Source organism: Kogia breviceps, chromosome 11, assembly GCF_026419965.1.
Source record: "Kogia breviceps isolate mKogBre1 chromosome 11, mKogBre1 haplotype 1, whole genome shotgun sequence".
Lineage (NCBI taxonomy): Eukaryota > Metazoa > Chordata > Mammalia > Artiodactyla > Physeteridae > Kogia > Kogia breviceps.
In genome coordinates this window covers 10,034,339-10,159,288 of record NC_081320.1, presented here as the reverse complement: position 1 = coordinate 10,159,288, position 124,950 = coordinate 10,034,339, and the positions used below count along the sequence as shown (strand labels likewise).

At 45.2% G+C, this 124,950-nt stretch overlaps 2 protein-coding genes across 12 annotated transcripts; both read left to right on the top strand.

Moving 5' to 3' along the window:
* Nucleotides 1–8,983: 8,983 nt before the first annotated feature.
* Nucleotides 8,984–72,955, top strand: NPHP1 (nephrocystin 1). 10 transcript variants are annotated; one of them, XM_067007218.1, is made up of 23 exons: nt 8,984–9,321; nt 13,648–13,820; nt 16,786–16,859; nt 21,538–21,598; nt 22,677–22,801; nt 25,050–25,130; nt 28,390–28,582; nt 28,897–28,998; nt 32,863–32,963; nt 33,293–33,335; nt 34,531–34,618; nt 36,322–36,416; nt 38,359–38,487; nt 48,269–48,343; nt 50,657–50,767; nt 52,064–52,146; nt 54,020–54,096; nt 55,276–55,375; nt 63,909–64,021; nt 66,051–66,124; nt 68,419–68,463; nt 72,228–72,345; nt 72,825–72,955. In XM_067007218.1, exons 1-22 carry the CDS (start codon nt 9,021–9,023, stop codon nt 72,303–72,305), a joined length of 2,322 nt encoding a protein of 773 aa, XP_066863319.1. In that variant the 5' UTR covers nt 8,984–9,020; the 3' UTR covers nt 72,306–72,345; nt 72,825–72,955. The 10 variants fall into 10 exon arrangements, 9 of the variants coding, with proteins under 9 accessions (XP_066863319.1, XP_066863317.1, XP_066863316.1 ...); XM_067007216.1 differs by lacking the exons at nt 72,228–72,345; nt 72,825–72,955 and adding an exon at nt 70,208–71,546 and having other exon boundaries at nt 28,405–28,582; XM_067007215.1 differs by lacking the exons at nt 72,228–72,345; nt 72,825–72,955 and adding an exon at nt 70,208–71,546 and having other exon boundaries at nt 34,534–34,618.
* Nucleotides 72,956–80,866: 7,911 nt separating this feature from the next.
* On the top strand, nt 80,867–108,516 carry LOC131765960 (MAL-like protein). Of its 2 annotated transcripts, XM_067007222.1 has the most exons (5): nt 80,867–80,992; nt 81,460–81,660; nt 101,897–102,064; nt 104,732–104,854; nt 106,872–108,516. In XM_067007222.1, exons 2-5 carry the CDS (start codon nt 81,556–81,558, stop codon nt 106,932–106,934), a joined length of 459 nt encoding a protein of 152 aa, XP_066863323.1. In that variant the 5' UTR covers nt 80,867–80,992; nt 81,460–81,555; the 3' UTR covers nt 106,935–108,516. The 2 variants fall into 2 exon arrangements, with proteins under 2 accessions (XP_066863323.1, XP_058935989.1); XM_059080006.2 differs by lacking the exon at nt 80,867–80,992 and having other exon boundaries at nt 81,370–81,660.
* Nucleotides 108,517–124,950: the final 16,434 nt, after the last annotated feature.

Genomic DNA, 124,950 nt, shown 5'->3' with positions numbered 1-124,950 from the left:
GCAGGCAGAATTATCTCCCCTGCCACCCCCCAAAATTCCACGTCCTAATCCCCGGGACTGTGAATCTGCTACTTTATTCCTCTACAGAGACTTTACAGTTGTAATTCGTGTTACTAATCAGTTGACTTTAAAAGAGTGATTATCCTGGATGATCTAAATTGACCCAGTGAAATCACATGAGCCCTTAAAGGCAGAAGAGGAAGGCAAAAGGGGTGGTGAGAGATGAAACTCCAGGAGGGATTCAGTGCGCCTGGTGGGAATGCTACTGCCTTGAAGACGAGGGGAACTACAGGAAACTGAATCTGCCATCGATTTGAATGAGCCTGGAAGGGAATTCTTCCCAGAGCCTCCAGGAGAGAACACAGTGCCTTTATGTCAGTGGTTTGAGGCTCAGAGCATAGAATCCAGCCATGCCTTGCTGGACTTTTGACCACAGACTGGGAGCTAAATGGATGTTCATTTAAGCCCCTAAGTTTGTGGCACTTGTTTACACGGCAAGAGAAAATGAATACAGGACACTGGCCTTTCAATGCCAGATTCAAGTTCTTGCAGTGAGGCTGGCCTACAATGAGAAGGTCAGGTGGCCCCAGTTCCTTAGCTCGGCATTTGCCACCGTCCACCTCTTCTGGTTGTTCCCTCTCAATTCCAACATCACACCCTCTGGGAGGCCCTTGCTCAACTTCTCCCAGCCAGTGGATCACTCCTCTCTGTGGCTCCACGCTCTTCATGAAAACGACCACATGGTCCCTCAGTTCCTCTATTTATATATGTTGTCCTGCCCCACTAGGCCACAAGCACCTGGCAGACGTGAGGCAAGAAACATTCATCTTTGAATCCCCAGCTCCTAGCACGGAGCAGGCACGTGGTAGGTAAATGAAATCCAAAAGCAGAATTCATACCAGCTTGTAGCCAGTGACCCATGTCTACAGGGAGTCTGAAATAATTACTTCTTATAACTATTTATTGTGTGGATTACCCTAAAGCTCTCTGCATGCTCTTGAGAAAAGACAATGATTCTATTTCTGTCCAAAGTCATGACTTATGGAATGGCTGCTTGACAGAGGGGTCTTTTAAAATGGCTTTTCTTTGATACGGTGTAAATGTGTGCATTGTAAAGACTAGAAACAACTAATCAAAGATAACCATGGTCTACCTGCACACACTTTAACACGCATGTATGCAGCTCTGTGCAAATGAGATTACATCCCAGCTTGTGGACGCTGCTGACCTTGACCTTCTATCTATCTACACCCTTCCTACCCAGGAACCCAGAATCAGGCCAGGCCTCCACCCATCTCTCACTAGAGGGTAATTCTGCCTGGTTTAGGCGAATCCAAATGGGGTGTTTTCCTGGCAACAGTTACCAAGGAGAGTATGCGACTTAAGGTAGCTCAACCCGACTAAAAAGAAGCAATGGGCTTAAGAAGAAAGGTTTCTTTTTCTCTCTCCCCTCCCCTTCTCCTATAAATGTAAATTTTTAAAAACCCCAAAAACATGTATTCCTATGGCCACTGGCAACGATCTTGCAGCCAACCTTGGGTAAGGATGATGCTGTGGACGGCAGAGCAGAGAGATGTAAGCATCCAAGTCTCTGAGGGCCTTGGGAAGAGGCTGCTTTTTGGTACTTCCATCCTTAGAACTGTCTAACCTTTGCACTGAGAATCATGTGAGCTATATTATAGGACTCAGGAGACAGAATGTGGTAGATCTGTATGGCTGACAGGAAAAAATCTGCAACATAGTACATGGTGGTAGCACCCTGCATGGAGTTTGACATCTTTTGTATACATTTTTAAAAGGATGCACGTACCTATATTTTCTGATAAATGAGTAAAATATTTTCCTGGAAGGATACATCAGGAAACTAATCAGTGTTTACCTTCGAGCACACAGTTGAAACAACAAGGGGTAGAAACATGAAGGGAGAGGGACTTTTTCCTCTTATTTTATACTTTTCTATAAGGTTTCATTTTTCACTGTATTTCTGTATTAGTTTTATGTGTTCACACATGGTTAGATCAACAGGGACGTGGGATGGAATTTAATCAGCAATTTTGTCTGTTTCATGAAAAAAATATTTTCTGTAATGGAAAAAATTACAGCTCTGGTCCTTATGTCTGAAAACGCCTGTTCCTGGCAGCATCTCTGCTGGTGGGGACAACACACCTCCGCGAGGTGAGAAGGAATCCAATTTAGAAAGCACAACGTTTAGAGGCCAGTTAACACAAAGCACACCCTATCACAACCCTTTGAGGTACTGTATAGGTTTGCTAGGGAGGCCGTAACAAAGTACCATAGACTGAGGGGCTTAAACAACAGAAATCTGTTTTCTCACAGTCCTGGAGGCTAGAAGTTCAAGATCAAGGTGCTGGCAGGTTGGTTTCTTTGGAGGCCTCTCCCTTTGGCTTGTAGATGGATGTCTTCTCCTCCGTGTGTCTTCACATAGGTTTCCCTCTGTGCATGTCCGTATCCAAGCTTCCCTTTCTCATAAGGACACCAGTGGTTGCAAGGTATTGATGGAAACCATTCCACACCACTTCCAGAAATTTCCATTCAACAAACACTTATTGAAAACCTTTTATTTTCCAGACACTGTATCAGATGCTTGACAAATATCCACCCTAATGACCTCATTTTAACTTAATTACCTTTGTAAAAACCGTAACTCCACATAGGGCCACATTTTGAGGTGCTGGGGCCAGACCTATTGGCACCATGGAATTTCCACTCCGCTCTGCTCTGTCCAGAAATAGCTACCGGGGAGTTTCAACTGATAACATGAAGGAAGTTCATATTTAACCAAAGAAATCTGCCTAATTCTGCCTAACCAAAGAATCAGCCAGTTAGCCCCTAGAATCCCATGAGCTTTCGTGGGAGTGTTTTGAACATTGCAAGGCAGCAAATCAGGACGTGTGGGTAAAGACAGCAGTCATGCTTGACTGTAGGGGGCAAACCTTCTCAAATGTGTTTCTCTGGTGGCCCAGCTGCCATCCCTGCTCAGTCTTTGCCCCATTTCCTTCTCCTCCCCCTCACATGCTCTGCTCCAGCCTCACTGGCTTCCACACTTTTTCTCAAACATTCCTCAGGGTCTTTGCTCCAGCCATTCCTTCAGCCCGGTTGGCTCATTCCCCGGCACCCACCTGCCCGGATCCCCAAGTGTTTGCTCAGATGCCACCTTCTCAGGGAGACGGACCCTGACCACCCCACTAAATTCTCCTATCCACTCCTGTCCTGCTGACCCCTCTTTCTGATCTTTTACTTTCTTGCATTGCCCTTATCACCTTCCACCATACTATGTAATTTTTAATCTCTCATGTTTATTATTTATTGTCTATCTATGCTGTATAGAATGTAATCTCCATGAGGGAAGAAATCTTTATCTTGTCCACAGATATTTCCCAAGCGTCTGATACAGTGTCTGGAAAATAAAAGGTTTCAATAAGTATGAGTTGAATGGAAATTTCTGGAAGTCGTGTGGAATGGTTTCCATCAATACCTTGCAATTAACCACAGAAGAGAGGATGTAGGAGGCTGTTCTGTGCTTTGGGTTCCCAGAGGACACAGTGTTCTCAGGGCTCCCTGGTCCCCTCCCCTGTGTGCTCATGGGAAGATGATCACTTGTCCCCACCCCAGCCCACCCCTGCAGGCAGAAGGGCTATTGCCAGAATTCCAGTTTGACCTAGCTACGTATCCTTTGAAGCCATGTAAGATACCAAAAACAAAGTTTTCAGCCTAAAATGCCGGTCTGTTACAAGTTGAGAATTTTATAAACAAAATTGAGGCCCATTATTAAAACAATAGAGAAAATAAAAAATTATCGTGGATCATTCCACATAACAAGCTGTTTATAGTTCTATTTTCTTTGAGTCATTTCTTTCTTTTGTGAAGTCTGCGCTTTTGAAAAAAGCAGTTCTCTCATAATACCTTAGTTTTTTGTTGTGAGAAATTAGCCAAATCGCAAAGTCTGAGTAAACTGTCCCTGTAAGATTTCCCTCACTTCCAACACTGCTCACAAATTTGGTAAGTTCTCAAGACCACCGTCAAGTTCAATAATTTGCTATAAAGACTCATAGAACTCATTGAAAGCTGTTATGATCGTGGTTATGGTTTATTACAAAGAAGGATACAGATGAAGATCAGCCAAGGGCAGAAGTGCATAGGACAAGGTCCACAGAGTGCAAGAGGGGTCCAAACTCAGAGCTCCCAGTCATCTGATCGGGTGCAGTCCTGGACGGTGGCACCTCCTCCTCGCCATGATGTGTGGCAATGAGCACAGATGACTGCCAACCAAGGAAGCTCTGGTGTCCAGAGTTTTTACTGGGGCTCAGTTACCTACTGCCCACGTGGCTGGCCTTTCATCTCTAGCCTCTCTTAGATGCTTAGCTAATACCTTTGGCCTTCAATCCCTCCAGGAGTCAGAACTAACAATGTGCTCAGCGTCCCCAGGCAAACAAAGACACTCCTATCAGGCAGGACATTCCAGGGACCTAGAAATCACCTCCCAGGAGCTGAGGGCGAAGCCTAGACCTCTCTCTGGATAAAATAAACTCTTCATTACATACTTGTACATACATTCCTTTTCTTCTTGAAAATTCACTGCTTTTATTATTTGCACAGAAAAGAATACAAATGACCCAAATGTCCACTAAGAGAGGACTGATGGAATAAACTGTGGTACCTTCACACCGTGGAGTACTGTTGAACGGTTAAAAGGAAAGAGGATATCTCTACATAACACGAAGTGATGGCCAGGATATGCTAAGTGAAAAGAGTAAGGTGGAGAAAAGTGGGTAGGAAATACTGCCATTTATCTAAGAGGGGGTTATAAATATATAAACGCATTTGCTCATATTAAAAACCAAAGGAAGGGTATACTAGAACCCTTTTGAAAGATTATCTTTGGGAGAATGAGGGAATAGGGACACCTCAACACTCAGAGCATGGTCTCTAGATAGCCTATTCCACTAAAAGGAATCAGAGCTCCTTGGAGAAGTGGCTGATTCCAGGACCAGGGAAGGAAATATACAAATGATCCTGGGCCATCTTGTCACACCAGAAAGAAGGAGGCTATCCGGGTCTACTAAGAGCATGTCAAAAGGACTTTGGAAGCAACCTGCAGAGTTTCCACTGGCCAATGATGGAATGATTTCAACACCAATAAGGAATACAATGGGAGTAAATGGAAACATACTATGTGTGTTAAAAAAACAAAAAAACTGTGAGTTTCTAATGATACTTTAAAAATACAGCTAGAGAATGCTAGGAAACCAACTCGTTATTTAGAAAACTGGTAAACAGAGGGGAGGATTCAAGCACCTGTCCCACCTTTCTTAGTCAAATGATACTCAAGGTAACTAACAGTGGATGATGGGAAGTTTCTCTTATTGAAGTATTCCAGCTGGGAATTGAAGAAGAACGGTAGAATTAAAATATGACCACTTGCAATCTCTGATGAGTTCATGGATCAGGAGTGCCAGAGAGTGGAGATTGATTGGGCCTGTGGCTTTTAAATAGGTAGGTCTCATTGAGAAGGTGACAGTTGACAAAAACCCAAAGGAAGTGAGGGAGTGGTTAAGATTCTGCGCTTCCAGTGCAGAGGGTACAGGTTGATCCCTGGTCAAGGAACTAACATCCCACATGCCAAGTAACATGGCCAAAAAAAAAAAAAAAAAGGAGGTGAAGGAGTTAGTCATGCAGATATCTGGGAGAAGAGTATGCCAGGCGGGGGAACTGCACATGCAAATGTTCTTAGGTAGCACCGAACCTTGTGAGCTCAAGAAACAATGAGCAGGGACTTCCCTGGCAGTCCAGTGGTGGAGACTTCACCTTCCCATGCAGCGGGGTGCTGGTTCGATCTCTGGTGGGAGAGCTAAGATCCCAAAAGCCTCGCAGCCAAAAAAACAACAACATAAAACAGAAGCAGTATTGTAACAAATTCAATAAAGACTTTAAAAATGGTCCACATCGAAAAAAAAAATCTTAAAAAAAAAAAAAAGACCGATGAGCCGAAAAACAAATGAAACAGTGAGCAGGCCAGTGAGATGTAAGAGGTAGAGGAGAGCTGATCATGCCGGGGCTTTGGGCGCTGCAGGGTTGGAACAGAGACATCGCATGGTCCGCCTTCTGATTTCAAAGGCTCTCTCTGGCTGCTGTATTGAGAATAGAATGTCGTGGACAGATATGGAAGCACAGAAACCTGATAGGGGCTATTGCAGTATCTCAGGTAAGAGATGATGGGAGCTTGGGTGCAATGGTAGCAGTAAGGTGAGAAGAAGTTTAATTCTGGTCATATTTTGAAAGTAGAAATGTTGATGCAAATAATCAATAAACAATCTATAATAAGAATAGAAGAGAGTTTTATTTGAGCCAGACTGAGGACTATAGCCTGGGAAACAGCCTCTCAGTAGCTCTGAGTGACTGCTCTGAAGGGGTGGGGGAGGCGTATATATACATGATTTTTTTTTGGCTAGGAAATACACATAGTCAAGCATACATCTTGGTAAAAGGTTACTGCCAATCACAAAGAACACATCACAACTTAATGATTTTAGTGCCTTTCTATGTAAGAGAAGATGCAAAAATCTGGGGTCACTGAAATTCTTTCTGAGGTATGCATCTTAACTACCTAGGGACCATCTATTCAAATCACAGAATGACCCATCCATTTTTTTTTCCCCTGAATTTCCCTCAGGGGGTTCTCTAGGTGGGCAACTGGAGTGCGCCGCTACTTATCCCTTTGTATTACTAGATGGTGGGCAATTTCTTTAATGGTTAATGCAGATGTATAATGTATGTTTGACAGGCCACAAGACAGGCTGTTTTAGTTAGCATCAAGTTCAAGGCACATCGCATATAAGCCAGAATGACTTCCCTCTACCTCAATATGTGAAGATTTCTTCCACTAGAACCTACAGGATTGACTAATAGATTGAACGGAATATGAAAGAAAGAGAAGGTTTCTGAGGTTTTTTTTTAAATTTTTTTAAAGGCTAAGTTACATACTTAACTGTATATTCCAATTCATCAGAGTGTGTCATAATTATTTTTTTCCATCTCTTTCACTCTGCACTAAGCTGAGGGCAGCTGTTGTGCCATATTCACCTCTACATTCCCAATACCTACTGCAACATTCAAGAAATATTTGCTAAGTAAATGATCATTAAGCATGGCAGACTTGAATTCACATTGGACCCAATACTGTCTTTATCATCACCCTAATAAGATAGGTTTCATCTCAAGTATGAAAGTCCATTTGCTGATATCTATAGAGAGGCTAGGCCCACGCTCTAAAAGAGTTCAGGCTCCACGTGCTGGTCTCCCTTTTGTGACTGTATCTGTTTTCTATTGCTGTGTAACAAATTACCACAACACACATTTATAATCTTAACTTTCCATGGGTTAGGGGTCCAGGCACATGGGTCCTCTGTTAGGGTCTCACAAGGCTACAATCAAAGCATCAGCCAAGCTGTAATCTCATCTGGAGGCTGCACTTGGGAAAGAATCTGCTTCCAAGCCTATTCATGTTACAGGCAAAGTTAATTTCCTTGTGGCTGTAGGACTGAGGGCTCTAGGTTTTTGCTGGCTGTTGGCTGGAGGCATGCTGCTGTTCCTAGAGGCTACCCATAGTTCTTCACTATATAAGCTTCTCCAACATGCTTGTTTACTTCATCAAGCCCACAATGGGAGTCTTCAGTCTGTTAAGAAGTTACCTCCCAGCAAATCACAGCTCAGCCCATACTCTAGGGGAATGACTTAAGACATGAATTTCAGGAGTGGAAATTGTTGGGGGTTACCTCAGGGTCTGTCCACCAGAATGAATTTCATCATTAGAATTTGTTTTCCCTCTATCCCCACAACTCTGACGCAGTGTTAGTTGTGGAATAGAATGGCTCTCTAGACCTTGCTGTCCAATATGGTAGCCACTAGCCCCTTATGTGACTAGTGTGACTGAAGAACTGATTTCTGAATTTCTAAAAACAACTTAATAAAATTTAGTTTAAAAACCAATACTCGGACTTCCCTGGTGACACAGTGGTTAAAAATCCGCCTGCCAATGCAGGGGACACAGGTTTGATCCCTGGTCCAGGAAGATCCCACATGCCGCGGAGCAACTAAGCCCATGAGCCACAACTACTGAGCCTGTGCCCTAGAGCCCGCGTGCCACAACTACTGAAGCCCGCGTGCCTAGAGCCCATGCTCCCCAACAAGAGAAGCCACTAAAATGAGAAGCCCCCACACCGCAACGGAGTAGGCCCTGCTCACTAGAGAAAGCCCACGTGCAGCAATGAAGACCCAAAACGGCCATAAATAAATAAATAAATAAATTTATTTATTTTTAAAAAGATACTCAACTCAGATATTGGAGAAATTTTTACATGTGTTTGTAACAACGTGGGTATATGAATCTAATTTTTCAACTAACTTTTGCGAATTCTAGAAACTTATCAAGTATCTCCACCGAAAATTTAGTGTTCAAATTGAGATGTGCTGTTAATTATAACATCTACACCAGATTTCAAAGTCTTAGTATAAAAAAAGAATAAAAGATCTCATTAATAGATTTTCTGATTACATATTGAAAAGATAACATCCTTTATGTATATTAAGCTAAATAAAATACGTTATTAACAATAATTTCATCTGTTTGCATTTTTTAATGGGTTCCCAGAAAATTTAAAGTCACATATTTGGCTCGCATTCTGCTGCTGAGAGAAGAGGTTGAGCTGACTATGAGGTTGGAAAAATGCACCACCGTAGTTAGCTAATAATAATAAATCAAGGCAAAATCTGATGAGTGCAGTAAGTATGGTAGGGGTTCAGAGGAGAGAACTGTGGTGCTATCGAAGGGCGGGGCAAGTCTTCAACAGCAGGCAAGAGCGAAGAATCTGTAAGTTGCAAGAGCGGCGCTGCAGGGCGCGCCGGGCACTCACGGCCTGCGTACCGCCCCGAAACGCGCTGAGTGTTTTGACCCGGCCGCCGCGCCGTAGGCCGCGCTGCAAGCCTGGGAGCCGCGATGGCAAATGTGTCCGAGAGGACGTTGCAGCTGTCTGTGCTGGTGGCCTTCGCCTCCGGAGTGCTCGTGGGTTGGCAGGCACACCGGCTGCGGCGACGCTACCTGGACTGGAGAAAGAAGAGGCTGCAAGACAAGCTGGCGGCGACGCAGAAGAAGCTGGACCTGGCCTGAGATCCCCGCGCTGTCGGTCCCCGCCGGGCACCGCGCGGCCACCTCGAGGCCACCTCGCCTCTCCGGTGCGGGGCTCCAGCCGAAGCCAGGCTCGCCTCACTCTCTCCGCCCGCAGTGCCGGGCTTTTGCCGGAGTCGGTGAGCAGTACTTACAGCGGCGCTCTAAGGGGAGACTTCGGGGACGGCCGGATATCTTGGGACAGGAGGGTCTTTGGAGAGCCCACAGGAGGTGACTTGTCCCCCCCAGGCACCAGAAAGAGGAGGAAGTTCTGTTTTCCCTAATAACTCACATTTTGGTGTCGTAGTTCAGTTCACTGCGTGCAAAGTCGTTGCACCTTGGCAACTTTAAACTTCAAAATGGAAAATACTGGAAAGAATAGAAAATGAAAAAAAAAGACCGTGGAGGTGTTCCTACCACACCCTTCCCCCCTCCCCACATCAATTTATTTTTAAAAATATCCTTGGTAGCACCATAGTACATCTTTGCATTCATGTTTTATCATCTCCAGTCTAAATTCTTAGGTCCTTGGCAGGCTGGCAGTGGTTTGAAAGTCAGGAGCCTTGAGTCTAGTCCTGGCTTTTTCATCAGAGCTCTGCAAATTTGCAGGGTCTCAGTTTTCTTATCTGTAACACCAGATCTTGTTCATGGTTTAACTAAACGGTAGAATAATTTGAAGTTAACCGTTATGTATTTCTAATTTTTATTTCTCTTTTCTGTTTCCACCAGCTTGTTGAAGATGGATATAGAGAACTGGACAGAAATAGTTTCTCCTTGCACTTTATGAATCAATTTTATTTTTAAAATAAAAAAAATTAAACATATTTGAAACTTTTATTAAAAGGAAAAGGAGTATATTGCCTTCTGTGCAGCTTACTGCATTAAGATATTTGGATCCTCAAAACTTAATAATTACTGTTTTTGGTCAGATGTCTTGTTTTCTAAAGAATCTATGCTCGTTCCTTGGTACAACTGCAAAGCAAAGTTGGTCTAGGAACCATTATGATTCCCTTTGGTTAGCAGTTTTGCTGGACCTATTCTGGAAAGCAAACGGCTATGTAAAAATAACTGAGGTAAAGGTAATGTATGTAAGACCTTTACACATCTGAGGCTGACAACATACTCCAAGCACAAAGTATAAGTTTTTATTGACAAAAATTTCATTTGTGTCATTATGGAGTATACATGTGAAGGAGAAACCTCATTGAATAGACCTTAGTGATAAATCCCAACTACAGTTGACCCTTGAACCTGGGTTTGAATCGCACAGGTTCACTTACATATAGATTTTTTTCAATAAATCTATATGTAAGTGGACCACTGTCCACTTACTATCCATGGCTGGTTGAGTCTGTGCATGCGGAAACATGGATAGGAAGGGCCAGCTATGGCACTTGAGCATCCTTGGATGTTGGTATCTGGCAGCGCCTGGGGTTCCAGGATGATATCCTCTGATGATACCGAGGGATAACGGTTTCTGAAAATCAAGAGTGAGTGACCAAGTCCCAGGTTATTTTTGATTTTCCAGAGGTGTTGTCTAGAACAGTGCTCTTGCTCATTCCTATAAAGATTAATTTTGTTTCTGAGTAAATTTAGGATCAGCTCCGTATTAACGTAAGAAAATTCAGGAAAGTTTTTTCCACAGAAAGCTTTTTTTTTTCCATTTTAGTAGGGCCATTATGCTTTATTACTTCCAACTTTATTTGCATTCTGTGAATGCAGTACTTAAGGACTGAAATGTTGGTTTTTAGAGCTCTGTTCCTTCTTGGCCGCAGGTGGCTTAAGTATCTGAGTCACCATTCATCACTGAGGGTCAAAGAGTTGAGGCTCTTTGAGACAAGGTAGGTTTCTTATGGCACATCCACGGTGCCTCCAGACTGTTGGTATGGGCCTGGTTAAGCATCTAGGTTATGACCACTTCTGCCTGTATGGGCCTGTTCTTGTGCCACGTTCCTGGTGGACCTGGTCTTTCCAATGTGACTCCTTTCCCATTACTTATGTGCAGCACCCGGACACACTCGTCTCCCTCTCCTGTCTCACCCCAGTGTTCTGTCATCCTGCCCCTCTGGGCCTGTGCTGTTCACCCCCGAGGCCTGTCTAGTCCTTACGCGGTTTTCAGCCACCCTATACCACCTAGTCTGCCCCTCATTTTCTGCCTACTGCCTCTTTACACTGTGCCCATGTGTTCCCAGCCCTGTGCTGGGCAATTCCCCCCGACGTTGCCTCTCGCTGTTTCTCCTCTAGCTGTCTACCCCTTGCCCTACTTAAATGTGTTTGGTTTTCTCCCTGAAACTGTTGCCTTACATGGAGATGTTACATTTTCCATGTTAACCACTAGTTCTACACTATGAGTCTCTCCGAAGCTGTTAAATTCTTTTTCAGTATCTCCTGTGAGACAGCGGTACAAAGTTGATATACATTGTAACACAAAGTTGATATACATTGTAACACACTGATGGAAGAAAATCGTAACGAGTTTTATGAAATAGCTTGTTCTCGGGAGAAACAACGGCCATGGTTTGCTTTGGTTTTGGCTACCTCACTTCAACAGGGTTTTGTAGGTTACTGTGATTTTCGTAATGGCATCAAGGGATGACAACAGAAGCAGTGACTAGTGCTAAAGTGACTATACTGAGCATTACAAGTCGAAAGAAATGTACGTTAATGATAAAGAAGGCAGCTAGCTGAGTAATCTCATTCCTTACAGCGTGGTGAATACCTAAGTGGTATTTCTCAAACTTGAATGTGCACAGGAAACACTGGGGTATTGTTAAAGTTTAGATTCTGATCCTGTGGGTCTATGGTGAGGCCTGAGAATATGCATTTCTAACAGTCACCCAGGTGATATTGATGATACTGATGCAGGAATCATAAGGAATAAAGGCTTCTCACGCTGAATAGTGTACAAAAATGTATAAAATCAAAGCATCTTTCCACCCGAGATGAACAAGAGTAATAAACCTTTTTTGCACCCTTCCTCATACATATATACACGTGTAGGGGGTTTATTTTGTTTATTTTAACCAAGACAGAATTGTACCATCTTCATGACCCTGTAACTTTTCCATTTAAAATATGGAAATCCCTATAAAGTAGGTAGATTTTTTTTTAAAAAAATTTATGGACATATGTAAAATAAATAAGGATTTCATAAATGACGGGTTGTCTTTAGTGCAGTTTTTTTCTTTTTGCTTACCTCTAACAAGATCACTTAGAAGTACCGATTTATTAATCCATCTAAAAATACTTTATGGTACTTACTACTTCCTCATTTGTTGTTAGATTTTCAATGGAAAAACTATGGCTGTTTAAGTGAACTTTTAAGTATCATGAGCCATGATGGAGAAATTAATTCCAAGTAAAGACATGAGATACAAAAAAGAGTAGAATGGATGGGTATATTAGAGTATGTCATACAATGAAACATCAGAGAGCAATGAGAATGAACAAACTACAACCCACACGATGATACAGATTCATTACACAAACAGGTTGAATGAAAGAAGCCTGACAAGGTGCCAGTACACTGCGTGATTCTATTATTCAGTTCAAAAAGAGGCAAGACAGATTTTTACAGTTAGACATTGGGATAGTGTTTACTTTTGATGTAGGGGGTGGAGGTGGGCAGGGACTAGAAGGAGGGGAAGACTACTAGGGTGCTGGTCACATTCTGCATCCAAATCTGGGTTATGTTACTTACATGGGGGTGTGTTCACCGTGAAAATTCAGTGCGGTGGGCGCTTGTCACTTCTCTCTATTGAAGAAGAAAGTATCGCAAATAGCATGGCTGTTGGGCCTGTGGAATTACCTTGTGTGTTGTACTAAAGAACACATCAGTGTGGTTCATCTTTTGAAAAGTGAGCTCAGGTCATTATTCGGTGTAGTGGAAAGAGTTTGGAAATTGGATTTATAGGACTGAGTCCCACTTGGGGAAATGTTATTACAACCTCCCTGAGAGATGTAAAATGGAGCTCATAATTAGGTGCTCACAAAATTGCTGTAGAACAGAGTCACCATCCTCCCAGAACTCAGGATGGACAATGGGCAAAACTACAGTGAAGTGATGCTTCAGCAGTATCTCAAGTGGCAAAGAATTAAAAACTGCCTTTTTGAAGTGAGCGTATGCGCCAGAACCACGTATCCCATTAAGGCCATATAGGAAGGCTATCCTTGCAGTTAATTTAAGACATTGAGATGATGCTTAAATTGCATCTTAAGATTAGTTTAGAAAAACTGGTGTCAGGAAACAAGTGGCAAAACACCAAGTACCCCAGGAGGAATGTGGTAGTACTGAGTATTATGGGACTTGTAGTTTCGGACGCCGCGGGGCATTCTGCCTCATCTGCACCCCAATCCTTTGGGACTGGCGAGAAAAAGGTGAGTACCTGGGCAGTGAGCTCAGGACCTGCGGGCTGGCGGAGCGGCTTCCTCGACGGAGCATCATCCGCACACTCTTCCCGCACCAGGCAGTCGGGCTGCGAGGCGGGCGCGCGGTGATGGCGTCACCTTCCGGTGCCGCCGTCTTGGTTTCCCTGGCGACCGGCGTGAGCTCAGCGCCGAGGCGAAGGAGATGCTGGCGAGGCGGCAGCGCGATCCCCTCCAGTCCCTGCAGCGTCGCAATCAGGAGCTGAAGCAGCAGGTATCATCTGGCTGTCCAGTGGGGGACCTGGGCTCTGGCTGCGGGCGGGCTCTGGGGCGCACCCTAACCCTGGGAGCCTACCCAACCCACTTCCCTTTCCAAGTTGTAACCTACCCCACGCCCAGCATCAAACTGATGCCAGCACCAAACTGATTCTAATCCTTCACACCCAACCACCCAACCCCGGGGAGGCTAGAAAATCGGGACCATCGACTAAGTGCTTCCCTCCCCCACACCTCACCCTAACGGCTCCATCTCCAACCTAACAACTCCCTTAACCCATCTCACTTCCAAAGCTAAACTTTTAACAATAATTATTCCAACCATCTCTGCCCAACATCACTCTCCTCCACTCTCCATGCCCCCTTTCCTTTATTCCTCATCCAGTGGAGCTATTGAGTGTTTTTGCTTCGCATTAATCCAAGCGAAATAGGTGTCAAGGAATAGTCTAATATATAAGAAAAATAAGACCTGACAAATGAGCAAAGGACTTGAACTGAAGGAGAAATACTAGTAACACACAAATATGAGAAAAGTTAACTTAAAAGATAGTTAAGTAATTGCAAAGGAAGTAAGAGATCACAAACACTTAAAATATCACAATACCCGGTGTTGGGGAGGCTGTGATGAAACAGGCACTTAACACTGCTGCAGGGTATAAGGCACAGCATTTCTGGAAAGGGGTTTGACAAGATGTAGCAAGTATTCATGCTCCTAAGCTGGGAATTACATTTCCAGGAATTTACCGTACATAATAATAAAAAATTGAGGTATGGAGGTATTCATCATAGTATTACTTATAATACAAAAGGCTGGATGCAACTTAAATGATCAGTAGTAGGGGAATGGATAAATAACATGTTGGGATATAATACTGAGATTAAAATTTTAAGGAGATTTTAACATGTTAGGGAAAATATTTGTGATAAAATGTCAAGTTAGAAAAAGAATATAAAATGGAATATACAGTATTTCAATTTAAAATTTTATATGTAATATACATAGAAAAAAAGATGGGAGGGAACATGCCAGCATGGTAACTCTATGTGGCAGAATGCTAATGATTATTATGTTTCGCTTCATACTTTTTGATATTTTCATAATTGGGGGTTGGGGCGGAGAGACTTCCCTGGCGATCCATTGGTTAAGACTTTGCCTTCCAGTGCGGGGGGGGGGGTGGGTGGGTTCAACCCCTGGTCGGGTAACTAAGATCCCACATGCTTGGGGGCCAAAAAAACAGAACATAAAACAGAAGCAATACTGTAACAAATTCAATAAAGACTTTAAAAGTGGTCCACGTTAAAAAAAATCTTTAAAAAAATTTAAGAAAGGGAATTATCTGGTGGTCCAGTGGTTGGGACTCCACGCTTTCACTGCTGAGGACCCTGGTTTAATCCCCGATCGGGGAACTAGGATCCCACAGGCCACGTGGCATGGCCAAGAAAAAAAAATTTTTTAAGAAAAAAGTAAGGAGTAATTAATGGGTTGTTCATTTATTTTCTGAAATTCCTACTTTACTTTGCTAATTTTACTTTTTATTTTTCATTTGATCTATTACCAAATATTGTTCCACTAAATAGAATTATTTTATAAACTTTAGCAGGTAAGAGATGTACTGAATGCTCATATTTTATCCACTTTTGGACTTTCACTTAAAAAGTACAAAAGATGGGATGGATAAATGTTTCTTAATGGACTCTATTGGAATTTTAGTGGTACAACAAAATAGAATACTCTTCTGGTAGAAATAAAAATAAAACTTGATGAGACATTGACTGATTTAAAATTAAATACAAAACCATATTAAGCATACAAATGAATTTTAAGCATCTGGCCAAAGCCTAGCTTTGGCCAGATGCTTAATATGGTTTTGTATTTAATTTTAAATTTAGTGGGACATTGAGAGAACCAGGAAATACTGTAGAAGTAAACTAAAAAAATTATTATTCTTACAAAGATGTAACAAAGTAAACTATTGCCAGGGTTATTCAAGTCGGAGACAAACTGGCTCTGGAGCCTTTTGCTACCCTGCATGTCTGTGAAGGACTCTGTAGGTAGTGTGAGCTCATTCTTCCCTGGCCCCACGGAAGACACCTGAAGCAAAAAATGGAACAGATTTCCAACTTGGTACCCATGGGACAAGTGATCAAGAGCCCAGCTGGATCATGCCTGTGATGACCGACTCTGTTACCATGTGTGTGAATTTTGTAAATAACAGACAGATGCAAAATGGCAAGAGTAGAGAATTTTTATTTCTCTTTTTTCACACACTTTATCTTCTCCACAGTATCTATAGAATGCAAAAGATGTATGTGCCTTTTTTGTGGGTATGTTGGCAAAGTTACACGTAGTGTTTGGAAATTACTAAATCATGATATGAGATATAAGAATGAGGATTAAAAAATTTGTGGTTTATTCATATAATGAATACACTCAGCAATAAAAGAATAAACTAATGATACATACAACAATATGGAAGTATCTCAAAAACATTCTTATGAAATGATTACACAAACGAGTACATACTTTCTGGAATAATGGTAGTTTTCTGTACGTTGATAGGGGTTTGGATTACATGGGTGTATGCATTTGCCAAAACTCAGTAAATGTATACTTAAGATTTGTGCGTTTCATTTGTACGTAAATTTTACACCAAATATTGAACTCTAGTTAGTGATACCCATGGTGTATTAAAGGGAAATATATTGATGACTGTAGTTTACTTTGAAATACATAAAAAATAAGATGAATTGATGAATAGATGGGTCATAAAAGTATAGTAAAATGTTAATGGTAGAATCTAGGTGGTGGGTATTTGGATGTTCACTCTAAAGTTCTTTCAACTTTATTGTATATTTAAAAGTATTCATTATAAAATATTGGGAAAAAAGAATTAAAATTTTATTTTCTAAGGTTATATGGTATTTAACAATATGATATTTTAAACAGTTTCCATTTATTGTAGGTTGCTGATTTGCTTTCTGAGGGTCGATTGAAAGGAGCTCTAGAAGCCAGTAAAAGGCGAGATATTTACCAAAGGTAAAGCATACGAAATTATGTTAGCTTTGTAGGGACTGTACTTACATTTCAGTGAGCAGTATTTACAGCATAGAAATTGAGGAATTATTTCTTTTTTTAATTAATAACATTTCTAAAAAGACAAAATAATAATGGGAAGTAATATTGAGGTAACAATGAATGAAATTTTCCAAAATGTATTTTACAATATTTCTTACAATTATCTGTGTCTACCTAGTCTAAATGTTGGAATGATAAGATTCAATAGAGAATTACAAATGTTAAAAAGGGGCAGCTTACATTTATTTTGTGCTCTGCATGTACCAAGCAGTGTGGTCCATGCTCTAAAAACTTTTTCTTAATTAATTTTTAGAGATACTCATGAATATAGATGAGAAAATTAAGGTTCACAGTGGTTAGTTAATATGTCTAATATTACTTAGCTATAAGACATTAAAGTGGGAAGGCAATAGAAGTGTTTTAAGATAAATGCAGAATTTATAGATATATTTAATTAATTAATTAAATTCAAACAGAGTTGACTTACAATGTTGTGTTAGTTTCTGGTGTACAGCAAAGTGGTTCAGTTATACATATATGTGTATGTGTGCATATATATTTATATATGTTATTTTTCATATTCTTTCCATTATGGTTTATCACAAGATGTTGAATATAGTTCCCTGTGCTATGCAGTAGCACCTTGTTGTTTATCCATCCTATATATAATAGTTTGCATCTGCTAGTCCCAAACTCCCAATCGATCCCTCCCCCACACCCCCACCCCTCCCTTGGCAACCACAAGTCTGTTCTCTATGGCTGTGAGTCAGTTTCTGTTTCATTGATAAGTTCATTTGTGTCATATTTTAGATTCCACATATGAGTGTTATCATATGGTATTTTTCTTTCTCTTTCTGCCTTACTTAATATGATCATCTCTAGGTTCATCCGTGTTGCTGCAAATGGCAGTATTTCATTCTTTTTTGTGGCTGATTAGTGTTCCACTGTGAAACTTGTCCAAGAAATGCAGAATTTAGTTAAGCAAGAGAAGGAGCTTCACTCAGTCTCAGTGGAGTTGCAGCCTTTGGTCCGTTTGAGTCAAATGCACGAATTATGTCATGGTATAATTTGGGTCTAAGGGCAAACAACCTAAGCCTGAAGGTTATGGACTTGCTGTTGTGACAGCAAGTATAAACACAGCTCAGAGTGAACATCAGTGGCTTAGGCCAAATTATGGTAAGTCCTTGGCCTATGTAGCCCCAGATCCTGTGACCTGTCAGAAGTCTCTGTGTATTAGCAATCCTGCCTTGCGTGGGATGGTGACCTTAGCTCTCTTGAGATGGGAACACTGTTCTCGTGATGGATGATTGGTTTTTGTTTTGTTTTGAATTTTCTTTTTAATCCTTGGGAGAGTTTAAAATTAACTAGACTTTAAAATTACATAGACATGATGAACTAAATCAAATTAGACTATTATTACTTTTGTATTAAGTTTAGGACATCATTAAGATAATCTGTATACTTCGGGTATTTAAAGAATTTATAACATTCAAATGGATGTGAGATTTGTGCTGTTAGTTTACATGATTCATTAGAACATTTGAAAACATTTTACTTAAGTCAGGCATTCAGAGTGCTTAAAAGCAAAATAAAATTTAAATGAATTTTAAGATGTGGGAATTTAATTACCTTCATTAGTAGGATTGATTATTTGAGGAATTCAGCTCAAGATGAATTAATTAAATTAAATAATAATTATATATAATTAAATAATAATGAAAGCAAAAGGGAAGGTAATTGTACTTGCTCTACTTGATTTTAAAATAGAGTAAGAGTTATATGCTGAATTGAAGTCCCAGGGAAAACTAGATTTTTAAATTTTATTTTAATAAGCTAATAATCATTTTTATACCCAAGTAATAGTCTTCTCTGTGTATAAAAAGATCCCCTCATGGTCATTTTAAAATACACATTGATATTTGCATGTCTGAAAATAACATTCAGCCCTTATGTTTGATCAATAATTGGGCAGATATGGAGTATAAAATTTTTCTACTTAAACCTTTGAAGACATTGTCTGGTTCCTTTACACCCAGTGATGCTGACAAATTTCATGGTCGTTCATTTCATGGTCGTTCCTTTGTAATTGATCTCGGTTTGAGGCTTTTCTCCTCAGCCTTGGTGATTTGAAATTTCATCATGGGGTGTTTAGGTATTGTTTTAATTCTCAACACTCAGGGGGTCTTTTCAGTTAGAAAACTCTTGTCTCTCATGAGCTCTGGGAGAGTTTGTTTTACTAAAAGATGATTTTTTTACTTCTGTTTGTTTCTTCCTGAAACACCTTTGAGTCAGGTATTGAACCTCCTGGAATTTTCCTCTAGGTCTCTCCCCACTAGTTTTTGTTTCTTTGTTTTTTTGTTTATGCCTGAGAGGTTCTCTTGACACTTTTTTTTTTTTTTTTGGCTTGCGGGATCTTAATTCCCTGACCAGGGATCGAACACGTGCCCCCTGCAGTAGAAGTGTAGAGTCTTAACCACTGGACTGCCAGGGAAGTCCCTAAATTCAGTCTTATCTTAGACAGTCCTGAACTTGCACAAGCCTTTCTCAGTGTTCCTTTTCCTCAAACCTTCTGAAACCATGCAGCTCAGATTGGAATTTGAACCCATGGGCCGGGTCTCAGACCCAGCCAAAACCCAGATTGAGACTTGAACCCATGGTCTTTTAACTGAGATCACACACCTGGTCTCAGGACTTACTGAAGCTCAGGTTCTTGATGTCTCATCGCAGAAAGAATTCGGTGAGAGACAAAGTGATAGGTGAGAAGTGGATTTATTTAGAGAGAAACACACTCCACGGAGTGTGGGCCATCTCAGAAGGCGAGAGCAGCCAACTTTTTCTTTTAACTTTTCTGTGGATGTTTTATTTCAGCAGCTGTATTGTTAATTTACAAGTGTTTTTCCTTGTTCTTTAATTTTTCTTTTTTCTAGCATTGTGTTCCTGTTTTTAGGTTATCTCATTAATACTTCCATGATTGGGAGTTGTTGTGGGTTTTTTTTAAGTTCTTTTCTGTTCTCTGAGTTGTCTTTGGTTCCTCTGGGCTCAGATTTTTTTTATTTGTTTACTTTTGGTTAGTCTTAAATTTTATCTTCCATGTTGCTAGTTTTCTTCATTATGCCCAATGGTCCTTGGATTATCTTTTTTTTTTTTTTTTTTTTTAAGAATGAGGGACTAAGCTGATTATTCTAGAGAGTTGCCCTGGGTTCTTCTACTGTTGTGCATATAGGTCTCAAGGACCAGCCCTTCCTGTCATTTTGCTCTGTCATCTTCAGCTTGTTGGTGACAGCCTTGCATACCATTACAAAGTCCCCAGTCATCATTACCTAAAAGCAGAAAGGATGATGGTTCTTCACCTGCTCCATCAGGGAGAATAAAATGGGAGGAACTGCCCAACACATTTCTTTTATGGATCATTGGCCAGCGCTGGGCTATACACGCACCCTACCTGCAGGGGAGGCTGAGCCACTTGCGTGTCAGTGGGAGGCCAAGCATGCCAGCAAGGAGGAGGGTGGCAGAAGGGCTGTGCGGTAGATAACTAGCAGGGTCAGCTGCAGGTTGACGTTTCTACTTTTCTGCCTCTTTCACAAAGGATTTTTGTCCCCCTTTTCACTGCTTATTTCATTTTATGAGTCTCTGGAAGAAAAAAAAAATAACTCGGCATAAAAAAATAATGACTTTTTCAGGTTATTGGTGGAGAAAACATTTGATTTTTGAAAACTCATAACTAGCTGTAGCCTGTTTTCAGTCATTTTTTTTCTCTCTTTTTTAAAAATTGAAGTTCAGTTGAGTTACAGTGTTGTGTTAATTTCTGCTGTACAGCAAAGTGATTCAGTTATACCGATATATACATTCTTCTTTATATTCTTTTCCTTTTCGGTTTATGTCAGGATACTGAATATAGTTCCCTGTGCTATGCTGTAGGACCTTGTTGGTTATCCATTCTGTATATAGTAGTTTGCCTCCACTAACCCCACACTCGGTCGTTTTTATACTTCTAATTTGGGTGTCTAAGACTTAAGCCAAATTATATGAGCTGTCCATGAAACATCTAAAACACTGTACCCATATGGATGGGCCATGTTCACAAGGGGAGTGTGCTGCTGCGGGGAGAGGCCAGCTGTAGAGTCCTAAACTCTGCCTTCACATGGTTACCCTCCCTCTGACTAGCTGTGGTCACTTTTCAGAACCTCCCTTTCTTCAACCGGAGGGAGGGTTGTTATGAGACTCAAATGAGGTGATGCTTGTGAACTGCTTAGCAGTACTTGTGACACAAAAATAAATTTTAGCTGTTATTAACATTATTAGTTTTGTCGTCTTGGTTCCATCCTAGGTTTATGGAATTTTAGAGCGGGAGAAGCATTTTTCAAGTCCAGTGCTTTCCTTATTTTAGAGGTAGGAAACTGAAGCCCAGAGTCACTGAAGTTCTAAGTTCTGGTTTTCATACCTCATACCTGAGATCTTGACTATGAGTACCACCCAAGCTAATGGATGGAAAGGCATTTGCGTGAGAATTTTTAAACATCATTCATGCAACAGAGATTGCCTTACCTGCTTAAAGACTTACGTATGATTTTATAAAATAGCTTTTCATTCTGACAATTAAAAAATCAATATTTTGTTTCTTTCTTTTTTTAAAATATAGATGTATCCAATTAAAACAGGCAATAGATGAAAATAAAAACGCTCTTCAAAAATTAAGCAAAGTAAGTATTATGGTTAACCATGTTAAAAAAATTCCGCTTTTGTTAAGTGGAAGTTCATTAGAGGGGGTAAGTTCCTGGGTTCATGTAAGTTATGAAGTATAACTGTGGTCAGTGCTGACCTGCCCCATGGGCTTACTGAATGTGCTTGGGAGCAGAAAAGCCAGGGCTCCAAATCCTGGTAAAAGTTCAGCTTTAACGAACTCACCCAGCATTGACGACTCAGAAAAACCTGGAAGGAGCTATTTTTATTTTTGCATTGCGTAAGTTTTATGTTTTACAGTTTAGAATTGTTTTCATTTTAATTACACTGTGGGGAGAGTACATAATCTGGCCCTGAGGGTAAGTGGTAGAGAAACTTCTTATATCACATGGCAGCCCTGATATTGGTGGTGACTCTGCAGAAACAGGGCAAACTAGAATTTACTCTGGGCAGTTCCATCAGGATTTCCTCTTTTAATATGAGCCTGAGCTTCAGCTAGGTGTCCGGGCCAGAGACTCACAGAGCATTTAGGGTGAAAGGCATTTGAAAGTCATCTGCCTGCCTGCATGTGACTCTCCTTTATTGCGTCTGAGACAAGTGGTCACTGAGTGTCTCTTCTGCTTTTCTCCAGTGACACAAAACTGTAATTCCGGAGTCAGAACCACCCTAAATTCGAAAACCTAACTATTCCTGTTTCACAAATGAGGAAACTGAGGCTTCCAACGGTGAAGCAGCTTTCCCAGTGTCTCACTGCCAGTATGTGGCAGAACTTGGACTTGGCACTTGTGTTTTTGACTACAAAGCCGGTCCTCTGTCTGGAACCTGTCCCTTCCTGACTATAGAGGCACTGCAATACCAAGCAAGAAAACAAAACAAAAAAACAGGAGGTATACATTTATTTTGTCATTTGGTTTGCATTCCACATAATAATCTACATTTCTTTTAAACTTATTTCTCTAAGGTAGGCATAGTCTCATAGCAATATTTGCTTTGTCTTATAGCACTTATTGGAGTTTTTTACTTTTAAAATAAATGTAATCGGAAACTGAAATTTTTATTTTTATTTTTTTAGTGAAATAGATTTATATTCTTTCATAGGCTGATGAACCTGCCCCTGTTGGGAGTTACAATCAGAAGAAAGAGGAGGAACACAATCTTTTGGATAAGCTTACCCGCCAACTGCAGGAACTTGCTGTGTCCATAAGTAGAGAAAATGTCACTGAGTATGCTCCCTTCCTTCCTTTCTTTCTTTCAGTTATTATGTCACCAACAGTTTTAATGTTTGACTCAGAATAAAGTCATATATAGATAAAAACAAATGGCAGTAACAGTACAATTAGTCAACATTTATTTATTGTGTATAGTAGCAAGTGTGAGATCCCATGAGAGATGTAAAGAAGTAGAAGCCATAATCTCTGCTCTCAGGTAATTTATAAGCTAGTTGGGGAAACAAAACAGAGATTGGAAAAGCTAAATAAACTGATGTTAGAAAATAAGGATCGGGCTTCCCTGGTAGTGCAGTGGTTAAGAATCCGCCTGCCAACTCAGGGGACACGGGTTCGAGCCCTGGTCTGGGAAGATCCCACATGCCGTGGAGCAACTAAGCCCGTGCACCACAACACATAAGGCCCATGCCCTAGGAGTAAGGAAAACACCCTAATATTAAGAACTGTGATTTGGAATATAGACAAAACTGAAGTAAATCTTCCAACAAAGCCTAAAATCAGACCTTAACAGAAACAAGATCATTTAACTGTATAACAGAACAAAATTCAACACTCTTTGAAGGATGACCACATAATCCAAAGTCTCTAAATGTATTATCTACAGTGTCTAGTAATTTTTTAAAAATGACTAGAAATGCAAAAAAAAATAGGGGAAAATAAATAATAATTAAGCAGTGAAAGTCAATAAAAGCAGAGCCAAATCTGAGCCAGATAGTAGAGTAAGCTGACAAGGATTTCTGAATAATATGATTAATATGTTGAAGAAAATGGAAGAAAAGATGGATGAAATGGAAAAAACATGGCATATTTTAAGAGAATTCAAATGTAGAAGATAACCAAATGAACATTCTACAACTGCAGAATATAATATCTGATGGAATAATGACTGAGGACTTTCTAAATCTGGTTCAATATATAGCTTCAAAAAGGTGAAAATATCTTATAATGAGAAAAAATAATCATTGGAAGTCTGGATGACCCAGATGTGAGAGTTAGCAAACCAGAGCTATAAAACAACTATTTTCAATATGTTAGAGAGATGGGCAGATTGCTTGATTAGAGAGGAATCTTAAGCAGAGAAATGGAAACTAATACTGACCGAAATGGAAATTCTGAAACTAAAAAATACAATATATGAAAAGAAAAAAAAATTGGATGGTTTAACACAAGACTGGTTACAATAGAGGAAAAGATCAGTGAACCCGAAGACTGAGCAATGAAAAACTTTCAAACTCATTTCTTTTTTCAAAAGAAAAAAAGAATGAAAAGAACAGAACAAAATATAAGAAAGATTTGGGACATGGTCATAAGTTATAGCATATGTGTAACTGAAGTCCCAGAAGGAGAGGAGAGAAAGAATGGAGCACAAGAAATATTTCAATACATTTTAAAATTGAGATCTAAAAAAGTTATCAATTCACTGGTCCAAGAACCTCAGGTAACCCCAAACAATAAATATAAGGAAAACTACACACAGATGCATCAGAGTTAAACTGCTGAAAACTAAAAATAATAGAAAATCTTAAAAGCAGTCAGGGAAATAAAGAAACATATGTACAGGCAAACACCAATTCAAGTTAAAGTTGACATCTTGTTAGAAAAAATACAGGTCAGAAGATAATGCAGTAACATCATAAAAGAGTTGAAAGAAAAAAAAATCTATCAACCCAGAATTCTGTGTACAGCAAAAGTGTCTTTCAGAAATTAAAGTAGAATAAAGACATTTTCAGACAAACAATAGCTAAGAAAATTTGTCAAACAAATAGCTGAGAAATTTGCTAAAGGAAGTCCTTTAGGCAAGAAGGAAATGACCCCACAGGAAACCTGTATTTGCAAGAAGGAAGGAAGAGCACCAGTATTTGGGTAAATGGAAAAGCCGATTTCTTCTTTTCTAAATGTCTTTAGAGAACACTTGATTGTGTAAAGCAAAATATATATTTAAGAATTTATAATACATAGTCAGTTCTCATTATTTGCAGTGGTTATGTTCCATAAAGTTGCTGCAAATACTGAATAGGTGAATACTAAACCATGGCTTCTAGGGAAAACACACAGCTAGGTTCCTGTGAGGCTCCGGTCACAATTTTTTTTGAAACCCGAGTAATACATGTCCTTGTTTTATGCGTGTTTCTGTTTAAAGATACCTTATTTAATGTGTGTTACTGATTCATTAACATCGAACTCACAGCCAACAGCCCTATAATTCATGCCTGAAGAAATCTAACACACTTATTTTCTCCATTAGGGCACATCACAGCCTTCTTGTGCCTGGGAACACTGCACAGCATTTCAGCAGTATGTTTGGGGGCCATTTAAAACAGCATAGGTAGGTTGCAAGTAAAAGATTGGAAAAAGGTATTCCATGTTAACCCTGACCAAAACAAAGGTGATGCAGCTATAGTAGTATCAGGCAGAGAAGACTTTAAGGTCAAAAGTAATTTAATAGATAAATACATCTTATAATAATAAAAGGATCAATTCAGTAGAAAAAAGTTACCCCTAATGTGTAGACACCTAATAACATAGCTTTACAACATATAAAGTAAAAATTGTTAGCACTGAAGGAGAGCTATATAATCCACAAACCTTAACCACCTTTACCTAATTAAAAATATATTTGTAGAATGCTGTATCCAACTAGATAATACACCTCTCTTCCAAGTGCACGTATAACATTAACCAAAATGAATCATAATGGACCATAAAGTGATTGTCAACAAATGTCAAGGGATTGAAATCATGTAGTGTATAGTCTGATGACTTGGAATTACATTAAAACTCAGTGACACTCTAAAACTAATACAATGGTATATGCCAATTATATATCAATTTTTAAAAAAACTCAAATGACAGAAAAATAACTAAAAATCTCCAAATGTTTGCAGATTAAGTCACATACTTCTATGTAACCTAAGGGTCAAAGAAAATATTACAATGGAAATCTTAAAATATTTTGGATGATAATAAAATACAACTGTGGGCTGCAGCTAAAGCAGTGTTTAGAGGGAAATTTATGACTTTAAATGCATAGTTTAGAAAAGTTGAAAATTAATTACTGAAGTTTCCAACCTAAGAAGCCAGAAGAAGAATAACAAATTAAACCCAAGAAAAATAGAACTAAGGAAATAATAAAGAGCAGAAGACAGTGAATAATAAACAGACATACAGTAGATAAAATCAATAAACCAAAAGTTGGTTCTTTGGAAAAGTTAATTAAATGGGTAAATTCCAAGCAAGACTGATTAAGAAAGAGAAAGAGAAGGAAAACAACAACAGTAAAACAGGGAAGAAAACTAATCACTACAGAGTCTACAGAAATTAAAAAGATACTATGAACATATTTATGCCAATAAATTTGAAAATTTAGATAAAATAAGTTCCTTGAAAAATAAAATGTACTCAATTTACACAAGATGAATAGAAAATCTTAGTAATACTACCAAAATATCTACTAAAGAAGTTGAATATATAATGAAAACCTTTCCACAGAAAAACCCTCAGGTTGCTTCACTGATAAATTTCTGCATTTAAGTAAGAAATAATACCAGTATTATAAAATCTTTCTAGAGAATTGAAAAAGAAACATTTCCCAAATCATTTTATGACTGCTAAATAACTTCAATATCAAAACCTGATAAGAGTATTATAAGAAAAATACAAGGCCTTCATGAATGAATGCACAAACTCAATATAAAATGTTAGCAAATAGAATCCAGGGCATATAAAAATGACAGTACATCATGACTAAGTGGGATTTATTCTAGAATGCAAGGTTAATTTGACACTGAAAAATCACTAATTGAAATTTACTGTATTAACATAATAAAGAAGAGCCATTTGGGTCTGTTTGGCTAGTTTTGTGATTAGCAATGTCCATTTGCATCAAAGTATTGTTATCCCATTTTATTTTTTTATTTTTTAAAATTTATTTCATTTATTTATTTTTGGCTGCATTGGGTCTTCGTTGCTGCGTGCGGGCTTTCTCTAGTTGTGTCAAGTGGGGGTTACTCTTCGTTGTGGTGCATGGGTTTCTCATTGCGGTGGCTTCTCTTGTTGTGAAGCACGGGCTCTAGGTGCACGGGCTTCAGTAGTTGTAGCTCACAGGCTCTAGAGCACAGGCTCAGTAGTTGTGGCGCACGGGCTTAGTTGCTCCACGGCATGTGGGATCTTCCTGGACCAGGGCTCAAACCCGTGTCCCCTGCACTGGCAGGAAGATTCTTACCCGCTGCGCCACCAGGGAAGCCCCTGTTATCCCATTTTAAAGATAAGCTTCTCTAATGTAAGCGTTAGGAGAGCAAAGACCTCTGTTTTGTTCATTGTTACACCCCTAGCACAGAGTGTCTGTCACACAGTAGGTGCCCAGTAAATGCTGAATGTGGAATGAATAAATAAAGCTCAGGGAGACTTAACGACTTATCCAAGCTAGTCTTTTAGCTCCTCTCTCTTCCCTCCTCAGTATCTTTCCCAAACACCTTTCTCTTCATCCCTAATTCTTAGTTTAAACTGTTTCATGTCTCACTTTTCACAGCCATCTTTGCCTTTAGCCCTTCTTCCAATCTCTTGCCCACGTGACAGCCTGATCATCTTCCTGAAGTGCGGATCAGATCATGCCTTTCCCTTCCTTCATTTTTAGGGAATACCTTCAGAGATAAGCTCACATGGGCTGTGTTCTGCTCACCTCTTCAATCTCACCTCTTGCTTATTTCTCCCAAGCCTCGGCCTGCCACTCGTGAGCTACTTGAGGTTCCCTGATCTTGAGCCTCCTTTCTCCACTCCCTTCCTTACCTTTCTACTCCTCTGTTACCTGATTAATTCCAACTCATCCCTCCAGACCTAATTCTAAGCCTTTCTGATCCCCAGCCATGCAGTCGAGGTTAGGTGTCCCTCTTGTGTGCTTCCTTAGTATCCTGTGTTTACCTCTACCGCAGTATCTGTTGAACTGTCTAGTACTTATCCGTCTGATAGATTGTTTCATTGTCCTCCTTGAGGACAGGGCATTGTGTCTCGTTTATCTCTGTATCTACTGTGTCTGACATGGAACCTGACATATATCATCATCATCATTGCCGACTTTTATTGAAAGCCTGCAGACGCTGTTGTAAACACTTTGCAAGTTTGTAACTCCTCTCATCGTCATGAGGACCTTATGAGGCAGGTTCTATTATTATCTCCACTTTACCAGTGAGAAAGGGGGAGATTAAAAGAAACCTATCCAAGGTCACTCAATGAGAAGGAGATAGAACCAGAACTTAAACTCAGAGCCTGTGCTCTAATCACTGTACAATGATGCTCAAGCAGCATCTGCTGGATGGATGGATCCAAGATTTCAGTGCAAGTCTCCTGGCCCCAAGTCCAACACACGCTTCACCGGGTCACGTACGTTCCTCAGATCTATTAACTCCTCATCACTCTCAGTTCCTCGGTCACGTATTCTTTGCTAGATAGTAGAAAATGTTAGTTGCACTTTTGCCTTTTTTCCCGTTATTTGCCACTTCCAAATATAGGCCAGTTCTGTATGTAGAACTTCTACTCGTACTCAATCTGGATCTGTTCTTACACGTTATTTCAGGTGACCCTTGTCAAAGAATTATTTTTTGCAGAACTGGGGCGCTTACTGAAGGAGAGGACGATGACAGTTCTGCTGAAGAAGATGAAGAAGAAGAAGAAGAAGAAGAAGAAGAAGAAGAAGAAGAAGAAGAAGATGAAGAGGCCACAAGTGGAGAATACATTGCTGTTGGAGATTTTACGGCTCAGCAAGTCGGAGACCTCACATTTAAGGTAGTAGAAACAGACTGGAAGCTAACCGAAGGGTAAATTTTCGTACCTAACATAGTAAGAAAACTCTACGTGTATTCCTGGATTCGATAGTCCTGATATTAACTTTTTAAAGACTCAGTCTGTTTAAATAAAATAAGTGATAATTAAGATTTACAAGCGGTAGTCAGGCTAAATTCTGTTATCAAAGTTACCTGGTAGTAAAATGGTAAAAAGAGTAGACGCTCTTCTGTTTTTGAAAATAGTTTTCATGTTGATAATTCTGAATTTAGGGGTAAATTTTAATTAAAAAAATTTTTACTTTTATTTTCTTTAAGAAAGGGGAGGTTCTCCTTATAATTGAAAAAAACCCTGATGGTTGGTGGATGGCTAAGAATGCCAAAGGAAACAAAGGTCTTATTCCAAGAACGTACTTGGAGGTTAGTCTTTTTTGTTTATTCTTTCCTTTTTCTTCTTCAAGACATTTTTTCCATTTATAAGAAAACACTAAGATGTAGTCTTTGATCAATTGACTAGTGAATGACTTAAGATATAGAATTTGCCTCAATTTTAGAGGGGCAGAGCATGGGTAAAATACTGTGTATTATAGTTCTGGGGACCTCTGAAGTGCTCTTATGTAGCTGAGCCCTACCTAGAATGTTATCCCACAATGAAGATGTTCTGTGGATTAATGTTGATCATAAAAATTAATAGGCATTTATTATTTGTTGTGAAACAAAACCACAGTTAACTTTGTGTGAACTTGCACAAATATATGATCCTTTCCTAAGATGTGGACGTACTATATACGCATGTTTATGGCCTGTTTCTTTCACATTTCATCATACGGCATGGTCATTTTCTGTGCAAATATGTATAGATCAGTGCTGTCCAATAGAAATAAAATGCAAACCACAAATGTAATTTAAAATTTTCTAGTAATGACACTGAGCTGTCTTGTTTTTCTTCACGCCACTTCTAACACCAGCTGTGTGTTATTTTTCTGACACCAAATACATGTTGTTTTTCCACATTGATTCTTTGAAACCAACCAGGTATCCAACAATTCAGTTCAATTCTGACACTAGCTCCTGGAGTTAGCACAGACCTCCACAAGGTAAGGGCTCAGTCCCGCAAGACTGCCCCACTTCAGATGCCAATCACAAGTCCCCGGGGCTAGCTGTGCTTCTGAGTGACCGGCTCTAAACTTGGAAGTTCCCACACCTTTCCTCAGGTTCAATACTTTGCTAGAGGGACCCACAGATCTCAGGAAACACCTCACTTTTGCTTCCCAGTTCATTATAAAGGATATAGTTTAGGAACAGCCAAATGGAAGAGGTGCACAGGGCGAGGTATTGGGAGAGGGAGGGAGTGGGACCTGGTTTTTCCATGTGCTCCTGGAACCACCCTGCCAGCACTTCAAGTGATGGCCAACCCAGAAGCTCCCTAAACCCTGTCTTTTAGGGGTTTTTTTGGAGGCTTCATTACATAGACACGATTGATTGAATCATTGGCCTCAGTGATTAAATTCAATCTCTAGCTCCTTTTCCCTCCCTGAAGGTGAGGGGGTGGGGGGCACTAAAAGTTTCCACCTTCTAATCACTGGTTCCTCTGGCCACCAGCACCCACCCCTCCCCAAGCCATGACCTCATGAGCCTAAACTCAAGTATGTTTGAAAGGGGCTTGTTAGGAATAACAAAAGACACTCCTGTCACTCAGGAAATTCTAAGAGTTTTAGGAACTCTGTGTCAAGAACGGAGCGTAAAGACCAAATGTGTGTTTTTATTATACCACACACATTTTTAAAAAGTAAAGGGAAACAGGTGACATTATTATTATTATTTTTTAGTTAATTTGTTTATTTTTGGCTGCGTTGGGTCTTCGCTGCTGTGCACGGGCCTTCTCTAGTTGTGGCGAGCAGGGGCTACTCTTCATTGCGGTGCGCGGGCTTCTCATTGCGGTGGCTTCTCTTGTTGTGGAGCACAGGCTCTAGGCGCGCAGGCTTCAGTAGTTGTGGCACGTGGGCTCAGTGGTCTTGGCTTGCGGGCTCTAGAGCGCAGCCTCAGTAGTTGTGGCGCACGGGCTTAGTTGCTCTGCGGCATGTGGGATCTTCCTGGACCAGAGCTCGAAACCATGTCCCCTGCATTGGCAGGCAGATTCTTAACAACTGCACCACCAGGGAAGCCCAGTGACATTATTATTATTATTATTTTTTAGAAATGGGTTTTATTTATTTATTTATTTATTTATTTATTTATTTATTTATTTTTGGCTGTGTTGGGTCTTCGTTTCTGTGCGAGGGCTTTCTCTAGTTGCGGCGAGCGGGGGCCACTCTTCATCGCGGTGCGCGGGCCTCTCACTGTTGCGGCCTCTCTTGTTGCAGAGCACAGGCTCCAGACGCGCAGGCTCCGTAGTTGTGGCTCGCGGGTTTTTAGATGGTCCGCGGCATGTGGGATCTTCCTAGACCAGGGCTCGAACCCGTGTCCCCTGCATTGGCAGGCGGATTCTCAACCACTGTGCCACCAGGGAAGCCCAGTGACATTATTTTTAATAATTTATTTTATCCAGTATATCAAACATATTATCTCATTTCAACATATAACCAATATTTTTAAATCCTTTCTTTTTTTTTAATGCTAAGTCTTCAAATTCTAGTGTGTATTTTACACTTAAATAGCACATCTCAGTTTAGACTGGTCACATTTCAAGCGTCAGTAGGCACAGGTGGTGAGTGCCTGCTCTATCGCCCAACTCAGTTCTGGGTCATCTGTTTCAATGGTAGCATAGTATTCCAGTCTTATTTAGATGGACATTTAGGTTGTTTCCAACCTATAATAACTGTAAATGACATTGCAAAGAAGGTAAGATTAGCTTCCGCTATGAGTTACAGAAGGGCTCCAAAATAGTGGCCTAAATAAGGTAGAAGCATATTTCTCTTGTGTGTGGAGGAAGTGTGGAGATGAGCTATCAAGGAATGGTAAGGCCCTATCTAATATTTTACCCTGTGGGTAGGTGCGAGGAGCTCTTCCTGGGGTTGTTATCTCTTCAGCTTAGGTTGGCTGCTAGATCTTTCGTTATTACAATTCCAAGCAGTGAAAGAGGAAAGGGGAAGAAGTCAAAAGGCATGAGTTGCAGTCTTTTAAAGGTTTCTTGGAAGTTATACAAAAAACTTCCAGTTATATCTCCTTGGCCAGAATTTAGTTTCTTGACAACACCTAGCTGCAAGGAGGGCTTGGAAAACGTAGTCTTTTAGCTGATTCATTGCTATAATCAGGGATTCTGTTAGAAAAGAAGACCCTGTGTTGTGATCAGTCTGCACATGTACCTTGTAGACTGTCTGGTTATTCCCCTTAAATCAATTCCTAAATGCTCATTGCTGGTGCAAAGGGTCTACACCTTTGTGTTTTGATTGAATTTGCCATTTTTCCTTTTAGGAAAGTTATGCCTATTTGGACTCCCATCTCCAGCAGCCAAGAGTGCTTGTTTGTCTACACATTTGCCAGTGATGGTTGTCATCAATCTTTTTGCCGGTGTGATAGACCAAAAAAAAACCAAAAGGCTCATTCTTGTTTTTTATTTATTGTACTGCTAGTGAGGTTGAGCATGATTTCATTTGCTTTATGACCATTTCTATTTCTTCTTTGTAAATTGCCTTTTCAGTTCATTTTTCTAAGGGGGTTTTGAAAATCATATTGATTTATGAGAGTTTTTGTAATATCTTGATAATAAGGATATCAACCCTTAGAAACTTGTGGCAGATACCATCTTTGTTGACTTTCAGCCATGTTTTATTTTTTATGTAGTTAAATCATTGTTCCATGGTTTTGGTATCATGATTGGAAGGGGCTTTCGAATCTCAAGATTATTTTCTTCTGGGACTTCCCTGGAGGTCCAGTGGTTAAGACTCTGCACTTCCACTGCAGGGCACGCAGGTTTGATCCCTGGTTTTGGAACTAAGATCCACATGCCATGTGGCGTGGCCAAGAAAAAGAAAAAACAAACGATTATTTTCTTCTAACACTTCTATAGTTCTTTTTGCTTTTATATCTTTTCTTCTTTTTTTTTTTTCATTTGAATAAGTCCCATCTGGCATTTATTTTTATTAAACTCGTTCTCTACCTCTGTCATTGTAATTTTTTCATATAGTGACATTATCAACCATGTATTAAAATCTTTTTCCACTGATTTTTTATATGCCCATCATATACTAAATCCCTATCTACACTTGAGCCTTTCTGAAAGTACGTTTATTGGTTGATTTTTGCATTAGGTAAAAAGTACTTCATATTTCAATAATTTTTCAGCCCTATAATAAAGAAGAAGGCCAGGAGTCTAGTGAAGAAGGCAGTGAAGAAGATGTAGAGGTAGGGGATGAAACGGCAGAAGGAGCAGAAGTTAAACAAAGGTAAAAAGGTGTGAGGGGATGTCAAAGTAGGTTTAGGAAACATTTTATTTGTTTATTTTTACTATTGTAAGTAATTCAAGAATTGCTTGAAATGGAAACAGCTTATAGTTTGGGAGCAGGGCTTTTCATATTACTGTTTGCTTAAGATCATTACAACTTTAACTTGGTGATTATTGTTAGCACATGATATTATGCTTAGTTTCAGGTAGACTCTTTTAGGTTTTCAGAAGTTACAATTATACACTTTGTTCTTTGATTAATGAAATTCCCTAATTGAGTAAATAGGCATAACCTTTCTGTGCACTCACCTAGCTACCGTTTCTCCCTAGAACCGATTCTCATTGGAGTGCTGTCCGAAAAGCCATCTCAGAGGTTGGTATCTCCTGTCTTATTAATGATGTCTCGTTTTGTTACTTAATAGCTCTGATAAGAGTTCAGATTCAAAATGGGATGGAAACTTTATTTTTTTTTTTTTTTTTTTTTTTTTTTTTTTCGGTATGCGGGCCTCACACTGTTGTGGCCTCTCCCGTTGCGGAGCGCAGGCTCCGGAAGCACAGGCTCAGTGGCCATGGCTCACGGGCCCAGCCGCTCCGCAGCATGTGGGATCTTCCTGGATCGGGGCACAAACCCGTGTCCCCTGCATTGGCAGGCGGATTCTCAACCACTGCGCCACCAGGGAAGCCCGGGATGGAAACTTTAAATGAAAGCATTGGATCTTAAGCAGGATACAGAGCATGGAATGTACAGAGCATTAAAACATATTTCTGGTTTAGTAAGCCTATGCCTATGAGGGCTTGGAAATGTCTCTCATTGATTCTGCTTGAATTTTCTATCATTTGGGTAAAGATAGTTGTTAAAGCTTGTTAATATTTAAAAATTCCAAAAAGCTCAAAAAAGTAAGAAACTTGGGACTTCCCTGGTGGTCTAGTGGTTGAGACTCCGCACTTCCAATGTAGGGGGCATGAGTTTGATCCCTGGTCGGGGGACTAAGACATGCCACGGGGCACAAACAAAAAAAAATAAAAAGTAAGAAACTATCAATAATCCTATCATTTAAAAAGTTGCATAACAAAATGAAAATCCACTCCTTCCATAAGTAATCATCACTAACCATTTAGGAAATGTATTCTTTCTGCCTTTTTTACCCTACTTATCACTTACATGGACATGTGTGTGTGTGAGTGTGTGTATGTACATATAGTGTACCAAAAAGCCATTAATTCTTCAGTGCATATCAGTTTACAATATCAACTCATCTGTGACATGGCGGTACTTTGTGGAGCAGGACAGGCCATTTTGGTGGGGGCCATGCAGGAAGCAGCAGATCTGAAGCACAGAGCTCAGCCCCCCGGGCACTGCATGGGGCTTAGGTCCTCAGGAAAGGCCCGGATTCAGCAATGGTGTCTTCTCAGGAGTTGGGGGTTAAGTTGCTATATCCTTCCACTAAAGTCTGTATGTTTGTATTTTTCTTTCGGGGGTTGTAGTTGCTATAGTGATAAAGAGAGAGTATCCTAGAGGTGAGGAAACATGAATGAAACCAAGCAAAATTTTGTTTTACTCTCTTCAGCAGATAAACACCGTCGACGTATTGACCACGATGGGAGCTATTCCTACGGGGTTCAGGCCTTCCACCCTCTTCCAGCTTCTGGAGGAAGGTAATAGGCGTCCATCAGCCACCACAGACTTTTAGTTAAGCGGTCACGGTTTACATCTAAATTTTCTGGCACAGCCAAAGCAAGTCATTGAAAAAGGTGTAACATCTCACATCTCTTGGACGCTCATCTTTTCCTTCATCTTGCCTGTGAAGGAGGAAGGAGCCCTGGTCCTATCAGAGGCCAAGCCCCCTTCCTTTATTTCAAAAACACGACTCTTTGATCAACCCTTTCCTGTATCTTCAGCCTGCTCTCCCCTGCCCCACTGGCTGACTCCCTCATCAGCAGTCCTAGCAAACCTAAAACCTCCCACCTTTACGGACCAGCTCCCCACAACCCTGTCCCATTCTGGATGAAGCCTCCCTTTCTCTGCTTTTCCTCACAGTGAGACTTTTCCAAAGAGTTTTCCCTGTTCGCTGTTTCTGTTTCCTTATTCATTCTTGGATTGCCCTGTACTTAGCAACATTTGTTCATAAGCTCATTTTAAAGAGGAATAATGTGGTGGGGAGGCTCCCCTGTGTACGCTGAGCTGCTGAGTCATCTGTTGAGGGGCTGCTTTGAGCCTTCTCTGTCGGGAAGCTCTTCTCAGCCCTCGCTGAACACCCAGCTCCTTCTCATGCTTTGTTTTGTTTTTTATTATAAATCTCTTTTTATTTATTTATTTATCTATTTATTATTATTATTATTTTGGGCTGTGCTGCGCAGCTTGCAGGATCTTAGTTCCCCGACCAGGGATCAAACCTGGGCCCTTGTGGAGTCCTAACCAGTGGACCACCAGGGAATTCACCGCTTCTCATGCTTTGGGTGTCAGGGTACATTCCCCGAGACACCTTCCATGTAGGCCCTCCTACTCCCATTCACCTGAGCACCCTTTATAAGTCTAAGTCAGCTTATAATTATTTTGTCTTTTGTCTACTTATTTTTCTTAACTGTTTCCCCCACTGAAGTGTAAGCTAATGAGGGCAGGGGCCATATTTCTCTGATTCACGTTTATGTTTCAAGCTCCCAGAATAGCACCTGGCAGAGTAGGAACTCAAAAATGAGTTCTTGGGTGAGTAAATGATTTTGTAATAGGTATTCATCATGACACAAGTATGGAAGAACAGTATTAAAATGCTTTTGTAGGGCTTCCCTGGTGGCGCAGTGGTTGAGAGTCCGCCTGCCGATGCAGGGGACACGGGTTCGTACCCCAGTCCGGGAGGATCCCACATGCCACGGAGCGGCTGGGCCCGTGAGCCATGGCCACTGAGCCTGTGCATCCGGAGCCTGTGCTCCACAGCGGGAGAGGCCACAACCGTGAGAGGCCCGTGCACCGCAAAAAAAAAAAAAAAGCTTTTGTGTTAAGAAGTAAAATTAATGATTATATATTTTTTCTAAAATATCTAAAAAGTGTTCACAGATTTTCTGCATTTTACAAAAATATTCGAATGGATCATCTTCATCATGGGGCATGTTACTGGCCTAAAAGTCTTTAAGATCTTTCTTAAAGCCACTTTAAGATCAGCTCTCATGTGCTACGTTTCTGTCCTTATGTTTCCTGCTGTTCTCATCTCTGTTGGTACGTCTGTCTTAGGAAGCAAGTTTCTAGTAAACAGCTTGGCATTCTCGAAGTCTGTTTCCTAAGTTTGTACCATAACATCATGAATTTGGGGTTTTGAATTTCATTCGTTCTTTGTAAGAAAATAAACGAACAATTATTTTTGCAGGGAATCAATTTCGAGCAAGTTACTTCTTACAACCAGAGCTCACTACTTCACAACTGGCCTTCAGAGATCTAATGTGGGATGCTAAAACGGGCTCTGTAAGTATGGTTACTGTCAGTAAAATTATAAATTTTCCAGATTTTGTCATGGTTGCAAATATACAGGTAACGTAAATTGATTAATGCATTATAAAAAAACAAAAAAAATTGTCTCTGTATTGTAATTTTGAAACACTTAGTGACAGTTTCATAGCTGAGACAAAACTTGTGTCTGTTACCTTGACTTTATCTTGTTACTCTTCTCCACTGCTCTCTTCTCCCATTGTTACAAAGGAAATAATACTAGGTATCAATCTTAATAATTCTTTGCCTCAATTTTTTCATCTGTAAAAAGGGAAAAGTAGTAATAATACTTCCAACATAGGGTTATTATGAGAATTGCACTGCACTGAATGTGTGAAGGGCTTAGAACAGTGCCTGACACATGATGATAACTTAGTAAATGTTAGCCAGTATCATTATTATTAGTAATATTATTTTAATTAAATAGGAATGAGGAAGTTGGTAGTACTTTCTGATTATATATTGTGGGGAGCTTGGAGTAAAGGATTGCTGGTATCCCCCTTATTTGAAGTAGGAAATGCTCTTGACATTTAATTCTCTTCTTCTCCTCCTTAGAAGATATAAACTGCATTTGAGCCCCTCACTCCCCTTCCTGTTTACCTTCTGCTTTTTCTCCCTTGCTCTCCCAGAGCCTCAGGCAAGAATAAGAGAACCCAGTGTGGTCAGGTTTTGTGGGGAGGGGTGGTGCAGAAGTTTCGTGCTCTTTTCCTTCTCAACCCGAGCAGTGCCTGGAATCTTTTTAGCATTAAATATCTCTTATTGCAAGTTTACAAATATGTTATATTTGGTGTGTGTAGTATACTAGTACTGAATAAATAGCATTTAATTTTGTGAACTTGTACCCAGAGAGCTCAATTGTTCAGCTCTCATTTCTTAAATTGAAAAGGTGACAAACTGTTAAACATTGTCTGATTTTTTTCAGTGATATGTTATTTAAATGGAAAGGCCCAGGACCATAAAGCAGAATGTTAAGAATTGAAGATGTTCTTTAAAAAAAAAAACAAGAATGCCAGTTTTTTAAATTGACATTCTGTTATCCTGTGAAGTAGAACTGAATAACTACATCCAATGATCAGTGCGTTCTCTCTGTCAAAACATCTATATAAGAAGCCAGGGAACAATGTAGATAAATGCTTGGAATTGAAACAAGGAGGAGCTAGCTGGATCATATTAACGCCAGGTGTCACTGGTCACTGTGCTGTGGTGACCTTCTATGCGGACCTGCCTTATGTAAGAAGGAGCTGTAAGAACGAACCTGGAATACAGTTGATTCCATGGTCAGGTCATTCTTTTTCCCTGATTGTACTGACTATTCTTTTCATCACAATTTTTGTGTATTTAACAAAAAAATGCAAAATTTTAAGAAAGATTTATTTATTATTTACTTATTTTTGGCTGTGTCAGGCCTTAGTTGCGGCACGCGGGAGGTTCGTTGCGGCACTCGGGCCTCTCTCTAGTTGTGGCGTGCGGGCTTTCTCTTCTCTAGTTGTGGCATGCGGGGTCCAGAGCGCGTGGGCTCTGTAGTTTGTGGCCCGCGGGCTCTCTTGTTGAGGTGCACAAGCTCAGTAGTTGTGGCACATGGGCTTAGTTGCCCTGCGGCATGTGGGATCTTAGTTCCCTGGCCAGGGATCAAACCCACGTCCCCTGCATTGTAAGGTGGATTCTTTACTGCTGGACCACCAGGGAAGTCCCAAAAGCAAATATTTTAAATATAAATATTTATGAAAATTTTAACTGAAGTTTTGGGTTAAATTAAACAGACTATTGAAACTTCTCTTGTGTGTATATGTTGTGTGCAAAATTTATTCTTTTTTATTCTATATGCATTTTCTTAAGCATTTACAAAAGGTGCTTTGAAAATGAATTTGTCTTATAAGTCATAAAAGTAAACCTTCCTCATAACTAATTTTTCTCTCAGATTAGGTCAAGACCAAGTCGGGTTTCCTTGACTCTGACCCTCTGGAGCTGTAAGATGATCCCTCTTCCAGGAGTGAGCGTCCAGGTTCTGAGCAGACACGTGCGCTTCTGTCTGTTTGACGGCAATAAGGTGAGCTTGCTGAGGAGTTAAACCAGTTCCCACCATATGTTAATGCCACATACTGACCGCGTACTGCACAGGGTCTTGTCTGTCTCTTTCTCCCTCTCAACCTCTCTCTCTCTCCGTGTGCACGTGCGTAAGTATCTATATAAAATAATGTGTGGTAGAGTGCAAACTACATGTGTTCTGGAAGTGTGTGATATTTATACATCACAGTTAACGCCTCTGAGCCTTAGATTTTTCACTTACAAAAAGGTACTGATGCGTATCTTCTAGTATTGTATACAGTTCAGGTTTGAAGATTAGAGTATTGCATTTTTGACAGGTGTACACACCTGTATAACCAACATCCCAGTCAACATATGGAGCATTACCATCACCTGACAAAGTTGCCTTGTGTCCTTTTCCATTCTGTTCCTCTCTGATTCCTAAGAGAATACTTTTTACCCAGTACCAAAAAATTTGATTAACTCTTAATGAATTGATTTATGAGATACAGATGAAACAGTGCATGGATGGAACTCTATGACTTTAATTGCATACACTAGACAAGAAGAAAGATTTTTAAATCAGTGATCTAAGCTCGAACTCAAGAGCCTAGAAAAGGAAGAGTGAGTCAATCCCAAAGGAAGTAGAATGGAGGAAATAATAGAGAGTAGAAATTAATGTAAGAGAAAATCAGAAAAGGTGAAGTTTATCCTTTGAAAAGATTAATAAAATTGAGAGATGCCTAGTAAGACTGATCAAGAAATTTTAGAAGAGAGAAAGAAAGAAAACAAATGATTATTGCCGAAACCCTGCCCCTGTTCACCGGTGCCAAGTAGAAACACGGAAACAGAGTTTTGGGTGAAGTAGAAAAGAAGAGCTTTATTGCTTTGCCAGGCAAAGGGGGCCACAGTAGGCTAATGCCCTCTACACTGTGTGTTCCAACCTGGAAGGGGTAGTGAGGAGTCTTACAGCATTCAAGGAGCAGGGCGTGGTCAGGGCGTGGTCAGCTCGTGGACACTCTTCTGACTGGTTGGTGGTGAGGTAATTGGGAGTCAACATCATCAACCTTCTGGTTCCAACCAGTCTGGGGTCTGCATGCTTGTGGGCAGCACACAGTTAAGTTCTCCCACCTGGAGGGGGTTTCGGTATCTGCAAAACAGCTCACAGGACATGGCTCAGAATATTATCTATAGCCCTTGAGGAAGAACTAAAGGTCATTGACTTTGTTTAATGGCTAAAGTATTATTATTTTGTCTTGCTTGACTGTTTTCCTTTCTCTCTGCATTTTTTCACTTCTCTGATTAAATTTATGCTTTGACTAAAGTTTTTCTACAGACAAAAGGCAGGCGGAGGACAGGGGTGGGGCTCTTTTCTGGGAAGGCATCCTAGGGTCCTGCTTGCTTGCATGATTACCATCTGACATGAAAATGGAGACCTCAGCACAGATCCTGCACATATTAAAGGGATAAGCAGGGGATATTGTAAACAACTTTATGGCAGTACATTTGATAATATCAATAAACAGATAAATTCTTTGAAAATCATAACTTAATGAAACTGACACAAGAAGAAATAGAATAATTTGAATGACCCCTGTTAAAGAAATTGAAACAGTAATTAAAAATCTTCCAATAAAGAAAACTCCAGACCCAGATGGTTTCACTGGTGGATTCCTCCAAACATTTAAGGAAGAAATAATACCAGTAGTACACAAACTTCCAAAGAATAGATAAGGAGGAAATGCTTCCCATCTCATTTCATGAGGCCAGGAAAAACATGATACCAAAATATGATGAGACATTACAAAAAGGAAAAATTATAAGACCAGTGTTCCTCATGAATATATAAACTAAAATCCTAAACAAAATATTAGCAAACTGAATCTAGCCATGTATAAAAAAGGACAATATATCGTGACTAACTGGGGTTTATTCCAGGAATTCAGATGTACACACCTGTGTAACCAATATTTGACATTTGAAAATAGATTATTGTAATTCGCCATTTTAACAGAACGAAAGAAGAAAAATCACCTGATCATCTCAATAGATGCGGAAAAAGCAGTTGACAACTTTTAACACCCATTTATGATTTTAAAAAAGTTCTCACCAAACTAAGAACAGAAGGGAACTTCACATTGGTTAAGGGCAACAAGAGAAAACTAAAGCAAAGCTACTAGCATCATCATACTTAATGTGAAATATTGCATACTTTTCCTCTGTGGTCAGGAACGATTCAAGGATATCCAAGAAATAAAAAGATAACTCAGGTTTTTTTAATTGAAAAAAGACTTCATTGAACAGGCGCTTAAAGAAAGAAAATATGGGGACTCCCCTGGTGGCGCAGTGGTTAAGAATCCACCTGCCAATGCAGGGGACATGGGTTCAAGCCCTGGTCCGGGAAGATCACACATGCATCGGAGCAACTAAGCCCGTGCGCCACAACTACTGAGCCTGCGTTCTAGAGCCCGTGAGCCACAGCTACTGAGCCTGCACGCCACAACTACTGAAGCCCGCGTGCCTAGAGCCCGTGCTCCGCAACAAGAGAAGCCACTGCAAGGAGAAGCCCGCACACTGCAACAAAGAGTAGCTCCTGCTCACCGTAACTAAAGAAAGCCCATGTGCAGCAACAAAGACCCAGTGCAGCCAAAAATTAATTAATTAATTTTTTTAAAAAGTATAGTACAAATGTTAAAAAAAAGAGAAAGAAAATATGACAAACCAATGGGCCTATAAAAAGATACACAACATATAATAAGTCATCCAGGAAATGCAAATTAAAACCAGAATGAGAGAGAGCCAACCATAGGCTATGCTTAAGAAACCACCTTAAACATAATAATATAGGCAGGTTAGAAGTAGAAGGATGGGAAAAGATACAGCATTCAAAACATATTAATATCAGACAAAGTATACTTCAGAAGAAGGAAAATTACCGGGAATAAAGTGGTACATTACATGATAAAATGGACAATTCACCAAGAAGATGTAACAATCCTAAATGTGTATACACCTAACATCAGAGCTTCAAAATACATGCAGTAAAAATGGATAGAACTGAAAGGAGAAATGGGCAAAGCCACAGTCATAATTGGAGACTTTAATACTTCTCTCTACAGTACTGTAGAACAAGTAGACAGAAAATTAGTAAGAATATAAGAGAACAGAAGAACACCATGAACAAAGTGGACCTAATTAACATTTGTACAACAGTTCACCCCCAAAGAGGAAAGTATGCGTTCTTTTCAGTGCGTATGGAACATTCAGCAAAATAGATGGTCCTGAGGAGAGTTAGAAGAATTGAAATCATACAATGTACATTATTTGATCACATGTGATTGAATTAGAAATCAGAAGCAGAAAGATAACTGGGAAAATCCTTAAATACTTAGAAATTAAACAACAGATTTCTCAAGAATCAATGGGTTAAAGGAAAATTTCAAGGGAAATTAGGAAATATTTTGAACTGAGCAAAAAAAATGAAAATGCAACATAATATTTGTGGGATGTTAGCACAAGCATTGCTTAGAGGGAAATTTGTAGCACCGGAAAAGAATTCTCAGTTTCATAGTCTACCTCCTGAGGGGGTGATGCTTGCCTTGAGATCTGAGGGGTGAACAGGCCGTAAGGAGATGGAGAGAAAAGGGGACAAGGGGAGTGTGTACCTGGCTGAAGGAGCAGCACAGGCCAGGACCTTGGCAGGAAAGGACTCGGGAAGGGGAGCCAGGGGGCTGCGTGGGGGCAGCAAGAGGAAGTGTAGGACGGGAGGAAGCAGGAGATACAGCGTAAGATGTTGTAAGTCATGATGTAGGGAGTTTCGTCTTTACCCTAAAAGTGGGGAAAGTCATTGGAGGTAGGACACAACTTAGACGTACGTTTGGGGATGATTTCTGGCTCCTCTCTGGAGACGGATTGAAGGGGGCGGGGGTCAGAGGCATCTGAGTAGACCACGTGGGGGCTATTATGTCACATGTGGTGGTCAAAGGGCGGCAAGTGTCGCCTCACGGAAACGAAATCTGGAGCCATTTTGCGTGGAATTAACCCTGGCTCCGCCAGCTGGGTGTGGGACGCTGACCAAATGACTCGAGCTTGCTCTCTGTCTCATGTGCATCCCTTAGGGTCGACGTGAGGACTAAATGAGTTAATGTAAGTAAAGCACTTAGACCAATACACGGAACACTATAAGTTGACCAGATGAGAGACGACGACGGTGGTAACTTAGATTAGGTTAGTGGAGATGCGAGCTGTGCCCGGAGGGATATGTAGGAGGCAAAACCCAGCCCAGTTTGGTTGGTGGTGGGTTGGATGCGGCAGGTGAGCGCCAAGCATGACACTAGGTCTTTGACTTCCACATCTGGGTGGATGGTGTGGTGACGTGCAGTGAGATAGAGAACACAGATATCTTCCCTTCTGCTGAGGGTACTTGTAACTCGCAGCACGAGGAAAGTGCCTTTCTTTCATCTGCACTGGGGGTAAATAAATGAACTTGTGTTACTGGAAGGGTCTTTCCTTCCTTCTACATGCTCCGCGCAAGATCACTGCCAAAAACGAGCCAGTAGGTGTCGCCAGTGACCAAGAAGAGATGATTGCCTTCTTTTTCCCAGATCTGGTTCCACATTCTTTGCTGCACTTCTCGCTATTCTCATACGTGACAACATAAAACAAAGATTAGAATTTTATTTTGAGTAATATATCAAAATAGTAGAAGTTATTTTATATAAGAATAATAGAAGTTAGTTTATGAAACAGATTTATGCCAAATTTTCCAAATTGAGGAATTAGAGAACATATTTAATAGTTACATACTCATGCTGTTTACTTAAGAGTACTTCTTTAATAAGCCTAAGCCAAGTTACAAATAAAAAGCATTATTACTAGAACTAGTTAATGAGACACTACTTCCAATAATGACTGAGTAAGCTCCTCTCCAGATAACTTGCCCAGTGACGAGAACTGTAAATTCTGGGTAATATATGAAAAGCAACTCCCTCAGGGCTCTGAAAAGTATGCCAAAGCAGGCAGGTCCTGGAGGGGCATCTTTAACTCTTGAGTCTGCTGTTTTATTTCTTCTCTTTGTTCCCTCTTTTTCATTCCTCTGTTTTATTTTTTTCTGTCTTCCTATGTGTTACCTGAACATTTTTTAGAACTCCATTCTGAATTGTCTGTCGTGTTGTTGAGTGGATCTCTTTGTATCGCTTTTGGTATGACTTTATACCTACATAACCTCCCACAGTTGGCTAGTGTCAACATTCCAGTTGAAGTGATGTGTAGAAACCTTACCTCCCTTTAAACCTCTTTACCCTCCCTGCTTTCTAATCGTCTTAAATATCTCCTCTACATACATTGAGAACCACATCACACAGTGTTATAATTTTCCTTGAACCATCAAGCATAATTTAGAAAACTTAAGAGAAACCTCTCATATTTACCCTTGTTTTTACTCTTTCCATTGTTCTTCCTTCCTTCCTGATATTCAGAGATTTCTTTTATCATGTTTTTTTCTATTTAGAGAACTTCCTTTAACCATTCTTTTAGTGTAGGTCTGCAGGCTACAAATTCTCTTAGTTTTTCTTTATCTGAGAATGCCTGTTTCCCCTTTATTCCTGAAGGATATTTTCACTAGCTATACAATTCTAGGTTGGCAGTTCTTTTCTTGAAGCACTCAAAAAATATTGTTCCATTTCCTTCTGGCCTCTGTCTGATGAGAATTGGTTTTTCCCTATGGGTGAATCTAGGTGGTGTTTCTCTCTCTCTGCTTTCAAGATACCGTGTTTAGTTTTTAGAAGTTTATGTGCTTTGTCGTGGATTTCTTGGGTTTAACCTGTTTAGGGTTTTCTCAGCTTGTTAAACCGTAGGTTTATGTCTTTTGCCAAATTGGGAGATTTTTCAGCCATTATTTTCTCAAATACTTTTCCAGCTCCAAACTCCCCTCTCCTCTGGGACTCCGATGACATGAATGTTAGTTAGATCTTTTGTTATAACCCCACAGGTTCCTGAGGCTCTGATCATTTTTTCCCATCTATTCTATCTCAGTTGTTCAGACTGCATAGTTTCTGTTTTCCTGTCTTCAAGTTCACTGATTCTTTTCTCTCTTTTCTATTCTGTGATTGAGTCTATTCAGCGACTTGTGTAGGTATGTGTGCGTGTCTGTTTTTAATCTTGGTTAATTATATTTTTCAGTTCTAGAATTGCCATTAGGGTCTCCTTTATCTTTCTTCTTTTTGTTGTTGAGATTTCCTTATTCCTTTCTTGAGACTCTGTATTTCTTTCTATGTTTTAAATTTCTTTTAAGCATCTCCATAGTTGTTTATTGAAGCATTTTTAGATGGCTGCTTTAAAATGCTTGTCAAATAATTCCAATATCTGTGTCATCTCATATTGGTATCTTTTGATATCAATCTCATTCAAGTTGGGATTTTCCTGGTACTTGGTATAATGAATGATTTTTTTCTTTTTTTTTTTTTATTGTATCCTGGACATTTTGAGTGTTGGGAGCCTCTGGATCTTAATAAGTTTAACTTCTATTTTAGCAGGCCTCTGACACCATTACTGCCAGGTGAGAATGGAAGTCCAGATTCCCCACTTGGCCTCTGCTCACACCCCCGGGGGTACGTGTGCCTCCTTACTTTTGGGCCCTAATGGAAGTTCAGGCTCCTCTCTAGGCCTCCAGAGACAGCACTCACCGTGTCATTCCTCAGGACCTATGACCCCTAGTCAGCCCACTTTCCTGTCTCCATTCTGGACATTACAAGAAGATAAAAAATAAGGAAGGTTTCTGAATTTCATTGTGTTAAATTTTCCATCAAAAAAAAGAACTGTGAACAAATGATGAACTCTAGCTAATGATATGCATGCTAATGTATTTAGAGAAAAGCTTACTTATGTCTGCAAGTTTGCAGTGTATCAAAAAATTAGGTGAATTGATGGATGGACAGAAGATATATATATGATAACGCAAGTATAGTAAAATATTGATGGCAGAATCTAGGTGATAAGCTTATGGGTGTTCACTATAAGTTTCTTTTAACTTGTCTGGTGTATTTGACACATTTCATAATTAACCACCATTGTATGTTCCATCCTTAAAAATTGATTGAAAACCCTTGAGAACTCAGTAAGAAATAATACATCAACTAATTGTATTCGTTTTGCCAATAATAAAAGACAGAGAGAACAAGTGTAAATCTCACACTTAGACTCTTACCTTAGAACATTACAATCTTCCAATTTGTTTATCCTTTTCCTTTTACATGTATTTTATACCACGATCTGACTTTTACAGGGATTAGCAATATTTGTTAAATTAGTAACTATTTCAAATACATAGAAACATGCAGAAAAAAACATAACAGCTACTCATGGCCTTGTCGCTTGTTCTATTGAAGCCTCTCAGTTTGCAATATGTAAATGTTTAGCCTCCCTATTTAGCTGTAGATTATTCTCATAAATCTAAAATTACTCTGTCTTTCTTTCTCCTAACACACCAAAGATACTAACATGCTTTAGCTACCTATTGCACCGTCTTGTCATAGTTGCCTAGAAGTTTTTTGGTTTTTTTTTTTTAAATGCAAATAAATCTGTTTTTTAAAAAACAATAAATATGTAATTACGTATAGTGGCATATTTTGTTAATATCTATGCTCAGGGGTGTTTCCTGTATTGTTAGTATTTGATTTCTTCATGTGTCCTTAGAAGCACATTTTATGCGGAAGATATTTTACCCTCCCCCCCGCAGACCAGCCCCACCAATCTAATGGTGCAATACTCCCCCCACCTCCAAACTCCAGTCCAGAACCAGATCTTGCAGTGGAGTTTATCATTCTTGATCTAAGGTGATGTCAGGGACTTCTCCGATTCATTTAAAGGTTCACTTGTTTACTTGGTTCTGATCCTGGAGTCATGGCTCCATCTTTGTCCTCCTTCCTGCTTAGGCTCTTTACTTCCTACGAGGAGGAAGGTTGGCCACCATCTTTCTTCCACCCTACTGGCTTCGAGCAATAAGGCTGCCTCTGCTCCTCTATCACGTGTTGAGTACCATTAGCCTCTGTCACACACAAATCTGCTCCTCGTCACCACATCCCGCTCTAGACTCAGAGCCCAGGAGACCCCCAGTTTTAGTCTCACCCTATTCTTTGTTCGTCTCTTCTGTTTACGGGCCACTGAAATATTCATCTCACTTTTGAGTCCTCCTCTGTCTTTTTAAGTGTCACTGCTTTATGTCTGGAGCAGAGCAGCTGTGTTGAAGCGTAAATTCATCTTGAGCAGAAGTCCTTATGCATTCTTTTGTTTGTTTGTTTAATATTTATTTTATTTATTTATTTGGCTGTGCTGGGTCTTAGTTGCGGCACGCGGGATCTTTTAGTTGCGGCACGTGGAATATTTAGTTGTGGCATGCGGGGTCTAGTTCCCTGACAAGGGACCGAACCCAGGCTCCCTGCATTGGGAGCACGGAGTCTTAACTGCTGGACCACCTGGGAAGTCCCCCATATACATTCTTGGTGCAGTTTGCTAAGTAGAAAAACCTCTAAAATTTTGAATCCTTGATTATTTCATCCTTATGCTCTGAGCCAGTCATTCACCCGCTCTCGAGGCAGTTTTCTCAAATATATAATGAGATGTTTGGACTAAGTCCTTTTTAAGCTCTCAGGGTCAGTAACTCGAGACGGCTGTAAAATTATCAAGCAGAAGAGGTTATTCCTCAATCAAAATCAGCATTCTCCAAGTTGAGAAGATAAAAGCAGAGATAGTATGAGATCTCAATTTCAATGACTGCAAAGGACTTCTTAGATATTAGAAGTGGAGAACACTTCTTGAAAAACCAAGAAGGACCTTAGAATAAATAAAATGCAGTCTTAGATTAGACACCAGATAGTAAGCAAAAGGAGTTTGTACTCCAAGAGCCCAGTCTGAGAATATGTATCATTTTAGAAAGGGCTTAAATAAAGTCATTTATATTAGTTGGGGAAGGAAATGGAGACTTTCTCTGTGGAAAACAGCTTAGCTGCCCATAAGATCCTCCTAGTTGCCTACCGATAGCGACACGGAGGGCAGTGAATTGAATTTGACCTCATAGGACACGTTCAGGATGATTTCTAATTATTTTTAAAGCTTAGTTTTAGAAATGCTATACTAAAATATTTTTATCTAAAATAAAAATTGTATATTATCTATTCTTCTGGAAAATGTCAGTTTCGGCCATAACTTTATAGAATTTGAACTTTTTTTAAAATAGTTTTTGCTTCTCTTGTATTCTATTGATTTGTGTATATTATAGGACTAACTTCTTACAATAGCATTTTATAAGAGATTAAATTCCAGGAAAAATGTACTTTATGGGCTTAGGGATCTTGAAGAAAACTGTAACCGTGTATCTGAGCTGGTAGCAGTGTCTGTCTTGATGGCAGGGTAATGAATTGCACATAAAATGCTCTTGTGGGTCATATTTCTTAAAAGGTCGTTCATACCTAAAATTTCTCTGAATTTTCTGGTTACTCTGTCTCATATATTAAGTATTTCACTTAATACAATTTAACACTCGTGCGAAGACCTGAGTCTGAACTCATTTGTCAGTTCTCTCATTGTGTTATAAGTGCTGTAACACTTGTTCTTTTGTTAATCATTTTAAATGTTATGTATGTATAATACCTGATGTAAAAAGAAAAAGAATTACAGAATTACACAAAGTAAGAAATAAAATATCCCCCTCTTCCTCTGCCCAACTGTTAACTGTTTGGGACGTGGAAGTGGTAATGTTTCAAAGAGCTTTCTACAATGTGATTTCAAATGGGAAAATCTCATTTCAGGTTCTGAGCAACATTCATACCGTCAGGGCCACATGGCAACCTAAGAAACCCAAAACATGGACCTTTTCTCCCCAGGTAAGTAATCTGCTTACTTGTGAATGGGAGTAAGCAGAATGGAATGAAACATGAACTTCTTTTACCTGGTAAGTATTATATGATTAATTTCTAAGGCAAGATTGTCAAAGTGTATTCCTGAAATAATGTATTTGTATGTAACACAGAATATATGGGGCCAGAATTTGAATCTTTAATGTTCTTTGAGGACTTTGATAACGATTACTCATGTTTCTGACTCACCACAGTTATAATGCCTATGAATCATCTCATTCAATGGATCACAAGGTTTAATTCTAGAAAATTCCCTCTGATGAAAAATGAAAACAGAAAGAGAAAACTTAGGGAGTGTTTTTCAAAAATGCAATCTCCAGCTGTGCTCATGGGAGCTGTGCTTTCTTCAGATAAAAATCAAGGGTGACGCCTAGGGAACTGGCCATTACACCCAGGGATTGTCAAGACTGGAACAAACAAAGGCTGGAATGAGGTTAAGTGGCTTGAAACCACCGAGTCAGTGACACTAGATGCCAGTGGAGATGAAGATATCTTTATGTTCTTTTAATAATATTAATTTTCTGTAGTTCTATTTACTCTTTTTCTACCTCCAGAGTTTCATTACTTCCCTCCCACAACTAACTCCCTCATGTCACTGCCCCTGAGAAACCTTCATTAACCTTCTCCTATTGCATCAGAAGATCTTACAGCAAGATAGAGGTTCACGGAGAGGACACAGCACGTGCAGGAGGCCCGGCCACCTCCCCTGTGGGCTGTGTGTGTCCATACTTGTCTACCACACGGCTCCTATAAGTCCAGTTGGATCTTCTAAGCATCCTACTGCTTACAGTTTTTAAAATTATAACAATATAATCGTTCTACTCCTTTTTTTGTTAATTTCCTTTTATTTTATTTTTTTTTATGTTTTGGCCGCCCCGCGCGCAGTGCGGGATCTTAGTTCCCCGACCAGGGATCGAACCCGGGCCCCCTGCGGTGGAAGGGCGGAGTCTTAACCACTGGACCGCCAGGGAAGTCCCCTACTGCTTCCATTTTGACACAGTACTCGCAATTCTGAATAGTGCGTCTCTGTGCATGTGAAGTGGTTAGGGTAGAACTTTGCAAGGTTTTCCTGGGTATAAAGATGAACTGTTTGGAGGGATAAATAATATGTGTATGTTGCTTTGTTGAATGAAATTAAGCGTCCTTCGGTGTGAGGCATTCTTCCTAGGTACCGTGGGAGCGTACACGTTAGTAGAGAAGACACATATTATAACAGCAATATCCTCTATTTATGGAGCTCTGACCGCGTGCCAGGCGCGGGGGTAGGCCGTTATGTGCATTTTCTCATCTAATTCTTAGAGTTGCTCTAAGGGGTGAGTGCTGTTGATACGTGTCACGTGGGCAGAATGTGATGTCACACGGGCAGCACTTGGGGATCCAAGTGCTGTGGAAGCACAGAGGAGGGTGGAATTAATTCTAGTCCTTAGGCTCAGGGAAGGTTTTATAGAAGAGAAACTGAACTTTGAAGGATGGGTAGGATTTTATAGGCAAGGAAGAGGGATGTAGTTGTCCGGGGAGGGGGGATGGAAAGGGCAGAAGGGAAGAAAAGGAAAATTTCCAAGGCATGCCTGAGGAAAGTTGAGCAAGTGTGTGTGCAGTCTACAATTTTAGTTCTGTTTCCAAAGGACAGCGGTTAAAATAAATATAAATATCAGGGAATTTCCTGGTGGTCCAGTGGTTAGGACTCCGCACCTCCACTGCAAGGGGCACGGGTTCGATCCCTGGTCGGGGAACTAGGATCCCGTGTGCCGCGTGGCACAGCCCCCCGCCAAAAAAATCTTATCATATATCAAACTATTTTTGTGATACCTCTGAAGACCTTGGCACAGTGCTTGTTTCACAGTAGCTTCTGCTCTAAGCATAGAGTAAGTGAACGTAAAGGTAGTTTTCTTCGACACAATAATTACATTTTAAAATTTCAAATCATTGGTATAGATGAGTCCAATTCGTCTGCTTTTTGTTTCCTTTAAAAGACCTTTATTATGATGCAGATGCAGCGGCATAAACTACTTATAGATGAATAGAGCTGAACCTTCCCTCCATTTTTAAAAAATTTATTTTATTGAAGTGTAGTTGATTTACAGTGTTGTGTTAATGTCTGCTGTACAGCAAAGTGATTCAGTTACACATATATATACATCCTTTTGCATATTCTTTTCCATTATGGTTTATGACAGGATATTGAATATAGTTCCCTGTGCTATACAGTAGGACCTCATTGTTTATCCTCCAACCATCTTTCATGTTTATTAGTCATCTTTGGTTTTGGTATCATTTCAGGTTACTGGCATCTTGCCCTGCTTGCTTGATGGTGACTGTTTCATCAGGTCCAATTCTTCTTCTCCAGATCTTGGAATATTATTTGAACTTGGAATTTCTTATATTCGCAATGTATGTCCGTTGAAAGATAAAGCTTTTTCTAATGTGTCAGTTAAAGGGGAAGTTTTCCCTTTTGTCTGTCTTTAGTAAAATAATCGAGGTTTTTATGTGTAATAGAATTTTAATCTCTTGAGGAATGAGAGTGACAGTGATTCTATTTTTTTTAGGATGCTGCTTTTCCAGTAGTGTTTAAAATAAGTGGACTCGTTTACATTTATAGCTTGAGCGAACTCCCGTGCTTTTAGAGAATGAAGACTGGGGGCTTCCCTGGTGGCGCAGTGGTTGAGGATCCGCCTGCCGATGCAGGGGACGCGGGTTCGTGCCCCGGTCCGGGAAGATCCCACGTGCCGCAGAGCGGCTGGGCCCGTGAGCCATGGCCGCTGAGCCTGCGCGTCCGGAGCCTGTGCTCCGCAGTGGGAGAGGCCACAATAGTGAGAGGCCCGCGTACCACAAAAAAAAAAAAGAATGAAGATTGGAAAAAACATGAGACCTTGCAGAAAGTGATAAAAGATGCTGAGTGGCTTTGCAGCACAGTGCTTTAGCTCCGTCCTGGAGGGTCGGCGTGCCCCTAACCTTGTGAATGAGGGTTCTAATGAAGGGACCTGGCAGAGGGGTAATTTTTATAAAGGGAACACCAGAAACTTGGATTAATTTACATCATATAGACGATTGAATCAGTGGGTGCGGGTCTGTGGTAACAATTACATATTTCCATATTCCAGTAATAGCTTGATAGGTGTAGTATGTGTGCTTGGCCTTGTGATAACCCAGAGAGCCATTTTTTATTACGTTAATGGTGTAATACCGTCCTTTCATTTCCTTAAGGCAAATTCATCCGTCTGCTGTGGGTGGTAGGACAGGAGCAGGTCCCCCAGGTGAACCCCAGACGCCTCTGACAATTGGCAGTGGGGTTAAGTTCTAAGCAGAAGGACCCTTGAATGCTTTAAGTGGCTCGTTCATTTCTTACTGAGACAGAGCCTCCTACTCTCATGTATATTGAGGTGATCTGCAGTCACCCCACAGCATATTAAGGTCACTCAAGAAGCAATAGTAACAGTTGTCATATCATCAGATTTAGGGGTTTTTCAGGAGCAATTTAATGAGAGAAGATTTTCACTTTACATCCTGCCTTTACCATCTGGCCTGCAAGTCAGATGGGACTCCACTGGGTTTCACTTTGTTTTCTTGTGAAGAATTTTTTAGTTCTAAAGGCAAATACTAGTTTTATTCCTTTTAGAAGAACTTGGTACGTGCTTATAGATTTGACTGATTCAGACATTAAGTTTCATACACTTTTTTATTTTCTAGTCAACTGGTGAGAGAGGAGAATTAAGTTGTGGCTGGGTGTTTCTTAAACTTTTTGATGCCAGTGGAATTCCTATTCCAGCAAAGTAAGTTGGCTTATATATTTCTTCCAAACGGGTAACTTTGTGGAAATTCATTTTTTTAGAACCTAGATACCTCAGGTTTCCAGAGTGTATTATTTACATTTCAGTAACTTGTGTGGAGAGGGCTTTTAATGTTGATTTTAATGTTCTTTTAGATAGTATATGAAAACAGCACACATGATCTCATCCTAGCGGGGAAGAAATGACACATGTAGCAAGATATTTTAAAAGGTATTTGCACGGGTTGTCTGCTGAGAATATTCTTTCAGTGATTTCCTGTGGTATTGGTACATTTCACAGTGCTGAAATAGAGCCTCATTCTTGCCAAAGAGTGAGAAAGCTGAGTCTGGGGTCCCCAGGTCCTCTGTGACTCTGCCTTTCTTCCATAGGTGGTACATGGAAATTGTAGCAGCAGCCACTGTAAACAAATTTAAAATTTAAGACCAAAAACAAATATTTGTAATGCATCTGCAATATATACATAACAGTCACAAGATTATTATCCCTAATACAAAAAGAGCTTTCAAAAATTAAGAGGACAATCCAAATTTGAAAATGGGCACACACACACAAATCTAAGTCTGGAAGATAAGAAACCCACAGAAGAGATACAGATGGGCAGTCACTAGGATGATGATTGAGATCCCAGATTTGGAATGGTAAAATTCAGGGCTGTAGCCTGGCCTCTGTCCGTGTAACTGTAAGCAGGTTGTCTGCAAGCCTCAAGCTGCCCCATCTTTAAAATGGGATCATAATAGTGCCCAAGCCCAAAGGTTTAATTCAGATAATGCTCCCCTCTTCCATCTTTACTGATACCGCAGGGCTGGGCATGACCTCCTTAGCACTGGAAAGAGGTAAAAGCCCTCCTCTGATGTTACCCCAGTGGGGGGCGGGGGGAGGGGCACTCTATCACACCCAGCCTCCCCAGCCACTGCCTGTAGATGTAGAGGCCCAGGCTTCTTGTGGGGTTTTTCTGTTTTTCTGCTTTTGTTTTTTGTCTTTAATACTGTTCAGGGTTTTTCGCTGTGCTTAGTGGGGGGGGAGGGGGGGAGAAGTGTGTTTATCCAATCCTTCTTAAAGTGAAGTCATAGCTATTTTTTTTTGATGAGGTGGAGGCCTATGTATTGATACAGAAACATCTCCAATGTATATTATTATATGAAAACAGCAAGTTGCAGAATCGTGTGTGTGCTGACTCCACTTCTGTTCACAAAGATCTGTGTTCGTGTGCGTGTGTGTAAACCGTTCCCAGAGGTTGTCTCTGGGGAACAGAACTGGGGAGGGGGTGCCACAGGATTAAGGAGGCCTCTTACCTTCTGCTTCCACACTTCCGGAGCACGCAACTTTACACGTGTGTCAGTTTAAGATTTACTGTTTAAATGTATGTGTTTGTTTCCATTTGTATTGAAACAGATAGGACAAGGGGCTACCAAACTAGGGGGGAAAGAAGGGGGGAGGGATTTTTCATTTTTTGTTTATCATTTCTATGCCATTTGAACTTTTTACAACAAGCTACTTGTTACTTTTATATTTTAAAAATAGTATGAATTCATAATAGCTTTATTTCCAATGATGATTTGAAACATTTGAAAAATGCATTTAAATTACACGAGTCATTAAAGTCAAAAGACCTTAATGACATCAATTAATCTTTCTCATTTTTATGTAGAAAAATGTATTTTCTATGGTTCATAGTTAAGAAAGAGACTTTATTTACTGAGAGGATAACCCCATGGAGGTATCAACAACTTTCATTCTCATTTACCAATGAGGCATAAATAAAATGTCTGTGAATGCGTCTGTGCTAAAAAATGTTCCTCTACTGTTTCACAATGTCCATAACATGTATCCATCATGGTATATTTTTCTTTTGTAGAACTTACGAACTCTTCTTGAATGGAGGCACCCCTTATGAAAAAGGTGTTGAAGTGGACCCTTCAGTATCCAGAAGAGGTACCGCTCTTCTGTGTTGCTTTCTTTCCTTTCCTTAAAGATTAAACAAGCAGAAGATGCATCGGAGAAGATACCTGTAGTATAATAAGCGTAACACTTTTCACGTGAATTCACATTTTTAAAAACATGTCGTTTGATGTTAAAATCTTAATCATTTTTATCTAAGTGCTTATTTTCTTGGTAGCATATTTGAGACTCTAACATAGGAAATTAGGATGCATGAGGACCCTGTATTGGTTCCTCTTCATTGAACACTGGGCTACAGAATTCATAGAATAGGCCAATTCAGTGATTGCCTAGTGCTAGGTCAAAGGGTGTAGACATTTGAAATTGTGGTATACATACCAGGTTGCCCTCCAGAAATACTGAGCATCGTTTAATGTGTTCCTTGACCAGGCACTGTGCTAGATAAAGGGAAAATGGAGAGTAAGGCAGATATGGCCCTTGCCTCTTGGAGCTCAGAACCTGATGGGCTTGAAACTCCCCTCTTGCTCCTCAGACATCCCCCTCCTTGTTTCGTGATTTAGGACACACAGCACTGCTGCCGCCCCGGCAATGTCAGTCCCACCTTCTTGGAACAGGAAGGAGCTGGGATCCGGGAGGCAGCTGGTTCTACTTGGAGTCAGACATGCTTTTTTTTTTTTTTTTTTTTTTGGTGTGTGTGTGTGTGTGTGTGGTATGCGGGCCTCTCACTGTTGCGGCCTCTCCCGTTGCGGAGCGCAGGCTCCGGACACGCAGGCTCAGCGGCCATGGCTCACGGGCCCAGCAGCTCCGCGGCACGTGGGATCCTCCCGGACCGGGGCGCGAACCCGCGTCCCCTGCATCGGCAGGCGGACTCTCAACCACCGCGCCACCAGGGAAGCCCCTAGACATGCTTTTAAAACTCCCTTTTTCTTTGTCATCTGGCAGCAGTGATGCTGTCACGGTATCTGATGTAGTGGCAGCTCCAGGGGTGGGCTGGTTGGGTACATTCTGAAGGTCCTTCGGGCACATCGTACTTCATCAGTTCATTTAGGGCGTGTGGGCGACTCCTGCCTCTCATGTAATTCAGCCCCACTGGTGCTGAAAAAAACTTTGTCTTATTTTTATATATAAAAAAATTGTATAAAATACTCTATTTTATTATATTCACTGCCTAAGCACTGAAAGTTTTGAGATGTGTTTTTTATTTTTTTAAAGCACATGGTAGCGTTTTCCATCAGATGATGACAGCGAGAAGGCAGCCTCAGCTTCTCGTAAAGCTGAGATCTTTGAACAGAAGATCAAGGAGCATGCTAAGGTCGGTACCTGCTGCTACCTGTCCGGTGAACTCGGGCCCATTCAGCGTTTGTGGACCATCTCTGCTTCTGGCTTCTCCACATGCTTGGTCACCTTGTGTTAGTTTTTTTTTTTTTTCCTCACTAATTCTTCTGCCAAGGATCAGCAGGGAAATGGAATAACAATACATTTCAGATTAGCTTATTCTTCTGTTTACCAGTTAGCACAAAGGATAGATGCGGTCAGAAATAGTATAGAAACTTTTGAGTCAACGGGACTTATCATCCACAGTCCTACCCTTAGGGAACTTTGGGTAACTTTTTGTTTGTTTGTTTGTTTTTTGCGGTACGCGGGCCTCTCACTGTTATGGCCTCTCCCGTTGCGGAGCACAGGCTCCGGACGCGCAGGCCCAGCGGCCACGGCTCACGGGCCCAGCCGCTCCGCGGCACGTGGGATCTTCCCGGACCGGGGCACGAACCCGCGTCCCCTGCATCGGCAGGCGGACTCTCAACCACTGCGCCACCAGGGAAGCCCCTGGGGAACTTTTTTTAATGTCAAGTTTGTTGAGGTATAATTTACACGCAGTAAAGTTTGCCCTCTTTAGTTTAAGTTCTTTGCGTTTTGACAAGTATATAAAGTCCTATAACTACCACACAGTCAAGACAGAGAATACTTCCATCACTATAAGCAGTGAACGATGCCCCTTTGTACTCAGCTCTCCAGCTCTGGCCTCAGGCTACTGCTCCTCTGTTTTCTTTTCCCAACAGTTTTGCCTTTTCCAGAAGGTCCTACAAATGGACTCACACGATACATAGCCTTTTGAGTCTGGCTTCTTTCATTTAGCGTAGTGGGAATGAAAGTGAAGTGGGATCTTCCCGGACCAGGGATCCAACCTGTGTCCCCTATGTTGGCAGGCAGATTCTTAACCACTGTGCCACCAGGGAAGTCCTTGCCCATTTTAATAAATGATTAGTGGTAGCTGTTGGTGCTTTTTAATTTGCATTTTCTTCAGGGAGATTTTGCACTGGTAGAATCCCAGGTCGATCCATTTCTACCTCAGTAACCTCTTGGACAAGTCATTTACCATCTTTCTCAGGGTCTCAAGGTCTACGTCTTTAAAACGGACATAATATTAGCCCCATCAAGCTCTAAAGAGGTTTAAGGAAAAGAAAATATATGAAACACTTAGCTAGTACATGGCACACAGTAACACACAATAAACACCAGCTATAATTATTACTATTATATAGTAATAGCTATATTATCAACAGCTATAGCTATTACTATTACTATTACATTATTATCATGTGTCTAGATAAATGTAAATGTAACGACAGGTGGCTGGCAGTGTCACCAGATTTGTTCAAACGAGGTTGTGCTATGTAGCTGGTAAGATCAGGGGGATTCAAAATAAGCGTGGAAGGTTTGGAAGAGGTGCCATTTGATGACGTGGAGCTGTGGGGAGTACACAGTGGACAGGAGGGGCTGAGGAAAGAGCGCGGCTCGGGAACAGAGACCGACGCGGTTGGCTGGTCTCACAGCGACCTGCTCTCCGCTCGCGGATTATCAGGAAGGAAGCAGGGAACCTTGGCCCACCTCTGTGAATGGTTGCTTTTCTCATTCTAGATCAGGCTCCCAGTTTAAATATCCCTTGTTCTTATCTCTAGTACTGAAATGTGTATTGTAATTATAGTGTTAACAGTTAAATCTTTCAATAACCATTAATTATGTGTTCATGGGTAGTATGCATTCTCTTGGCTTTTTTTTTTTTTTTTTCCCTGGTTGTTCATAGAGCCTATAAATTCCCTTTTTTGGGGCCAATCTTTCCTTGGACAGTTTCTATTTTTCAGGATTAATAAAAGAAGCACAGTAGCGGTCTTTGTAGAAGAAAAGCTAGAATCCTGTTTGGCCTCATTCTTGCTACTTCTTCAGCCTCCCGCTATACCCCTCTTGTTGATAAGCTTTCGAGAGTCCGAAGCACTCCCAAGCGTGTCTGTCAAGTACAGCTCTTAACAGTGTTCCTTTGGCCCCACATATCAGCTCGCAGATACGCTTTACAATCTAGACATCAAATCTGACTTGGGTGTGCGGCGGGCAGATGGGCGGGCCCCTTCTCCCAGAGCAGTGAACGTTCTTCTGTGTGCTGGGTTCTCAAAGCAGGGTCCCAGGTCCTCATCCCCTGACCTCAGGAACTGAGCCCCTGTTGGTTACAGCGTACAGTAGGCACCCGAAAACTGTTTGTGAAATAATTTTCCAGCAGAGCTCTTCCTGCTGGTGTACAGGCGGTCGGGAGCTGTGCTCCGCCTTCTGCGGGCCCTGGCCTCCCCCACCTCGTCTTGGTGTGCGCTCCTGTCTCCTCCCAGAGCCCCGAGAGAGACCTGAGCACCGTCTTAAAATTGCTGCTCCACTTCGCCTGATTCACAGATGCTCTCCGCTCTCCTGGCGGTGTCAAGCGTGGGCCGCGGGGCCCGCCGGCCTCAGGCAGGCTCCCCCAGAGGCAGGCCGTGGGCATGGTGAAGCCAGAGCCCTTGGGCCCTACTGCCGGGCCACGGGCTGGGGTGCGAGGGCTGTGCTGTGGGTCCAGGATGAGAGGCTGGGATCAGGCCTGTGCACCCTGGAGGTGGAGCCTGAGGCGGGGCTGACCCTTCTCAGTCTCCTCCCCCTGACCTGCCACCTGCAGTGAGTGGGGAAGGAAGGCAGATGATGCTACCAACAGCCCTCCTCCTCCTCTCCTCCAAAAACCCATCCCACCTCTGTCCCCACTCTCCCTTGCTTAAGAACTTCATCTTTGGGGATTTCCCTGGCGGTCCAGTGGTTAGGACTCCACGCTTCAACTGCAGGGGGCACGAGTTCGATCCCTGGTTGGGGAACTAGGATGCTACGTGCCGCAAAAGAAAAAACAAGACAAACAAACAAAAAAAACCTTCCTCTTTGTTTAGCCAGATTTCTCTGCTTGAAGGAGAAAGGACAGGGGCTCTTTTTGTTATGCCAAGGGACCTGCAAAAATGCGGGCAGCGCCAAGGGTGGGAAGCCCAGTTACAATCTGCATTAGTGCCCAGTTTCCCCAGTATCCTTGCTGGTTGGCTTCATCCTGCCCCCTCACCAGCGAGCGGTCTTCCGTGTGTGTCTCGTTTGGCTGTCAGGAGCCCTGTGAAAATCCGATGAATCAACGTGGACTCGTCTCCTTGACCAAAGAAAGCACCAGAATCCTGTCCCTGGGTCTCCTTTTCTGGAGACAGCTCTGATCATGTTGACCCTCAGCTGAGAGAGAAGAGGGTCAAGCAAATCGATCCTCCCGTTTCACCAAGACTTGCCTTTCTGATTCTGGAGCTGTTTTTTGATGGGGTGTAACTTGGCGTGACTTGGCCAAATGCATGCTTTGAAGCCTCTGATGAGGGAAAGCGCTGAATTTAGACCCAGACTCCCAGAGCACGGGTTCTGAATACCGAGAAATACTGGTCTGTGGCAGCAGGCTACATGCCTGTATATACATTTGCTACAAATTTGTGTATTTTCCTTTGCCTTTTTGATGTATGCCATCTTTATTTCTCTTTTACTTCCATTGTATTATTGCTCAAAATAAATGAAGCAATAGTGTTGCTTGCTGGGGGCCCAGTATCACGTTTATTGCCCTTCTGTTGGTCTCTCTGTGAGGTCAGAAAGAAGTATATCTTTACTTCTTCAGCTCAGAGCTTCCTGGTCACCTTGGATTTGGGAAAACCAAAGGATTTCCCTAAAGGAAGCTCTGATAAAGAGCCAGCAGTGTTGCTTCATGTTATGGGGAGGGGCCAGAAGGAAAGGAGTGCCTGTGCCGTGGGCGCTGAAGGCCTCTACTGCAGGCTGGCCGCAATGCCTGCCAGGCAGAGCAGGCCGGTCTGGGAGAGAAGGGGAGGAGAGAATGGAAGGAAGGGTCCACCCCTTCCCCTCGTAAAATTAATGTCTGTTTTTCAGCATGAGACATGAGTTTGGGCATGCTGCTGAAACACTGCCCACATGAGCCATAGACCAGAGGGCGGGGTGCAGAACAGCCCTTTGGGAATCACAGCATGAACACTGAGAAGGCATGTGGTGGCATCAAGGCAGCTTAAACGTTCCTCTGCAGCCAACCTGAAATCTAGGTCAGGTATACACAAGGTCAGAATTTTAGCAGGGTTGGAAAAAGATGACTTCTGGCTCTGTGTATGAAATGCTCTATATGAATGTAAGTGTGGTAAGAGAATCTATCTTGTGTTTTGGGACATTTCTAGAAATGCAAGGCTTAGGGAGTGGTCAAGGATACATATCTAAATTCCGTGACACCAGTCATAGGGACCCATTCATTACTCCTGCACCGTCCCCGGGGTCACATTCATTCTGTTCTCTTTCAGCAGGCTGGAAGCCTGGATGTTACCTCTGTGATTAATTTTCCCTTCTAAAATTCTCATCCTAGAAGTTAGAATGAAGGATTATTTTCTGAAGTTAAAGTCTCTTTCAACTTTAGGTGGTTTCCCTTAGCCCAAAGACATCTTCCTCTTGATAGAGGACATTGTTTGCAAGGTTTCCGAGATTTCCTATACGGTCATTCTTCATGCTTAGTGACAGAGTTCATGTATTTCTAAAAATAACACAGAAAATGTGTGTTTAGAATGATTCAAGACATTTTCGTGAGTATCTGCTAAGGTTGACTCTGGGCTCAATATTCCCAGTAAGTATTTAGTCTGTACCAGGTGTCGGGTTTTAAAGCACTCACTTGTTGTATTTCCAGATCATATTTTGAAATCACAATTTTGAAATTTTATTTCTATTTTTTTATTCCCAAGTATTTTCTTTCTTTCAATGCTATTAGATATGCTATTAAATGAAATTAAAGTTTTAATTTCCTTTTCAAATTGTTCATTGTTAGTATATAGAAACATGACTGATTTGTGTATGTTGATTTTATATCCTGCAACTTTGCTCCATTTGTTTATGAGTTCTAACAGTTTTGTGTGTGTGTGTTTGTGTGTGTAATATTTAGGGTCTTCTACATATGAAATCATGTTGTGTGTGAACAGAGATAATTTTACTTCTCTTTTTTCTAACTTAGATGCTTTTTATTCATTTTTCTTGCCTGACTGCTCTGGCTAGGGCTTCCAGTAATAATGTTGAATAAAAGTGGTGAAAACGAGCATCCTTGTCTTGATCTTGATCTTGATCTTGACCTTGGAGGGAAAGCCTCCAGTCTTCTCCACTGAGTATGAGGTTAACTATGGGATTTTCACATATGGCCATTATTATGTTGAGATAGTTTCCTTCTACTCCTAGTTTGTTGGGTGTTTTTATTATGAAAATATGTTGCATTTTGTCAAATGCTTTCAGCATCAGCTAAGAAAATCACGTGTTTTTTTTCCCTTGATTCTGTTAATCTGGTGTATTACATCAATTGATTTTCTTATTTTGAACCATCCTCACCTTCTAGGAATAAATCCTACTTGGTCATAGTGTATAGAACTTAATGTGCTGTTGAATTATGTTTGCTATTATTTTGTTGAGGATTTTTTGCATCAGTATTCATCAGGGATATTGGTCAGTAGTTTTTTTGTTGAGTCTTTGTCTGGCTTTGGTATCAGGATAATGCTGGCTTCACAGAATGAGTTTGGAAGTGCTCCTTTCATTTCAGGTTTTCAGAAGAGTTTAAGAGGGATTGGTTTTAATTCTTCTTTAAATGTTTGGTAGAATTCACCAGTGAAGCCATCTGGTCCTGGGGTTTTCTTTGTTGCCATGTTTTTGATTACTATTCAATCTCCTTTCTAGTTATAAGTCTGTTCAGATTTTGTATTTATTATTTAGTCTCGGTAGGTTGTGTATTTCTAGGAGTATGTCTGTTTTATCTAGGTTATCTAATTTGTTGGCATACAATTATTCATAGTACTTTTTTATAATCCTTTGTAATTTTTGTAAAATCAGTAATAATGTGTCCTTTCATTTCTGATTTTAGTTACTTGAGTCTTCTCTCTTTTTTTCTTAGTCAATCTAGCTAAAGGTTTGTCAATTTTATTTGTCTTTTCAAAGAACCAGCTCTGCTTTCATTGATTTTCTCTGTTGTTTTCTATTCTCTATTTTGTTCATATTTCCTTTCTTCTGCTACCTTCGGGTTTCATTTCTTTTTCTTTTCAAGTTCCTTAAGGTGTAAAGTTAGGTTGGTGATTGGAAATCTTTCTTTTTTTTTTTAAGAAGATGTTGGGGGTAGGAATTTTTTATTTATTTTTGCTGTGTTGGGTGGGTCTTCGTTTCTGTGCGAGGGCTTTCTCTAGTTGTGGCAAGTGGGGGCCACTCTTCATCGCGGTACGTGGGCCTCTCACTATCGTGGCCTCTCTTGTTGCGGAGCACAGGCTCCAGACGTGCAGGCTCAGTAGTTGTGGCTCATGGGCCTAGTTGCTCCGCAGCATGTGGGATCCTCCCAGACCAGGACTCAGACCTATGTCCCCTGCATTAGCAGGCAGATTCTCAACCACTGCACCACCAGGGAAGCCCTTTCTTCTTTTTTAATGTAAGTATTTATAGCTATAAATTTGCCCTCTTAACACTGCTCTTGCTGCAGCCCATAAGTTTTGGTGTGTTGTCTTTTCATTTTATTTGTCTCAAGATATTTTCTGATTTCCTGTGTGATTTCTTCTTTGAGCCATTGGTTGCTTAAAAGTATGTTGTTTGATATCCACATATTTGTGAATTTTCCAGTTTTCCTTCTGCTGTTGACTCCTAGTTTCATTCCATTGTGATCAGAAAATGTACTTTGGAAAAAAGAAAATATACTTTGTATAATTTGTCTTTTAAATTGTTAAGACTTGTTTTGTGGCCTAATGTATGACCACATATGTTAGGAGAATGTCCTGAAGAATGTCCCATGTGCACTTGAGAAAAATGCATCTTCTGCTATTGGGCAGAATGTTCTGTATACGTCGGTCAGTTACAGTGGGTCTGCAGTGTTGTTCAAGTTCTCTTTCCTTATTGATCTTCTGTCTGGTTGTTCTATCCCTTGTTGAAAGTGGGGTATTGAAGTCCCCTACTATGATTGTAGATCTATTTCTCTCTTCACTTTTGTCACTGTTTACTTCATATATTTAGGAGCTCTGATGTTTGTTGTATATGTTTATAACTGTTATATCTTCTTGATGAATTGACCCTTTAATCATTATATAATATCTTTCATTGTAACAGCTTTTTGGCTTAAGGTCTGTCTTGTCTGATGTTAGTATAGCTATCCCTGCTCTCTTTTGTTTACTATTTGCATGGAATATCTTTAACTACCCTTTCATTTTCAACCTATGAATGTCCTTAGATCTAGAGTGGGTCTCTTGTAGACACAATATAGTTGGATTCTGTTTTTTTTAATCCATTCTGCTGATCTATGTCTTTGGGTTGGGGAGTTTAATCCATTTACATTTAAAATAATTACTAATAGGGAAGGACTTAATTGCCATTTTGTTATTTGTTTTCTATATGTTTTAAGGGTTTTTTGTCCCTCCTTTCCTCCCTTACTGCCTTCCTTTGTTTTTAATTGATTTTTTTTGTAATGATACATTTTGATTTCCTTTTGTGTATATTCTATACTTTTTTGTGTGTGGTTACCATGGGGATTACATACAACATCCTAAAGTTCTTACAGTCTATTTTAAACTGATATCAATGTAACTTCAATATTGAAATTTTCTTGTCCTTGAGACCTTACTACAGTATGTACCGGGCACTGCATTAAGCATTCCACATTTACCTCATTTTAATCCTTTTAGTAACCGGAGATGCAGCTATGACTATCTGTGTTCTACAAATGAAGAAACCAAAACACCAGGAGAATAAATAATTAACCCAAAATCACATAGCTAGGGGGTAGCACAGCAAAGTCAGAATTCAGTCTGGTCTGCTGCACCCTCCTGTGTTCCACCCAGCACCGGGAACAGTCTGAACTCGTTTCCTCTGCATTCATCACATCAGGTGGGGTGGTAGCATGGCTTTGTTAAAACTTGTAGCTGACTAGTCCCATTCTTTCTAAAACACATAATTGATGACTTTTTAAAAAAATTTTTTATCTTACTATTATTTTTGTGTGTGTGTGGTACGCGGGCCTCTCACTGTCGTGGCCTCTCCCATTGCGGAGCACAGGCTCCGGATGCACAGGCTCAGTGGCCATGGCCCACGGGCCCAGCCGCTCCGCAGCATGTGGGATCCTCCCAGACTGGGGCACGAACCCGTGTCCCCTCCATCGGCAGGCGGACTCTCAACCACTGCGCCACCAGGGAAGCCCGATGACTTTTATTTTTTATTCGGCATTTAACAGGGTTGTATATGCGAACATGGGAACACAGGAATGGTAACCCAGAGTTGCAACTTGAAAGTATACATGTAAAAATAAAAGTTTTCTGAAGTTTAACATGGTCAACTTATAGTAGAAGTTTTCCTCAAAATTATTAAAAATTTTTTGCAATAGTGAAGCAAAACTTGAAACTCTTCATTCGAGTAATAAGTATACACTTTAAAAACACCATAGGTTGGATCGTAGGGGATTGTTCAATGAATACATTTTTTTCCTTCTTTAACAGTCTACTGCCGGAAACATTAATTGGAAGTATGTGCTCCGTTCATCTGTTGATATTTTATCGCCAGATTCTTGGAGACGTGCTCCTGAAAGACAGGATGAGCATGCACAGTGCTGGTGAGAAGTCTTTGCAGTTTCCTTACGTACAACAGTGCGTCTTGCTTTGAGTAAATGGAACCTCTGCCAGCCTTTATCTTCTGCTTCTGAAGGTGACATTTGGAATAAAATATTTAGAATAGCATCAGTGTCGATCACTTACTTCAGATGCAAAGCATTGTGCTCAGTGTGCATCCTGTGTGAGCTCCGTATGTGTTCCGTGCTTTACAATATACACTCTTTACCATTCAGATTCTGGGGACTTGAGATCCTAAATTTCAGATATAATCATATTTTCCCTTAATGTCTTTAATAATGTTTTTAACTACGTGTTTGATACGTATATCATCTTTTTGGAAAGAGACCAAAATTACCCAAAATAACTGGTTTTTAATGCAAGAAGTTTAAAAATCAATAAAATTGGTGAATCCAGGTAAGAGGTGTCCAGGGGTTCTGTTTTTATTCTTGCAACTTTTCTGTCAGCTTGAAACATTTTCCAAGTAAAATGTTAAAAAGTAATTTTAAAAAATCAGTGAGCTGTCACACATGATTGAACTTGCACAGAGATATGCATATGTTGTAAGAATTACCTCCAAAGAAAGCTGAATTTTATTGGATATTCTTTATTGAGTGCCTAGTATATGCCAGGCATTGTGCCAGGAGGACCCAGTGGTGTATGCGAAAGGCAGCATCATCCCTACTCTCGTGGAGCAACTGACTTCAAACACAAAATTACATGAGTAATCCTTTTCAACCGCAAGTGTTCCGAAGGGAAGTACACAACAAGAGCGCACCCTAGGAGGACCTGAATTAATTCATAGGATGAGGCAAGGCTTCTCTGGGCAAGGAATATTTAAGATAAGACCTGAGAGAGGAGTTAGACATACAGGGGAGATGGGTGGGGGCGGATCCTTCTGGATAGAGGGACCAGCATGTCTGAAGACCCAAAGGCAAGAAAACGGGAGTGCACTGGAGGGATTGAAACTGAAGGCAGGCCAGTGTGGCTGGACTAGAGGGAGAGGGAGAGAGAGCCCCATGATGGCTCGGCTCTCGTGGACAAGTGGAGTTCATGGTTAGACGCGAGTCCCCTCCCAGGGACACATCACCTGGATATAGGTAGATAGAAATGGAACTCCCTAGTGTCAGAGAAGCACCAACATTTCTCAGGGAATAATTGCAATTCTAAAGGAAGGACAGTTTAAGCCTTTTACTCATCACTTGCCTCTGAATTCGTTTCAACGACTCTAGAAAAACTTCACGAACGACCTGACTCCTTAAAGAGGATGAGGCTTATTCGTTTTCCTATAGGTAGGGAGAAGCCCACTCAGAATCGTTAGCTTCCTTTGAATCTGCGCATCAGAATAAACTTAGTAAGACCCAGAGAGAGGATTTTTCTCTACTGAGGACCCAAGATTATAGAAGTCATTGCCCTTGCCGTTTCTGAAGTGTCCTTCCTGGTGGGCCTCTTTGCACGGCCCTCCACCTGCCATTATCGATTGTGAAATATCAGTATTCTCCTGCACGGTATTTAGGCACGTGGTCCAGCTCCTGATTCCTTCCGATGTCATCCAGCACCATCCGTTGGCCCCAGGCTGGGCAGGAGCTGCCCGCCCTCCACCTCCTTTCCCTTGGTGCCTCCTGGTTCCCACTCAGCCTCCTGAGAGTGTGGGTGCCTCCTAATTGGAAGATTTCTCTTACCACACCACACTTGAGTCATGAGGAGGAAAGAGAGGTTGAAAATAAAAACACAGAAAGGAGAACAAAATGTTCTGGTCTTGTTCTGTTCAGAGCCACTTTACTCCCACCTAAAAGCTTTATCTACTTGGTACCAGACTCATTTCAGACTTCCCCGGGGTGTGGATATAGGGGCAGATGGAGGCTGAGGAGGGGGCAGCTTCCAGCCCTCCGAGAGGTTAAAGTGGGTAGAATGTGTTATCAACAAATCACGTGGCACAGTCATTTCAATCTGAATGAATGTTTTCATGTCTGTTGCTATAAAATACATTGGCCGAAGTTTATATAAAATCCCTTTTATTCTTCTGTATTTCAGATTTAATTAGTAATCCAGTGCTGGCCACCTTCCCCAAGCTCTTGGAGCAGCCTGACATAATGGATGCACTCAGGGTGGGTAGTACACATCACGATGGAAACCTGGCGGGTTCTAAGAGCGGTTCGACATACTGCATACTGAGTGCTGACACCAGCTCTAGGTTTTTGTGGGGTTTGTTTCTTCCCCATTTGGATGATGTCTCCCGATCCCTGTCTATTGTCCAGCTAACTTGGTCTCATCTGTCCTTTCTTACTATGGATGTTACTTCCCCAGGGCTGCCTTCCCTGACCCAATAAGCAGATGGAGTGCCTGCCGTATACCCCATTGCAATCTCCTCCCTATTGTTTGTTCCTTGACTTAAGATGGCCACCGATTGTGTCCTAAGAGCAAAAATCCAGAATGGTTTGTTAGATAAATTTTTTTTAGCATCTTTATTGGAGTATAATTGCTTTACAATGGTGTGTTAGTTTCTGCTTTACAACAGTGAATCAGCTATACATATACATATGTTCCCATATCTCCTCCCTCTTGCGTCTCCCTCCCTCCCATCCTCCCTATCCCACCCCTCTAGGTTTGTTAGATAAATTGAGTTTTCAGGGGACAAGCAGGGCATGCATATCATTTTTATTTTAATTTGAAGTATGTTATCTGTTGTGTGAAAAAGCAGCTGGATATTAGGTTGAACCATATGAAATCTCTAATTTTTAGCCATTTATTGGCCTTCAAAAACGGCAGTTTCATAAAGTTCAGCTTAAATATTAGAATCAACACATATTAGGCCTGTGAGGCAAATACTCAGATAACATAAGTGCCGTAGGGGAGGTGTAATCCAGCTCCTTGCAGATTTAAAGAAAGCAGCATATGAGGATCAGGAGGCTGTTTCATTAAAGAGGTCCTCAGTGAGATGCACCTGATAAAAGCCTGGGGGCCAAGTCGGGTTTCGACATACTGAGATGGGAGAAGAAGACATCACAGGCGGGAGGGTCAGCAAACACGAGCAAACATTTTGAGGCAGGAAGGAATAGGGCGTGTTCTTGAGGAGAGCCGATGACCCAGTCTGGCGTGTCTTCGGATGTCGTCTGTAGACGGTCAAGGTCGATCTCAGTCTCATCCTGTGGGTGAAGGGTGTGGTAGGTGGTGGGCAATCCATGAAGGGTTTTGCTTTAGGAACCCCGGACAGCACAGAGAAGTGGAGAAGCGCATGCTCAGGGGGGAGGGGAGTTGTGTTGGGAGGTGAGTCCTCTTGATAAGGAGGGAGGTCATACGGCCTGGTGGAGTTGGACGGCGGAAGCATCATCTACAGAGGTTTTTATTAGACTTTGATTTCACGTGCTGGTTTGGCTGGGGCGGGGGTGTCAACAGTAATGATGAGGTTTTAGCAAAAAGATGTAAGAGGGCTTCCCTGGTGGCGCAGTGGTTGAGAGTCCGCCTGCCGATGCAGGGGACGCGGGTTCGTGCCCTGGTCCGGGAGGATCCCACATGCCGCGGAGCGGCTGGGCCCGTGAGCCGTGGCCGCTGGGCCTGCGCGTCCTGAGCCTGTGCTCCGCAACGGGAGAGGCCACAACAGTGAGAGGCCCGCATACCGCAAAACAATAAAAATTAAAAAAGATGTAAGAACATGTTCTTGGCATATGCTTATCTGTAATTTCAGACAAGCTCATCTGGCACTATAGTTAGATAATGCAGACTTTCTCTTTCTTCCCCTATAAAGCATGAGTGTATTAATATTTATCGTTATACAAAACGTACGTACATTGATTCATTCAACAAATATTTCACGAGAGCCCACTATGGCTAAGGCACCATGCTGGGCCCTGGAAGGTCTTTGATTCACACTTCTGTGGGGTTAATTGAGCTCTGGGTTTTTTATTTCTTTAAAGAAGCTTTTGTGAAACTTTGTGCCCAGATTGGAAATATTTACTGGCAAAGCTGCACTTCATTCTACCTCTCCCTGACCATTGCCCTCGTCTCGGCAGACAGAATTGTCAAGGAGTATGGGATTTGGCAGAATTTTCTATTTCCATGACGGTCTTACCTTGAAAACGTAATGGCATTTTATCATTTAGGTGCTGCGTTGGTGCCGTTTGCACAGATGTGTTAGCGTTGCACTGATTCTGTTCTTAAATTAGTTTTGACTTGCAAGAATCACGGGCTTCTGAGGAATCGTTCACTGATACATCCCGCCTAGTCAGTCCGGTTCTGGGTCATTAGCACTTGAAGCCTAATTAGAGATTCACTCCTTACATGTGCAGGATGTGTACAGCGTTTGTAACCCTGTCCGTAAGTTTAATTACAGAGTGAAGTTGCAGAGGTGTGGCAAAGACTTGTGAATACTCGGATTAACTTAATATTTTTATTTGCTTTTTAGAGTTCCTGGGCTGAGAAGGAGAGTACATTAAAAAGATCAGAGAAGGTAACGTGATTGTGTACCCTGAGCTTCACGCGTTTTCTGCTCAGTGTCTGCTGCACGTCCTAATCATGCCTCTTTTTTAGCTCAGGTAACCGTGGTCCTAATCCCTCTTGACAGCTAAACGGTGTTATTACGGTTGCAAAGACACCTTCCAAGAAGGGTGTGGGTGATGGATTCCAAGTGTAAAAAGAAACACTTGATCAGACAGTCATTTCAGATCACTGAGTTTATTGAACTGAGGGGAAGTTTCTAAGCCAAAGTGTCCCAGTTGGCTATCAAATTTCTCTCATTTAAAAAAAAGGCGGGGGGGACTTCCCTGGTGGTCCAGTAGTTAAGAATCCGCCCTCTGATGCAGGGCACATGGGTTCGATCCCTGGTCAGGGAACTAAGATCCCACATGCCGCGGGGCAGCTAAGCCCGCGTGTGTCGCAGCTACTGAGCATGCGGGCCACAGCCAGAGAGAAGCCCGTGCACCTCAGCAGAGGATCTCGCGTGCCGCAAAAGGATCCCGAATACCTCAACTAAGACCGACACAGCCAAAAATTAAATAAATAAATAAATATTTTTTTAAAAAAAATTCCCCTAGCTCTCAAAGTCCATATCAGGTAAGGAGAGGGAAGAAGAAAATTGGCATAAGCTGTAGCACACATTGAAAGCATGCATGGCTGTGCTTACATGACCGGAGAGTGTGGCCATTACCAAACAGAACTTGCAGTGATCGGTGGTGAGTGGTGGCTTGACTGCTCTAGTCTGGGATTGACAAACTTTTCTGGTAAAGGGCCAGAGAGTAAATACTTTTAGCTTTGCAGGCCACACGTGGTCTGTCTCAAACACCCAGCTCTGCCGCTGTCACGCAAGGCAGCTTCTGGCAATATGTAAACACCTGGGCCAGGGCTGTTTTCTGTAAAACTGTTTCTAAAAAGAGATGGCAGTGGGCTGCATTGGGCCCACGGTCCATGGTTTTAGGACTACTAATCTGAACTTTTCATTATCCTCAAGGAATCATGGGAGAACAAACAAAGACACTAAAAACTGAAAGAAAAAAAAGTGTATATATTGTATCCTTATTTGAGTTTTTGTTTGACTAAAACTGGCAGGTTTGATGCCCTCTAGCTTGGCAGTAGACAGGTGCTGGGCCTCGGGCCTGTAGAAGCTGCCTGTCCACACACGGTAGCCTGCGGGGGCCACATCGCAGTGTAGACCGCCACCCCAGCTGTGATTCCCACCCCAGCTGTCGGAGCCGGGCCGCCTGCCCGTGTGGACATTGCCCAGATCTTGTTATGGGGAAGCGGGGCTGACAACACATTCTTACTGCTTGGGGCTCCTTTCTCTGGATTTCACGCAGAGCCCTTGCTACCCTTCCCCTGTATCACCTTCACCTCATTCAGCAGTACAGCTGACTTCTCATTGCGTCTTAGTTCCACTTACCTGGAACCACACACCTTGTCCCCGGAATTAGATTCTGGCACCCCAGTCTGCTTGATGGAATGTCCAAGCCACTCCCTGGCCTCAAGGAGCCCCTTGCAGACCCTCAGAGAGAACCGCTTGTCTCTCACCACGGTGACTCCTGTTGTGTCCACGTCCTGGCTGAGCAGCTGATTCAGAGCCGACCACCTGCCAGACACTGATGGCGCCTCCCTCCCACCCCCTAGATGGCTTCTAGTTAACAGAGTTCATACAATGTAACACTTGAGGAGTAATGACCTGGGTCCACTCACAGTCACTGATGGTGCCGGTGTTTTCCCAGAGAGACAAGGAGCTCCTGAAGGCCGTGTTCCTCCTGGTTTACCATGACTGCGCGCTCCCCCTCCTCCACTCCGCGCTCCTGCCCCCGTTCAGGTGGGCAGAGGAGGAGACCGAGGCCGCCCGATGGAAGTTCATCGCCGACTTCCTCAAGCAAAACCAAGAAAACGAGGGCGCCCTCCAGGCTCTGCTGTCGCCAGCGGGGCTCCATGAACCTTTCGACATTTCGGAGCAGACCTATGACTTCTTGGGTGAAATAAGAAAGAATGCGGCCTGACAGCCGGTGCCCCTTGAACCTCCCACTTCCCGCTGAATCTGATAGACCCTCCGTGACAACCTGCATCGCGTGACAAAACCAGAAGTAACTGTCCCAGCATAACTTAGGCTTTGTTCTTTTTTGTTCAGGCCACATTCTGTAAGAAATATTTATCCGGTAATTTGGATATGTGTTAATACAATGAAGTAAATTTTTGTAAGGAACGCTATTATATCTAAATTTAAAGAGAATTTTTTTTCAAAAACCAACTAACAAATTTTTGTTTTGTTTTTCTTTTTTATTGAGTATAGTTGATTTACCATATTATGAAAGTTTCAGGTGTACAATGTAGTGATTAACAATTTTTTTTTTTAATATTTATTTATTTATTTGGTTGCACCGGGTCTTAGTTGCGGCACGCATGTGGGATCTAGTTCCCCAGCCAGGGATTGAACCCAGGCCCCCTGCATTGGGAGCATGGAGTCTTAACCACTGTGCCACCAGGGAAGTCCCGTGATTAACAATTTTTAAAGGTTATACTGCATTTAAAGTTATTAATACTGGCTATATTCCCTGTGTTGTACAATATATCCTTGTAGCTTACTTTTTTTATACTTAATAGTTGTGCTTCTTAATCCCCTACCCCTATCTTGCCTCTCCCCACTGGCAACCACTAGTTTGTTCTCTATATCTATGAGTCTGTTTCTTTTTTTTTATTGAAGTATAGTTGATTTACAACGTTGTGTTAATTTCTTCTGTATAGCAAAGTGACTCAGTTATACATATATATACACTCTTTTTTATATTCTTTTCCATTATGGCTTATCATAGGATATTGGCTATAGTTTGCTCTGCTATGCAGTAGGACCTTGTTGTCCGTCCATTCTGTACGTAATACCAAGTAACAAATTTAAGTTAACTCTATCTATAGATTTGTATGAAAGCAAGATTTTATCAAAAGCTAAATTTATGACTATTCAAGAAAGTGAAAATATAATCCACAGAATAGGAGAAGATATTTGCAAATGATATATCTGATAAGAGTCTAGGACCCAGAATATATTAAATACATGATTTTGCTAATAAACTTTGTGTTGTGAAATATAGGGGAAATCAGAGTAATCTATTTGAGAAAGTTGTGTTATTAATCACTGAATTCAGTCTAATATTTGAATGTGGTTTATTCTAATTAGATACAAAAACAGAATCTAGTTTTACCTTTTCAAGTCCACATAATTGGTGCTCTGAGGAAGAAAATAAAACAAAACGAAAAAACACCTCCAGGCTTTGGGGACTAAGTTAACCCACCCCTGTGTGAAAGAAGAAAGATTTTGTTGCATTTCAAATAAAACCTGTGACTGCCAGTAAATTGTCCCAAGCCTTCACTGTTAATGACAACAGTACAGCTGGCATTTGTTGAGTACCTGCCGCGTATGTTCTCATTTACTAGGTTAGCGCTCACAGCTGCTCTAGGAGGCCAGCACTGGTTTCTTCCTGTATTACTACCGCTGAAGAAACAGGCCAGGCAGATTCGATAATTTTCCCAAAGTCAGAGCTAGTAAGTGGCACAGCTAATGTACCTCGTAGAGACACCACGTGTAATCTAGAGCCTAAGACATCCCCCTCATCACTGCAAACATTTAAGAACTGCATGTGAAAATAAAATATGAGAAGGCTATTGGAAGAAAAAGACAATCGAATAAGAGTTTAACCTGAACTATCAGAGCACCACCTGAGGAACTTTTTTTGACAGCATGCTTCCTTACAGGAGGCATCTACTTTGAGAGATCCATTGTATTATGAAACTCCTGGGCTACACCTTAGTCAGCTTCCGCTAAACCCTTAACCGAAACTCAACGTGGGCCTTCATCTCAGAACTTAACATGGTATGAAAGGGCTCCCAGCCACAAATGTCATGAGAGAACATGGCCTTGGAGAAGAGATTTCACTACGTCCCCACCCCACCCCCCAGACCCCACCCCATGCCCTCCGTGACGTGTGGGAAAAGCCATCATGACAAGCTGCCTGTCCCCTTCCCAGGGCGGTGCCTCTCTCCCTCTGGGACCATGGCCGTCCACAGCTCCTGCTGCAGGAGAGGGGTTCCCGCCTGTGTAAAGGGAGGTGGCGAGCGTGTGTACAGAGATTTCCCCGTTCTGTCAGAGTTGTCTCATCTTAGGTCCCTGCTGTCTCGTTTGAGAGAACATGAAACCATATCACTCCCCACTGCAAAGGTCATTTTTCTGTAGACTCTTTAACTCCTAGCTGCCACCTTTTACTTTTTCTAATCATTTAGCTTATTCTTAGCATCAAGCCAGAGGTGGGGCATTCTGAGCGAAAGAAAATATTGCTGGTGAATTCCTTTCAGTGAATGCACGGCGTGGAGCGAGGGAGCTTTCCTTAGAGGGTGTCTTCACAGACCGTCTTCTGTGTTCATTTGAAACGTGTCGTGCTTGACGAATGCGGCCAACTTCCGGGTTTCTGACAGGTAAGCAAAACACGGAGACAGGAGAGAAAACAGTTTGGGTCATGCTCTGGCCCAAAAGGAAGGCGCGGAGGCAGTTGGTCCGCACGGAGCAGGCTGTTCCGCAGGGGTGAGCGTGTCTCTGCCATCGAGAGGCTGAAGTTCCCTCCTCAGTCAGTGGAGGCGTTTTTTTTTTTTTTTTTCAAAACAATGAAACCTCTCTGGCTTTTTAATGCCACCTTTTAGCTTCCAAAACAGGAAGAGGTTGTCAGGGAGCCAGAAACATCCTGGAAATGAGTCCTTGGGGGTCCGCGTGTCAAGGAGCATGACTTGGCAATACAGCGACTTAACCGTGAACTGAAGTGGGGGAGCAGCGAGAGGGCAACAAGTACGGGGTGCCTCCCCGTGAAGGGGGGGGGGAGGGTCCCCACATCAGAATAATGGGTCAGGGCAGGGGGACCTTCCTCGGCAATCCAGTGGTTAAGACTTCGCCTTCGGGCTTCCCTGGTGGCGCAGTGGTTGAGAGTCCGCCTGCCGATGCGGCGGACGCGGGTTCGTGCCCCGGTCTGGGAGGATCCCACATGCCGCGGAGCGGCTGGGCCCGTGAGCCATGGCCGCTGGGCCTGCGCGTCCGGAGCCTGTGCTCTGCAACGGGAGAGGCCACAACAGTGAGAGGCCCGCCTAGCACACACACGCACACAAAGTCTCCCACCGAGGGCTTCCCTGGTGGCGCAGTGGTTGAGAGTCCGCCTGCTGATTCAGGGGACGCGGGTTCGTGCCCCGGTCCGGGAAGATCCCACGTGCCGCGGAGCAGCTGGGCCCGTGACCCACGGCCGCTGAGCCTGCGCGTCCGGAGCCTGTGCTCCGCAACGGGAGAGGCCACAACAGTGAGAGGCCCGCGTACCTTAAAAAAAAAAAAAAAAAAAGACTTCGCCTTCCAGTGCAGGGGTTGTGGGTTCGATATCTGGTTGGGGAGCTAAGATCCCACATGCCTCGCGGCCAAAAAACCAAAGCATAAAGCAGAAGCAATATTGTAACAAATTCAATAGAGAATTTTAAAATGGTCCACATCAAAACAAAATCTTTAAAAAAAAGAGAAAAGAACCATTGTGGAGGGTGGGGGTATTGGCCCACTCCCTCCACCTCCAGCCTCATACAATGGCTTAAGCATCACATCCATCAGATCCGCTGGAGGTGGAAAATGTTGCAGTTCCCTGGCCTGGGGGTCCGATCTGGATGGCAAGGGACGGGGCGTGTACTACAGAGCAGGTACCACCTCAGTCGCCAGTGGTTTTATGGTCTAAGATTGAGGTCAGAACAACTCACAAGGGAGTGGTTGAAATGCATGATACCACATACAAACGGAGCAGGTTTGACTTGCCGACCCAGCAGCATCTGGGAAACCCCCAGGGACCAGGGAGGGTGCTGGAAGTGTCCTCTGCCAGCCCAGGGCTTTGTCAGTTTACAGTGTTACAGGACATCCTTTGTTGTGGACTTGCTCACTTCCTCTGGTGTGAAGCATTCCAAGTTGGGAGCTTTTCTCTGGGCGTGGAGGTGACCAGAGCTGGCTGTAACCTAGCTGCTTTGTGTTCTGCTTCCTGAAAACAGAGAATCTGAGACAGAACCCTACTGATTCAAGGCACCGTACATCTGAGGTTTATAATCGCCCATTCGTTTGTTCATTCGTTCATTACTTATTTGCTGAGCACCTACTATGCTCCAGGCACAGCATTCAGCTTGGAGGACCCGGTGGGAGCAGCCCTGATGAGATCCCTGTCCTGACTTACAATGCACGATGTGGACGTAATCACACATGAGAACCATGAAGAAGGGCACAGGCTGCTGGAAGGGCCTCTCGCTGTGTCTTTCCGTTGTTGTTGTGATATTTAAATTCCAGCCATCCCATGTCTGCGGAGTTAAGAGCCCTGCGGCGGGCACCAAGTAAGCGATCAGCACAGGTGGTCCTTCCTACCGCGCTCTCTCTCCCCAGACACCGCCATCCCACGTTGGGGACCAGCTGGCTTCCACTCAGTTTTTGGATGAATCCCTCACTCTCTGAACTCCCACCGTTTGCTGTCTGAAACTCAGGAATATGTGGATTTAATAACATGTGGATCCCTCAAGAGCCAGACTTGCTAGCGGAAATTCTGATATCTGAAGGCAGTAATAGAGTCATCCCATAGGTTTGGACGGGGAGGGGTGGGAGGAGTGACGAATGAATGGTGAGTGAAAGGCTGTGCCATGATGGGTAGGAACACGGACGCCTCGGAATTTATGTCTCAGTGGCTGACACTGAATGAGGGCTTGCAGGCGTGCGGGCAGAGTATAAAATGGAAATCAGAAATCATGGATGGAAAACAGCTTGAACTCGGGACTTTGGTTATATGGCCATTGGGTTGTCCATTTCTTATGCTCTGGAGACAGACTGGACCTTAACCTGCTCATTTGTATTTGACTTTGCCAACAAAGATTAACTTTGCCAAACTTTGCCCTTTCAAAGAGGCCACTTAGGGAGATAACAAAAAAAGGCTCCAAGCTTTCTGAGCCATTCTCCAGGGAGGTCTCTCTGGATGACCCATTCATTATCCCATGAGTCCGTCCTTTTTCCTGCCAGCTGTCCTTTGACCCTGAAGCATTCTGTGCCTGCCCAGACCCCAAGGACACTGGGAACCAGACTCGGTTCTTCCTGATGGCCACAAACAGCATTAACCGCAGCCTCCTCCCAAGCCTGGTCCTGTGGGTGTGTGCATTCTAACTCCCCCATTAGGGAGTCAGATTGATTTGTAGAGATAGTAGCTGCAATCCAGCTGTGTCTGAATGAGCAGGCCAGAGCCACTGAGACGTGAGTGTCCCTGCAGCGTGAAGGGGGAGGGCTGGGCTCCTCCTTCTACAGGGGGAAGCAAGTGCATGGACATCTGGTGCATTTGCTGTCCAATATCCGTAGACTTCTGGTAACTCCACCCCCCCTTCTCCTTCTGGAGGAGCCCCCCTCACTACACCACATCCTTTCATCCCTTTCATCCCAGCTCCAGGAGGGGCTATGATTGGCTCAAGAAGATCAGGATACGCCACTCCCCTGGTCACAGTGATTGGATTAAGAATGGGCCAATAGAGAGCAAACCCCAGAAGATTTACTCCAGCGCCCTCTCCTTCCCTGCCCAGTGTAGCAGGAGATGTGAGATCTGGAGCCACTGTGTATTGCAGCGATTTTACTACTGGGAAGTGAAAGCCTAGAACTGTGTGTACATGGGGGTAGCACTAAGTGAGGTTAAGAACAAAGCCAACAGTAGTGACAGCAACAGGCAGGCAGGGCTGACAAACAGGGGATCTTAGATCCTTGGTAGCATTGTTTGAGTCCCTGGATCAAGCCTCACCTGAAGCCAACATTCCCCCAACTTCTCACTTACCTGAGGTAATAAATTCCCTTGGTTGTTAGAGCCAGTTGGGATGGGTTCTTCTAACACGTGCAGTGGGAAGAATGGATACACTGTCCCTTCCCCAAGCATCTCTGGCTTTCTCCTGGCCTGCCCCTTATCTGTCAGGCAACCAATAAATCTTGTATGAAAAATGTATAAGGCGATTTATTGGTGGGGAGAGAGTTTGAGGAAGAAGAGACAAAAAAAAAAAAAAATAAGAGAAGCAGTTGTCTCCAAAGTCTTTCTGACAGAGAGAGTAGATTCAATCATTCGAAAACATTTATTGAGTGCTTACTGTGTGCCAGGCAATATTCAATACAAACAAAGTTACTGCTCCCCTGAAGCCAACATCTGAGGGAGGGCAGGGGCGGGAGACAAACAATATGCAATATGCAAATGAATCAATAAACAAAAATATGAGGTAGTGATAAGTGCTATACAGAGAATCAAAACAGGCTGGTAGAGTTTTGGTTCTGGTCAAATAGAGATGGATATTCTACCCTTTCCTCCCCACTGAATGCAACTAAAGCCATGGACAGGATGCATGGAACAGCTTTCTGAAGACTCTGAAAAATAAGTAGAAATGGGACTATTTGGGAAGGAAACCAGAATTGAAAATACTACCGAAGTGGTGGTGAGTTTCCCATTTTTTCCCTCCAGATTCTTCAGGCCTGGGCTCAGACAACATGAAACCTAGAACTGTGTACAGGATACAGACCAAAAACGTCTCTGAAAAAGCCTTCCATTTCTGGGCTTAGGAATGGGAAAGAGAGCCCGTATAGGTCAGAGAGAGTGTAGAAAACCCCTGTTTATTTGTGGAGTTTTTTCCATTCTTTCCTGCCCCCAGGCAATCTAGTGACAGTAGGGGTGACAATGGCAGTGGCAGCCAGACAGGTGACGAAACTCTAAGGAGGGGCACCCTTCTCTCTGACCGAAGGAACTGTGGTCCTAAGAGCATGGGGGGAAATCCTTCTTTCTCTCTCTTTCTCTCTGTAAAAATATCTTGTTCCTTTTTGTCACAGTAGAGCAGGGAAAGTAAAACCCTGGCTTTTTAGCCAGAGGACCAAGGTGAGGGTGGAGGGGTCAGGATCACCTGGGAAGTGGAAAGTGTGGGGGGATCATGGGGAGGAGGGAGCTAAAGAAAGTGATCCCATAAAGTAGTGTGTGAACCAAAACATTTCTTAAGTGCTGAAAGAAAAAACAAAACTGGCAACCCAGAATTCTATATTCTGCAACAATACCCTATAGGAATGAAGGTGGAATTAAGACATTCTCAGATGTAGGAAAACTAAGGGAATCTATCATCAACAGACTTGCTCTGAAAGAAATGCTAAATGAAATTCTTCAGGCAAAAGGGAAATGATACCAAAGGAAAGCTTGGAACATCAAGAATGAAGGAACAGCAACAGAAATGGTAAATATCTGGGTAAACAGATTAATTTTTTCTCTTAAGTTCTTTAAAATATGTATGATGGTTGAAAGCAAAAAACATAACATTGTCTGATGGGGTTTTCAATGTATGCATTTATAACATGAATGACAACTACAACTGAAAAGAAAAGAGTAAAGGGACCTATATGTTCTTCACTCCATCCCAAGTGGCAAAATACTCTTGAGTCAACTGGAAAGTTAAGTATGTATACTGTAAATCCTAGAGCAACTTCCAAACAAATAATACAAAGAGACATGGTAAAAAAACTCAATAGATGAATTCAGATGGAATACTAAAAATGTTTTTAAAATCCGAAAGAAGGCCCAAAAGATGAAACAAAGAAATGAAACACAGAGCAAACAAATAAAAAACAAAAAATGAAATGGTAGGCCAAAATCCAAATATATCAATAATTACACTAAATGTAAATAGTCTAAAAATACCAATTAAAGGCAGCAAATTGTTGGGAGTTCTCTAGTGGTCCAGTGGTCAGGACACAGCACTTTCACTGCCATGGCCGTGGGTTCAATCCCTGGTCTGGGGAACTAAGATCCCACAAGCTGTGTGGCACGGACAAAAAACAAACAAACAAAAGCAGCAAATTGCAGAACGGATTAAAAACAAAGGCCCAACTCTGTCATAACCACACACACACACACACACACCCCATTATAAATATAGTGATATAGGTAAGTTAGAAGTAAAAGAGTAGGAACATATATATCACGCAAACACCAAGTGTATTATAATAAACATGCAAACATCAATTATAAGCAACAATATTTGCATACATTGTTGGTGGGAGTATAAATGGTTTAACCACCTTGAAAAATAGCTTGACATTATCTAAAAACGCACACCACATGACCCACAATTCCATTCCTGAGATATTCCCAATAGAAATGCATACCTAGATGCCCTAAAAGATATGTTCTAGAATTTTCATAGCAGTGTTACTAATTAAGACCCCAAATTGAAATAACCCAAATGTTCATAAACAATAGAATGGATAAAGTGTAGAAGATTTATACAATGGAATACTGTGCAGCAGTGAGTAAACTACAGCAGCACAAAACGTGGATGAGTTTCCCAGGCATAATGTTGGGTGAAAGAAGCCAGATGCACAGAAATTCATTAAAAAAACAAGCAGAACTGACTGATAGGGTTAGACATCATGGGAGCAGACATCTGGAGAGAAGGGAGGGTTAAATGACTGGGTGGAGTCTGGCAACGTTCTATTTCTTGCTCTGGGTCGTGGTTTCATGGTCTGTATGTTTTGTGCATTTTTTCTGTAAGCATATTATACATCAACAAAAACAATTTTGAAATGGTTTTTAAAAATCAGAATGGAGGGACTTCCCTGGTGGCACAGTGGTTAAGAATCCACCTGCGAATGCAGGGGACACAGGTTCGAGCCCTGGTCTGGGGAGATCCCACATACCGCGGAGCAGCTAAGCCCGTGCGCCACAACTACTGAGCCTGAGCTCTAGAGCCTGAGAGCCACAATTACTGAGCCCGAGTGCCGCAACTACTGAAGCCCACACGCCTAGAGCCCGTGCTCTGCAACAAGAGAAGCCACCGCAGTGAGAAGCCCGCGCACTGCAATGAAGAGTAGCCCCCACTGGCCACAACTAGAGAAAGCCTGTGCGCAACAATGAAGACCCAATGCAGCCAAAAATAAATTAATTTTTTTTAAAAATCAGGATGGAAATATTAACAGAGGAGGTGCTGGTCTTACTATGGAAAGGAGAAGCAAAGAGAAGTGATTTCAGGATTAGAATTAGATGAACAACTACTTATAAAGCGTCTGCCGTTAGCCAGAACTGTCCCGGAAGTTTTCAAATAGACTATATCTCATTTAACTCGCCCCAACACACAAAGGAGAAAATGTGACGCGCAGCCTCACACCAGGCTCTGACCTTGTCTCACGGTGCATTCACACCTACAGCCCCAGCGAGGCATCCACTGGACTGGAAGGTGAAGATGTTCTCACAGCTCTAAACTTCTGTCCGTCCCGGCATCCCATTGCTGGTGGTGCATTATGAATCCTACAGCTTTCTTAAGAAGAGCCTCAGTAGAGTGTGCTATACTTCATTGCATATAATAAAACATGCCTTGGCTAAATGTAAAATGTTTAAAATATGCCAAATTTTTTACAGCCTTGTTTTGTCGCCTCTTCCCTTCTAAACATATGAATTGTCTCAGAAGGTAGAAGAGGCTCAGGCCCTGTGCAGGTTCTGGTATTAACTCTACTTCATAGATGAGAAATAAGCCTGAGAAAGGTTATTTTCCTTCTTGTTTTCCCTGAGCTGTTCCCATAGACTATGTGCCATGTTGTCGGTGGCTGAGTCCAAGGTATCCTACAGCCCAAGAGGGCGGCCACGGCTGACTTACAACAGTCCGGAGAGGGGGCAAGAGGTGAGATTCCTGGGGCAGCGTCTGCTGTGCTGGGCTCATCCTGCAAATGAGGTGGGGCTGGAAGGCAGGTGGGATCAGGGCCTCACTTCCCCGCTAGACCCCCACAGGCATGAAGGAGGGCGCGACCAGGCTGGCTTGACGTTTACTCCATGTGCCCTTTGCCTCTCTTTGCAGTGACTTTGCTTTGGGCTCATTTGTCCAAACTCCCCTGTCCCCTGGCTCTCACCCAGCTGTCTCCCAACCAGGCAAAGGCCCAGCGGGTTGCTACTCCGACTTGTGCCCGGGAGGGCTGGCCCTGGTTGTTCAGGAACTGGCCTCTTGTGGTGGACATATCCTGACCCCAGCACACAGAGCAGTCCTCCCACATCCCCTCCACTCCAGGGCTGAGGCCACGGAGGGCAGGGAGAATGGACCTCCAAACCCCGAGCATCTCCAGCAGATTTTGGGGCACCAGGCCTTCCTGCAGGGTGGCAGATTCTCAGATTGACAGGCAAAGGGCCCACATCTCCAGGCCCTTTCTTTAGAGCGAAAGGAGCCACTTGGTCGCCGGGTCACAGCCCTGGAGCTCGGCCAGCAGGCAGGCGGAAAGCAGGAAGGAACCGCTTGGCCCCAAGCCTGGCTCCTGGAAGCACCGGCTGGGGCGCTGGGGCAGGGAGGGGAGGAGAGCTCGGGTGCCCACTGGGGCGGATTCTTCCCAGAGAAGGAGGCCTCCTCCGCTGGGAGAGAAAAATAGGAGAGGAGGACGGTGACAAGGGTGCAGAGAGAGAAGGAAGTGCCACGTCCCCAGGACGGGGCAGGAGCTGGAAGTGAGGGCTGCTCTTCTCCCTCTGGCTTGAGGCCCCCAAGGATGGAGAAGGCGGGACCTTGACTTGACCTGGCAGATTCTTGGTATCCTCACTTGGAAAAGGGGCAACCCAGCCACGTGCCAGGCTGTGGGGAGCACCAGAGTTGACTGCAGATTGCTTGGCTCCTAGTAGCGCCTCAATAAATGGTCCCTGTCATTTAGGCGGCTCAGCCTGTATTCTGGGCACCTGGTTGGTGTGGTGGCTGTAGCTGGCCTCCCCTGGAGTAGCACGCCTGGGATTCAAAACTTCCTTAGGAGGAAAAGTCTAGGAAGAGGATCCGGCTCTCCTTCCTTAGTGACTCTGCCCCAACCCCGGGCGACAGCCGGTCCGATGCACAAACCGCATTTCACTGAGGATTCTCTTGGCTGGAGCCACAGTGGAAGGACCTGCTGGGCTGGAACGGTTTTTTTTTTTTTTTTTCCTTCCAGGCAACGTCCTCTGATGGGTGTGTCAGGCAGGAGGTGATATTTGAAGGGCTGCGGGCACGGGCTGTGGAGCCAGGGCGCCAGGCAGTGGGTGAGAGCATGGCCTCCCGCGACCCACCTCCCACCAGCTACGCCCAGCCCGAAGTGCCCTCGGGGGTCGCGCTGTTCCTCACCATCCCCTACGCCTTCTTCTTGCCCGAGCTGGTGAGTGCGGCCGTGGGGGCCACCTGCATAAAGCGGGGGCTGGGAGACGCCGGCCTGGAGCTGGAAGCAGCTCCCTGGGGAAGGGGCTCCAAGGCCAGAGCTGTCGTGGCCTCCAGCCTCCCCGACGACGGGGCTCCAGGCAGGGTGTTCCCTAATCCTTCCCTGAGCGCCTCTGGGCTTCTGCAGTATGGGTGGGTCACCTCCTCCCAAAATGAAATCCACCGGGGTAACTGGTATGGCGACCTGGTGATCGGAGGTGTGGGCGAACTGCTAAAGTATCCTGGGTCCTCAGGAAGATGTTGGGAACGGACTTTTATTATGTGGTTTCTTTTCTCCAAGTACTTGTTGTTTGTGCTTTTCTAAAGTTCACAACGGGGGCACTCTGTCTTTCCTTCTGAGAGCAGCTCTTCCAGGATTTTCTTAATTGTCACGTCAGCTAACGTTGGAACTGTGTGGGAAGTTGCTTATGACAACATGTGCCATAGAACAGTCGTGTGAGATGCCCTGGGCGCTCTCAACGATCTGTCACTGCCCTCCTCTCCGGGTCCCTGCCGCTGAAACGGGGCCCCAACCCCTGCTGGGTCCAGAGGGTTCAACAGAACTCGAGTCCACTCCGAGCCGGCTGTCACCATGTCCTTTTCACTGACGGGGATCACAAATCTGGTGAACAATTTAGGGCAGAGAAGTTTCTTTCGGTTTTCGAGCACCTTCTGAAATATCTAGTTTGTGGGTGATATTTTCGTACCAACTCTGAGTTTGGCAGTGCTGCCCCCGGGCAGGGAGGAAAAGAGAAAGTGGTTCCAACTTCCAGTTGGAACTGACGGCCCTGTCACCCTGTCATCTGCCTGGAAGGCTGGCCTGCTTGAGTGATCTTCTGGCAAACTGGCTAAAGGGAGCCCGTTGATGGCAACAAGAAAGCCAAGCCTGGGAATTCCCTGGTGGTCCAGTGGTTAGGACTCCTCGCTTCCACTGCAGGGGGGCTCGGGTTCGATCCCTGGTCGGGGAACTAAGGTCCTGCATGCTGTGTGGCACTGCCTTAAAAAAAAAAAAAAAGAAAGAAAGAAAGAAAGAAAGAAAGGGAAGCCAGGCAGGGTGGGCCCCGCGTTTGGGTGGCTCCAGCTGAAACCCCACCCAAGAAGCAGGTTTCTGCCAGGCCTGGCCCCTAGGGGGATACAAATCAGGGCGTCCCGCCAGACTGATGGCATCTCAGTGCTCCTGTGAGTTCTCCGGACCAGGCGTGCCCCTCGCCTCGGAACAGCCACAGGAATGGCCAGGGTCGGGGTCGACTCCTCCCCTTTTTATGGAGCACACGCTCCGTGTCAGTCACACCAGCCACTGGCGACAGGACCCACGCCCTCCCAGGTTCCCTGTCTGCTGGACGGAGGCCCGCGAGCACTTCCTCGCTACAGACAGACGGTGCTTGAGGGGGTGAAGGTCCTGCGCTGTGACACCAGCAAGGAGAGGCCATCCGACCTTGTCACCTCGGAGAGGGGTCTGTCACTGAGGAGGCGACTTTGCAGTTGGACCTCAAAGGACAGGCTGGATTTCCAGGCTGGGAGGCAGGAGAGGGAAAGGCCTGGACCCCAGGAGAGGCTGGCAGGCAGGAGGCCGGAGGGGTGGGGCTTCAGGAGTCAGGAAAGTACCCGGCAGTCGCAAGAAGGGCCATCTGGTGCCCGCAGCCCCTGGACGCTGGTCTCCTGCAGCGGAATTCCCGGCGGGGAAGAAAAGTGCTTGGTTATGCTGGGCTCCGGGCCCTTGAGTATCTCCGGGGGTGGGATGATGTCACTGGTTCCATACTGTTCATTTCTTTTTGTTTTGAAATCATTTTAGATTTACAGCAACGCTAAGAGCAGTAGAACAGTGTTCCCATATACTCTCTATTCAGCTTCCCTTAAGGGCCACATCTTACATAGCACAACTGTCTAAGTCAGGGAATTAACATTGATACTATGCTATCCACTGTTCTAATAAACCTTGTTCAGATTGTGCTGAATTCCCCACAAATGTCCTTTTCCTGGTCCAGGATCCAGTTCAGAATTCTGCATGTCACTTGGTGGCCATAACTCCTTCATCTACTTTGATCTGGGCCGATTCCCTCCATCCTTGTCTTGAGACTTTTGAAAACACTGATCAGTTATTTTGTACAATGTCCTTGCATTTGGCCTTGTCTGATGTTTCCTCGTTACAACTTTAGTTTTAATTTGTAAGTAATCCTTGTTCATTGCTGAACGCTTAGAAAATACAGAAAGAATTATAATCCATGTATATGCATATATTCGTATTTATACTCATATGAGTATATATTTAATGGGTTTATTTGGTACATGCTCTTCTGCACCTGCTTCCCCCTTAAATGAGCGTTCCTAGCATGGAATATAGGACCAAGTGTGCATGATATCTGGGGTGCGGACGGGAAGGTAAACGGGAGAGGACGGGAGAACGTCCCGTTGGTGGTTAATTCTTTTTTTTTTTTTAACCGCGTCACGCGGCCTGGGGAATCTTAGTTCCCCAACCAGGGATCGAACCTGCGCCCCCTTAAGTGGAAGCGTGGAGTCTTAACCACTGGACCACCGGGGAATTCCCTGGTGGTTGATTCTGATTCCCCATGAGCACGAGATGTGCTGGGCTGGAGAGAAGAGTGCAGGACCAGCCTAGCAGAAGCCACTCTGTCCCCGGCCGCCTGCTGCCACCCATGGGGCTGACCACAGAGCCCCAGGCCTTGTGGGGAGGGGGGTCCCAGATTCTCAGTCTGGGGGGCCTAAGGCATCAGGGACAGGCGTATGCTTTTCTAAGGCCATGAGTCCAGAGAGTGGATTCTCAAATTGGGAGCTCGGGCCAGCAAAAAGGGGCAGAGAAAGCAAAATCTATAACCTGGCTTCAGATGTGGTCCATGATGGGGGCGGCCAGGGTGTACCTCAGGGGTGACTGCAGGCACAGCTTCCTCCAGCCACTGTTTCCTAAGATAGCGAGGGCCTTCTTATAAAACGAGGGCCCCAAAACACAGGGAGAGCAGAGGGGTCCCCTGAGGCCTCACGCCAGCCGCCCCCCCCCACCCCCGCCAACAGCCTCCAGCTCTTTTGTATCCATGATGATGACAGACTAGAATGGACCAGACACCAGGGGGTCAGCGTGTTCCCAACCAGCTCTGCTCCCCACAGCCTGCTGTTAACCATCTTTGCCTGAGTGGCTTTATTTTAGTTTTTAACACTAACATGCACATTTTCAAACCTTTGTCATAGTTATAGATTGCTAGGCAGTTGCAAAGATAGTTCCGAGTGGCCTCCCACACCCTTCCCCCAGCCTCTCCCCTGTAGTCACATCTTTGTTGTTGTTGTTTTGTTTTGTTTTTTTGTTTGTTTGTTTTGTGTGTGTGTGTGTGTGTGTGGTACGCGGGCCTCTCACCGTTGTGGCCTCTCCCGCTGCGGAGCACAGGCTCCGGACGCGCAGGCTCAGCGGCTATGGCTCACGGGCCCAGCCGCTCCGCGGCACGTGGGATCTTCCCGGACCGGGGCACGAACCCGTGTCCCCTGCATCGGCAGGCGGACTCTCAACCACTGCGCCACCAGGGAAGCCCTGATGCTTTCAGCTTTTTAATTTGCCCACACAGCAGTCAGAAGGAAATACTCTGACCACCCTAGAAGCTCATTCCAGAACCTTCCTGCTGGGGAAGCTCACCTTTATATCTTATCCAGATCCTCAGCTTCCCCTTCATTTCAGCCTGTTTCTTTTCCTACTCTGTTTATATGTAAAAGCCTGTCTGAGAGTTTACTGAGCCCCAGAACCCTCAGTCAACTGTGTGGGGCTGAGAGAGGGAATTAGGGCTCATCTTGGGCCTGGCTTAGGGCAGGTACCTCCCCTTTGTTATAACACTTCTTTAGAAGTTGAGTTTTCCAAAAGGAAAAATCCTTTCTCTTGTTTCCCTCGGCTCCCTTTTCACTTCTCCATACCTCTGGGGAGCAGTAAAAGTAAACTCAGTTTGCCCCAGCTTTACTTCATCTTTGTGGCGTCTGTCCTTCCCTTCGTTCCACACCTGGTCCCCGGCCTTGCCCCTGACCTTGCCCAGCCCCTGCAGGACCAGGGGCCAACAGCCTCCACGGCCAGGGCACCACTGAGACCCAACGCAGTGACGCCCAAGGAGGCCCCAGGAAAGCTGCGACGGGGTCGGGGAGAACAGGGCAAAGGGAAGGTAAATTAAAGTGTGGGGCTTGGGAGAGCAAGCATCCAGAGAAGAATGGGAGGGGCCGTGTGGAAAGGAGTCGGATGTCAACCTCCCCAGTTGCCTGGACCCATTTTGGCTTCCCGGCCCCAGGCCCAGCCCTTACCCTGGGAGGCCCCCCGCCCCTCCCCCTGTGCTGTTCAGGTTCAGTAACATAGAGTCAGTTGGGAGTGGTAAGCCTGGCTCTGCCGCCTCATGGCTGTGCAACGCTGGGCAGGTTACTTAACGACTCTGAGCCTCAACAACGGGGCAGCAGCAGCAAAGGTCTCCTAAGACCGCTCTGGGGTTTCAGTGACAACTGTTCTAGAAACGTGAGCCCATACTATGTTATTGTTGGTGGTCGTCTGGACCTCTTAGTAGAAAGCGTGGGTCTCTTGTGAGTAAATCCCAGTTGTAAACCAAGAAATATTTACTGAGATTCTACTATTGCTCTAGCCCCATGCTTTGCTTTCAGGGGGATACAAGAATAAGAAGGTAATAATAAGAGGGATATGGTAAATCCTGAACCCCGTCTTAAAGGAGCAATGCATGAACATTGAAGAGCACCGTAAGATAGGAAACAGGGTCAAAAGCAGGGGTGCACAGCCTCACTTGTCAAAGGCTCCTGCAGCTAGAGAAGTTGTCAGGACAAGCTCCCTCAGGGTGAGGGCTGGGCATTCTTAAAGCGTTTGGATTTAGGGATTAGAAATTTGCTTGTTCAGACTAAGACTTCCTAGGTCTGAGAGGTTAACAAATATATAAAATCCAGCTGTAAGGAAAGAAGAAGTCGGCCCCACTTAAATCCCATGTATTCACTCAACAATATTTATTGAGCCCCTACCCTGTGCCTACCACAGGAATATAATGAGGGAGAAGACAGACATGGCCCCATCTCAGGGAGTTTGATGCTTAATGGGGGCAGATGGAGAGGAGCCAGGGAGACCGATAAGTGGTGCCTTTCAATGCAGGAGGGAACGGAAAGCACAGGGCGTTCTGCCCACAGAGGGCGTACGACACAGGGAACTGTTCCTGCAGTTGTTGAAAGGCTGGAGCAGCAAGGAGATGCTGAAGCGCCAGAGTGATGAGTACACAAAGCAAGCACCCTGCATCCTCCAGCCTCTAGAGGAAGCCCAGCCTGGGCGGGGGTGCGGTGGGGCTGCGGTGAGGCAGTGGCTGCCCCAGGGGAGGAGCACAGGACCCTGGGGTTGGAGCCAACTGTTGCTGGCGTGACGGTGACGGGACCTGGAAAAGTTTCCTTTTCCAGCCCCCCGCAAGTCCTCCCAGTGCCAGAACCTAGCAAGAATCCAGCTTCAAAGGGAACCGGGAAACGTGGCTTACAGGGTTCTGGCCTCATGGCAGAGCAGACCACGGCAGGATGGGCTTGAGCTGAGACCCTCAGAACTAACTAACCAACAGCCCACATCTGCACACTCCCCTCTGCCTGTGTCTGGACGTCTGTTCTTCCCCCGACCATTCAGCCAAACCATAAGCAGCCTTCCCTGAGCTGGCGGCCTCTCTCAGTTCAGACAAGACAGGCCACCAAGGCTGCTGCTGGAAGATCAGCCCACCAGGAGGACCTCTCTTAACCGGCAGGTGCCCTGAAGGAAATAATCGGGCCCCCGGGCCGAGGGAACCAGGGAGGGGCCCAGCACCCTGAGTGCCCCTGGGCCAAGGGAGCCCCAGATAAGAAGTCTCACTGATAAGAAGGCTCCACCTCTGCCAGTGCCCTTCCAGGGGCTCTCCACCTGGGGAACTTTCCACTTGGGAGGCAGGAGAGGCTGCTAGAGTGTTGTCCAGGCGGGCACGTGGCGGAGTGGGGAAGCAGGCCAGAGGAGGGCGGGGTGGAGGAGCCCCACGCCGCTTCCCTGGACTTGACCCCTCTCCCGTCTCCCCAGCCCTTCCCTGCTTCCTTCCCTACCTGCCAGCCAGCCTGGCCCTCAGCTGTCGCCACCTGGTCAGACCGTCCCCATCTCGGCCCAGCCCCATTGTAGCAGAGCCGGCCAGTGCCCATGTCCCACAGTTCCCCCCAACCTCCAGCCTCAGGTTGGACCCAGAAGGTACCATGTACGCCCCAGAGTGGGGCCTCCGTGGACTCCCCACCCAGCGGGGACCAGACATCACGGGTTTGGGGCTCCAGAGTCCTTTGACCTATTTCAAAGACGTCACCCCCCCAGCCCCTTCCCTTGGAGGGATTCTCTGAGCTTTGCTTCTCCACGCCTGCACCGCTTACTGCTTACCTTTCCACCCCCTGACACCTGGCCCCTCTCTCTGCCCACGTGATGCCGGGTGGGAGTAGGAGTGTGTGTGTTTATTTGAACACCGTCCTCTCCCCTCTCCGACAGCACGTTCTTGCCCAGTCCTTCCTACGTGCCCGGGGAGGAGGAAGGGGGTTGGAAAAGCTTTCCAGGCAAGCCCAGCTGCTCTCCCAGGGAAGATGCTCCCGACCTAGAGAATTTCTAGGGCCCGGGAGGTGATGGAGTAGGAAATGCATGAGGATGAAACAGATGGGTGTTTGTCTCCGTGTGGTCCCGGCTCCTGGCAGAAATGCCAGTCCGTGGCTGGGCCAGTGGCTGGCCCAGAAGGCGTCAGGTACTGCCCCCTGTGTGGGAATCAGGCCCAGGATGAGACCGCGCTGCCCGGAGGGGAGAGTCCAGCAAGCTGCCACCTGCCTCTTGAGTGGATCAATAGCACGTGCTGCACACCTGCTTCATGCCAGGCTCTGTGCCCCACGTCGGGGATGCAAAGATCACAGGTCAGAGTCCTGCATCCAGGAGCTCAGGGACTGGGGAGGAGTAGTCAGGAGAGGCTTCCTGGAGGAGGTGACAATTGGTCTGGTCCCTGCCCTCAAGGGTCTGGTCTTAGACAAGCAGGGGAAGGGCAAGCTGAGCAAGAGTCAAGTGGAACGAGAGTGAGTGGGTCCTCGGTGCCTGGTGAAGGGCAGGAACATGGCCACGGCTCACAGGATGTCTGCGGTTCCTGAGGGAAGGAGAAGGTGGGGCCCTCCTCGGAGCCCAATTCCAGGGCTCATCTGGGGACTTCGTGGGGACATGTGAAGGGAGCCAAGGTTAATAAACATAGTTGGAGCCAAGGAGGGAGAGGCCAAGGGGGAGGCCTGGGAAACGGGGACCACGTTTATCCTGCTTCTTTACATCTTTTCTGTACTTTCTAACTTTTCTAAGGTGCACAAACTTTTTTTAAAAAGGAAACAAATTTGCCCCTAAAATGCTTGGGTTTTTGTTTGTTTCTTTAAGCCCTTTAGACTTTGGAGGAATAAGAAGGTTTTTATTATCTTAGTTTATGTTACATCGTAAATCTGGACTGTTGAGTCCATGAGAAGCGAGGCGAGTGGGGGTGGGGGTCTGAATGCGCGGGCGCGGTCCTGGGGGAGGAAGCCGAGGGTGCGGGGGGAGGGAGGAAGGCAGAGGAGGCCTGGCCGCTGACTCACCAGCCCCTCCCAGCGGCATCCTGCCCCTCCCAGGCTCACACCCCAGGGCAGGGGCTGATTTCCTGGCGCGCGGCCAGCCCAGTCTTGAGAGCCCTTGTGGGTACCAGGGGGTTCGTATATGACTTCTTGTGCCGGGGGCGCAGCTCTGGCCTGCACCATTGTTCCCGAAGGGGACCGAATAAGACAGGGGTCCTCACGCGGAGGCCAAGGGGCCTGGGCCGGCAACTTCCTGCTCACCTTAAAGCCACAGAGAGAAAATTCTCACTCGGGGAGTCAGGACGGAGCGGCTGGTGTATGGAAGGGTCCTGGGTTGAATTATAGAGCGTAGCGCTTCCACGCAATGCCAGTGGCCTGGGTGACCCGGGAGTCCGGAATGGCAGCCCGGGCAGGCCACGCCCCCACGGGGAAGTCGCTCCGCCTCTCAGAACCGGTTTCCTCCCGGGTCAGAGGAGGTGACCTGCCAGCCCAGATATCCTCACGGGCTGCGGGGGCCCCAGATGTGGAGATGGGAGTGGCCTCGTGGGTGCAAAAGAGGACCCACGTGGGCACTGGGGGCCCTGCGCTGCCCGGAGGGAGGCCTGCAGCCAGGGAAGGACTGCTGAGGGGTGCCTGACCCCACGGAGGTGGGGGGGGGGGTTGCGGCCTGGAAGAGGCTGGGCCCCAACCCCCTAGCTCTGGAGGCCGCCCGTGCCTTTATGCTAAGTCCCATCACCGCAGATAGGGGACGTTGCAGGACTCCCCCCGCGTGTCTGACGACCCGCCGTCCCCTCTCCCTCCCTCTCAGTGGCTCAGGCTTCCCACACAGGCCTCAGCGTGGCCCCCCCAGGACGCAGGATGGGGCTCTGGCTGCAGCAGCTGCCAGGGCTTTGAGCTGAGGCCGGCGGAGTGTCTGCCCGCTGGCCTGCAGGGAGGGACTGCGGAGAGGGCCAGAGGCCCTGGGCCAGAGGCAGGAAGGCAGGCTGGAGCTGGGGTTTCCACAGCTGACCGTGATGCACTGCAGAAATGTATTTTCATGGCAACTTTGTGTGTGTGTGAGTGTGTGTGTGTGTGCGCGCGTAACTGAAACAAAAGATTCAGGAAACAGTATTTCCCTTTCTATGGACAATGCACTGTATTTTTTCTTCTAGTCTACTTAACTTTTTTTTCAAAACAAGCGACTTTCTATTGAAGTAGAGTTGCTTTAAAACGTTGTGCTAGTCTCGGGTATACAGCGAAGTGATTCAGTTATATGTATGTATATTTTTTCAGATTCTTTTCCCTTGTAGGTCATTACAAGTATTGAATATAGTTTCCTGTGCTAGACAGTAGGTCCTTGTTGTTTACCTATTTTACATATAGTAGGTTGTATCTGTTAATGCCAAACTCCTAATTTATCCCTCCCCACCCCTTCCCCTTTAGTCACCATAGGTTTGCTTTCTGTGTCTGTGAGTCTACTTCTGTTTTGTAGTCAGTTCATTTGTATCATTTTTTAGATTCTACGTATAAGTGATATCATAAGATATTTGCCTTTCTCTGTCTGACTTACTTCACTGAGTATGATCATCTCTAGGTCCATCCATGTTGCTGCTAGGCTACTTAACCTCTTAATGCTGGTGGTGACTAGATGGATTTCAACACCCACTAACAGCCCTCATTTGGAAGGCCCGATGCTGGGGTCGCTGCAGGGGCCTCAGGGAGACTGGCACAGGCAGGGCCTGCTGGGTGGTGGCCGAGTGTGGCCTGGGGGTCACGGGGAGCCAGTGAGGGGCTGAGGGCTGTGGGTGATGTGTGCAGACTCACATCCCACGTCCTCAGCAGGGCTATGACAAGGGCTGTCGCTGGCTCAGACTGGCTCCAGCAGAAGGGAAGTAGGCGATCTCATGTCCCGGGAAGCCTGAAGTTAGGCAGGGTCTGCCTGGGCTGGTTCTTTGGCAGTGCAGCTGTGCCATCCATCTTTCCTTCTCTCTCTCCTCTTCCTCATCATAGCTCCAGGCCTAATACTAGACACAGCCATGGCCAGAGCAAGAATGGGACTGTCTCATCACCGAGGCAGGAAGAAGCCCTTCCCAGGAGTCCCCAGAAGGCTTGCATCTCACTGGCCAGGGCAGCCACATATGTGTCCCAGCCAAGGGATGCGTTGAACCTAATGCATGTTGGAAAGTCACCCACTACATCCCCTCTCTCCCCACGCCACCCACCAGTACGCCCAGTTGGGCAATTTACTCCACAGAAAGAATTTAAAAGAAGACAACTATCTCTGCAGTGTTATTTACTGTGGCATCATCTACAACAGGGAAAAGCTAGAAACATCCTACCTCCTTGCCCTGGGGCCTCACTGAGTAAATGAAGTTTTATCACCTTGATGGAATGTAATGGTGGCATTGAAAGTATAGTCAGGCCTCATTACTCACAGATTCTGCATTTGCAAATCCACTTACTAAAATTTATGTGTAACCCCCAAATCAATGCTTTCAGTGTTGTCACTGTCATTCGAGGACATGTGCAGAGTGGAAAAACATTTAAGTCACAAATTTGAGACACACACGGTAAACCTGAGGTTGATAGCTGCCTTCTTACAGCTCATACTGTAAACAAGGTGCTTTCCCAGGTCTGTTTAGTGCCATGTCATGCGTATTTTTGTGCTTTGTGTTGGTGATTTTGCTGTTTAAAATAGCCCCAAGTCCTCTGCTGAACTTACTGCTAGTGTTCCTAAGTTTGACAAGGCAGTGATTTATTTGCCTTATGTAGAAAATACGTGTTAGATTAGCTTATAGTTATAGAGCTGTTGGCTGAGAGCTCAATGTTAATGGATCAACAGTATATATTAAAATAAGGTGTCTTTAAACAGAAACACACATAAAACAAAGTTATGTGTTGATCAGTTGATGAAAATATTGTGACCAGACTCTCACAGGAACCTAGCTCTGTATTTTCCCAGGAGCAATGCTTCACGATTCACAACTAAATTTGCCAGTGCTGAGGGCAACTTTACAGAAGTACCTTGAACGACAAGAATCGACTGTATTATTGAGCCACGTAGCAAAATAGAAAAATATGAAAAGAATACAAAATGTACGTTCACTATGATTTACAACTTTATAAAAACTATGTATACACCAGCACTAGGCCTGGGAAGAAACATAATAAAAAATTCCTTTGCTGTTAACATTATTTTTACAATCAATTTAAAATATTAGGGTTGAAAAATAATAACAGATCTAAGTCCTGGCATGCCGTTTAAACCATTAAAATCGCCCCGGAGTTAAGGCATTTTGAGTGGCAGGTACCAAACTCCCGAGGGACGCATGCTCTGGCCACAGTGGCACGAACAGGGGGTGCTCTGTTCAAAGGAGCTGTGTCTCTCGGGCATTTGCACCAGAACTGCCCGATGGGGTCCAAAGTGCAGCCCCTGGATGCATCTCCTCTTATTTTTCCCGTTTAAAGGAGATGCATCGGGGCTTCCCTGGTGGCGCAGTGGTTGAGAGTCCGCCTGCCGATGCAGGGGACACGGGTTCGTGCCCCGGTCCGGGAAGATCCCACGTGCCGCGGAGCGGCTGGGCCCGTGAGCCATGGCCGCTGAGCCTGCGCGTCCGGAGCCTGTGCTCCGCAACGGGAGAGGCCACAACAGTGAGAGGCCCGCGAACCGCAAAAAAGAAAGAAAGAAAGAGAGAAATAAAGGAGGTGCATCAAACAGGTAGCTGTACGTTCATGTTCACAGCAGCACTACTCACAGTAGCCAAAAAGTGGAAGCAGCCCACGTGTCCATCGATGGATGAATGGATAAACAAAATAGGTACATGGTCTAATGGAATATTATTCAGCCTTAAAAAGGAAGGAAATTCTGACAACATAGATGAACCTTGAGGACAACACGCAGAGTGAAATAAGCCAGACACAAAAGAACAAATACTCTATGAGTCCACGCATATGAGGTACTTAGAGGAGTCACATTTATAGGGACAAAAGAAGTATGGTTGCCAGGGGCTGGGGGAGGGGGGAAATAGTAACTTATTGTTGAATGGGTGCAGGGTGTCAGCTTTGCCAGATGAAAAGTATTCTGGAGATGGATGGACGGTGGAGATGGTTACACAACGACATGAATGCATTTAATACCACTGAACTGTATACTTAAAAATGGTTTAAATGGTAAATTTTGTTCAGTGTATTTTACCACAGTTTTTTTTCAAGGGGAGAGGGGTAAACAATGGCCAAATGACCCTGGACTTACACAATGTGGGCCATGGCTACCTGAATGTGCGGGACAATCATTTTCTTCATCTCGAGACATCTCAGCATCAGGGAGCCCTCGGGGAGTCCTGGTTCCCACCGTGGACAAGGCCAGAACTTGTCCTTCATGGAGCCCGTTCCTCCCGGGCCATCTGAAGGGGTGGGAGCCCCCAGTTCACTTGGCACTGCTGACCTCCTGAGCCTCCCCGTCTGGAGTCAGGCCTTTTCCTCCCAGCCTGCAGTTTCCGAGGCTTCGCGGTACAGTCTGAGTTCACCGAGTACCAGGAAAGGGAAGGAGGGGCCGTGAACGCTTCATGAAGATTAAGGCAAGTGGTAAGAAAAGGAATGCAGTGTTGGTGGTGAGTGGACCAGCCAGGCTGAAATACCGCCCAGCTATGCAGAAAAACCTGCCACCTGTAGTATCACCTGTAGTATCGCCAGCATCTCCTCCTGGTTCTCAGCACCTGGTTCGCCCCACCTAGACCACACCTCCCAGGTGCCGCCCTGAGCCAGGTGTCTTCTGGCTCCTCCCCCCTTCACATGGGATCAGCGCTAGGGCAGCTCTGTCTTCAGAAGCTCTCAGGGTGTAAAGTTCACTGCCCTGTGGCAGCCCAGCCCCTGCATGGGCCCTTCGGAGGCCCCTCCGCTCTCTGCTGCTCTGTACAGGTGTACAGATCCAAGGAAAGGCTGTTCTCCCCAAAGGAAGGGCAATTCTCTTTTTGTCTCTCCCATTCAGAATCTTTTTTAAAAAAAATTTTTATTGGAGTAGAGTTGATTTACAATATTGTGTTAGTTTCAGGTGTACAGCAAAGTGAATCAGTTATACATATACCTATATCCGCTCTTTTTGTTGTTGTTGTTGTTCTAGGCGGGCCTCTCACTGTTGTGGCCTCTCCCGTTGCGGAGCACAGGCTCCGGACGTGCAGGCTCAGCGGCCACGGCTCATGGGCCCAGCCGCTCCGCAGCATGTGGGATCTTCCCAGACCAGGGCTCGAACCCGTGTCCCCCGCATTGGCAGGCGGATTCTCAACCACTGCGCCACCACGGAAGCCCTATATCCGCTCTTTTTAAACATTTTTTTAGATTCTTTTCCCATATAGGTCATTACAGAGTATTGAGTAGAGTTCCCTGTGCTCTACAGCAGGTCCTTATCAGTTATCTATTTCATATATAATAGTGTGTATATGTCACTCCCAGTCTCCCAGTTTATCCCTCTCCTCCCTTTCACCCCTGGTAACCATAACTTTGTTTGCTACATCTGTGACTCTATTTCTGTTTTGTAAATAAGTTCATTGGTACCATTTTTTTTAGATTCCACATATAAGCGGTATCATATGATATCTGTCTCTCTCTGACTTAACTTCACTCAGTATGACAATCTCTAGGTCCATCCGTGTTGCTACAAAATCTTTTGACTTTTGAACCAAGCATCCGTCATCCAGCACAGCGTCTTTCTTCTTTCTTTCTCAGTGTATATGTTGGTGATTTGGATTAGTTTAAACCTTTCCAACCCTGTCCCTGAGCCAAGAAATTTTCCTCCCAGGAGGCCAGGGCACTGATTGGTTTATTGAGTCTCCTTCCAGAAACATTCGGTGCATTTACAAACAAATGCACATATACACAAGCGCACACACATACGTTTTCTTCTTTTTTCTATATAAATCATAGCACACTGGGCACGCTGGTCTCTGCCTTGTACAATTCTTAGAGTTTGTTGCATTTTGGTCTTCAGAGTTTTCATTCTTTTTGAAGGCTGCTGAGTGTTCCATTGTGCAGACATAATTGCTTTCACTGGCCCCATCTGAATGAACATTTGGGATGTTTCTTTATCTTTCTGTAGCCAGCAAGGCTTTTTCTTTGGGGGGGGGGGTGTGAATTTTAAAATTTTATTTATTTATTTATTTATTATACAGCAGGTGCTTATTAGTTACTTATTTTATACATATTAGTGTATATATGCCAATCCCAATCTCCCAGTTCACCCCCCCCACTCTCCCCCCCTTAGTGTCCATACGTTTGTTCTCTACATCTGTGTCTCTATTTCTGCAGCAAGGCTTTAATAAAAATCCTTATACATTCATCATTTTGTGCATGTGCATTATTTATAGGACAAATTCCAAAAAGTGAAATTACTGGGTCGAAAAATATGTGCGTTTAATGTCTTGATCAATATTGTCAAAATAGTAGATTGGGGGCTTCCCTGGTGGCGCAGTGGTTGAGAGTCCGCCTGCCGATGCAGGGGACGCGGGTTCGTGCCCCGGTCTGGGAGGGTCCCACATGCCGCGGAGCAACTAAGCCCGTGAGCCATGGCCGCTGAGCCTGCGCGTCCGGAGCCTGTGCTCCGCAACGGGAGAGGCCACAACAGTGAGAGGCCCGCGTACCGCAAAAAAAAAAAAAAAAAAAAAATAGTAGATTGGCTGACGGCTCCATTATTTAACCATTGCAATGGCAATGGCAGTTGACTTCAACCCGGGGGCTGCAGGTGGGCTTTGAGGGTCTGTGAGTCCCAAGATTTGTAGACAAAAATCGTGCACGTACATCGGTACATTTTTCTAGGTGACCTAAGCTGCCATCAACTCCGTAAAAGGGTCTGTGCCCGCTGAATGTTCTCAGTCACCCCGCTGATCAGCCTTCCAGCTCTGACAGAAGTGAACTTCCCATCCCTCAGGAAGGCTGGCCTTGGAGTTTCCCTCTTCTGGGTCTTTCTCAGGGAAGATTCCCTCCAATCTCATGATAGCTAATAACATGGCCAGAAATGGTTACTCAACACTCACCCTGTCCCAGAGAAACTCATCTAATTTTCACAGAAACCAGGAGAGAGAAGCCATCCCCACCTCCTCTGTTTGATGGACCAGGACATGGACACATGGAGGAGTTAAATAACCTGCCCAACAGGCAGAGGTAGGATTCGCATCCGGGAACATTGATGCCTCCTGTCTCATGAACTGAAGTGGATGAGCCTGGAAGCAAAGAGAGGGACCTTGGGGGTTCTCAGTCCTGGCTGCATCACCTGGGGATCTTTTAACAACGCAGCCTCCCTCACCAGTTCCATCGGAATCTCTGGGGCAGGATCCAGACCCTGGGTCTTCCTCGAAGTCCCCGGATGGTTCCAGGAGTAGCAAGACTCAGGGTGCTGCTCTGAGGTTTAAGACTCAGGAATCCATGTATTTTAGAAGCTCCTTACTCTTATGCCATATTTTTGGCTTAATTCTTTTCCTTTATTAAGCATTTTTCAAAATAATAATTATTGGCGGTATAGCGGTGAACATAGCTGCCTTCCAAACTAATAAGCATCCTCCAAAAGTGACCAAAGTCGGGCTTTTTAAAGAGTATCATTTTCAACTCATGACTTGCGACTTGGTTGATATAGTCCAATCCCAGAGGAGTTATTATATTTATTTAGAGGTCAAATTGTCCCATCTTTGGCCAGCAGGAGCCTTCTGAATCCTTCTGACCTAACCCCAGAAGCCTCTGCTATCTGCTGTGATGAGGTATCATGCCCAGCTTCCCACCCTAGACCTGGAATCAGCCATCGCTCCCATCTGGGTACTGTTACCCCAGTTCTCATCCTCTAGTTCTTTACCCAGCTCTCTAAACGTGAGGGAGCTATTCTCCATGTTCTAGAGAAGAATGAGTAATTAATAAACTTCTTGTTAAGCTCTGTCCTCCCTTAAGTGATCCTTTCCAGTTTAGGTTCAGCCTTTAGAAAACGCATAGATGAGTAATCTGTGTTTGTTCTTAAGGAACAGGCTTAAGAAATTGCCAGCATTGTATTTGAAGTACACTGGCTCAAAATGTCTGCCTCTAATAAAATATTCTTCCAAGTTGAAGGCCAGCCCCAAACATCTAAAAATATCTCCTGCTCTTGAGAAATACAAAATGAGGATTAAAAGGAGACAGCAGTTTAGGTTGCCAAAGAAAATTTGGAAAGCTAAATTTAAGTTTAAAAAAAAAAAAGTCAAGACAAATACTCGAAATTGCCTTCCTTGTAATGAATCCAACCTAGGCTGCTTGAGACAGAAACAGGATAACAAACTCCACTGGGTTTCAGTTCACCTGGAGTTTGTCCTTGGCCCTGGTCCCTTCAACTGTTCAGAAGGTAGAGGGTGTGGAAATAAAAAGTAAATAACATTCCTCTGTGTAATGTTGATGATGGATTATGCAACCTTTATGCCAAGAAGATTCCCGTGCAATCTGAGTAGATTCCCAAAGGCTCAGGGGCCCTACCTTTGGGGTGTGAAATCTGGTTGTGAGGCGAGACACACAGGTGCCCTACCCCGTGCCCTGCATGGCCTCAGACCTCAGTCCCCTCCAGGTCAGCAGCAGCTCACAGACAGTGGTGAGAATGAAGCGGGGACGTATAGATGGAGTGCATGCAGCAATGTCTGCCCAGTGTGGCCTCTGATGGCAGGAGCTGGGCGGGGACCCCTTTGCCAGCACTGACAGGCCGGCTGGAGCTGAGACACACTCGCCCGCTCCCCCGGACCTGGCACAGGTGAGCTGCCAGTAAGTGGCAGCAGGTATCAAGTGGCAGGTCTTAGAAAGCCCGAGGGAGTTAGAACTGCTGTACAGAAATGAGGCCGTCGGAGTGAATGCATTTTACAAACTGTAAAGCCCCTAATGAATGTGAGGCAGTGGTGGGCTTATCACTGAGTCAGTTGAAAGAATGCTCTTTGATACCTTTCCCACCTACTTTGTTCCCGGCCCTGTGCTGGGAACTAGGAATACAGCGGTGAATGGCACAGACCATTCTCTGCCCCCCGGAAGGTCTCAAGTGAGTCTAAAATTGTACAGGTTCTGGTGCAGTCACTAACTCCCGAATGCCATTCCCACTAATAGGCAGCATGGTTCGGGTACTGGCGGTGGGCCAGCGTCTTTATGCACTTCCCATGGCTTGGTGGGGAAGGTGCTTGACAGGTAGCCACAAGCCAAGCCCTGGTACCTCCCGGCAGCGTCAGCGCCCCCGTCACTGGGATCGACAGGCAAGAGGCTGGGGACAGCGGCTCTCATCCTGCAACGCTCCCTCCTCAGGACAGGACAGCCCTGGCTCACTCACCTAGGCTGGTCCAGGCCCAGCCTAGGACCTCCCAAAATTCACTTGGAGATTGTTTGTTGAGGTCTGGGGAGATGTGCTCCCAGGGCTGGTGCTTTCAGAGGCGGTCAGGCTTCCAGGGGTGTTGCCCAGCCCTACAAGAGCCTGGGAAGCTCTGCCTTGTTGCCAACGCTCTGGTCTATTCTGGCTTCTCCTCCTGGGGCCTTTCTCTTCAGAAGAACCTGGGAATTCTCCATAAATTCAAACGTACTTTTCCTCTCCAGGACAACGGCAGTGGGAACCTTATTGTTTATTTGTAAGATGAGAACTCCAGTCCCAGAAAAGCAGGACCTGAAAGCTGCATATCTTTCAGCCGAGCTGGACAGAAGTAAGTGGAGTAGTTTATCCAGAAAGTCTCCAAGAGCATCATTCAGAACTGAGCTACACCCAGAGTCGTGATCACAATCAAACTTCAATAAACATGGGAGGGAAAAAGTGAACAGGAATGAAAGCTAACAGAAGCCACAAACTACAGAATCAGGCTACCAAGACAAAGACAATGGAATCATCAGATATTGAATATAAAATAAATACCAAGAAAAATTAATGAAAAGATATGCAACACCTCAACACCCTGTACCACTATTGCACAAAATGCAGAACACCAGAGACGGCAGGAAGACTCTAAAAGCAGCCAGATACCTAAGACAGATTCCACAGAGGCAATGAAGATGGAGCAAAATGGAATACTATGGAAAGATGTAGAACACAGTGGGAAAATACCTTCGAAGGAAATAATTGTCAGGGGGGAAATAAGGACAGTTTTCCGACAAACTGACTGCTGCCATCTGACCTTTCCTAAAGAAACTACTAACACTTGTATTGCAGGAAGAAAGAAAGTGATCCCAGAAGAATATCTGAGATGCAAGAATATCTTCATTTCTTAAGGAGATCTTAAACTTGACCGAAAAAGCACAGTCTATAAAAGAAAAGATTAACATATTCAATTACTTTAAAATCAAGAACTCAGTTCACCAAAAGACATCATAAAATGTGAGACATAAATGGGTACAGGCACTATGGAAAACAATATGGAGGTTCTTCAAATGATTAAAAATAGAACTATTCTATGATCTAGCAATTCCACTCCTGGGTGTTTATCCAAAGAAAGCAAAAACACTAATCAAGAAGATATATGCAACTCAGTGTTCGTAGCAGTGCTATTTATAGCAGCCAAGATATGGAAGCAACCTGAGTGTTCATCAACAGATGAATGGATAAAGAAGATGTGGTGTATACACACAAAGGAATATTACTCAGCCATAAAAAGGAATAAAATATTGTCATTTGTGACAACATGGGTGGACCTGGAGGGTATTATCCTTAGTGAAATAAAGCTGAGAAAGAGAAATACTGTATGATTTCACTTATATGTGGAATCTAAAAAATAAAACAAATGAACAAGTATAACGAAACAGAAAAAAGTGTGAGAGACATATGCTGGCAGAATATATCTGCCATATTTATAACAGTTAATGAGATCCACACTATTAGGAAGAATTCCTATGAATCAATTAAAAAAAGACACACTTGTAAGAAATATGTAACCAATTAAAAAACAACAATAAAAAATTGCACAGAAGAAGAAATACATGAAACATATGAAAATAGACTCAATCTTATTAGTAATCATAAAGATTAAAATCTAGGGCTTCCCTGGTGGCGCAGTGGTTGAGAGTCCGCCTGCCGATGCAGGAGACACGGGTTCGTGCCCCGGTCCGGGAGGATCCCACGTGCCGCGGAGCGGCTGGGCCCGTGAGCCATGGCCGCTGAGCCTGCGCGTCCGGAGCCTGTGCTCCGCAACGGGAGAGGCCACAACAGTGAGAGGCCCGCATACCGCAAAAAAAAAAAAAAAAAAAAAATCTAATAAGACACATAGAAAATCCCAAGGAACCTACCAAATAACATCTTCCCCCTCAAAAACCAAACCCCTCCTTAAAGTAATACGTGAGTTTAGCAAGTTGCAGGATACAATATTGACAAACAAAAAGTCAATCATATACCTATCTGCTAGCAAGGAACAACTGGGAAATGGAAATTTTAAAAAACAATACTATTTATAATAGCTCCCCCCAAATAAAATACTTATGCGTAACTATAAGAAAATGTGCACAGTATCTGTATGCTAAAAGCTACAAAACATTGATAAAAGAAGTCAAAGAACATCTTAATCCTTGGAGAGCCATACCATGTTCATGGGTTGGAACACTCATCATAGTAAAGATGTCAAGTCTCCCCAAATTGATCTATAGATTTAACACAATCAAAATCCCAGCAGAGGGCTTCCCTGGTGGCGCAGTGGTTGAGAGTCCTCCTGCCGATGCAGAGGACATGGGTTCGTGCCCCGGTCTGGGAGGATCCCACATGCCGCGGAATGGCTGGGCCCGTGAGCCATGGCCGCTGAGCCTGCACGTCCAGAGCTTGTGTTCCGCAATAGGAGAGGCCACAACAGTGAGAGGCCCGCATACCGCAAAAAAAAAAAAAAAAAAAAAAATCCTAGCAGTTGTATATTGTAGATATTGACAACCTGATTCTAAAATTTATGTGAGGGACTTCCCTGGTGGTACAGTGGTTAGAATCCACCTGCCAATGCAGGAGACACAGGTTCTATCCCTGGTCCAGGAAGAACTGTATTGCCTGTATTGCCCAACTGGTAACTGACTCCAGGGCGCCAGATACTATACCCAGGAGGTTCCAAACCAAATATCCACAGGGCCAGGCAGGCACTGTCAGTGGATGAAGGGAGCCAGAAGGAGAATACTATTCCACAGTGAAAGTAAGCAACCGGGAATGTGCCACACAATGGCATAGGGATTGGGAAGGTTGGGGGTGTGGTCCACTGAGAACTCCAGGTCCTTTTTAAAGAGCCAGTCACAACTGGTTTCAGGCTACTCTGGCCTGGGAAATGGGTTCATTGTGGCCAGAACTATGGATTTCTCAAGAAAATGTCTGAAATCTGAATTTTTCGTGTGAAATATCCCATTCTAAATGTTGGCAACTTATGCAGAAATGTTTCAAAAACTCCATATGCCAACACTGTTTGGGCCAAGAAGACACATCCACAGCCCAAATTTAGGCAAGTCTTTCCATTGGAAACCTCTGTGTTAACCAGGTGAATTTCCTAACAAAATTTTCTCTGACTCAGGGGCCAGCCTTCCTTCCCCGTTTCCCTCTTGAATCCCACCTAACTCCACCCGAAGAGCGTTTAACCAGAGCCAGAGGACAGAGGTGACCTGCAAAGGGAAACGTGCCCCGCACCAGCCAATAAAGCCCCTTCTTCTGTGGTTTTCTCTTACAGGTATTTGGGTGCTGGGTCTGGATTCTGGTGGCCGCCACCCAGGTAGCAAACCCACTGCTACAAGGATGGGTGATGTACGTCTCGCTCACCTCATTCCTCATCTCCCTGATGTTCCTCTTGTCTTATGTGTTCGGATTTTACAAAAGATTCGAGTCCTGGAAAATCCTGGTAAGAACAAGGGAGAGCGAGCCAGGCCCTCAGGCTCCTCCCAGGCCAATGTCCTGGGCGTGGTGAGGACAACAGGCCTCCCAGGCAGGAAGGAGAACCAGAGACCTTTCCTGGCCTGGGCCCCTAGGGCAGCGGTCCCCAACCTTTATGGCACCAGGGACCGGTTTTGTGGAAGACAGTTTTTCCACGGACCGGGGTCGGGGTGGGCAGGTGCTTCAGGCGGTGATACGAGCAATGGTTCAGGCGGTAATGGGAGAGATGGGGAGTGATGGGAAGCCATGGGGAGCTGCAGATGAATCTTTGCTCACTCCCCCCACACCTCACCTCCTGCTGTGAGGCCCGGTTCCTAACAGGGGTTGGGGATCCCTGCCTTAAGGAACCCCGACTTGGTTTGAATGTGTTTACAATTAGGTCGGAATGAAAGCTTTCCTCTGCCAGAGTCCATCCTTCACTGTATCCCCCCCATTGCCTCCCTCAGGGAATATCCATGGCCTGGCTACTCCCGCAGCAAGCGCATTTGGAAGCGTTTTCCCTCTAGATTTAATTTATGGTAAAATCATCGGAGCAACATTGAAGGAAAGGCTAGTAGAAAAAGAATCACCCCAATCTCAAGATCCTACCACAATCACCTATCACAATTCGTTCTTCCGTATTCCCGGCAAATTTTATGCAAAATGTATAAATCGCACTGAACCAATCATCTTGGATGTAGAGTCTTTCGTTTAATATTATGTCGTTAAATTTTTTCATCACATCATCTTGATAACCACTGAAAATTTTTCTATATTGAAAAGTCAAAACATATACAAAAAGTAGGGAGGATTATATTATGGACCCTCATGTAACCATAACCCAGATTCCAGAATTTTCAAGATTTTATCACACTTGCTTCACCTAGCCTTTATTTTTCCCCCTAAAGAATTTTAAAGCGAACCCCAAACATCATGTCATTCCATTCCAGACACGTCAGTATACCTCCAAAAAATACACAAACTTTCTTATATTATTATCACACTTCCCTAAAGTTAACAGTAATTCCTCGGTATCACCAAAGACGCAGGTCAGGGCTTCCCTGGTGGCGCAGTGGTGGAGAGTCCGCCTGCCGATGCAGGGGACGCGGGTTCGTGCCCTGGTCCGGGAGGATCCCACGTGCCGCGGAGCGGCTGGGCCCGTGACCCATGGCCGCTGAGCCTGCGCGTCCGGAGTCTGTGCCCCGCAACGGGAGAGGCCACAACGGTGAGAGGCCCGCATACCGCCAAAAAAAAAAAAAAAAAAGACGCAGGTCACGTTCAGGTTTCCCCCATTGTAACTGAAACATCTTTTTGCAGTTGGCCTGTTTGAATCGGGGTCCTCACCACGCCCACTTGCACTTGGTAGTGAATCTAGAATGATTCTCCCTGACGGGGACTTGCCGAAGAAACTGGGTGGTCAGCTGTCCTGTAGAAGGTCCCACATTTGGGGTTTGTTTGCTTCTTCCTGGTGTGATATGACTTGCTTGTCTAGTCCCTGAATTTTCTGTAAGCTGGAAGTTAGCATCTAAAGGCTAAACTGAAGATGGGTTAAAGCTTTCTGGCAAGAACGCTTCATAAGTGGCTTCCAGTCACATCACACACAGTGACTGGTGGTCTCTCTTTCACTGTGACAACCTTACCCCATCAACTTTTTCTCTAATGCTTTCTTTCATCTACCGATGAAGATTCTTTAGGGGCTGCAAAATGCCGATTTACCTATTATGACCTTTCTCCCAGAATTGGTAACTATGACATCCTTGTGGTATTGAAAAATCTGCTGAGAGTTTAGCATAGAGGTTCAAAGAGTGAAATCTAGAGTCAGATTAGCCTGACTCTGCCATGTGTCAGCCAAGCCTCGGTTTTCTCATCTGTAAAGTGGAGATGTTAATAGTAGCAGCCTTATGAGATTAGTTGCGAAGATGAAAGGAGACATGCGTACACTGTTAGGACAGTGTCCCAGCACACAGCAGGTCTTCATAGCACTAATGGTTAGGAGCACAGGCTTAGTGTTGATGTGGCCTGGGCTCAAATCCTGGCTCAGCTTTTATTCACTGACTTTAACCTTGAACTTCTCTTTCCTCAGAATGGCACTAACGATAAGTAGTACCGACCTCATAGTTGACGAGGTTAAATGAGATAAATGGGGAAAAGGCTTAGCCTAGAGCTCGGCTGGGAAGAAGTACTCAATAAATCAATAAATGTTGGTTCTTACTGGTATTATTATTGCCATATATATATATATATATATTTTTTTTTTTTTTTTTTTTTTTTTTCGGTACGCTGGCCTCTCACTGTTGTGGCCTCTCCCGTTGCGGAGCACAGGCTCCGGACGCGCAGGCTCAGCGGCCATGGCTCACGGGCCCAGCCGCTCCGCGGCATGTGGGATCTTCCCGGACCGGGGCACGAACCCACGTCCCCTGCATCGGCAGGTGTACTCTCCACCACTGCGCCACCAGGGAAGCCCTATTGCCGTATATTAATTCACTATTGCTCACCACACAGAAATTTCATTAGAAACACTGCAAAAGAAAAAAGCAGGAGTTTCGGGAGCAGGCTAGTCTCTTTTGCCACCTCTTCCCAGCTACGCAAAGAGGAAAGCGTTACCTGCTCGCGTGTCCGCGTGACTGTGGCCCTGGCCTCTGCTCCATCTTTCCAGGACAGCCTGTACCACGGGACCACGGGCATCCTGTACATGAGTGCCGCCGTCTTACAAGTACATGCCACGATCGTGTCTGAGACCTGGGACCTGAAAAACTACTACATAAACACTGCAGCCTCGGTGAGTGCTGGACAAGAACATGACAGCTGCCACCATGGAGGGAAATGCCTGAGGCTTAATTCTGTCTCCGGTAGAAGAGATGTTCCTGAGCCTCAGGCTGAAGGAGCCTTGCAGGATAGGAGGAGGGGTGTGTGTGTGTGTGTGTGTGTGTGTGTGTGTGTGTGTGCGCGCGCGCGCGCGCGTGTGCGCACGCGCACACGCACACAGTCAGGCGTGCCCAAGCTCGCAGGGTACCAAGCCCAAGTTCAGGCATCATCTCTTGTCTCTGGTTTTCTTGCCCCCTCTTACACCACTACGCTGCCCTCAGAATATGTTTTTCCAAAACGTAAACTTTCCAAATTACACATGTCTCATTGAAAACTCTTCAGGGACCCCCATGGCTGCTGGAACGGAGCCGGAATTCCTCAGCATGGCTCAAGTTCCCGTGTCCTTCTATGTCAATGACAGACGTGCACAGGGTAACCTATTGGCTGATGGAATCCGAGGCAAGATGGTCCAGGCGAGTCATGGGACGAGCAGGACCCCTGGACTTTAGGTCCACCGGGACCGGAGACTCTAGGCCAGCAGGGCCCGGCCTTTCCCGTCCCCCGTGAGGCAGCCTCCTTCCTCTCTTGGTGGGACGGCGCCCTCGCGTGGCAGGTGGCTCCCAGCTGGGGCATTTCACCTCTGGAGCCGCCTAACCTTCCTTACTCCTTCCCAGGAAGGTCTAATACCCAGGCTGGGTCCCAGTCCACCCGCACCTGTCGCTGTGACAGGAGAGGTCCTGTGTCAGTCGGGGGCTCCCACGGGGCTCAGGCAGCAGGAGGAAGGGCTGTGACGCAGGGTGCCGGCCCCATCGTAAGAAGGATGCCAGGCAAGCGAGGTGACCCACTAGGGAGGCCTCAGGGGACTTTGGCTGCCTTTGCGGCCTGTCTGCTTCCTCCCGTTCCTGGCCCGCCCTCCAGCCCGGCTGCTCGCCCTGGCTCTGCTGTTCCAGCCACGTCAGTCTCCTTGCTGCCTCTGCACCCGCCCTCGCCTTGGCCTTGGCCCCAGGACAAGCACCGCAGCTCCGTGTCTCACTTCTGCTCTTTTCTCCTTCTGGGTGAGGCCGTTCCCCTCCCCGTCCCCTTCCTGCTTTATTTTCTCCTGCGCGCTTAGCCGCACCTTCCATATTGCTCTGCTGGTTTATCTTGCTTCTTTTCTGCTTCTGCCTCTAAAATGTAAGCTCTAGGAGGATAGGAAGTTTTGAATTTTTGTTCAGCATTATAGCCCCGGTTGCTCTTGAAGCACAGCAGGTGCTCACAAGATATTTGTTGGATGAATGAATGAATGGAACAGAGTGTGATTGGACAGGGGGTTGAAGTGAGGCTGGAGTCGTCTGCTGGGCCAGGACATCATCAGGCAGTGCAGCTGGGAGACTCGGGATGGCTTTGGACGTGGCGGGTTGGGGAGGGACCCCTGGGGAGGGATCACAGGTTTGTGGCTTGGGTAGCTGGATAAGATGAGGGTCCTGGGGCCGACTGAGCTTGTGAGGCAATCTCAGGAGTTCAGTTTGGACCATAGAGAGCTCGTGGGGCCTCTGAGGCTCCGAGGAGCGCAGAGGTGGGTGCGCAGAGCTGAGTTCTGGACCAGTGAGTGAAACTTGTCATCAGAGCACAGACAGTGGCTGAAGGTGGGTGTGGGGAGAGTGCCCAGAACCAGACAGCAGGAGAGAGAGACACAGAGAGAGAGAGAGAAGAAGGGGAGAGGGTCCAGGGCAGGGATGGAGATGCACCCACTTTATGGCCGGGTAGGGGCGCACACGTCTGCAGGTGAGAAGGACACTGCACAGTCACAGTGGAACACGGGGATGGAGCGTTTCAAGGAGGAGGGAGGGGCTGGCCAGTGATTGCCGCCCTTAAGCCAGGCAGGGCTTGGGCAGAGAGGGGGTGAAGCAGGGTCAGAATGAGGGCCTCCCAGCAGCTAAGGGCCTTTGTGGGTTGGGAGCGGGGAGCGATCACCAGCATCCCTAAGGAAGTAACTCCCCGGCCTCTTCCAGTTCTTCTCCTTCATCACCTCCCTGCTCTACATCCTCCACGCCTTCAGCATCTATTACCACTGAAGAAGCAAGGAGTTGGGCCGACATGGGAAAGGCTCTTTTAAAGCCTGGAGTATCAGCTCCCAAAAGTGGTTTTCAACATTTGCCATCTGGGTGATAAAAAGAAGCTCAACGATGACATCACTGGATCAACAGACCATCTTTTCAGAACGAGTGATGAAATCACATGCTGGCAGATCTGTTTGGACATTTTAATTCATTGTGATGAATATGAAAAAGCTGGGAGGAGGGCTTGGTTGTTTTGTTTTGTTTAGTTTTGTGTTGTGTTTTGTTTTGTTTTGCCTGGGAAAGTAACTGTCTCTTGGAATTATCTGACAATGAACCTCGCTCTTCTAGAAAACTAACATCTGTAAGCCCTCACTACTGAAAATTCCAGGTCTACCATCATCAGGCCCGTTGGGGGATTCTGCCTCAGCAGCGAGATTCCCCACAGCAGGTCTATGGGAACCTTGATAATTTTCTTAAAACCGAAACGGTGCTGTCAGCGCCTTCAGATCTGAAGACCCACAGACCTTGTTCCTGTCTCGTGGTCCTGTCACTGCTTCTCAGCAGTGGTCCGAACCCGCTGCCCCCTCCCACGCTGCCCGACCCCCATTCACATCCCCTCCCCTTTCCTCCCCAGCTTTGGGAGCCAAGGGAAATCTGTGTAAAATCATCTTTGAGGGTAGATTTGTGGGAGAAATTAGCGATTGGTTCTACAAAATGTTTACACAGCAAGACCTGAGGGAGGGGAGGAGGGGTCGGGGAGGGAAGGGTGTAACCCGCTTCTCTGTAACTGTAAGTCAGGCCGCTCTGCTCAGGGAACTGCAGGGCTGCAGGACGCCTGGGTCAGGCCTGCAGACCCCACCCGCTAAGGACTGGGAGTCACCCTGTCCCTCAGAAAAGACCATCAAGGAAGCCGGCGGGACGTTACATGCCAGGATTCTCCTCCGGGCTCCTGTCACACGTGGGACATCGATGAGGCCGGAAGGACCCATCCCAGGGTTCCTACTGTTTCCCATGCATCCCCGAGTGGTCCAGCTGAGAGGGGCCTGGAACCACCCAGCCAGCTTCCTGCAGTGAAGGGCTCCCAGGAGCCAGGACATGCAAATGCATTTGCACTTCGGGGCTATTCTCAAAGAAAAGGCACAGAGAAATGTACAATCGAGGTGCTGGATTCCCAAGTAAATGTTTTTCAAAAGTAGGCTGTGCCATCTGGCGTTTCTGTCCCTGTGCTGGGGTTCCAGCTGCTTGGCCTCAATCTCTAACGTTGAGTCAGGGCTCAGCCCCTGAACTGCATGGGCCCGATGCCGTTTTGAAATGAAATAAATTATTATGTGGAAGGGACTTGTCTTAGCCTATTCTAGGGCTTACAGTTTTGTATTGACTCTTTTCTGCTCCTGAAGGGGACGGGGAGGCAGGAGGTGAAGTCACTAGAGAGAAAACTCTGGCTTCATTCCCTGACAGCTCACTTTCTAATCGCCCCCATAGCTTGAAAAGCCACCGTTCATCTCTCAAGTTCTTGCCTGGTGGCTATCTGAGACGGTCATTGTTAAATATTTACTGAGTAGCCACAACCAAATAAAAGTCATTTGTACAGTCAAAAGCCTGGAGTCGGTCGGTTTCGTGGTGTCAGCACTGGAATTGGCAGCCATGGGACAGGTCCCGACACCAATTGCACAGAAAGCACCCCGAGGAGGGCTTAAGGCCCAGCCCACCCAGCCTTGCTTCTAGGGCAGCTACACAGGGACACTGAGACTGTCTCCAGGGCTCCGGTTTGTGGTGTCGTTTCCACTTCAGTAAGAATAGTTTGGGTACAAGTTCCAGAAACCAAACTCATGCAGCTCAAGCAAAGTCAGGGATGCCCTGGCCAGGCCTGGGAGTTGCAGAGGCCTGGGTGGACAGGAGAAGACCCCTTGCCCAGCCCTCTGCCCTCATGTCCCTGCTCTCCTTCATGGGGTGCTGTCCTGTCCTCCCATCGCATTGCAAGGCCGGACCCAGCCCTGAGCCCCAACACCCCCTAGTTCACCTGCAGCTGCTGTAGCTTCTGGCCACCCTCCTGCCTTCAGGACGGCTGTCCTCTCTCTCTAGGACTCTCCCCAGCTCTCATCTTCTGTGGGGAAGACCCGAGGCAGCGTACCGGCCTCCTCAGAGCCCCCAGCTGTGAGGGGTGCAACCCCTGGGCCGAACGAGGCTGGGCTTTGCTGGGTGTCCCTCACCCAGCAGGGTCCAGGGAGCCCCTGCTTTCCCATGGGGCTCCCTGGATCTTGCACCGAAGTCCTCGCCTCAGGGGGGCTTCAGGGGAGCTCAGACTAAGACATCCTGATCTCAGGTGGCCTCAGCCTGCAGCGGCTTAAAGCAGGGTTTCGGTTCGCCAACCAGAGATTGAAGTCAGGCCAAGGCAGTGAGAACGCTGGATCCCAGCCTCTAGACCACGATGGCCAGGGACAAGGCCTCTGGCCCTTTGGCTTTGCAGAAATGAATTCCCACAAAGACAGAAAGTAGCAAAACAAGTAAAGTGTTTATTAGGAAGAAAAAGAGGACGTGTGGATAGACACAGGGGTGGACTCAGAGAGACAGCTGCGCCCTCAGGGTAGTTTGAATCACTTACATGGGGCATTTCTTCCAGGTTTCCTTTGGTCAATTATCTTGCTTTGCCTGGTCCTGAGTCCATGTTTGGTTTATCTCAGGGTCCTCCCCTATGTGCACATGCATCTCTCAGCCAAGATGGATTCCAGCAAAGAGGAGGATAGCTATAGGTTGACCGTGGAGGACCTCAGGCAGCCCTTGATCAACGTGACGGGCAATGCAGGGGCAGGGCCGACGTCCCCCCGACATCTGCAGAGCTCACACCCCACGTTCTGCTGCTAGATTCTCCCGGCTGGGACCCGGTGCTTCCTGGGACACCAGAAGGTGACGAATCTTATTCCCAGAACTCCTGTCCCTCGGTCAACCGTCTCCAAGGCCGCAGGTCCCTGCCTCTGTCCTGGCCTGGTCATTACACAGCAGCTGGCCCATCACCTCTCAGCGACTCATGGGCCGGGGGGGGTGGAGGCTGTGGGTGACATTTCCACGGTGACGTTGGACCTCCCCTGCACAGAGGCTTTACTCCCAGGAACTTGTACCGACCTCGTGGACCTCGGCCTGGCTGCGTTGGGATTGATCTCTGCATACAAATCTGGAACGGGCATGTAAGACCCTCTGTCTCCTCTGTGTGTGTGTGTGTGTGTGTGTGTGTGTGTGTGTGTGTGTGTGTGTGTCCTATCAGAGAAGAAATGTTAGAGGTAGTGATTAAGCACCTGGGGTGAGTCAAGACCCCACCTAGACACCTCTTGTATTCTAACTTATCCACCAGGGCGTCCAGGAAGCACACTGGTGTCTGCCCACTTTAAAGTGTCCCCTTGGCCCCAGTCCCCCACTTCCACCCTTGCTCCAGGGCCTTTGGCTGCATCTCCTGCAGGGTTCAAAGCCAGGAGGGTCATCTCTGGCCCATCCTTCCCTCCCAGCCCTGCCCCCCAGGCCTCTGCACCAGCCCCCCTCCCTGTATCAGCCCCCTCAGAGGCGGAGCATCCTTACCTTACAGAAGAGGAAGACATCTGGATCTCACATCCAGAACGCTGCACCATCAAGTCACAGCTCAAAGCCCCAGTGTTTCTCCAAGTTTTCTTCCTTGTCTTGACCCTTAGCTGTAAGGAGACGTTCTCAAGGCGCAGGAAACAGAAAAATATGGCCCAGTTTATCAAAACATGCAGAACATCATGCCAGGAAAGTTGTGCATCCTTGAATCACACTTTCTTCTCACTTTCACGTTAGCGCTGAGTTGTTAAGTTAAGCGCGTGTGACAGTCATGGTTCCCTCACCCATGTCTGGCTCCCCCGTTGCCGGCAGGATCCAGCTGTTGCTAACAGCAGCAGTGTACCCAGGCCGCCTTGCAGCTGGGGCTCGATTCTGGCTACTGAGAGAGAAGCAGAGGTCTGCTCCAGTCGAGGGTGGGGTACAAGATTGGGGAAACCTTTTGCTCTCTGGATAAAAGGGTCAGACGTCACTGGTTGTCTTAGCCTGAGTTTCCCCGGGCACAGACTCCGAGACCTAGGCTGCGTGTGTGCAGGTTTACCGGGGAGGGCTCTTGGGAGATGCACCTGGGACAGGTGGGGGACGCAGGACCAGGAAGAGGGAGGAGGTGGCCCCAATGAGGTTGCAGCCGAGGCCTTGGTGGGTGAGCTGGCCACCCTGCAGGGATGCCCTGCCTGAGACCCGAGGGCAGAGCCTTTGTCTCCCACATCAGCCATCTTTGGCAATCATTGGTATCAGGTCGTTTCCAGAGGGGAGGGGGGCATGTCCATCAGTGTGAAGAGGTGGGCTGGGCAGGCACCACCATACCCCCTGCTCGGCCATGCCCCCTTCCTGCCGCGAACAAGAACATCGTGGCCGGGCTACTGTCGAGGAGAGGGCAAAGACATCGGCCCAGACACTGACGACTGTTGGACAAACATAGCCACCTCTTTCCTCAGACTCTTTTCTCATTATGTGAGAACGATGACTCCCTGTTTGTTGAATCCACCGTGGTCTGCTGGCCGATACAGCGGCCGAATGCACAGCTGCCTGAGACTTGTATTCTTTCCTGCCTTCCCCTCGACCCCCAGAGCCTGGCCTCCCCTCAGCGCTATCCCCAGACACTCTACGTCCTGAATGAATCTGAAACTTGTCTTCTCCGTACTACCTCCCAGGGCCTCATCACTGGGAATCCCAGGACCTAGGTCCCCAGAGCCAGGCAGCCAGTCGTGGATAAGATTCTGTCCCTCCCTGGCTCCAAATCCTTCACTGCCCTCAGAATAAAGCCCAAACCCCTTGGAAAGTGACCGCCCAGGCTCTAAATGCAGGTCTGACCCCTGTCCCAAGTCCAGCTGCATCGCTGCCTGGCCCTCACCCCGGGCTCACCCAGCTCTGATGGTCCAGCTCAGCACTGCCGCTGTGTCTGTGCATGTGGTAAACATTCCATACCCTCTTCCTGGGAACTCGAAGGCCCTGATCTTCCTGTGTGTGTAAAAAACTCTCGTTGATCTTGCAAGACGGATTTCTTGTCCCCTGGAGTTAACCTGTGCCTCTGTACCTGGGGCGTGTGCTGCTGTCCCCCTGCGTTGCTCTAAATGCTGTGGCGTCCCCCCACCAAACCAGGACGCTTCAAGGGCAGGGGTTTGGGTCTTGGATGTTTTTATTGTCTTCGCTTTTCCCTACCGCCCCCTGCCAGGGCCCCCTAACCCCCGCTCTGAGTGCTTGGCCGGCACTGATGACAGAGGTGCGGCCTCGCAAAGGCCGTTGCCAGCCTGCAGACACTGATGGCAGAGCTAGCTCTCAAGCCCTCCCTCCCAGGTCTCACCTCCAGCCCACGGTCTGACATCCCGGGGGCAAACGGGTGTTCTCTGCCTTGTCCCTTTTCTTCCTGGACTTTCACATGACGGTTCAGCTCCTTTCACCCTAGAATCCCATCCACAAGGAGGAAGAGCCCGGTGTGCCACGGCCAGGGCCCAGTCCAGCGCTGGTGGCCCTGCTGCAGTCGGCTGGAGCTACCCGTCGGGCAGGCTTGCTTCCCAGTCCACACTGGTTCCGGGCCCAGCGCACAGTAGGGTGGATAAAAAGGCATTAAGTACGCCCTAGAGCTCCGAGGGCCCGGGTATAGAGGCGGCTCCTCCGAGAGGGAACTGTTAAGACAATGCCTCCAAGAACATCAGAGCCAGACGTGAGAAGCACGGGGGTTTGGGAGCTGGGAGGGGCAACTGTGAGCTTCGGGTGTTACTGGGAGCCAGGTCCTCCTCTCTGTACTAGGAGGACCCTGGCTTCGGGCTGCGGCTGCTCTTTTTAGGGCACCTCCTTCCTCATGTCTTTGTTTCTTTACCTGGACAGCAGCTCTTTAGGAAGAAGCAAGGGGCCACCGCTCTGGGGGCCAACTCCAGCAGGCCTGGGGTCGGGGGATGGTGGAGGTCAGGGAAGGCTGTGCAGCGGAGGCGGCTTCTGCCTCCCTCCAGCCTTGTGAACTCAGGCAAGGCGCGTCACTGCTTCAGGCCTCACATTTCCTATCTGTAAAGTGGGATGCACGAGATCCCTCCACTATAATATCTAGGTGCAGTTGCATCAAGATGAGCTGTGTCAAGGCAGGCTTATGCCGAGGTGAAGTTAGGTCCAGGAACAGATAGTGTTAAGCTGTAATTATGCAGAGGTGGAGTAATGTTAAGGTGTGTTTATGTCAAGATGCAGGTATGCAAGATTTAGATATGTCAGGGATTATTATGTCAAGGTTCAGTGGAGCTATACCAGGATGTGCTTATGTTATGGTGTACTCATGCCCAATTATCTCAAGGTGTAGGTCAGCTATGGGGCACCTGTCGACGCCATGGCAGCTGTAGGATGGGAGCCTGTGAAGTGGGATCTTTACTGACCTGTGTAATCGGACTTGGCAGGAACCCACGAGGGCGCCCGCGAGGTTAGGTCCCTTCCTTCACCGACAATAGGAAACGACTCCACCTCCATTAAGATCATGAAACTATTTCTCCTTTCACAGCTGACTCCTTTTAAGCGAAAATAATTCAGGAGCCAGATTGAGGTGGGAAACTGGTTGAAGGAGCTCGGTGCAGTTACCCGAGTGCTCCACTGGGTGGCGCGCGGGCTCCGCTCCGATGCGGGAAAGAGCGGACCTTCCCGGGGGCGGGAGGTGGTCGGGCCGGAAGTGGAGGGAAGTGGGGACCCGACACAGGCGGGCGTCTTTGGGGATTTTGCCAGGGGAGGCTGCCCGTGCCGCAGGAGACAGCAGAGATGCTCCCTGCCCTCGCAGCTTTACCCACTGCCTCACCCATGGGGAAGGAGGCCCAGGGACCTGTTCTGGCACAGTTTGCATGTTGGTTCAGGGCTGAAGGAGAGGGGCCGGGTGTCGCACGGAGGTCCCCTCTGTCCATCCGCCGTTGCTGTGGCGGGGGGATAGCTGTGCCCAAGCCAGAGGAGAGGTCTGCTCTGCCTGGAAGTGGGGTGGAAGGACTTCTGTCTGATGCCCTCCCAGCCATCACCACCCACTCCGCTCTTTTCGCTGGGCTGTGTTCACCGAGCGCCCACAGACTCCTGGGCCCTGGGATGATGAGCCTGTGCCGGGGATGGACACATGCTGGGTGGGAGCTGAGCTAAGGCTGCTCCCAGGGGCCACTGAGGGACGGAGGGCAGCGCATGGGGGATCCCAGGGTTACAGCACGATGTTAAAAGCCAGCCTTTCCTTTAATCAGCTTCTATCAGGTATACGCCCAGGTTTCCAGACGCTTCCAGGGGCATCCCTGACCCCGCCCACCCAGCTCCCCAGCCCCCTCCAGCGCCCCTGAACAGACACTTTTATGCAGGTGTTTTGGGCCCCAGCCCTGTTATGTGGTCCTACCCATTGCTGAAATTCTGCAGCTGGGTCCGAGGAGGGGCCCCCAGCATGCACTAACACCTGCAACCCTGGACATGTGCCTTCACTGTGTGCCTTGGTCTGCTTCTGTGTGGATGCAAAGATGCCCTGGAAGGCCCTCTGGGGCCACTGCTTCCTCCTAGAGAGGCGGGCAGGGAGGGTGGAGGAGAAAATCGAGGAGGGAGACCCCAGACCAATTTTGTGCAGTGGGAGGGCAGGTCAGGAGGCCCAAGTCAAACCCGGGGGGGTCCCCTCCGAGCCAGGCTCCTTTGGTACGGACTCAGGAGACACGGGTGGGAGCAGCTGAGAGCTTTGGGGCCTTCCAGGCGGAGGGGTGGGGCTGGCGCCAGGGCCACATCTCCAAGGGCCCCAGATGCTCCCCACGCTGGAGCTCCTAGGAGGCTCCAGCTCGGAAGCAGGGTTGGGGGCGCTCCAAATATGAGCCTCTCCCAAGTCCACTCGGAGCCCACGTCTCCAAGGAGGCCGGGAGGCCTTGGTCCCGGCTGGAGGTCACTTGAAATGTGAAGGAGCAGAGTAAGAAGAGGAGGAATACGTAAGAAGAGGAATCTGAGGAGGGGACAAAGCAGAGAATCAGGACCCTCCGTTCCCCCCAACCCAGGACCCCATCTCAGGTACTCCTTGACAATTTCTGGGCACCTACCAGGCTGGGCACTGGGCATTGGATGCCGTGATGAGTAAGAAATGGCCTCTGCCCTTGAGGGGCTCACAGGCCCCTGGAAAGAGAAACCAGGGGAAAGAGACCAAGCAAGGTGCTGGGGGCTCTGAGCTGGGTGTCACAGAGGCCACCACCAGCGACAGCCATCTTCAGGGCCAAACCAGGCCATGGATCCTGTCTTGCTCCTACACCCCTCCTGCCGCTTGACCATTTGCCTGAGTTTGTCTTTGGCCGCTATCTCTAGGGCTGGGAATCTTGGAGTTTCTTAGAAGAGCCCCGATTTCGTATAAAGTAATTTTTTTCTTTTATTCAGAGGTGATCCACTAGAACTATAGCTGACTATGGTTTCATTTTTATGCTTCTGTAAAATTCTTTCATGTAAAAGAATGGGCAAAGCAGGAAAAAGTCCATTTGGGTTTTGGAAATTACAGCCTGCATAGCTCACACGTGTGTGCATACCTGCACACGTACCTGCACACACACACACACACACACACCCTCAGCGTAGGGTGCTACCCACAGTGGGATCTCTGAGCCTGAACTCGCCCCTGTGGACACTACAGCCTTTCCTCTTCGGCTCAGCCCACGAGCAAAGGACAGAGCAGCTGTCACCCAGTACTGTGTTGTAGGGATTGGCGGGAAGCTGCAGGGAACCCCTGCAGGGCTTGTGGGGAAGCCCGTCCGCCCGCCTCCGTCTTCCTCTGTTCAGGAGGGCGGGGAAGGGGCAGGCCAGGTGAGGAGCAACGTGGAAAGATGTCAGAAGGGCTAGTCCTGCCCCCCGCACAGCCCTGCTTCACGTGGGCTTCTTTCCAGGATGCCTGCGGTGGCCCAGCTCAGTCAGTCGCCCGGTGCCCATTTCCCTGGGGTGGAGGTCTGGGTCCTCGCTCGGTTTGGGCTGAGAGCTTATGGGTGGTGGAAGGGGGGACCCAGCCAGGCCACAGTTCACGAAGCAGAGGACCAGTGGGACTGCCGCGTTCAGGCCTGGGTCTGACCGGCGAAGACCCCCAGGGCCTGTACAGCTAAGGGGAAGCTGAGGGAAACAAGGGCTCCTCCCTTGACCTCAGGTGGCTTCTGTGAGAAACTGGCTAGTAATATCTCCCATGCATTCCAGAGAGGGCAAGAGAAAGCAGGGTGTGGTAGGTTAGGTTGTTTATTTGAGATTTTCCTTGTTTCTTTTTTTTTTTTTTTTTTTTTTTGTGGTACGCGGGCCTCTCACTGCTGTGGCCTCTCCCATTGCGGAGCGCAGGCTCCAGACGCACAGGCCCAGCGGCCATGGCTCACGGGCCCAGCCGCTCTGCGGCACGTGGGATCCTCCCGGACCGGGGCACGAACCCGTGTCTCCTGCATCGGCAGGCGGATTCTCAACCACTGCGCCACCAGGGAAGCCCTTTCCTTGTTTCTTGAGTTAGGCCTGTATCACTAGAAACTTCCCTCTTTGAACTACTTTTGCAGCATCCCATAGATTTTGGAAAGTTGTGTTTCCATTTTCACTTGTCTCGAGGTGTTTCCTGATTTCCTCTTTGGTTTCTTCTTTAACCCCTTGGTTTTTTTTTTTTTTTTTTTAGTAGCTAGTTTTTAGTCCCCAGGGGTTGATGTGGAACCTTAAAAATAAAACAAATGAATGAATATAGCAAAACAGACTCACAGATATAGAAAACAAAGCAGTGGTTACCAGTGGGAGAGGGAAGAGGGGAGGGACAAATTAGGGGTATGGGATTAAGAGATACAAACTGCTGTGTATAAAATAGATAAGTGACAAAGATAAATTGTATAGCACAGGGAATTAGAGCCACTATCTTGTAAAAACTTTTAATGGAGTATAATCTGTGAAAATGTTGAATCACTGTACTGTACACCTGAAACTAATATTGTAAATCAACTATACTTCAATTTAAAAAAAAAAGAAAGATAGGGAAAAAAAAACAGGGCATGAATGACCCCAGCTCTGGGGCCAAAGCAGTGGGCAAAGCAGTGGGCTTACCACTGGAAGGTGCTGGTTCCCCTCTGCCTGAAGTCACAGTGCCCAAGGCAGGTGGATGCATCTGCCCAAGATCAACAGACCTTCTGGGTTTTCGGTGCCGAATCAGGCCAGAGTATTCTGCAGCCCTGGGTCGAAACACTTGTGCGGCTGAAACCAGTCAGCCCCACGGGCGTCTCTTACTGATGCAGTTTAAATGAAACCTTTGCCTTTCATGTCACACATAGAGGTGAAGTAATGCTCTAGAAAGAATTTCACGCCAAAATGTAAGTGGCAGGAGCAGGCCATTCCTTCCTTCACAAATGTTTATTGACAGCCAACTGGTCAGCAGTCAGAGGTGAGAATTAAGTAAGGGAATGTGGAATGACAGCCAGGCACATAGTAGAACCTCCTTACATTTTACTTCCCAATCCTTTACACATCGTGGAACACATGGAAAATAGTACAACCCTTTTTGCACATTGGGATAAACTGAGATAACTATATAGGGCTTAATGAAAGAAATTCATTATATTATCTTTAGGTATATAAACAATTATGATAAAGATAAATTTAAAAGTGTGGGGGAGATATTAAATGTGGAATTGGTATGAAATAGCAAGATACATTTTCAAAAAAAAACACTTGCGCTTGCATTTATGTACATACCTCTGGGGGTAAGCTTGTTTGTTTGAACTGGCTACAATCAGCTCCTGATCAAGACTTTTAGATCATTTCTCAGTTGAGCGAGTGCATTTGCCCCCAAGGTCTTCAGGTAACTGGCAGAAGAACTGTCCTTGCCAGCAGGCACCTGGATGCCCAGATCAGAAGGGCTCCATGTGAATTCAGAAATGTTTGGGTATTCGGGTCTGGGTGTCTCATATCTGGAATTTTTTGCAAGTAACGTATTAGAGACTGGGGACTCTCAGACTCTGGTGTGTAATTGCTTTAGATTTGTGGTTTAGGCTGAAATCTAAGTTTGTAAACAGTGCTGGAACATTTGAGAGAATGTAAGGTTCATCATATTCAAATTCAGAATTGGAAATTAAAAGGCTCAAAATGACTTTGTCATCAGACCATTGAAATACTTAAAAAGGAAAACATAGATTAAACATAAAGTTTTAAATGTTAGAAGAGTTTTCCTTAAGTAAGTTGACAGTTGAAAACAAACATTAGGCAAAGGCCCATTAAAAGGGATTGTTGGCTGTACACTAGGAATGAATAATCCAAAAATAAAATTAAGAAAACAAGTCCATGTAAAATAACATCAGAAAGAAAAAATACTTAGGAATGAATTTAATTTATAAATTGCAAGACTCGTACACGCTGAAAACTACAAAACATTGTTGAGAGAATTTTTTTTTTTTTTTCAGTACGTGGGCCTCTCACTGTTGTGGCCTCTCCCGTTGCGGAGCGCAGGCTCCGGACGCACAGGCTCAGCGGCCATGGCTCACGGGCCCAGCCGCTCCGCGGCACGTGGGATCTTCCCGGACCAGGGCACGAACCCGTGTCCCCTGCATCGGCAGGCGGACTCTCAACCACCGCGCCACCAGGGAAACCCTGAAAGAAATTTTAAAAGACCTAAATAAATAGGAAGATATCCCATGTTTATGGATCAGAAGACTTAATATTGTTAAAATAGCAATATTCCCCCATTTCACCAACAGACTCAGTGCAATCCCTATCAAAATCCCAGTGGCTGTTTCTGTAGAAATTGACAAGTTGACCCCCAAATTCATGCAAAACTGCAAAGGACCCAGGATAGCCAAAACAACTCTGAAAAAGAAAAAGTTGGAAGATTCACATTTCCCAATTTTTAAACAATACAAAATACAGTAGTTAGGACAGTGCGGTACTGGCAAAAGGTTAGACATGTAGATCAAAGGAATAGGGTTGAAAATCCGGAATTAAACCCTGACATTTATGGTCAATTGTTTTTTGACATGAGCACCAAGACAATTCAATGGAGAAAGAATTGTCTTTTCAATGAACAGTGCTGACAACTGGATATCCACATGTAAAAGAATGAACTTGAGTTCCTACTTTGCACCAGATACAAAAATTAACTCAAAATGAATCAAAGACTTAAATGTAAGAGCTAAGGGCTTCCCTGGTGGCGCAGTGGTTAGGAGTCTGCCTGCCAATGCAGGGGACATGGGTTCGAACCCTGGTCTGGGAAGATCCCACATGCCGCGGAGCAACTAGGCCCGTGAGCCACGACTACTGAGCCTGTGCTCTGGATCCCACGAGCCACAGCTGCTGAACCCACATGACACAACTACTGAGGCCCTCGCACCTACAGCCCGTGCTCCGCAACGGGAGAAGCCACCTCAATGAGAAGCCCGCACACCGCGACAATGAGTAGCCCCTGCTTGCTGCAACTAGGGAAAGCCTGCATGCAGCAAAGAAGACCCAACACAGCCAAAAATAAATAAATAAAATAAATTTTTTTAAATGTAAGAGCTAAAACTGCTAACGCCTTATAAGAAAACATAGAAGTAAATGTTCATGACCTTGGATGAGGCAATGGATTCTTAGATATGACACCAAAACTACAAGCAAAATAAATAAATAAATAAATTGGCTTTGATAAATACTAAAAGCATTTATGCTTCAAAAGACACTATTAAAAGAGTGAAATGACAGCTCACAGAATGGCAGAAGATATTTGCAAATTATATATCTGAGAAGGGACTTGTATCTACAATATATAAAGAACTCTTACAACTCAATAGTAAAAAGACAAAGCTACATTAAAAAGTGGACAAAAGATCTGGATGAAAAAAAAAAGGTATACAAGTGGCCAATAAGCACATGCAAAGTTGACTTCATTCACCAGTAAGAAAAGGTTAATTAAACCCATATATCTATCAGGATGGCTAAAATTTTAAACAATGGCAACACCAAAAGCTATCAAGGATATGGAAAAACTGGATCACTTATACATTGTTGATGGGAGTGTATGTAAAATGGCATAGCACTCGGTGGAACTAAACATGCAACTACCTTATGATCCAATAATCGTACTCCTGGGCACTTATGCCAGAGAAATGAAAACTTAACATTCACACAAAACTCTGTGCATGAGTGTTCACAGCAGCTTTATTTGTAATAGCCCCAAACTGGAAACAACCCGGATCCCTTCAACGGGTGACTAGTTCTGCAAACAGTCGTACATCCATACCATGGAACACTGCTCAGTAATTAAAAAGGAAGAACAATTGACATACACAGCAACCTGGATAAATTTCCAGAGAATTATGCTGAGTTAAAAAATCCCCAAATGTACGGGCTTCCCTGGTGGCACAGTGGTTGAGAATCCGCCTGCCGATGCAGGGGACACGGGTTCCTGCCCCGGTCCGGGAAGATCCCACATGCCGCGGAGTGGCTGGGCCCGTGAGCCATGGCCGCTGAGCCTGCGCGTCCAGAGCCTGTGCTCTGCAACGGGAGAGGCCACAACAGTGAGAGGCCCGCGTATCGCTAAAAAAAAAAAAAAAAAAAAAATCCCCAAATGTTACATAGTATAATATTCTATCAAAAAATATTCTTAAAATGCCAACATTATCGGGGCTTCCCTGGTGGCACAGTGGTTAAGAATCCGCCTACCGATGCAGGGGACACGGGTTAAATCCCTGGTCCGAGAAGATCCCACATGCTGTGGAGCAGCTAAGCCCACGAGCTGCAACTACTGAGCCCACGCGCCACAACTACTGAAACCCGCATGCCTAAAGCCCTGCTTTGCAACAAGAGAAGCCACTGTAATGAGAGGCCCGTGCACTGCAATGAAGAGTAGCCCCCGCTCGCCGCAACTAGAGAAAGCCCGCGCACAGCAATGAAGACCCGATGCAGCCAAAAATAAGTAAATAAAATAAATAAATTTTTGAAAAATGACAACGTTATAGAAATAAAGAACAGATCAGTGGGCCTGGGGCTAAGGAGGTGGTGGGGCAGGTGACTACTGAGTGTGATTATAAAGGACGCATGAGGGTTCCTTGTGATGGTGGACATGTTCTATATCTTGACTGTGGTGGATACATAAATCTACACGTGATAAAACTGCATAGAACTAAATACACACACACACAAATAAGTACAATGACACTGGGGAAATCTGAGCGGGACCGGTGGCCTGTGCCAGTGTCACATCCTGGTTGTGAAGCTATACAATGGTTTTGCAGCACTTTCTTATTGAGGGCGACTGGGCAGAGGGTACCAAGGTCTCTCTCTGCATTTAAAATTGCATAGGAATCTTCAATGATCTAAAATTAAAAGTCATTTGCTTTTTTTTTAAGTGCTTAGGATCAGGAGGCCGGAGGCCTGGGATCTGGCCTTGGCTGTTCCATCAAGTCCCTCTGTGACCCTGGACAGATCACTTCTCTCTGCTTCCGTGTCAATTTCATTTCCTCACCCGGAAGAGAAAGGTTTAAATGTCCCAAAGGGGTCCTTCAGTGTGGACGGCCTGGAGTCGTGGCTGTGGTGTCAGTGTGACCCGAGGCCACAGGTGAGAGGCTCCTCGGGCCTGTGGGTGGAACAGACAGGTCTCCAGGGGTGTGCGCTGTCCCTGGGGGTGGGGTCCCGGGGCAGGCGTGGCGTGGGATGTTCTGTACAGAGACCGGGAGTCCGGGCCTGAGGCGGTCACTTGGCGCTGCAGGCCAGGGACAAGCTGGCCTAGGGCCAGGTTCTCACTGTTACAACCACACCCCTGCTCCCCGCTGGGAGGCAGAGAGGCAGGAGCAGCCAAGCGGACTGGGATGCTGTGCCCACATAGCTACCCAGGCTGATGACGGGAAAGTGCTTGGCTGACTGAATCAGCCAGAGTCCGGTGTGGGGGAATGAAACCGCGTTAGGTGTCCCACAGAGAGGGGGCTTAACTCAGGGAACTTGTTACCAATGGCTTGAAGGACCGAAGGAGCAGAGAAGAGGAATGAGAGGTAACCCAGAGATGAGTAGCTGCAGGGGGTAAGTGCTAGGGGAACATGGAGGGGAGGTGGAGACACCAGGAGGTCTTGCTGCTGACACTGCTGCAGTGGGACCCGGCCACGGGGGGTCCCTGAGGCCCCTGGAGCCCAGGGCTGCTGCTTCAGCCAGAACGACCTGCAGAAGCAGAGGGAAAGGACAACTGCTCTTTCCTTCCACCACCTTCCAACATCCTGCTAGATCCTGCCATTGGCCAAAGATAACAAAACAGCAGCAGCCAGTGAGGAGGCTGGGAGATGACGCAGAACAGAGCCGAGGAAGGGAGGAGAGCTGCTGGGTGAGAAGTTTTACTCTCCAAATACACAGCAGCCTGTTTACACATGTGCGCACAGACCCGGAACACGAACACCGGCTGTTTACTTCACTCCGGATGCGTACTTTCTCTAGAATATTCATAGTCTTATTTGATTCCTAGGCTCATTGGTTTTCTCAAAAAAACCCTCATGATAAAAATAGTAAATTGCAGACACTTTTATAATATTTTAGGACATTTCAAGGTGCAAAAAGCGAAAATAAAACTCATTTGGAACGCATCTGCGTTGGGGACTGCCAAAGTTACTAATTTGGTGCAGACGTGCCCTTCCTGACGGTCTTTGTAAATGTGACAGGGCGATAATGGGGTCTTGGGATCTCCGTGGAGAGGTGGGAAGTCCAGCCACGTAGGTTTTATCAAAGGAATATTCTACCACTATTATTGTCCGTTACCCACTTTGATGGTAGGGGGTAAGGAAGGACAGTCCCTGCGAAGCAAACAAAGGGGCATCAAAGGAGCTGCCAGAGAACTTGGCTGGGTTGCCTAGGGGGTGGGGAGGTAGGTGCCAGGGTGCAGCACCAGATTTGTGCCTGGAGGATCTAAGAGCAAGAGCTGGGCTGGAGCTGGCCCTAGAGCAGAGAGGGGAGAGTAATGCAGAGAGGGCACTGCCCTCCGTGGTGGGCAGGAGGGCCAGTCTCAGGAATAGGCATCTCCAAAGGGCCCGGGAGGCCTGGAGACGCAAGGTGACCTCCCCCCGGGGAATGCAGGGGTGGAGGGCAGCCAGCAGCCCTGAGCTGAGTGCAAACAGCCAGCAGGGGAGGAGCCCCTGTCAAGGAACCAGGGGTGGCTCTTCCCCAGCACAGAAGCACACGGTGGCAGAAGGCAGCCCGGGGTGCTACTCTGATGGGAACAACTTCACGGAGAGACAGCGGCCCAGGATTCTGTCCTTGTCCTCTAATGGCCCCTGCCCCCGGTCCTGGGCAGAGGAAAAGGGGTGGGGTGGAGAGGCAGAAAGACCGCCTATCAGTGGCAGAACAGGTGAGGAAGTGAGGAAGAGAGAAAAGCAGCCCTCCGCCCCACCCCCTTCTGTCCCCTCTACTGCTGGTTTCCAAGCCCGAGTCTGTTTGGACTTCCGAATTGGATAAAAGATCGCAGCTTTGGTTCCAGGCTGGACCAGAATTTTTAAGGCCTGAAAACAAAACCATTCCTCGATATCTGAGAGACAAATGAGGCTATTGAGCACTTGAAACGAGGCTGGTCTGCACAGAGATGCGCTGGAATTGTAAAATACGTACCGCATTTCATTTTTTAAATTGAGGTAAAAGCAGTATTAACGGTATATTAGTTTCGAGTGTACAACATAATCATTCGATATTTGTATACACTGCAAAGTGACCACCACAGAAGTCTAGCTCCCATCGTCACCACACAACTGGCCCCCTGCACCTTTTTCTCCAACTCACAGCCCCTGGCCCTCTGATAAGCACCAACCTGTTTTCTGTATCTACGAGGTTTTTTGTTTTGTTTTGCTTTCTTTGTTCATTTGTTCTGTTTCCTTTAGCAACAGACACATAGATCAATGGAACAGAATAGAACCCAGAAATAAACATAAATTTATGGTCAATTAATTTACAACAAAGGAGGCAAGAATACACACTGAGGGGGCTTCCCTGGTGGTGCAGTGGTTGAGAATCCGCCTGCCGATGCAGGGGACACGGGTTCGTGCCCCGGTCCGGGAAGATCTCACGTGCCGCGGAGCGGCTGGGCCCGTGAGCCATGGCCGCTGAGCCTGCGCGTCTGGAGCCTGTGCTCTGCAACGGGAGAGGCCACAACAGTGAGAGGCCCACGTAACGAAAAAAAAAAAAAAGAATACACACTGAGGAAAGGACAGTCTCTTCAATAACTGGTGTTGGGGAAACTGGACAGCTACATGTAAAAGAATGAAATTAGAACACTCTCTAACACCACACACACAGAACTAACTCAAAATGGATTAAAGACCTGAATGTAAGACCAGAAACCATAAAACTCCTGGCAGAAATCATAGGCAGTAAGTTCCCTGACCTTGCTCTTGGCAGTATTTTTTTTGGATCTGACTCCAGAGGTAATGGCAAATGAAAGCAAAAGTAAACAAATGGGACTACATCAAACTAAAAAGCTTCTGTACAGCCAAGGAAACCATCAACAAAAAATTTTTTTAAAACACTGCATTTCAAAGACTTGGTATGGAAAAAACATATAGCTCAAGTTTTATATTAATTACATGTTTCAATGATAATGTTTCACATATACTGGGTTAAATAAAATACATTATTAAAATTAATTAATTCTACGTGTTTCATTTTGCTTCTTCTACTGTGGTTACTAGGATGTTAGACTTAAGCACGCAGCAACCGTGACTCACTTTATCTTTCTGTTGGACAGCGCTGCTGTGAGGAGAGAAGCTGCGAGTTCATCCAGGAGTGGGGAGAGGAAGGGCTCTGAGTGGCGTTTGAAGGGCGGGGTGAGAGAGAAAGAGAGAAAGTTGCTCCTGTTTTTCCTACCAAGCCCAGCCCTTCCAGCAGACTGACGTCCGTGGACACTTGTGCAAAGCAATTGAAAAGCAGCTGCATTTTAATTTCCCTCTGTCCCTTCATCTCACTCTTCAGGGCTAGTTCGCATCCTGGATACCAGCCAAGACAGGTGGTCAGGTCATTCTTAGGCGATAAGGACTGGATCCAATGTGGCATCCCTTCTCACTCCCCCCACCCC

Excerpts from the sequence above, each read along its gene's own strand:
- NPHP1 (XM_067007214.1), top strand. The coding sequence starts at position 9,021 with ATGTGTCCGAGAGGACGTTGCAGCTGTCTGTGCTGGTGGCCTTCGCCT. Across the intron at positions 33,336-34,530 it reads TCCGAAAAGCCATCTCAGAG|CAGATAAACACCGTCGACGT; the intron begins GTTGGTATCTCC and ends TACTCTCTTCAG. Across the intron at positions 48,344-50,656 it reads CATGGACCTTTTCTCCCCAG|GTTACTGGCATCTTGCCCTG; the intron begins GTAAGTAATCTG and ends GTATCATTTCAG.
- LOC131765960 (XM_067007222.1), top strand. The coding sequence starts at position 81,556 with ATGGCCTCCCGCGACCCACCTCCCACCAGCTACGCCCAGCCCGAAGTG. Across the intron at positions 81,661-101,896 it reads CCTTCTTCTTGCCCGAGCTG|GTATTTGGGTGCTGGGTCTG; the intron begins GTGAGTGCGGCC and ends TTTCTCTTACAG. Across the intron at positions 102,065-104,731 it reads TCGAGTCCTGGAAAATCCTG|GACAGCCTGTACCACGGGAC; the intron begins GTAAGAACAAGG and ends CCATCTTTCCAG.